At 31.9% G+C, this 142,138-nt stretch overlaps 1 protein-coding gene across 2 annotated transcripts; it reads left to right on the top strand.

Moving 5' to 3' along the window:
• Nucleotides 1-22,453: 22,453 nt before the first annotated feature.
• On the top strand, nt 22,454-73,877 carry LOC149905308 (cyclic GMP-AMP phosphodiesterase SMPDL3A-like). Of its 2 annotated transcripts, none has more exons than XM_090106356.1 (10): nt 22,454-22,590; nt 59,037-59,174; nt 59,565-59,630; nt 62,047-62,197; nt 63,208-63,413; nt 63,816-63,982; nt 64,300-64,498; nt 64,964-65,073; nt 72,854-73,026; nt 73,274-73,877. In XM_090106356.1, exons 2-10 carry the CDS (start codon nt 59,105-59,107, stop codon nt 73,491-73,493), a joined length of 1,362 nt encoding a protein of 453 aa, XP_089962482.1. In that variant the 5' UTR covers nt 22,454-22,590; nt 59,037-59,104; the 3' UTR covers nt 73,494-73,877. The 2 variants fall into 2 exon arrangements, with proteins under 2 accessions (XP_089962482.1, XP_089962483.1); XM_090106357.1 differs by having other exon boundaries at nt 22,460-22,611.
• Nucleotides 73,878-142,138: the final 68,261 nt, after the last annotated feature.

Here is a 142,138-nt window from a genome sequence, read left to right as displayed (position 1 = left end):
AAAACATGCCGTGTGGGGTATCACATGAAAGAGCTTATTGAGTAGATCACGAATATATAGCATACTATATACATTTCTTACACTTTCTCTAAGATTTTTTAGAAAATTTACGAAAAAGGTCCATTTTTGAGTTAACTTTAAACCACTATAGATTGAAAACTCATGAATATATTTTTTAAATTATTATTTTAAATAATTAACAATAGTCCATTGTTTATGATTCAATAGTTCGTAATATAATATAAGTGAGCTATGTGGTGGATTTGATGAAAATAACTATATACTATATGAACTTGAAAATATACTCGCCATCTTTGAATGCTCCCCCCACTCCCCCATGCAACTATTTCACTGTAAGAAATATTGAATCGTAAACAATGGACTATTGTTAATTATTTAAAATAATAATTTAAAAAATATATTCATGAGTTTTCAATCTATAGTGGTTTAAAGTTAACTCAAAAATGGACCATTTTCGTAAATTTTCTAAAAAATCTTAGAGAAAGTGTAAGAAATGTATATAGTATGCTATATATTCGTGATCTACTCAATAAGTTCTTTCATTTGATACCTCACACGGCATGTTTTGGAAATTTTTATTTTTTTCTTTGTATGCCATATTTAATTACCGGGGTGCGGGCAGGGGGACCACAAAACTGGTTGGCAACATCTGTCTATAGGATGTCTGGGATCTATACAATATATATCAGAAGTCAGATTTAGGTCCGCGATTTTTGCAAACGAAACTCCACTGAGAGTCCGGTCTATTACTGTTTCAGTTTATTTTGGCGATATAAATTTATTTATATAAAAAAAATACCAACTGGTTATTGATTACTAACTTATTTGATGTCTCCGGAATCAAATTTTGCATATTTTGTCTGGATTTAACGATTTTTGCTTTTTATCGGACAAAATATAATTATTATACCTACCTAATCGATAGAATAGTTTCTGAAAATATATTTTCTTAATATTAATATATACTATACATAATATGATTTTATAAAGAAGAAATTTTATTATTTATATAGTTTGGATTCCAAGATTTTATCCTTCATCTATACGATCAGTGAGATTATTAAAAGCAAAGGTTGTACAAATAAAAAGACGCGAGCAATGTGTTTGCTTTCATAATAATTACTTATTCTTGGAATAAAAAATATTTTATATCTAAGATAGATAAAAATAAACTTAATAAACATCGCTTCAACATGGTTTCAACACAACGCGATTATATAATAATTCGCATATTCATAATCCATAGCCGTGTTGTTTTGTTTTATTGTGTAAATAATAAGGCAATAATATTTATCTACACTGACAAAATAATTTAGAAAACAATTAATTTAAATTGAAAACACCTATATATTTTTCGCCAACAAAAGTAGAATATGATGTACTTCCATTTATTATTCATATGTGTGCAAAAAAACTGTGTAAAATTTTCAACATTTTCATTAAAAGTGACGCCCCAAAATTTCAGGCTTTGACCGTGCCTAATCCTATACATACTATCATCTATATTCTATATGATATTATTCACATAATATACCTACATGTATACGTCTCTTATTATTTTAACAACATAATATAAATATTTACACACATTCATACCTTATTACCTTAACAATTTGATAATACTTCCCTATGATGTATCGTCGCGGGCGACTCCTCGATTACCTTCAGGCTTCACATGTCTGTCACAAAAACTGATCCGTCACTGAAACGAAAATTCAAACAACAAAAGGCAATTGAGAACATTTCTGCGAGTGTACAGCTCCTACGCTCGATATAATATGTAAGGATATCAGCTGAAACAAGGATATTACGAGTTATACTGTGTTATTATATTTGATGTTTTTTTTATTCTGTTGAAGACCCAGAAGAAGTTATAAATTCTACGTAGGTACGTCCCTCAGCAATGCGTCAATTGCTTGCCCTATTAGAATCTATGCTTTTTCGTTGATGCTGCTCAGATCTATACCTACTTCCAATCTATTATAATTGTTTATGATAATATGAATATCCCACTGTCACCTCGTAGAATGTTCTTTGCGAATTTGCTAACATATACGAAGAATCAAGGAAAAGGTAATAAACCTTCCATGTCATTTCTAATTTACTCCCCAGTTCAATTCGGCTGAATGTTATTTGAATGTGCGTTCCATTCAGCCGTTTTGTGAGCGACAATGGAAAAAAATGGCTGAAATGGTGAAAATGCAACAGCGCTGGAGCGCGAGCTGCGTCCGATCGGTAGCTGGGTTACGCCGATTGCCTTTGTAAAATCGATTTTAATATTCGTACGGGAGAAAGCTCGTGTTTTTACAAGTCAAACTATATTCGATTATACTCACAATAGTAGTTTTTATTTGAGGCAACGCAGATAACGGATTATCGATTTTTCTGTGACGTTGATTTCGCACAATGGGATTTTACGTATGTGGATTTTCGTCTAAAGCTAAGTAAAAATGATGTGTAATGAAATTATAAATCTATCATGAATTAAACCTTATTTACGAGTTTGTTTAGTGATACAAACTCGTAAATAAGGTTTAATTCAAGAAATTGCTACGCAAAACATAAATGGAATATATATAAAAAATCCGATATTACTTTATAGGAAGTGAATTCACAGTTAGATTGTGTGTGCATTGTTGATTACATTTCCAATCCAATTTATATATGACCCGGTGTTTGATCCAGATTTCAATCGCGCAATATTTACCAATATAAAACCTTGTAAATTAGCTCTCACTTACAAATGTTCAGCGGAATATCGTTGGAAGCGAGAAATCCCTTCATAATCCGATTATATTAAATTGCACGAGGGACACTTTCAATTTTGTTTAAAGGTTGGCATCCTTGATGTAATACCTTCCTGTAATTGAATTTGTTAAATTGTAACGTAGTATTATATGAGAATTACATTTATTAGGCTGTGGAATATTTAATAATACCTCCATCATTACTAATCCGGGCATAGGTACCTTTTATGAGGTTGATATTTACAATTGTGGATTTTATTTTAAAGTTTTATTTTTCAGTGAAAATCTCCACTCGATTTTGGAATTCAAATCAAGATGAAGCTTTCCTGTCGATGAAGCCGAGTCGACTGTGACTCTCAATACAAATGTCAGCAATTAATCAGTGAGGTCACAGTGTAGTAGCGTCTGCAAAAAAGGGACGTTTTAAATGGACAAAAATAAGTAATCAAGGAATATGTAGTCATTAATTGCTAAATGAACAGGCTTTGTGGATATTTTTGCTTTAGTTAAGGCATCTACCAAATTTTCATGTAGTGAATAGGTGATTAAACCATAAAAGTGGATTGACAGTGAAAAACGCACAAATGTTTTATACACATCTATAATAATTAATCACGCCACTAAATTGGTTTAAAATTTTTACATAAAATTGTAAATAATAAAATCTAAAGTCTATATCCCGGTCAGTTCAGTAGCAAAATGGTAGAGTATCCTTTAGAATTCATGAAAAGGTCAAATTTAAAGTCAGGTAAGAAGCCTTTTTTGCTGACCCTACCAATAATCACACACTAGGAAACGCCATCCTGTGTAATCTTTATATTGGCTTTGTCAGTATGCACATACCAATCTTGGCCAATTAATTAGCAGATCCACCAGCATTATTTATTCTGTGAGGACTTCAATTTGGCACGTATCTGAAAAGAAAGGGTTACACAAGTTGATACGTTAAAGACAACTTTTTGTGATTGTAGGTTGTTGAAATAAACGTATATCACAAAAACATACTATAAAACATAGTCGCTTTTACTCTATCTATGTCCCTTTGTATTAAATCTTTAAAACTACGCAACGGATTTTGATGCGAATTTTTTAACAGATATCACAGTGATTCAAGAGGAATACCTATATTATTTAAAAAGCAAAATTTTAAATAAGTTTAAGATAACGTTAGTAACTTTTATTTTGTTTTTCAATATATTATATTAAATGTAAAATTAATAACATTTTAATAAATGAGAATTCGCTTTGCAACATTTCTGAAATACGTTTCATAGAACCTCGCAACTGCGAAGAGAACCAATTTCATTTTGAATTCTTTAAATATGTTTCTATTAAATTAATTGAATCTTTTTACTATATTAATCTTTGAAAATAAATGTCTCTAAACCTAAACCTATTAGACTAGTCGCTTGATTCGTCTTCGCTTGTCATAAACTTGTGTGATAGTAACCAATGTCCTTCAGGAGGATGTTTCTTTAAATCATTTATGTTTCGGTTATCACTAGCTCGCTTCTATAATAGATCTCAGTAGATAGACTGTATAGAGTGTTATTATTTACACTAAAATGTACCAACTTATTCAAACGATTAAAAAATGTCAAAAGTGTAGGCTCTTTGATTATTGTTGTTCAAACTTATCGTTTTGTCATAACAATGGCATAATTCCCAACTGTTTAAAATTTGCAGTAATCAAAAACATACCAATCTGGCATCAGATATTCCATCTTAGTTTGAGAAATGGAACCCGAATGAGAAAAGTTTTTTCTCGAACCGCTCTGCACTTTGACTACAGTTATCCGCTGTTGTTTACTTTGTTTTAAATTATTCCTTGGAATCTCTAGGTCTTATATTCTTATAGTTATGTGCAATAATTATAATCATTTGTGTTCGAGAAAAGAATTCAATTATGCCATTTAAAATGTTTGTATTTGGATTAAAAATCATTGCGACGCGTGCGTACATTAGCTTATAATCGATTGGATAGTTATTGAACACATTCTTTTTAATTTTCGTTTCACATACCGTTTCAATGTCTGATATTTTGAGTTCAGCTTATAGCTCAAAGGTTGAACAAAACGTAAACTTATATCTATTCTTACCACGGTATTCTGAAAATATGTTCCATCGTAACTTTTTACTATCAGAGAATCGGACAAATTCCTGTTAGGTTTGCCTAAATTCCAAGACATAGGTATGCAATATTGCATGAGTCAATATTGCAAAAGTCAATTATGGTAAGATTTAAATCTCGCATTACGAATATTATAGATGTTTATTACAAAATAAATAAGCTCAATCAGATTGACGTATTTGTCTGGATGCTGGCGTTCTAAAATAAATATCTCCGTTGCTAATCCTCCAAATTCCACATGAAAGACAGCACTGTTTTACTATTCTCAAGCCACATAAAGTTAAACGCTAATAAAGTTTTTAAACTATAATAGAAACGGGATCGCTCACGAGCAGGGCTTAGACGAGAAAAGTTGTTCGGGTCGGCCATCGTGTATGAGGAAACAACAACTTTTTAATTATTACTACTTAAACTGGCTTATATTTTGTACAATGTCTAGTTAACTAGTTATGGTGCATTTCTAGTTTAATTATATATGATAAGTTTGTTTACGTCTCTTATGTTGCAAAGGGCTATTGATTGATATTTTTTTTCGGATGAACTTAATAATATATAATCTATTAAGAGGAGGCTCCCTTTCTCATTTCTGGCACTGAGAGACCGGTTACGGTACTAGACGCTAATACAGCCGTAATAAAGTTGAATATCGCGTGCGCTCTTTGATCGCGTACGAGCTCGAAAAGTAAGTCTCAATTCTTATTTCGTTTATAACTAAAGTAATAATTGATCTAGAGAAAAAATATCTTGGGATTCGATAGTAAACTCTATTTTCTTACTGTTAACATTTATTTTAGACATAAAGTCCAAGTGAATCTTTAAAAAAATGTAATAATCCTTAAAAAAGGCATCATTTTGGAATAAAAATTGAATCGAGCGAAAATGTTACAATTACGTAAATCGAAAGAAAAAGACCCAATAAATCATATACTAAAGTTCCATTTTGATTGTATGTGTGCCTGTTTCAGAATATTAATGCAAAAACACATAAAATTTAGGGAGCTTCCCCTTAATGTCATTTGTAAACCAGACACCTGGGTGATGTCGGAGATAGCAGTTCAAAAAGTTATGTGATTAACATAATATAGTCTCGCATATAAAAGTTTGGAAAATAATTTGCACTTTATTAAAACAGAAAAACATCTAACGTTGAACGTGAATTTTAGTAAAATAAAGTGTTCATGCTCCCGGCTACTAATAAGGTGTATATAAATAATAATTAATTACCTTCGAGATATTACGGTACTCTTTTCACTAGCCTTGGACCTTATATTAAAATTTTCTTGAAAAATGCGCGAGTGATTTCTTTATTGTTTTTAATAAGGTTGTTAAAGGCAAAACATAATAATACGAAGGTCAGCATTAAGGTTGGGTACGTTCAGTTTCAAGGCGAGCACGATTATCGTCACGCACTAAAACGCGAACATTTAATAAAGTGTGCTATTGAGCTGTAAAAGAGTTTACGGTGGCAACAAGTCAGCAAAGCCAATTAGAAGCTGAAATTTATGACGGCTTCCTGCCCATAAATTGCTACATTTTAATTTAATCCCACAAAGTCCAGCTCGGTGCCGACTGTAACTTTAAAACTTCGTCTTGCCCTGATTTCGTTGAAGGGATCCGAAACGTTTCTTCTACAACAAATTATAAGTGTTCCCATAAATAAAACTGTTACAGCGGAATTGGAAAAAGTGACATAAGTATCTTTGGATTTCTTAACTTTAGAGTTTCCTCTGAAGGGACACAGTTCGTCGAATGTATTGTTATTTCTTGTCGGAACTTTTAAGTAACCGAAATGTTTTAATGCTGATTTAGTATTTCAATTAAAAAGTATAATTTTTTGAAATGAAATGAAATGAAAGAATAATTTTTGGTACGTTAAATATTTTCCTAATCTATTTGTATTTTTTATGTATATTTGCAAAAAAAGTTCGATATTTTTATAAAAATAATTATGTATAATGGTTATGTTTAAAAAGGACAAAAATTTATATTTAATCCAATTCTTCACAACTAGTTTTCTCTTATTTAACTTAAACTATTGAAAGAGACAAAACAGGAATAAAGTAATTTTCTGTATGGCCCATAGTCTAATCATTTATACACGGAGTCTGATGTTTACGTAGCAAGCGTAGCATTAACTCGTAGAGCTGCTACGCTGTTATTCCAAAAACATTATCTGCTGAAAATTTTGATGTTTTTGATGTTCTTGATGTTCTGTCTAAGAATAGAATACATAATTATAGAATACATTTAAAGATTTTGCTGCATTAGGGAGTTATTTTATTGAAGGCTAAGTGTTGATGTAATTTTATTAGGGACAGTTAAATTCCTATACAATCATAAAGAATAAAAATTACGGACAAGCGCATACTTTTAATTATTTCTGTCATACCCCAATCCAATTCTCAGGTACTATACAAGTACAAACGGAAGACGATTATTTTAACATTCAATTTACACTAAAATAAACATTAATCTTCTTATTTATCAATACATTTCGAACCCATCACTCGATCTTATTTACGGGAACGCGGTTTGTAAATATGTCAGTGTTCTCGAATGTATGGAATACGAACAATAAAACTTAAGCTCGGCTTATTACACAACAGAATGTTCGTTATTATTCTGATGAAAGCACATTAATTAAAATAACCCCTATTGAGGAATAATGCGGTTTAAAGTATGCATTTGTATTGTGCCTTTTGTTTACGTTCGGATTACGTTTGATTGTACGATAAAATACGATTCTGTTTTTGTAATTCGTAGCTTATTGGATACATTAATTGTTACAGTTGATATTTTAAATGGCCTATATTATAATGCATAGTAATTTCTTGTGTTCTGTAATTCTTGCTTTTAGATAATTATTTTCTTTAATTACTGTTTGGTTTTTAGGTTCATATACGAATACGGCATGAAATTGTGTCACAATAAATATTTCAATAAGAGTATGTACTAAAGCAAAACACAAATAGACTCAACAAAAGACAGTTTTTCAGTACAAAAAATCATTTTGCCTTCATAGAAGAAGAAGATAAGAAAACGCCGAAGATCTAATTAAAGACTGTTGAACTACGACGCTCTGTAAATTCATTCAAATTCGATTGCTTAAATTAACAAGCCTCAAGACTGAAATCCCGAACTGATCAAAACTTTGATCAAATTACCTTAGGGCCAACTATACGGAGTCCTGGCAGTTTCGCAATATTAAACCACGTTAAACTCAACGGCCATAAGAATTACAGATGTTGTAACAGCTTCGTTTCACAGATAATAGAAGACCTTTGGACGTTTGGTGTTTATGCCGGGTTATTAGGAGATACGGTCAACAAATTAAGAGGATACCTTAGACGAGGTCTTGCGAAAGATTCGGGTGGATACGCTTGAACAATGTTTCTCGTTTTGTATAGATTGTATAGTAATTATTTTATATATACTGAGTTTGAAATATCTGGCATAATTATTTGTCATGGTAATGTGCTATAAAATCTATAACTAAAAACACTATTTTGTACCCTTATTTTGTATATCAATCCAAATAGTGAGTATTTTCATTGAATATAATATGGTAATGTAATAATATTATGTTGTATTAAGCTAACAATATGAAATGTATAGAGTAAGTTGTATGTTGAATTTAAAACACAGAACGATTTCTTAGAATCCGATAGAAAGGCGTCTTAACATTATCCTCTCGTAAACGTCAAAAGTAAACGAGTTTTAGTCGTAAAAGTTCTGACAGACTCGATAAAGAATTTAAAGCGATTTTAAATTAGATTTCATAATTATCTTGAAAATAAAACGGATTAAAAATACGAAACCAACTCGATAATACATAATGCAGATTCGCCTCAAAATTATAATGTATTTTTAATAAAATACGACACCCTCATCAATTATAACTTACTAGCTTTCCACCCGCAGCTGCACCCGCTTCGTCTAAAACCTTATAAATTATAATATAGTAAAACTTTCTCTTGTATCAACAACAGACAAATTAATTAATTAATTATCTATTTAAGAAAAACCGAATCAAAATCCCTTAGGTTAGTTAGTTAGGTAGTTTTAAATATTAAAGCATATATAGGGACATACCTACAGCCAGAGAAAGCGACGTTGTTTTATACTATATATCTACTGATTATAAATATAAATAAAATAAATACAAAAATAATGAGTAAAGGTTCTATCCATACATTTTAATCGTAAATAACAAAACAGCCGGGTGTCGAGTTTACCACTCTATCCAGTTATTGTTCTAGTATTTCGCGCCGACGTTTTGGATTAATTTATACGGACACTAGGAGATTATATTAATATCCACTTGCCTTTCTATTACTTCACCTTTATTTATTTCTCTAGCTAATGGAAATGGTGACACTGGAATCGTTTTCTTGATAGCTTATTAGGGAGGGAGAGCTAGGGAAAGGAATGGAGTTGCTCTGTTTTAATTGCAAGTACATCTGGCCCTGGCTGGATATAATTTATTATTGCATGCACAAAGTGGATATATTTTTAGAATCTTGTGGGTGTCTTGTGGTTGAACTCACTGTCTCCATGTACCCTATCTAAACAATCCATTACATAAGTTAAATGACTAACTTACGTAAACCTTATATATAAAAATGAATCGCAAAATGTGTTCGTAAGCGCATACATCGAGAACGGCTGAACCGATTTCGATAATTCTTTTTTTATTATATTCCTTGAAGTACGAGGATGGTTCTTATGTAGAGAAACCGTAAACATGTACCACGGGCGAAGCCGGGGCGGACCGCTAGTAAATAATACAAGTAACAAGGAATTATGAGAATAGCAAGTTTAATATTTCTCTGATTTCTTTTGGTATATTATTCAATTCGATATCATCATTCATTGTTTATAAATACTACGCAAACAGAATTAAATTATTTGAATCGCATACAATATTATACATAAAATAACAAACAATAATTAGCAGAGGCTTAATACCTACTTACAAATTCTATGTTTATATAATATGTAAGTAGGTAAGTAGATATACAGCTGATTTAAATTCAACGCATCATGTACATGCATTGTCGTAAATTTTTCCAACAGTAAATAAATCAACTACTTAAAAACAGTTCGCATTCAAAAAGGTCAAAGCCGCTACTGACAACATACTGTCTTTTTCATAGGGAATCCATTTGCTTAAAACCTTCGTCCATTACCGTGATTTATTCAATTATTCAGTAACAAATGAATTACCACGCTTTTGTAAAAAGCTACATGGTAAAGGTAAAATGAAAATTTTGTGATGTGTCACTTCTTTTTAACTTGGAGCTTCGTATTATTTTCGTTAATGATAAATCTTTTCCACGAAATATGCGATTACGTCGGCTAATCCGAGGATTTTTAAAGAAAATCATGAATAACGCAAACGAAGAAAATTACCTAATATAAGATGAAGTCTAATACGGTATGATTGACTCGGAACATCAAGAGATCTTCAAATATTAAGATAAGTACCTAATTTTATGTATTTCTGCAAAACGGAAAAAGAAGCCGTATGTCTAATTAAGATAGAAGAACAATGGTATCGATACTAAAAACGTATATTTATACATTTATCTTCCTTATTCACTTCAATATGTACATTTTACAAACTCTATTTTCTGTGCTATTTACAGTATAAATTACGCATTCCCAGTTCATACCGCAACCTAGACTTCAATACAACTTTTATAAAACCAGAATAAAACAAAAAACCGATACGTCAATTATGAACGTATTTATTTTCGCGATGTCGCAACGCCAAGCAACAAATGTATTTCATTCTATTTCTATTAAATTGACTGTATGGATGAGTCGGAAAGATTGATGTTTTCGCGTTTTTCCCAGCGAACGCAACGGAAAATAGACGTTGTCTCGTAGGGAATAGAGTCGAAAAGAAGTTTTTAATTTTATGTAGTAATATGAAACTCTTCATTGCAGTGCTCGTGACGTAAACATGAATTTGGTGGGGTCGGCCATTGTGGCTCGTATGAATGTTACGCATTCATAGTTGAATGTGTAGTGAATAATGGGAACTTTTTTAGATTAAAAGGAAATGGTGGTTCATATAATTTATATTAATGCACGTTTATATTATTTCTAAGAAATTAATAAAAATAATTGTATTTGTAACCGTATTATGAATGTAATATTTTGTGTAACTTTCGAACTACATACTTAACTAACGAATATTAGGTATATGCATAAATAAAACCTTAATATAATTGCAGCAATTATTGAAGTGAAATACATAGAAGCAAGAAAACATGAAAGTATTAATTCGTGGGATGAGTGCGAGAGTCGGAGGCCCACATCTATTTCCTCACATTTTTAGTCCATTCTTTCATTCCCATAACCATACAGTATATTTATCCTTTAAAGACATAGGCTCTAAATCTCTGCAAATAATCATGACCGGCGGTGGTCACTTACCGTCTCGGGACCAACCAGCTACGACAAACAAAAAATTTAAACGTGCAATTTATTATGAAACAATGAATATTATTTACAAATAATAATTTAACATTCATCGAATTATCCGAATTATTGTAGATGTAATTAATTAAATTCGTCTTAATTTAATAAATTATGAAATGTATTAATAAATACTTTAGGACAATATATTCCAGGATTAAATTAAGCTGTAAAATTAAATGTTTCACAAATGAAAAGCTTATTGGTAACGCTTCGCAATTAATATTATATTATATGAAATGGCTATAGTATTTGCGGTTCATACAGAATTTATAATTTACAGTAATTTAGCGTACTCATTAATACGACTAATATTTTATTTATCTTTTACTTAATTCGTAAAACCACATATTCTTCAAAATAATTATATTCTATAATTCTCAAATTTCCATAAAAACAGTCATTTTAAAAATGGTCTAGATCTTATCAATACTGGCATGGCAACGCAAATTTGGTTACCCTAAAAAGAAATGGATAATATCTAAACATCGCGAAAGTAATAATAATATCGCTCTTCTTTATTGAAATAGGCTAAAAAGGATGAAAGGACAAAAGTATGGTAATGATATTTGTGTTTGCGACTACGGTACAATAAGAATTGGGAGATCTAAATTTTCATTCGACCGTAAGTTAAGTATTTATACACATAATATTACCTCACGGTTTGTGAATATGAAAAAAATGAAGATATTACAATATTAAGGGCGTAATAAAATATTGTCAATTTGTGTGTGGGTACTGGGTATATTCAAAGCTTTTCTGTTCATACATCACCGAGTGAGCGAATGGCATTTATTTTAATATTAAAATAATTAACTAGCATGAAACGCAGTATATTACATATTAACTAATTTTTATTTAACTTTCATATTCAATTTCGTTTAAATCTTATAGACAGGAATAAATAAAATAGCTAAAGAATAGTGATGTCAGTTTCACCTGTGTTATGCAGTAGTTAAGTAGATATTATTGAACATCTGGGAACCATCTTACAATTGAAATAATTTTTCAATCAGGATTAGTTCAACTGGGTATCCCATCTTTTTACAAGTCTTTCAAACGTGTTTTCATGTAGCTTTTTTTTGTATTCAAGCTAAATACTTATTTTAACATGAAAATCATTATTGAGTCTCAAGGAATGATTAAAAAAATATTGATATTTTTTAATGTTCAAAAGTTTGTTCTATTGCAAACCGTGTTTATATTGGAATAACTTTCGATAAACGCCTTCTAAATAAACAAACAAAAGACACACGTCTAAAAAATTAAAAGGCAAATAGAATGTAAAACGAAGAAAACCTATAATAATACGCCAATTAATGATGTATTGAATGTTACAAGTAATTTGATAAAGGCCTGGCAATTACTACTAGGAATAGTAAATTACAGTGTTCTAGAAACGCGGCTATGTAATTACCCGGAGCTTTGTTTTTGCTAAAGAAAACTCTTACCTAACACTAATTAAAAACTTCAGTGAACTTAATTTACCAATAGAAAGAAACAAAAATAATGGACTTCTTTTAAATGTTACTTTGAATAATTTCAGCATAATATGCCCTTTATTATGTACTCTTTAAACCTGTCAACGTTTCCAAACCTATATTTGATAGTTGTAATAATATTAACTGCTTTGAGTTTCAATTTATAACCATATTCTTATCTATTTTAATTTCTCTACAGAAATTGTAACATACTCATTAGAAATTATAACATTATTTCTCTCTTAGACTCAAAGCCGCAATCCCTCCAAGACTGCTTTTGAGGAGATTAATTCAAAAGTAGCTTAATTAAGGCATATTCTAGGAACAACTTGTGTGATATTTATAGAGTCAAAGAAAGCGCGAAATACAACATCTATTCTTGAATAATCCTATGAATAAACTACAAAGCTATGTTTAAAGTCGTTTGGTTAACCAGAGGTGATAGAGATGATATTTTATAATAGTCTTAGAATGACATAACATTTTCGTATTCTGTCTTCGTAAAGGTAAACTATGAAACCGTTAAAATGAAAAACAGGCAGGTTGCACTTATTGCTAAAATTTAATATTTTTACATCTTTATCGTAGAACAAGTGAAGGATAATTTGGGTCATCTAATGTTAAACAACCACGGACACCCGAAACAATAGTGGTGTTTCCAATGCATTGGCTTTTCACAAGAATGAACTGTACTCACTTCTGAGCGCTGTAAAACCTGCTATTGACGTAATGAAAAAATGTTGTATATAAAAGTTGTTCCTCGAAAAACAATCTAAAAAATAGTCTTATATCATTTCTTCGTAAAATGATAAAAAAAAGTTTTATTGAAAAATATAAATAGCTCTAATTTCTGAACATTTTCGCTTATAACTTTTTTATTTATAGTTCTACGACAAAAAGTTACTGAATCAAAGTTGTAGAGAATTTAATTTTCATTGTTTTATTATCAGATAAATAGTTTAAGAGATATATCGTTAAAACCATTTCAACCGCTATTTTCGAGATGGCGGCCATGGGACAAGGGTGGCGACCCCACAAACTTGGTTTTAGCTTCACACTGACCCCCCCTACACATCAAAAAAATAAAATTGCGTCCTCTAAAAAACTCAAGGTCAGGCCTAAAAAATGTAACATTTCAATGGATCAGTCATAATTATTCAGTAACTTACATATTCAAAGTTTTGGTAAGAGTCCCGTCCGTTCTCGAAAACGTTCACTTATCAAGGTGTGGTAATTTCCCCGAATTTGACCCTGTTTGACTCTGACCCTAATGCCCGATTCCTGTTATGGAACTAGCCAACTAATTTATAGAGTATTGATGACATGGTAGCCCTATAACTTTAAAAATCAATATTCATATGGCAGAATTTATATCAGATTATAAGGAGTTATAATATTAGTGTTGCAACGATTATTGTGAGCTGAAATTCCAAAGCTTTTTATCATTATGGAGATGTTTTGTGTAAGACTTCTCAACCTTTTTTGCACATCGATTAGTCACGTTGCGCCTGCATTTTAAATTAATCCTCCTTTCTCTTAATTAGTCCAACTGAACTCTTTGTCTTGTTGTTTGAAGGTTAAATGAATAGAGGACACAGATTGCTTAGTCTGACCTTATATTGAAGCATAAGCATGAAACGCGCAATATAATTGCGTAGGAAATTCATTTTCATTCATTTTGGTTTAAAAGTTCGTCCCATTTTTGTTTGCGTAAAGCCATTGCGATTTCTCAAAGTTTTCTTTTACTTGCATAATTATTAAACAACATGATTATTTTGAAATAACAGGCATCCCATATAACTTGCTTCTAATTTTTCATTTCATTTATCCAAAACTGAAACGCATGTCAAACTTGATGACTATTACAAAAAATATCTAAAAATGTCGCAACACTGAATACGCATGTTTAATCCCCGTGGCTATAAAACTTTATTTGTGCACAGTATTCGTCACAACTGGGCCACAATATAAAAGGCTCCAGATCTGATACTGCAGGTACATCAATGTATTGTAAATGAATAGATTGCGGTATTCATAATTAATAAGATAGGCCGTTCTATTCAAACCTGCGTGGGCTGATTGACATGTGAAGGCATATGAAAGTTTAATTCGAATGCTCGCGCGTGATTGGAGGATATGATGTTGAATTATTAAAAACACCACCACCCTTTATGTTTCATAGAACTCTACTTTTATCTTTTGTTAACACAATAATGGCGCGATGTTTTGGGTGTGGTAATGTTGTATTTTCAATCAATGATTTCACAGTATCGCATTTTAATAAATGTTGTTTGTAGCTTAAAAGAAGGATTCAGGGTTTACATTTGAGACAGATAACAAAATAAAATAAGGTCAAATAATTTTTGTTGTAAAAAATAACTTATTAATTAATTTCATTAACATGATCTCATTAGTGATGGGCTTCGAGGTTTCTTAGAAAAAATCTGAATATTAAAATATTCATGATAGGAGAGAAATAATGAGAATATTGTTCATATTATTGCCGAGTCCAATAAGCCATTTATGAAATTTCTTCCTGCAATATTTACTTCAGGGTAATTATGCCCGACGCAATAATTACAATATAATGTAGTACTTACTTTATACTGCGGTTCATTTTATACGACGATATCATAAAATGTTACGAGTATATTCTCTTCCTAACTTAATACTTATTAATTACATTGTTTGTGTTGTTGTTTATTAGAAGGGAATATTCTGGGTATCACTACATAGTAAAACAACAAAAAACAAAGTCACTTCCAGACGTCTAGCCCTATGTATACTTAGATAAAAGTGGCAAACTGATGTTGATGCAGCTTTTTTAATAGATAGTGGTAAAGGCGAAGGTTTTAGTATTTGTTAAGTTTTAAACATCGGGTGAAAAGCTAGTTCTTCTATAAGCACGAAATTATATATTTACCTTTTTGACAAACAAAAACGGGCTACATACTATGTACATATTATGTATGTCATACACCAACCACGTCGCACTAATACATCATTGTCGACAAAGCATATTTTTGTAACTATTTCGGGAAATTACTAATACGGTTGTATTTTGGGAAATGAGAACTGAAATAGGGCGTCATGGATGATTGTATTCTGACATCAAATCTGATTAAAACGTTATGCCTTAAAATATACATTCCGCAGGTAACGTTCTGGATAATTATTAAAATTTGTATATAAGTAAAATAATTAACATTAATCACTTCTTAAAACCATTTTTTACATTTACGTATCCTGTAATCAACAAACACAATACGATATCATATTTCAGCCTTAGACATCATACAGTGAACAGCTTGCCTTGTAAATAAAGTTCTTCTTCTTTTTTTCTAGTGGCAACTCCCGATCCCAGTGAGGACGGATTCTGTCAATGTCAAGTTTTGAGCAGATGATCAATTTAAGTTACCTAATGCTCATGTTAATCGAACTGTAAATAAAGTTGTAACCATTCATTATTCAGCGTGTAAATTACCACGTATCCTGTATTAAAAGTTTGATACAAAACACGCTAAAGATCGCAAACACAATCTAAGCCAAATTGACAGGATAATAGTTAAACAACGTTGGTGAGCCGAGTGACGTCGCGTGTCGGCTCTGATTAAATTCTACTCAGCTTGCTTTCTACTTAAGTTTGCTTACTTCATTACGGCGCCGTCATTTAGTGAACTGTTTAACATTCCTCTAATTACTGTGTAACTTTGATAGATTAAAGAATTTGCGCTTGCCTCTTTTAGTAATTAAGCGAATGCAAGCGTTTGATTATATCTTAGTTTTACATATTTTATTACAAAACTAGCGGTCCGCCCCGGCTTCGCCCGTGGTACATGTTTACGTTGTCTCTACATAAGAACCATCCTCGTACTTCAAGGAATATAATAAAAAAAGAATTATCGATCGGTTCAGCCGTTCTCGAGTTATGCGCTTACCAACACATTTTGCGATTCATTTCATTTGCATTTTTATATACAGGGTGTCCCACTGTTGGTATACTAAGCCCAAAGGAGGTTATAGATTTGCATAACGCTAAGTACGTAAAAAATACTTAAAAAATTCCAGACGCATTTTTTTTTCAAGTTTATGAATTCTTAAAACTCTATGTGTACACCCATAACAAGCAACCCGCCCAACTTTGTCACCAGCACATGAGCTATCGTTTAATATTATGTTTTCATAGACAAAATGCTCACATTAGAGAAGCGGTATATGCCGGCTGCGCGAAGCTAGAGAAGAAAAAATTTTTCCTAAAAAATCCATGATTTTCAGGAAAAATTTAGCAAAAATTTTTTGACGTAATTTTGTTGTTTAAGTATTTTTTACGTGATCAGTGTATGCAAAACTACAAGTCTTTTCGCGCTTAGTATACCAATAGTGGGACACCCTGTATAAGAAGATTAGCAAATGATTGACCTAAAATTTAACTACAGAGAAGCCACCATTTTCAATGCGCTACGCAGAAACTGCTACGGTTTACTAGAGCATGCGTTTTTGCTGAAAATTTTGATATTAATATTTATTACTCTAGCTGTGCCCTGCAGTTTTACCGGCAGTGCTCCACTCCTGTCGGTCTTAGCGTGATGATAGATAGCATTCCTTGATATATTCTATAGGACCAACAAACAAACAAAAAAACCCTTCAGCTTTATAAAATTAGTATAGATATTCCCCACACACTTTATAAAACTATGTAGGTTTAAATCGTTCTAACAGATAAACGCTTAATCAAAAGTGGCGTGCTATACCATGTTGTAAAATATTCTCAAACGGCTTGGAAAAATTCAATTACAATTTCGTTTGTCGCCTGCATTCTAATAGAGAATACTGAAAAAACAACCTCGTATGCACCAGAGTCGGTCTATTGCACGTCAATTTTTAAAACTGTGTCCAACGAAGGACTGTAATTGAATACTTAGTAACAAAACAAAATTCATTCGACAAAATATTATATGAATACTGCTGTGCCTCAGGATTTTACCCGCAGTGGTCCGCTCCTGTTGGTCTTAGCGTGATTATTTATAGCTTATAGCCTTCCTCGATAAATGGGCTTTCTACACCGAGAGAATTTTTCAAATCAGACGTCCAGTAGTTCCTGAGATTAGCGCGTTCAAACAAACAAACTATTCAGTTTTATAATATTAGTATAGATTGGTCCAAATAATGACGCGTTAATTTCTTAAGTCGGAACAGGTGTGTCGTAATGGATTTATAAATGCTTGTGTAGGGAGAGTCGTTAAAAATAGTATTTTAATTACTATTTTCACACAGAATATTCGGCTCCTAACGCAGTGAATAATATTGTGATTAATTATTATCTTATCATAATATGAATTGTAGTACAAGAACTAAATTATTTTGATTGCCATGTTTTACTAATATAATAATTAGTCTTATTGTTTGAATATGGTAAGAGCATAAGCGTTTAATATTTTTGTGGAATAAGTATTTATAAGTATTATGTATTTTGTGGAATAAGAGAGTCAATAAATATAAATTAATAAAGTTATTACTACAATTCGGATGCGTTTTAGAGTAGATAGCTTAGAAAATATTTTGTATTATTTAGGATAGTCATTACCTTAGGTTATTACCAAATAAGGCTACCTTGAATTATATCCCTACTCGAGAGCAGCCTATTTACCATTTAAGGTAGTAGTTAATTATACTTCGATGTTCATAAGTAAACCATAAATAAATACCACATTGTCATATACAAAAGATGTTCTTATTGAATTTTTATGAAGAGAAAATCACTGCTGAATTTACTCTTATTTTGTTCAGTGCTCATACATCAAATTACAGGTGAAACAAATTGCAGACGTCGGCAATAAACGGGGACGTGTCTTTATTTATATAGCGAGATGTTCGTGACACGCATCCACTATATTTATAAGGAAACAACTACTTTTTATGATAATACCTTCATACTTTTATTCTCCGGAAAAATAGTGCTTTTGAATCTATTCTTCCGACTACGTGTCGCATTCATTGAATTTATAATGTTTTACAAATATAGAACTGTGTCGACTGAGCTCGTGTGGTATTGAATATGGAGATGGAAAATAATATTTTTATCTTGAACATGGAATAAATCCGCTGAAAGGACATCTGTTTTATCTGTGTGTTTCAAAGGGATAGAGAAAATAATGCATAATCTCAAGGCGAACACAAAATCTGAAGCAATGACCTAGAAAATTCAATTCTGGCAGACGCGATTCACGCATTTTAATGTACCGTGGTGCGGCGTGTAACAAAATCTAATCAAAGTTTATGGTTAGCCCTTCGTGGTTTTTGCTGCTTTACCTGTGGGTAAGGATTGGCTTTGGTCATAAGATGGGCGGAATTTAAAGCCAGTTTCTAGTTATATACATATACTATAACTGTTCCAAAATTACAGAATTTAAGGCGAAAGACAAATATTGTTTAGTAAAGTTTATTTTGTAAAGACCTAAAATAAAGTTAATATTTTAATTATTTATATAAAAAGCCATCGAACTATGAGTTTATAACGTTAGGTTATTAAGACAACATAGCCTGTACATTAATACATGTAAATTGTGTTTATATGAACTTCATAATGCACATTTCCTACATCCTAAAGTTTATTACTATCAACTTCTCTATCTACTACAATGTTAAAAAACATAACTTCCAGTACAAACTTTTCTCTGACCTAAAAGTTCTATTAATATACAAGAACCACTAAGCCGCTTGTAAAATATTAAATGAAACGCGTTTCCCGTGCGCTAATACTCAACCTTTTACTTTATGCTATATCACCCAGCCCAATATACCACGGAATTACATTCTATTGTCCAACTTAAAATGTTCTACGTGTTTTATTCCGCGGTGTGGCTGATGTTTGATTAAATTAACACGAATATATCTTAGATAAAAACCCTTGTAAGTGTTGCTGGCGTTTATAGCGTTGGATGGATTAAACTGTAAACGTTTTTTGTTGTTTCAGGCCTAAATAATTATTCAGTACATACCAGTTTTATACATATATATATTTATTCATTCGTTTAATATTATAAATCTTATGAGAGATTCTTAATAAAGGAAAGTAGTTTCCAAATATTTTTTACATAAACTTATCACAGTAAAACTTATTACAGTAAAAGTTATTCGACTTCCACAATTAATTTTTACTTGAAAGTATATAAAATATATTTATCCGAATAAACAGGTATTTAAAATTAAAGTAAAAGTCGTTAATAAAAGCCTTCGCTATAAATATAATTATGAACCATTTTTGATTAAATCTAGGTTTATTTAATAAAGTATGGTTGACCGAGCTTTCGTGGAAACGAAATTTCTCCGCTTGACCTTTTTAGATCGAGTTATCACCACCAAAAATCTCTTAAGTATATTGAAAATTTGATCACCCAATAAATATAATATTTATTACGTACTATGTACTTTAATATATTTTATAGGTCGTCCATTTTAATTTTGAACAAGCGTTAATATGCACCACATTTTTATACGAAAACTACATCATTACCAAAATAAATGCTAGTTGTGAATATCTTTTGTGTACTAGCGTTCCGGTAAAAGGCCGTTTTTGTATTATAAAGCAGAGCTATTAACAAAGAGGAGTGAGATGGTGTTGTTTTAAAAGCACCTTTACTCATTAAAAATTTAAGCTATATACTTTGAAAAGAAATTCGCTAAATTCCAGTGGTACGCTGTAGGTGGACTGGCGTCAAGCCAAGATATATAAAACATGTAGGGAATCTTTTACATGCCATTCAATGGGATGTATACAGCAGAAATTTACCGACAACTGCCCCGAGGTGTTTATTTTGTGGGCTTTTGTCTGTATTTGAAAATGACACTTCAATATACGCCTTTTATTTACACATGTTTTTTCATTGTTCCAGTTTTATTTGCTCACGCTATTTAGAATATAATACGGAAACGTAATCTTGGATTTAATATTAAATCACGGATTGTCGTTGAACGTAAATGTGGAACGGATTTTTAAAAGGTTTTCAGAATCGAATTCTGAAAGGTATATGTAAAAAGAGCGGCGCCAAATTGACAAAGATAAAAATCTTTATTAAACTAGTGCTTTTGCTTATTATAAGATAAAACGATAAAAGAGAAAACGTGATTCTTGTTTAGATATCAAAGAAGGTAATTGTTGCTATGTAAACTCAATCCTCTGAACATTTGATAAGAAACTTTTTGTATTTTTAACGTCATTACATATAAATAAATAAATAATACAAATGATGTTATCATTCAATTTATTTTATTCGTATTTTTAAGGAAAATACTTTTAAAACTTCAATAATTTAAAGAAAAAGTACAAAAAAGATTTTAATCAAAATATAGACGTTATGAAGTTATATGTGACTGAAATGAGACATATTATACAGAAAATTGTTTTGTAATATAAACTGTTATTTGTAACTTTATGAGATAAAATGATATATATATACCTATTCTATTACAGAATACAGTTCATGACTATAAAAAGAATCTCATTCTCGTATGTAATAATCGAAAGTGTTTTAGTGTTTGTTCTTTTGTGACATAGCTAAAGAGTATTGGATTGAAGTGACTTTGTGCAAATATGTTATAATATAATATTAGTATAGCTATATCATTACTTAAACAAAATATACGTCTCTTACAGAGAGTATGACGTGCTTTTTAGAAGATTATCCGTGGACCCCGGCTTCGGCTGTAGGTACACTTTCAAAGTTTGGTCTTAACAACTCGGAAACCTTCGTGAGCTCATGCGCAATATTTTACTGAACATCATCGTAGTATGATAAAATGACGAGTATAGGATTCTATATGGGACTACAGACATACGGGTAAACAGTTCTATCTATACAGATTTTTTTTTTATAAAATCACGCAGTCTACTGCCTAGTCAAATCATCTAATGCTACAATATTAAGCTTAACTACAATTTTTTTCCAACAGAATTTCCGGTCACATTAATTAATATCTACTTATCGAAAGACACGAAAGAAAATATATCTTACGTTCTTAATGAAATGTCAAATAACGTTTAATCTTACATCAACATTTCAAATATGTATTCAAATAAATCCTATATTTAACGATTTACAACGGCGTTGTCATGGATTTGATTAAGACTTATTATAAAAAATGTTATAAAAATTATTAATAGTTTAGTATTATAAATTTAATACAGAAGTAAGAACATAGATGTAAATAAAATACTTTATTTATCTCTTTCTTATAGACTCTCTAATTAATAAAAGTAAACTTCAACTATTATTTTATCTGTGTTCTATTTTCATCCTTTCAGATGTATAATATGTATTAGATAAGCCATATTTTTGCGTTCCTACGTACAGTATTAATAGGGTAAACCTTTTCAGCCGGATTGTAATAGCCAATTTAGAAAACTACAGCTGCCAGTATTCATCATTACAATAAAGCTGAAGTTTTATAATGGCTTGACGGCGGGGACATTACGCGTGTTTTAACACAGGCCCTATCTAGTTGGCCATGCAGCCTTTTGCCTTTTCTCACCTGGCTTCAAGTAAAATAAAAGCAGGGCGACGCAGTCCGTGGCCTGCTCACTCCTCGCTCGTCTCTCGACTAGAGCGGTCGTGTGTGAACAGAAGAACTGTGAAATCGCGAGTGTGAACGTGTTGTTGTTAATTTCGTGATTTATGTACAGACTTTTGGAGAACATTCAAATCGGTACGCCGATGGAATACAAAGCGTGAGGACAATATCCCTTTATGTTAATATCTACTTTTTGTTTCGTTGTTTGACTTTGATTTGTGATTTTGAACTTTTTGCTTTTCTTACGACTTTTTTACTTATTTATTTGAAGCGAAGTTTAAATTTATCGCAATATATTAGTATTAATTATTGTTGAATATTATTATTTAATCGTATTGATAAAGATTTTACGGTTGTGTTTAAAATAAAATTTCAAATTTGGAATTAACTCATTTTTCTATTTATTAAAACATTTGGTATTAAAAATCTATTTTCTAAACATGGATTTGCAATTTAACTTATACGAATTATGTGTAAATCTCTACATAATAAAGATTTTTCGTAGAGACCGCTACGTTTTAGCAAGTGCTACGCTGCGCTGGTGGCCTATAGCATATTGTAGTACATTAATTTTAACACATTATTCAATAGAATATGTACCTAAATAATTTGTTCTTGTCATTGTACCTAAATAATTTGTTCTTGTCATTGTGAAGAATCGTATTATTTATTTACACATCTGTGTAAATAAATAATACGATTCATCGATATCGATCATATTGTATAATATTTTGAGATAAGAAATCTATTAAAAATAAACTTTTAAAATAAACCTCTACTCTTTATAATATCTTCTCTCAAAATAAGACATTTCACTATTGAATATTTGAATAAATATACAGTCTAAATAATTAAATTAGTAACTATACAATTAATAACAGTGAAAACACTAAAATAAATAACTTCTTTAAATGATAACAACTAAATTCAATAAACACCTCAACATCAAGTCTAATAATAAATCAACGAAATGATAAATATTAAATTAATATTTCTAAAACAATATGGACAAACGCAAGTTCGAAAATTCAATATTGAAGTTTGTTTTCAAGCAAAATTATGCCGACGATAGGGTGAAAGTTTTGACACTAACTTTTATATTAGCCACTTGATAATAAGGTTAAATCGGATTCCATAATTATTTTAGGAAAGGCCTTTGTAGATATTGCTTTCATATACATACCTACATATTATATAATTTTTGGGTTCACTTCAATTAATCTTTTCTAAATAACAGATTATGATTATAACGACATGTACCTACGTGATATTTAAGACGTAAATTATACATTTATTAGCTTTAATTTTATAACAATAATTGTCACGTTGATATTTACCTCTATAGCTGATTGTTAAACATATTCAAACATTTATGTATTTTTTAAGGATTTTGTATGCTAAGCTTTAATTAACGCTAGGAAACAGTCGTGTTATGAAATCATCAAAATCCTACAAGCAATTTCATATTCAATAAGTTAATTTTCGAGATTAGATCCAGAGATATTTTAGGAGAATAGCTTAAAAACAATTAACCTTTATTATTGAAATTTCGTACGATCCCTGAATAATTACGGGCTGAAAGAGAACTTTATAAATATACAGACAAGTTTAACAATATAATCTAGTACTTTGTTGGACCCTTAAACAAAACAATTTTACACGTGTAAACGTTTAAGGGTAAAGGACTTTATTTTGATTTCTGAGGAGTCTTTTTCATCGATATTTTATTGACGAATGCCTCATCATGTAATTGCGAAAAATCTACTCTCTGTTATTATATATATCATGTTAAAATAGACAACAAGATTTTAGAGAAAACGTGATGATGAAAATAAACATTTAATGCAAATTTGATTTAAGTATATACTAACTAATTTATTTCGTATAGTTATTATTCAGAAGAATTAACTTGTTTACTTTCATTAGAGACTTAATAAACACTTCATGCGCTTATATTGTTGCGCTAAATTCCGATGAGAGACTATTATGATATTAAGCATGTTTATTGCTAAGGAATTATAATTTTACCTTTTATAAACATCTTTATATCTTTATAATATGAATAATTAGATATTTATGGCTTTGAGTATACTCAACAATTGACCATGTGGCCACATACACTAAGGATTTTAATATTTGATTTGTCATAAGTCAGTTAATCATATAATTACTAGCTGTTGATATGACAAAGTTTTACTAAACAGAAGAAACATTGATAGTTTGAATATTAATCAATAATTAATCTTGAAGAAGGGCTTTAAATTTTGAATAGAAAATGAACTTCTAATAATAACACAGTACAATAAACACATCTAATAATAATAAATTAATTAGGTTATTATATTTAGAATAGCTACAATAATCCCGTAAATACTGAACACGTTTCTTTGTTCTTTACGGAAAATTTAAGATAGAGCATTCAGTCTGTCTATTAGCAGACCGTTACCGTCCACTATTGTGAACTTGATGCATGTAAACGAGTAAAAGCTTTTTAAAGTATGCAAATGGATATAAATATTTTTGACACCTGTTTGAAGAAAAAATATACGTTAAAAATGAATACACATTTTAAACATAAATCATCAGACTTGAAAAGATTCAAAATCGAACGCATATAACTTTTAAAATAGATGAAAGCCGATATTACAATATTATCAACAAAAAGTGGAAGCAATTTAACTAAATTGGCTTTATTCTAAATACTAAAATGCAAATAAGAATTTTCATATAAGGCTCCTAACAAACATGGTCGTTACAACAAAATTTATTGCGTCTTTTAAGATTGAAATCTAAAACACCAACGTGAAAGGAACATTATCGAAAATTGGGCTTAATTTATTTGCTTGATAAGTTGATATTTCTATGCGCGTTTTTGAGTGTGAAACACGCAATATTGCATTTTGCACTGAACACGTTATTGTGCATGTTGCTGGCAAGTAAGTACCCAATACTGAAGAATAAGTACTTATATTTTAAACACGTATGGCGCTCTGAATTACATTTATGGTAAATAGGTATGAATGAATTTTATTGCTTCGTAACTTTAATCTGTTTTTAAATAGCACTCTATTTATGAGTAGTAGATTCCTATTAAACTGTTGATTATCAAAAACTTTAATAATTCACGTAATTACGTTCAAGTAATTGATTGAAAGCTTTATAAAAGCTCTCAATTTGTTTATGAATTATTGTGGTAGGCATCTATACTGTGTTATGACTTTTGTCATAAATAATAAAAAGGGAATCAAGGGTACAAAGGAAAAGGAAAGTTCCCGAATCGAACAACGAACCGCAGAATATCCCAAAAGTTAAGAATACACGAAAAATCTCATGGGAAGGAAAATGATGTCGTTACAAAGATTCATAGAACGGAAGAGAAATGGGAATGTCACAACGATATCATTTATTATTATTTCGGTATAAATCCCCGTCATTCTAGCGTTATTGTGATTTTTCATTGAACGTAGCTTCGATTCGATCAAACTATTTTATAAACGTTAGTCGAAGCGTTTTATGGGGAATATAGAATTGCACGAAAGGATGTGGAGTTAGGGATTTGTACAAGTATCAACACACAATGGGTGAAATCTCTGATCCAATGCATTTATTGTGTTTGCACGAATCGACCTAGAAATGTACTTTCGGCTATAATGTGTTGCATTAATTTATTAAATTTCATGTTCTAAGCATTCTGTACTTTTTCGTTGTTAGGTATAACAATATTAGTCACTATTAGTCACATGGAATATTAATTAGGATAATATGAACCTGTAAGACGATCTTAATCAGAAAAAAAAATTTAATTTTAGCTTTAATTACATTATACTATTTAACTTTTTATGACAGTTCAAGATTTAAAAAAGTTGAATGTTCGAGTCGATGAGTTCGATTTTCTTTTGGAATTTAATAACTAGATCCATTTGTAACCTTTCATAAACGATATTATATCTATGTAAAATATTACGAAAACACTTTTCATTTATTTAAGATTTTATTCAACATTTTATTCTACCCGTAACGCTGAATAAAACGCACTCAGAAAATTCTCTATTCTGATTCCATGAAAACTAATACTATTACTGAATATATCGTAACACATATTTGATGAGTATTTACAGCTGGAATATCAATGGTAAAATACATTTATTTAACACCTTTCTCTCTACAAAATCGATTTGCAAATCCCTCCGTGATCCGTACTGGCTAGAAAAACTGTTAGCTCAATCAAATCGTACCTACTCTTAGTTTGTTAGATACGCCGTGGTTAAGCGGATTTCATTGCAATTTTACATGCATATAGCGAACTCGATCTAACAAATGTGAAACTGTTTCTCCCGGAGAGCTTGTGACACCCGTACAAGTTTGTTCTTTGACGCATTGTTGTTTGCTATTCGGAAAAACATTTGTCAGATGTCGTTTTGTTTAGAATGTACTGCACAATATGTCTGATAGAGGAGAATTAAATTTACAGATGCTGAAAGAAAAACATCTATATTCATATCTGTAATATCAATCTGTATCGGGTTAAAATGTTGTTAGTTAGTAATCACATCGCTCAAGTAACGGGAATATTTATGAAAATGTAATTTTGTTTTACCGATATTAAGAGGATACATTTATTTGATTACGAGTACGATCGTACAATTTTTCATTTCTTTTTTATCCGTCATTCCTATATCTTTGTCATATACAGCTAACTAGGTTGGGGGGCAATCAACGTTCTCAAAATTCGCACAAATAGAAATCAGAGCTGTGTCATTCACAACGTACTGGTTTCTATTTTCTGTTTTGTTAGCGACTTTCAAATTGCCTGCACTCGAAGGATATTACCGTGGAAACAATTTCGTGTCGCTTGCTCATTCACACGGCTTTTTATTACAAAGAGTTCTTTGGTTCTCAATCGAGAAAATGAAATACTATTTGGGAGTGTGGTGTACGTAACAAGCGACGGTATTGGAGTATCGCTGACTCGTAGTTATGTAGACTGTAACAATCTGATCTAAACTTCATCTCAAATTAGATTTAATACACGAAGAAATATGAATTCATTGAAGGTCTATGCTTATAGTTGGATACGAGAACTTCTATTAAGAAATCAAGATGATGACAATGATTTTTTTACTATCTAATAATGTTCTTTGAGTGAAATATTCGTGTTTCGAGTCGATCATACACTTGCAAGTTCACAAAATATACGTTACATAAAAAGTTAATCTGCATTGTAAACTTCCGATTTAAATTGTGAAATAGTTATCAAAAAACCAATTCCACCAGCTCATATAGGGATAAACATTTAAAAGCGTGTGTTTTTGTATTTGCACGTGAGGCTTATAACTTAGGATCTATCGTTAAGTCAACATTCCATCTGCATCGATCCCGCTGTTCCACTTTTATGCCGCTATTACATTAGATCAAACGGAAATTTTTATAGACATTATATGAATTACATTCTTATAATACGGCAACTCGTGTGTATATAATGTTATTATGAACTCATTCTTTAAATGGGCTCCGCTCTTCCATATATTATAATACGATTTAAAGCTTTTATGATTTATGGCCGTTAGTATAATAAAATGGACTTGCTATCTGTGACGTTTTTGTTATTACGTTTAACCTTTTCATTTAGTTTGTGTAGAACTCTCTCAGTTCGCTTTCTCTATAAATTAACAATTTATTGAATTTCAATGGTAAAACTTTTTCAACTTTAATATAATATTATTTCTATTAATAATATCATTATTCAAAAAACTGTAACAGAAATAGCAATACTTATCATGGAATAAAATATCAAACATTGGTACGGTAAACGAAACTCAGAATAGAACATCTAACTGACAAATTCATCTAGACAGATAGCTCAGTCTGGATCTGTTGCAACTTTACACAGTTCATCTAACTTGGTACTTGAACAAATAATAAGAGACTAACTCGTACTCAGAGGAAACTTATCTATGTTGGAAATGATATCGACCATATTTAGAGTTGATACTTGATACCTCTGCTGAAAACTAACTGGCATATATATTAATGTCGATTAATGATTGTTAAAGAGGTATAATTTTTCATTTTTGGGATAAATTAATAATGTATATAATAGAAAATATATTGACTTTTCTTTTGTTTTTTTTTTGTGGTGCTTCGTCCGTGGTACATGTTTACGTTTTCTCTACATAAGAACCATTCTCGTACTTCAAGGAATATAATAAAAAAAAGAATTATCGAAATCGGTCACAATTATCACCCGTTCATGCGTAATGCAGTGACCAAGGAAAACGGGTTTCATCTTATATATAAAATTCTCGTGTCACAATGTTAGTCTGCATACTCCTCCGAAACGAGTGGACCGATTCTCATGAAATTTTCTGTGCATATCGGGTAAGTCTGAGAATCGGCCAACATCTATTTTTCATATGTACCACGGGCAAGCCGGGGCGGACCGCTAGTTTTTATATATATTTCACTTCTTACGTGTGTAAACGTTTACACGCACACATTTTTTTAACTATGTATTTATTTATTATAATACAAACTACTTACATAAACTTTTGGATAAAATTACCCTAACAACTTATAGTATACATTCGACACTGCATATGAAAGTGAAATGATTTGGTATCAAATTGGCTGAATGATATAAATTATATAGATCAGAATCAGGCAGAATGTCTGAAATAAATTATAGCTCTTTATGTATTTATATCATTTTTTACTTAACGATCAACCATTACGTTTTATCAACTTCTACATATTATGACGTCACGTACCCCAAATGAAGGGTAACAGTGCACTTAACTATTAAATCAATACTTAATAATATACAGCTGAAGATTGTTTGTTTTTTTGGACGCGGTAATCTCAGGAACTACTGGTCTGATTTGAAAAAATATTTCGGTGTTATATAGCCAATTTTTCGAGAAAGGCTGTAAGCTATATAATATCATCACGCTAAGACCAACAGGAGCGAAGCACCAATGAAGAATGTTTCAAAATCGGGGGTTTTTCTATACGTGGTCTCCTTTTTTACGCGGGCGAAACCGCGGGCTGAAAGCTAGTCTAATATACATACATACACATTGAAATTGCTACATTACATTATTGTATACATAATGTATACATATATTGAGTAATTTAACCGGCGCAGTGTAACATTATGTCATAGTGATATAGGTTATGGTATAGCAACATAATTGGTTATGATTTACTGGGTCATGTATGAAACATAGCGCGTTATCACATAATATTATTACAATGTGGAGTTATGTAAGACGGTTGTATATAACGTACAAGTATACAGGGTGTACCAAAAAGTAGTGATGAACGGAAGCTGAGAGGTAGAGGACCTAGAGGGCTATCCGAATCACCCCCATGTATGTTATGCGATTTTTCGTATTTTCGGAGTTATGACGTTTTTTTCAATTTTTCACCTATCGCCGAGTACGATGATATTTTCACTCATGCTGACGTCAATGATTGCGAAAGATGCTTGATTTTTTTTTGTGTGCTAAGCTGAAAGATAGGCCAATTCAGTATGGTAACATTTACTATCGTTAGATCTTTGAATGGAATAAAAAAAAGAATTAAATGGCAAGAAAGATAAAATTACCCAGTATGTTCACCACTTCAAGGGCCCGTAAAAAAATAAAATCACATAAAAAAAGTTTTCCGTTTGACTTTTAAAAACTTGCTCTATCTATCAGATAGCTACCCTGAAAATTTCATTTTATTATTCAGAAGGCTTCAATCGAAAAATTTAAATCTAAATGTGGTAAGTGCAAAAATTGAATTAACATTATGATCATTAAAACCAATAAATAGGTGTTTAATTACCAGAAATTTTTAAAATAACCTCGCTGTTGCTCAATGCAAGTGCGACATCACCGTAAAAAGTTGTCTTTTAAATGTCTGAATGCCCTTTTATCATTTTTAATGGTTTCTTCTGCTACTATGAATTTCCGGGTTATTTCGTCCAAATTGTGGCAGTCTCTCGCCTTGTAGTATACCCACGGAAAAAAATCAATAGGGTTTATGTCCGGAGACCGTGCAGGCCAGGCTAAAGGGCAAAGATACCCTGAAAGATGGATTGATCGTTGCAGCCTGCGCATGCGCCGGTGACGCCTGCCTTAAAGCCTGGCCTCTACGGTCCCTCGACCTAAACCCCATTGATTTGTTTCAATGGGAATACTAAAAAGACCTCGGCTACTTGAGAGAATGCCACAATTTGGACGAAATAACCCGGAAATTCATAGTAGCAGAAGAAACCATTAAAAATGATAAAAGGGCATTCAGACATTTAAAAGACAACTTTTTACGGTGATGTCGCACTTGCATTGAGCAACAGCGGGGTTATTTTAAAAATTTCTGGTAATTAAACACCTATTTATTGGTTTTAATGATCATAATGTTAATTCAATTTTTGCACTTACCACATTTAGATTTAAATTTTTCGATTGAAGCCTTCTGAATAATAAAATGAAATTTTCAGGGTAGCTATCTGATAGATAGAGCAAGTTTTTAAAAATCAAACGGAAAACTTTTTTTATGTGATTTTATTTTTTTACGGGCCCTTGAAGTGGTGAACATACTGGGTAATTTTATCTTTCTTGCCATTTAATTCTTTTTTTTATTCCATTCAAAGATCTAACGATAGTAAATGTTACCATACTGAATTGGCCTATCTTTCAGCTTAGCACACAAAAAAAATCAAGCATCTTGCGCAATCATTGACGTCAGCATGAGTGAAAATATCATCGTACTCGGCGATAGGTGAAAAATTGAAAAAAACGTCATAACTCCGAAAATACGAAAAATCGCATAACATACATGGGGGTGATTCGGATAGCCCTCTAGGTCCTCTACCTCTCAGCTTCCGTTCATCACTACTTTTTGGTACACCCTGTATTTGTTTGATTTATATACCTATTACCTATGATTCAATGTAATTTATTTTAGTGCTATAGTAGTAAATTGTTTAAAAAAATTTCAGTTTAAATCCTTGTATTTTGCATGTATAATATCTGTATATTTTATTTGCCGTTATTCAATCAAATATCGTACAAAAGGAAATATTAAATGTTCTTCTATAATGAAACTGTTAACGTTTTACCGTTTCTTTAGTAAAATTCCTTTACTTAACTTTAAATGATAAGAAAAGTGGAATTTCTCGAACTATTCAAATGCGCAATTTTATCGACATTTCAGTATTAAAATTCCTGCCCGTTCATTGAGCAAAGTGAAAATATTAAACTCAATTCCTTTTACATTTACATGATAACATTTTTAAAAGTGGTATAAATGTTTCTGTATTTTAAATATCGATAATTTAGTAAATTTTTAAACGATCTGAATAAATGAACATAGGACAAGGTTTTTAAAGGAAATAAAAGACCTTCAATGGAAGTACGCGAAATCCTTTAAGCTTAAAGCGAATTTGTTTTCTTGTTACAGAGAAACTACTTTACTCTTTATTAGTATAAAATCCAATATATTTCTTTATTTTATTATGCTATTGCATAGCTTCTATCGCGGGCCTTGAGCGCGGGGACCGAATTCAGAAATTCCGTAACGAAAAAACCTCACGCTCCCCACTCCGACAGGCATGGAGGTGTGGCTTGAAGGCATAGCATGCAATAGCTTTACCGCGGCAGTCCCCGAGTGAATGAGTCTTTTTTATTTTTAAATGTAGGGACGATCCGTATTTCTGTCAAATTCAAATTTGAGGTTAGGATTTTTCTTCCTTCCCCAAACAAAGAATTGGTAGCAATAAAATGCTACTGCTACACGAATTGTCTTGTCCCAGCAGTGCAATCGTAGTACAGAGTAGCTCGACTGTCAGTATCTACAGCTGAAACCTAAATGACTCACATTATACAACATTTTTATGCTGACTGTACCGTGTACATGCACAAAATATACACTACAACAATCGCATAAAATTTTATAGCTTTATTATCCTTTATGCGACTAGAATACAAAATGCCAAGCCCGGAAACGAACATGCCGGATTGCTTCTATTTCATATTTACTTATATCGGAGATTTATCTTTTTCTGTTGACGGTACAATATCGCTGCTATTTATTTTAATTCGTTTACGTGATATGATTACCTTTTTAGTAATATTCCGTTGAGTACGCCCTTGGGATGTTGTGTTACATTTATAATATACCTACTATGAATATAAATTGTAATTTTTACGTTCAAATCTGCAATATAATATATTTATGTATTTAACATTAATGGTTTTCTTTATGAAGGTATATTTCCATTTATTTAACACATTTATATGTATCACTGACTTATTTTATTCATTAAGTTAATGAAAAACGATTTAAAACTTTGCATATAATTTACGATTGGATTATACTTCCACGGTCCACTTTAATAGGCACACTCGGCAACAAACAACAAAATTCATTAAAAATTTACTGATAGCAACAGTTTTTAACCGTCTTGTGTATTTGCATACCAAGGGTATTACAGAGTTGCCAAGTACACTCAAACAGTGCGGACTCGAGAACTATTTTCGTTTTAATCTCAATTCCAAAGTTTATACAAAATAATTAACTATTTTCTCGTATTTTCTAATTAATACGTAAATACGCTGTTGGTCTCTCCTTGTACAAATTTGTTGTTTTTTTTTAATCTGTGTACATCAAATGAAACCTACGTTATCTAGTGAGTAAGAGAGTGAAGAATGTAATTACTTTTGTGACTGTATGAATTGTATTGATTGATGTATCGGTTCATTCGTTCTTGCTCATTAAAGTGACTTGCCTCTTGTTCGCAATCTGATATACACGTTGTTTTATTTTATTAATAGGTTATGGGCCCAGATCCATATAATTAGTTATCAAAAGTTGTAAAGTTATAGTTTTTTAGTTAGCATCAGTGATTAGAGAGTGATTGCGTCATATATCACGGTAAAAAAAAAATTTTTCATCCCTGTTGCACGTGGCGCGGCCGCGGCGTTGTGGTGTGATCAACAGATATGGCTTCAAGTACAAATTCCTTTATTGCAAATGTGCCGAAACTAAAAGGCCGAGAAAATTATAGCGAGTGGGCGTTTGCCGCTGAAAACCTATTAGTACTTGAAGGAAAATCAAAATTTGTCAAGCTTGAGGGAACCGGCGACGCCATTACGGAAGACGCTATGACGAAAGCCAAGTTGATTCTAACCATAGATCCTTCGTTATATGTACACATTAAAGATGCTAAGACTACTAAACAACTATGGCAGAAATTACAGCAGATGTTTGATGACGCGGGCTTTTCGAGAAGAATCATGTTATTGAGAAATTTAATTTCAATACGTCTCGAAACATCGGATTCAATGACAAGTTATATTACTCAAATAATAGAAACCGGGCAGAAATTATCTAGAACGGGTTTTGTGGTGAATGATGAATGGATTGGTTGTTTAATGTTGGCAGGATTGCCTGAAAAATATTTTCCAATGCTCATGGCCATTGAACATTCAGGGATCGCCATTACGGCGGATGTTGTAAAATCCAAGTTATTAGATTTGTCCGGGAATGATGATTCGGCGGAAACTACAGCGTTGTACACTAGAGGGCGTCGACACATCGATCAAAGATCAAAATCATTCAGTAAGATTGGAAACACGTTCAACAAAGATGGCGATACGTCAAATGTTAACAATAGCAAAAAGAAAGTCATCAAGTGTTATCGTTGTAAACAGATTGGGCACTATAAAAATCAGTGTACACAAGTGAAAGGTGCGATGACAAACAACTTAAATTGTTTTTCTGCATTATTTTTACGGGAAAACTTCAAGAAAGATGATTGGTACTTAGATTCAGGAGCAAGTGTGCATATAACCTCGAACGTGAACAATATTCGGAATCCATCAGAAAACACGAGTATAAAGGAAATTACAGCGGCTAACAATGGAGTGATGGCTGTATTATGCTCGGGTGATGTTGATATTGTTACGATTACGTCGAAAAGCAGATATAATATCACAGTGAAAGACGTGTTATGCGTGCCAAGTATTGCAACGAATTTATTATCTGTTAGTAAATTAATTCAAAATGGAAACAGAGTGGACTTCAATAAAAATCATTGCTATATCTACAACAGTAAAAATCAGATGATAGGAGAGGCAAGGTTAGTCGATGGTGTCTATAAACTTATTGTAGAAAATAAACACAGCTGTTGGCTCTCAACGACTGTCAGTGGAAAAAGTGAGTTGTGGCATCGAAGGATGGGCCACTTGAACAGTAAAGACCTCACCAAAATGAAAGATGGTGCAGTTGTGGGCATTGACTTTACTGACAAAGCTGTTGTTGATAAAAGTTCGTGTGTTGTGTGTTGCCAAGGGAAGCAGTCACGATTACCGTTTAACCATGTTGGTACCAGAAGTAGTGAAGTACTTAACATCATTCATGCAGATGTGTGTGGACCTATGGAGGTGAATTCAATTGGAGGCTGCAGGTATTTTTTAATTTTTGTTGATGATTACACACGCATGACTTTTGTCTATTTCTTGAAAGCTAAGAACGAAGCATTTAAATATTTTAAAGATTTTAAAGCTTTAGTTGAAAATCAACAGAATAAGCGGATTAAAATATTTAGAACTGATAACGGTCTGGAATTTTGTAATACATTGTTTGATAGTTACTTGGCAGAAGCTGGTATACTTCATCAGAAAACTAATATCTATACTCCAGAACAGAATGCTATCAGTGAACGTATGAACAGAACTCTAGTAGAAAGGGCTCGTTGCATGTTGTTTGATGCCAAACTAGACAAAAAGTTCTGGGCTGAAGCGGTAAACACAGCCGTGTACCTTAGAAATAGGTCACCAGCTTCGGGCTTACAAGACTTGACACCAATTGAACTTTGGACTAATAAGAAACCTAATCTTAGTCACATTCGTATTTTCGGGAGCCAGGCCATGGTGCACATTCCAAAGGAAAAACGATTAAAGTGGGATATTAAATCTAAACCACATATACTGGTTGGTTACTCTGAAAATGTGAAAGGGTATAGGATTTATGACCCAGTTAAGAAATGTGTGATAGTAAGCAGGGATGTCATAATTCAAGAAAACTTAAAAAGTAACATGAATGAAACCATATCAGTTTCAGTGGGGGAAATCTCAGAAATAAAGGAAGAAAAGAAAGACATGGATGAATTTACTGATGAAGAAGCTAAACAGGATATTAACCAGATTAATAATAATAATCCTGTATTGCAGGATGTGTCTGAGATTCCACCACCAGATGAACCAAAGAGGATGAGGAGACCACCACAGCGTTATGGTTATTCAAACCTGTGCATGCAGTCGAATGCTGAGAATCAAAGTGATCCAGTCAGTATCCACCACGCTCTACAAAGTCCCGATAAAGATAAGTGGATTTCTGCAATGGAAGAGGAACTTCAAGCATTCAAAGAGAATGATGCATGGACAATAGTGAGTGAAGTGCCTCAAGGTAAAACATTAGTGCAGTGTAAATGGGTCTTTAAAAGAAAGTTTGATAGTGATAACAGTGTTAGATATCGTGCTCGTCTGGTAGCGAAGGGCTTCACCCAAAAACCAGGTATTGACTATGATGAGACATTTTCACCTGTTGTGCGTCACTGTACTTTACGATTGTTATTTGCACTTTCTGTACAATTAGATTTAAAAGTTACTCATTTGGATGTTAAAACTGCTTTTTTGAATGGTATTTTAAAAGAAGATATTTATATGGCTCATCCACAAGTTAATTTAGATAGTAATAATGAGAAAATAATTGTAAAATTAAATAAAGCTATCTATGGCTTAAAGCAGTCGTCAAGGTCATGGTATGATAAAGTTGATCAATGTTTGACAGAATTAGGCTTTAAGAGAAGTCATATAGAACCATGTGTATTTACTAAATTTCATGACAATGTAAAAGTTATTGTTGCTCTTTATGTGGATGATTTTTTTGTATACTCAAACAGTAAAGTAGAGACAAATAGTTTAATTTCAGTTTTGAATACTAAATTTAAAATTAAAGATCTTGGAAATGTAAAACAATGCTTGGGAATGAGAGTAAATATTGATTATAAAAATAATGTATGTACTTTAGACCAAGAACAATATATTGAAGAATTATTAGTTAAATTTAACATGTTAAATTGTAAAGAGGCTAGTACACCTATGGAATTAAAACTAAATATAGATAAAAATAACAATGTTAATGATACTAATATTCCATATCAGCAATTGATTGGTAGTCTCATGTATTTGTCTGTATTAACGAGGCCTGACATAACTTTTAGTGTTAGTTTCTTAAGTCAATTTAATTCTTGTCATAATAGCACTCATTGGAATTATGCTAAACGCATTCTTAGGTATTTAAAAAGGACTAAAAATTATTGTATAAGGTATGTAAAAGGTAGCTCTGAATTGTTAGGTTTTGCTGATGCTGATTGGGCCAATAATTGTGTTGACCGAAAGTCATATACAGGGTACTGTTTTATGATGTCAGGGGGTGTCATATCATGGGAAAGTAAAAAACAAAAAACGGTAGCTTTATCTAGTATGGAAGCTGAGTATATGTCTATGTCAGAAGCTTGTAAAGAGTCTATGTATTTAAGAGTATTGTTGTCGGAAGTCACTAATCAACCAGCATATACTATTACCTTATATAATGATAGCCAGAGCGCCCAAAAACTTGTTATTAATCATGTCTTACACAGAAAAAGCAAACACATTGATATAAAATATCATTTTTTGAGGGAGTCTGTTGAAAACAAGATTATAAGTATTAAATACATGTGTACTAGCGATATGCCAGCTGATATTTTTACAAAATCACTTTGTGCAAGCAAGCATTACAAATGTATTAAAGCTCTGGGAATTATTGATTGTTTATAATATTGTATTTTGGTTTCATGTGATGTAGTGGGGGTGTTGTTTTTTTTTAATCTGTGTACATCAAATGAAACCTACGTTATCTAGTGAGTAAGAGAGTGAAGAATGTAATTACTTTTGTGACTGTATGAATTGTATTGATTGATGTATCGGTTCATTCGTTCTTGCTCATTAAAGTGACTTGCCTCTTGTTCGCAATCTGATATACACGTTGTTTTATTTTATTAATAAAATTGCGGACAAACGACTCCCTCAGCTAACTTCGGAATTGAAATTACATTACGATATAAAAAGTCGTTTCCGTCTTTCAACAAGCTTTTCACTCATTACGCATTTTAATATGGGCTTAAATGGAAAAATTCTATTCAAATGTACAATTTATAGACATAATATTATAATTATATAGAAATATGTTAAGGGCTTGGTCTAGTAGTGCAAACAAATGCATCCTGTCATCCTATATGTAAATAATACAAATGTACTAAGGGAAAGTTGCTCCACTTAATTTTTAAAAATTAAATCATTCGTATAATTTAATATTCGTAATAAGTACCAAAAATGACAATTTGAAACAATTTTCGTGAAAATTACACCGGGTGATTTTTTTTTATCAGTACACAAAATTTGCGAATACTTTCTATTGATATCTTCAACTTCATGTTTATATAACTGATCAACTTTTACAAAGAAATTTGGACGAAATATAAAAAAAAATAAGCTTTCCATACAAAATGCATAACTCTATACATTTTTTTCGACCTAAGTTTCTTAGTGAAAGTTGTTCAGTTTAACTAGGTAATAAAACGGATAAACAAATTTTGTATATAATAAAAAAATGTAATGTTTGTGTTAAAAAATTATAAAATAGAAAAATACGCAAATGAAAACAAAAGATATTTATTTCTGACTAGCTTCCGCCCGCGACTCCGTCCGCGCGGATGTCAGTCTTCGCGTCTTCTACAGATTTATTATATTATGTATATTATATAGATTTATATTGATAAACCTAATAAATCTTTTGCTAGCATTCTGATGCTTTATCGGTTGCACTGGATTTATCTCTTTTTTTTCAATCGCTTGAATGATGATAGGATGGGTCCTTGATGGGCATCGAATGCTGAAGTCTCGAATCAATCAATTCTGACAGTAGGCAATTTATGTAAAATCTTGATAATGGCCCATCATTTTATTTTGCCTAAACGTTACATACTTTTTTATATATTCTATTTTTAACGAATGATTCACTCCAGTCCAAACAGCAAATAAGCAGACTTCTGCTTCTGCAACGTTTAGTTGTCCCTGAATTTGGAAAAAATAGTCATGATTCTTATCTATGACAAAAGTGTTATTTTTTGCATTGTATTTCAAATATTAAATTTTTTTTAACCGCATCTTCCGCATTCATGTCTTTTGCCGGAATTAGACATTTAACTTCTACTAGTCCCATTTTCCCTTTTTGATATGGGAGTGTATAAAGTAAATTTTTTAGATATTTCTCGTAATACTTTTAAAAAGTTATTATTGTCATTTTGCTCATTAGGTAAAGTAATTTCGATATCAGTTTTAAGTTTTTTGATACCTGCAATAATAACGTCATAATCGCCTGCACATACTTATCGATTACACCCTGTATACAATCCACCATCCACATTCATAATGTTTTCCTGTCCTCCTCTCCTTTACGCTGTTCACCGATACATTTTAAATGAGTAAATCTGCTACCACTGAAGGATGTTTCATTGTGATCAGCAAATTTTCACCACTGTTGTCGATTATTTGTTTTTCATTTTTAATCAGCAATTGGGAATCATCAGTTTTGTTTTTTGCAGATTGGTGATGTACCCTAACAATACGTCGAAAATGGAAAGCATCAACGAATTATCGTTTTCGTCCTCTTTTTTTATTCTTCGCGTCTCTGTTACTTCTGTTTATTTAGTTCTCAACACCCACTGAATTTTCTATGTTATTGTGATCTTCCATTACATCTGAGTTTTGATGATGTGATGATAATCCATTCGTTTTAATATTGGTACTTAGAGTTGGTAGACTAAACTAGAAATGGCGGACTAAATTTGTCAGCGCGTCTGTAAGATCAGAATATAAAACCAACATCCTGTATTTAAGTTACAAAATTAATAATCAAACAAAATGCCGCTACGTTGAAAATGACTAGAAGAAAAAATTAAAACACCTCGGATCAATTTTGGAGTAAACAAATCATTTTCCCCGTATGGGGATTTCCCCGGATGAACTTGGGAAATTCAAGTTCTCAATACAAGTTTATATTATATTTCGTATTTCTCAAACGAAAAATAAACATTTTTGGAACTTCAAAAAAATTATATTATAAGAAAATTTATGAGCTTACTTTAGTTTTAAAGAAATACCGTATACATCCCTTTACTGACACCCTGTAAAATAAAGAAATTGTTGCCAATCACCTTTGCAATCTATTTGGTTTCATTAACTTTATGTTCGAAGATAATTTTTTTTCTAGTAAGTACATAGTTACACGCGTATTTTTTTCGTTTATTTTCCATATCGAAATCAAATGTTTAAAAATACGAATATTTGCACAAAACTAAGATAAAAATAATCAATTAACAAAAATATTAAATTTAATGAAGTAGAGCAACTTTCACTTCGGTATGAAGGAAAATCGAGCGTAGAGCACACGTCAGAACGCTCCGGCCCAAGGAGCGCGACTAAAGAAATTCGCTAGGATTTTTCCTAATTATTTTAAATATTTTTTTAATATTCAAAGAATTATCAAAATTCAAAAAAAATTTTTTTCAAGGATTAATACTCATTGGTCTTCAACCAACTCGAATAAATTAATGGAAAAAATAACTTTTAGCAGTATTTATCAATAGATTTTGTAAGGCAAAAAATGGGAAATTTAATGAATTTATAACGTTCTAATTAAGAAAATCATAAGTTTTTCGGCAATTGTATTCAGCAGTTTTTAATAACGACTATATAAGGATAATAATGCGCTGATCAGATTGTGTAAATTGTAATCGGTTGCAACGTAGTGAGTGCACAAACTTAGCTCGAAATGTCTTTGGGGGAAAGAGACTTATCTTGAAGGCCTGATTAAGGTAACATAAAGTAACTTTACAAATGTGAAAAGATTCACGCGCATTGCGTATATAACACTAATTGATAAACCAGAAAAAAAAATTCAGTTTATCATTTCATTAGCCGGGAAAAAATTGTCAAATAACTTGTTGAAAACGCAATTTTGCTAGACTGCAGCCTTAAAGACAAATCAATAAGATATATTCTATGGGACTAACTAATAGTTTATGAAGGCAATTGAAGTAGTGTATCAATTTATAATCGCGTAATTAAATCGATATAATTTTCAGTAAATATGTGTAGAATGTCGCGATCATGTTAGAAATTCCTTCCAACGACACAGTTGTGTGTGTACGATACAGATGTACAGATAAATTCATTTATTATTAATGTATTCAACTGCACAAAATCTTATATAACAACTAACAATTTTAAAATCAACATTGTAACAGAATCCATAAAAAATGTTTTATCTTAACTTCTAACTATTTGCTACGACAGCCATGAGCCATTAAAGCATAACAATACGCCGACAATGCTAAGAAATGTAGTGAGAACTCTCATCTTTTTACCTCGCATAATATTCGAAACAAAAAGTCCACTTTTCTTGTGGAAAAGATGTCGGGAAGGGTTAAAATGGTCAATGACTATCATAAACATCACTCTGGCCTCCCTCGGGAGCGTAAAACAGCTTCTCGTTAGAGAGGTAACTTTGAAGGATAACATTAATTCTTGTCCCTTATCACAATTCCATGTCGTGAATTTTGACAGTATGAATATTTTAATAAGGGTAAAGGAAACTTAATAATCGCGTTGCCAACTATGCTTAGTCTTCAATTACGCGCGCTAATTATACCTATGGGATGTTTCAGGTTTTGTAAGTAAGTACGCGAATATCCCATTAAAGTTGTATTGTAATGTTTCGCACATTCGAGCGAGCAGACGTTATTTTTAATGATGGCTTAATATATCTTCATGACGTGCATATTTATTTCACGATGTTGAGAATTTAATGTTAAATATGGGTCAGCGTGGATTTTTAGCTTCTAAATATCATGGAATATAATTACTTGCTTTTGGTAAAAATTTAATGGTAGATATTAATATAAATAATGTCCTGTGCAAAAATTTTGGATCATTTGAATATGAATATACCTCTATATAGACTGTAATGTTGTCAAAGATTCATGGGATATAATTAATATAAAATATTTTAATAAAAATATATTAATAAACATGTTATAAGTATAGGATTGGTCTATAGAATATTGTTTAATTAAGCAATATATTATCATGTCAGCTGCCAGGAGAATGCAACCAGAATATAAGAACCGTTAACCCTCAAAGGATCGGTTGTTAAGTTTAATTAAGTAACTGTGAAAGCCATAATTACCTTATGCTCAAGGCGAGTAATGTTAAGGGGCTGAAGTTTTATAATACTATAAAATTATATATGATTAAGAGTAGGTGTAGAACTGTGGTAAAGGGCAATTTAAATAAATAGGTTTTGGAGGAAAAATAATTATTTTTTAATTATCTGCATATTCATCACATCTCTTTCTGATAGGAGATTGTATTATTTATTTTTTGAATAATATGTGTTTGGTATTGATACCATTGACCTTTTATCCATTTCATACACTATATTAATTATAATATACATTTTCACATATACAATCACACTTGTTCAGTGTTCCTTTCCTTAGTATTTATCATTATCAATATTTTTCTTTAAACCAAGAATCACGGTTTTGTTTTCGAATTGGTATTTCCCGTTTCGCAATATTGATTTTTCTTGAGTAAATTAATTATGATTCCGTTGCAAATCTAATTAAATAGACGAATTTACCCACATTACCTCACGGGTCTTATTCAATTATGTTAGTTACCCACGGTATGTAACCTGCCTTTCAAAGTGGGTACCTACCACAAGGTACATTATATAATCCATACTAATATTATAAATGCGAAAGTAACTCTGTCTGTCTGTCTGTTACTCAATCACGCCTGAACTACTGAACCAATTTGCATGAAATTTGGTATAGATATATTTTGATACCCGAGAAAGGACATAAGATAGGTTTTATCCCGGAAATCCTACGGGAACGGGTTTTTTTCTGAAAACGTGGGCGAAGACGCGGGCGGAAAGCTAGTTATAGATAAACTAGCTGTTGCCCGTAGCTTCGCCCAAATGGACGTAATACTAATTTTACAAAATGGGAGTATACCCATTTCGTGAAATTTCTCAAAATCCTTTCTTAGCGAATGCCTATAATATAATAGTGGCTACGTGCATGCCAAATTTCAGCCCGGCGGTTATGGCTGTGTCTGGATAGATCGGACATTTGCTATTTATATAAGATGGTGTAGCCTTTCTCGATAAATATAAAACAAAAATGAAAATAATTCTTGTCGAATATTTAATCAAATTCTCGAATATTTAAAACTCCGAGCTACAATTATTCCAAATAGTTTGTACATAATATTCGTCCAGAGCCACTAAAATTTGCGAAACAAGAGGCGTCAAAGCATAATGACAAAGTTTTCCGGCGAACACCAAAGAATCTTTATTTTTCACAGTGAAAAAGGTTTATTGTCCTAGTTTTTATATAGGGAAATAACGTTGAGGAACTTTGTTTTGTTAAAGGACAAAGCGGGATGTTAATTTTGATGTTCTGCGAGAATATTATAGATATTTTCAAAATAACCTTTACTGTCTCTACAAACACCATAAACCGATTTACTTTTGATTTGTCAGTAGGTATAATATTATGTTATTTTAAAAGTAACTATTGTGCACATACATGTACATGTTATTCTGTTAGGTAAATTTTTGCATTATATTGCCTACGCCTATGTTACTCGGTGAAGATGTTCCCTTCTATTGTTAAAAGAGTTTAAAAATCGGTAGAGCAAGTGGAGTTCATTCGTAAAATAATCTTTCCTATTTATATTAATTATTGACTAGATCAGGGGTTCGAAACCAGGCTACTGTGCAGGAAATAAATAGATTTTTCAATCTGCGCATATTATAACATCACCACTGCTCGAACGGTGAAGGAAAACATCGTGGGAACGTATATGGGCTGATGATGCGGATTAACTAGATGAAGCCCAATTTTGTATGAAAGCTTTCCTCGCTGATACAATATCATGTCTATTACGTCAAATAAAAACATTCTTGGCAGGCATGGTTTATTGATTAACACTTAAAAGAATTGAAGAAGGGTACAGTTGTATGATCATTATAATCTATGGCGGAATGCTTGCAAAATATAATATTTGATACGGAATTATGCTTTGTGGAACTCCAGTCTTCCATGAATCGTAAAAAGAAAGGCGGTTTTATTATTCAGAATTTTAAGACGAATGTTTGAGGAAATAATAAACATTTTATATCTTATAACTAAATTGTTATGGTACATCGTTAATTTGTATAACAAATATTAATTTAAAGTCCACATTATGGAGTTCACTTTGGTGTGTAGTTTATCACAACCTAAGTACAAATTAAGCTAGCAAAACGCTAAAATTTTATGAACATGTTTTGGCCGGGTCGGATTAAGTAGATGATGTAAACGAACATTATGCTGTAGCACCGGTACCTATAGTAGATTATAACGACAGTTTTCAATCTCGACGAAGTAAGAAAATTATTATATACATAGTATGTTGTTGATAATTTTAATATACATAGTAATAATGTTTTGAAATTGATGCAACACTTTTTTTAATTCTCTTTTTTTCCTATTTGTGCGTTTATACCTGAAATACAGCTATATTAATAAATGTGTACATAATATAATTATTACATATTCCTCGATCAAAAATCGAAATTGTCAAGATAGCATAGTACATAGTAGCATAGTTTGAAAAATATTTTAATGTGTATTTTAGTTTTAATTTAAATAATAAAGGAAGTTTAAATATCCTTATTTTGTGTCTTATTCAAACGTTAAAATTCGTTAATAAGTCTTTAATATCTAAATACAGCATAGTTTTATAATTTATTTTTCGATATCGGCTGATCTAATTTGAAACTCGACTGTCACTGTAACAAAAATATTCGTTAATTACAGGCTGTTGCCTGCCTCGTTATCTAATTTTAATCTTCTCTGCGCCATTTTTCCTACAAAAAATACTCAATGGTATATAATATTTTTAATTAGAAAGCTATTTTTCCTTTATAAATAGTACTTATAGTGCTTTTTATTACCTTTTATCTTTTTATAAAAACATTTCACTTTTCTATTGATCATGATTAACCGCACTGCATTATATTAGGTAAGTACGGGATTAAATAGTAATGCAGGAATTGTTTCTAATGAATATGTTTCAGTTATTTAAATGTAATTGTTTTAATGGCTGCATTTTCTATAATTAAAACCATATTTTTAAGTTCCGTAGTGCATAATATATACCTACCTAATGATAATGTGATATTTAAATAACATATCAGTGCATAGTTTAAGATTTTTATCATGGTATTTAAATATATCTTGTGTGACAATCATATCAAATTCACAACCATTTCATTCTGTATATTATACTATATTATTTTTATCACGACATCGCATTTAATCTATCGATATCGTGGAATATCATAATTTAATTCAGATGCTATTAACCCAATATTTTCAAAAGCAGATTAAACGTCAACACCTTTTAAAATCAAAATTTATATTCGTTTATAATATTAACGTAGGCTTTATTTTTTATATCAAAAAGTTAAAACGTATTGTATACGAAAGTAATAAATTTATAGTCAATATCGATTAATGTTTCTGCAATATACCTAAAGTGAAAATAATAATAAATAAATAATATTTATTTATTTTCCTCAAAAAAAAAAAATTAATAATATTATCTGTTATCATTATATTTGTGTTACAATTCCTACAAAGTTACCTTATGTGAATAAGTATATTGACACTTATTTAAAACGCTGCATACATTAATGAGTAGGTGGCACGTATATAAAGCAAATGTACAATCTTTTTCCGGGTTAAATAAATATTACACCTTAGAGTTTTTTCCCTCCCCCACCGTGTCATTAAGGCGAGAGGACAGAGGCTCCAGTAATTACTCTCAGAACCTCGTAAAGCTCAATTTTACGTAAATACTGAAATACGAGCATCCTCGAGAAAGGTTAATTTATAGAGAACTCTTTGATTACACCAGTTAACGAACACTTTTATTTTGATATTTGATGAAATGGTTCGTTGATTCAGAACATAATTAATTTTAGAAGCCATTTATGGATGAATTCACTCTTCTGAAACATAATTAAAAATATATTAAACTTGATTGTATTTGAATATTTTCAAAAGAGAATTTCAGCAAACAGCATAAAGGAAATCTTCAACGCTTTCCGGGTGACAAAAATGAATGTGATGATTCCATTTTATTCCATTCCCGAAATATATGGGCTTATAATGAGATTTTGGAAACGCCGGGCGGGCTTTCTCTTTCTGATTAAATCATAATGTCCCTTGTCCACCCTTCTTAGGGCGCGGTCACGTAGACAGAACTGACGTGCGACCTTTCCGCGACACATTTTAGGCTAAATCACGATTTGTGCAAATGATTTCATTCGAAAATTATTTTCCTCGTTAAGGCTTTATATGCGGGCCTTTGATTATTGAGTCGAGTTTAAAATAATTGAATGAAAATATTATCTCAGTGTACGTGATAATGCGTTTTAATATTATGATATCGAGATGATAATATTGACTTCTCTTTATTAATTAGTGTTTAAATATTAAGTTATAAAATATGGATAACAATTTTATACACACCATGTGAGAATAATTTTCTAGGCACGGCTCTAACTGACTCTTTAAACAAACACAGATTTTATCCGAATAAAAATTAGTTTCAGTTAAAATAGATTTCAAAATAAATAAAAATTCCAATTTTCTTTTTCCCGTAAATATTAGTATACTATCAAAATGAAAATATATACTATCAAAATGAAATTATCTATGAATGCAAACACACCAGATTATAAAATATATTTCAACGAAGATAAACTGAATATTCTAAATTGGATATGCAATAAATAGATTTTGCAATAGCGCAAACATTTAAAGAGTATCAATATTATGATTTAATATTATTGGAAAAACAATTAATTTGTGTTGGAATTCTATAATACGATATGAAATAAACTGAAATTTTATAGGAATATTATTATTGAAAATTAATTTAATAAACAGTTCATTTTATATTGTTTTTTCTTTGACTGGACTTTGGTACGGATTGGCCCTTAGTAGCATATACAAAGTGATTAAGAAGTTGGCTATACCCTTAAATTATGTCTCTTTCATTATAATCTCTGGTACTTGACGGGCCGTTGGATGGACCCGCACATTCAGCGTGATAAGGACATCATAAGACCCTTCCTGTTGTCTGTGTGACTGATTGTATGATTTTTGAGAGTGATTTTCATTGATGGGCATGTATTTCAATATTATTTCATAATTTATACTTGTGACTTTGTATTTTACCTATTGTTTTATACGTACCTTACCGACGCACACATTTTCTAATAAGTTTATTTTGTAGTTCATTCACGAAAATATAGAAAATAAAACTCTATGATAAGACAAGTAATTGAATGATCTAATAAGCTAAGGTAATATATTGAGTCAAGGCTTTCCCATATTATATTATAATGCGGGAAAGCCTTGAGTTAAAAAATCCGATATTGTCTCTTGTCATTCCCATACGGTAAGGAATATTATAGACCTTTTAGCGCAAATAAAAACGTCGTTTGTTGTCTATCATAAGTGGGCCCCGCACTTTACTGCTTGAACCCATTACGGGGACATTATGTAAATACTTTCAACTTTATATAGCCACACAATACATAGTGCCTGTGCATAACTCAACCTTTTTCAGCGGGCTTTTATGAGCCTTAACGCTGAGGTATTTTATAATGCATGACAAAAGTTTAGAAATGAAAAGATAACACGTTTATTCTTTTGACGAAAAGCCAATGAATATTATAGTGTATGGAAAATTTTTGACGGATTTATGTAGGCTTTTATGCAGCGTTTCCTTTTGTTTAATTAAATTTGTTAGAATGTTTTTATAAAATAATTTGGAAAATCCAAAAGTGCACGCCTCATAATTTTTTTTTAATAAATATTTATTAATTATTATTTTCTGTTTATTTAATAACAATTAAACCACATCGAATCAGACCCTGAAAAATGAAAGGGTTCTATTCCTGAGCATACTCAAGCGTAAGAGAGAAAAAAAAGACTCGATTAGTAAAGTATTTCGGTCGCTATCGTGTTAACAAGAAAAAGGATCCGCACATACAGACACACGGACGTCCAAGACAGAACTTTTTTAAACTGTTTTTTAACTAGTTTAAATAACAAAAATGACATCAAAAATATCATGAACGTTAAAAATAGTGTTTTTTCTTAATATGTGTGTGTATGTATTATCTTACAAGTGCAATGTATGATACATAAAGACATTTTAAGTTTGAAAAATCAGATGTTTTGCGCGAAGTGACAGTAGTACCCACCTCAACGCTTCGCTTATGAGGCGTGCAATAAAAAGAAATGTAAGTAATTGATATAATTAATAAAACATAGGGAATTTAATATTTATTTATCCAACTTACAAACGTTATGCATCCTTTTTAAATACGAGACAAAGGCCAGTTTTGACTATTGCGTAAACTAAATTCCACTTTGCATGAAAATTTCATTTAAAATATCTTTTTAATGTATGATTTATAGGAAAAATATAGAATTCATTTTAAGTATTTTTTATTAATGTCATCTGTGCGCTGCAATATAACACAGAATGTCTGCGACCGTCAGTTAAAATTGTACCACAAAAGCGTATAAATGTAAAATATTAAGGACCTTAAATTTAAATGCAGTCTGGTTTTGAGGCGGACAGCCACTGAGCATAATATTGTTGGAGCAGTTGATTTATATCGATATTAATCTCAGAATGAGCATTTACTCGATTTGAAGAAGAGTTTAATGAGTATGAGGGTATTATTTATTAGCTAATAATAGACTTAAAAAGTGTAAGGTGGACGATGAGGATTTATAGATAAACGAAATGGAAGGGTGGAAATTAATGCTTTCCAGAAAAAGTTTGCCAAAATTTCAGCTTGTTATTACATACTCTATGTAATGCTTTTTTGGTTAATATAAATTGAGATATACTAACAAGCAAATCTCCTTCAGTGAAAGCATAATTGTTCCAAATATGTAACTAATTTATATAATAAAAAAGAATCGCTTAATGTGTTGGTAAACGCAAATCTCGAGAACGGCTGAACCGATTTCGTAAATTCTTTTTTTATAATATTCCTTATAGCAAGCAAGGTTCTTAGGGATAGAAAACGTAAACATGTACCAAGGGCGAAGCCGGGGCGGACCGCTGGAGTTAAGAGTTTATTATTTACTCCTTTACTCCAGAATATTAAATCCGTGTCTAATTATTGTACCCTAGTCCGTATGTTCTTTTCAAATTTTATCAAAATAACGGTATCCATTCTTTCAAAATATTACCAAAAAAACAGAAAAAAACATGAATAAAATAGAAAATTCTAACATTCCTTTCAGTCGCTCGCCATTCACCCGCGTATAGAATTAACGTACTCGTTCACGGTTGCGTATGAGAAATGGAATATACCTATTGTATGTTAAAAATACGGGTCCAGTATTGGTTTTACTGAATTAAGGGACACGAATGTACGGCTAAAACGGGACGTATAAAAATAGAATACAGAGTCCAGTGGGAAACATAATCGTGCTATTGAAAAGCAAATAAGACTCGATCCGAATCTTAGCAAAGGATTCGTTGGAGATAAAAGCTAATGAGAAGATTTGTTTTTGTAAACCTCTTGAGGTTATGTTATTAGTATGTATATATTTCTTGACTATGTTTTGTAACGTAAACTTCTTGATGGTTTTTACTTTAGCTTGGAAGATTTCCTTACATTCGTCTCAATTATAAGAGTAATTTCAAAAGGACTAAAAAAAGGCTCTTTCGATATTTTTTTTTTGCGTGAATGAATTCAGAATAACAGGTATTAATTGGCTATCTACGTTAAATTATTATGGTTATAAATGTTGCAATGAATTATTTGTGGCATAGAGGAAATAACATTTTAAATACAAAATTTATTATTAATGAATTATGTTTGAAATAAATTCTGTTTTATAATATTATGAATTGATACTTATTTTAAAAATAAGAATTACATTTTACTTAATAGGTATGTGTGCTCGATGATTTAATAATTAATATAATTTGTGTCATAAACTATAAAGATACTCGAATATAAACAAAAGTTTACTAAACACGCAATCGATATACCCCAATATACATTATCGTAATACTTGTATAATTGTATCATTTACTTGCCAATTCGCTTGTTAATAGCAATTTGATTGCCAGTTTTAGTTATTCGAAACAATATCGATAATGGTCTTAACTACCTTTTTCGATAAGAGCTGCATTGTTAACAAGTGGCTTTATTTGGTATGCGCAAACAAACGCGACTGTTGGTCTAAAGCTGATTTGAGTAATTATTGTTCAATTTACTAGGATTGTTCAGGTCTAATAAACCTTATTATAAAATGGAATCAATTCAAGCGATAGTATATTAATGGTATGATGAATTGACACATATTACCTATTAAGTATATTAAGACGTTGAAAAAACTTTAATGATCTAAGTTTTTTTTAATATTACTTGATCCATGTAGTTATTGGTTTACTGTGCAAATTACAATGTATAATTTTAATTCAATAAAAAACAAGCTCCACTTACGTCGAACATATCAAAATTAAAATGGAAAATTAAAAAATTTAGTTTTCTATAGGTAACTACTTCATCAAACTTCAAAACTTCATCATAAAGCTAGTCCAACTTTCAGCAAAAAATGTATATCATAACGCATTAGTTAGAAGTTTAGGTATCTCACCTATCAAAACTATATTTCCAAAGCAGATACCGCCCATTGTAACTGAGCAGATAAAGTTCCACGCTTGATATCGAGCTCACAGGACAAACGAAGCGTATTATGTGAACTGAACGAGAAAAACTTGTATTATTAAAGTCTCACCAAGTGGAGTCGAGTGGTTTTCGTAATGGTTAACTCATACCGTTTTAGGACATAGCTGAACTCTTGAAACGATCTAACAATATCAAGCTGTAAGAATAGCCTTTATTTCTATTTTCAAAAGTCATTCAACAACCGTATTCACTTTTGTTACGTTTTTATTCAAACATAGCTACGGAATGTTTCCAATTTAATGTATATTTTTAGTCACGTTCATTTTAGCTATTTGGATTTTATGCGAATATTGTAATCGTTAGTCGGAATTCGTATCTTTTCAAATATGCAGTTTTATTGATACTGGCCATTTTGAAATTTTTCATTCATTTTAGTTTGCTATATATATTCATTAGCTGTATTAAATTGTACAATTTAACGTAAGCTTTTAAAAAATGCAAAACATATAATGCATAGCAAACCTCGTAAGAAAATATGTCAACTCTAATATTTTCAACTCGACAACAACAAATTAAAGAGACGGCTGCAATTTCAGCTTAATGGAGATAATTTTAACGATTTCATCGATGTCCATCAGTATAATCCCAAACATTCAACAACAAAAAATAAACATAATTTTATCTTTACATTATGATATGGAACTTGTTCACATCCATTCATCAGGACGGGAACAATATACATCTATTGATGTCTGAAATAGCATATACTAAGTCCTTCATGATTAAGTATTACATGATTGAATTTACGAGTATTTATAAGATTCTAGGGTATTGGATAAATGATATACTATACATACTTAAAAGGAACTAGGTATATTTACTCAATAATTAAACGTAGAACACTAAAGAATCGTTTATTTTTATAAATAATCGAGGCGAGTTAAAAAGCGAATTAAAAAGAAAAGTTTCTCAAGTTCTCTGATCACAGCTGAGACTGGATAGGCAACCTGATATCTTATTTAATTAGTGCTGTTTGTAAGCACTAGGAACTTTTATGGTATAGTCGACATGACCTAGTTGTTATTTAAAATGAAATATTAAATCGACGGTTATCTAGATCTTTTTGTTCTGATAAATGAGCCGTTCTAGAAAAAAATAAAGATAAACATTTTACCCAGTGGTCTTCAACTAAATCCTAGTTTGAATGTGAAGCATTACCTATAATATCTACGCATTCATGATATATAGAGCATCATTATTTCTACAAACGATATTATTGAGAAACAAATAAATCATGGATCAAATTAGTTAAATATTGAACGAACGCGATGATAAATTGGTTTTGTATATTTTTAACCCGCATAAACTTTGTAACAATCGGAGATAAGTATAAAGTTTTTGTGATACAATGGAATATTGATTATATACAATCAATGAATTGGCAGATTTTAGTACATTTCCTGATCGGATTTAGTAGGTATACGAATGTATAACAATAGGGCTTGTTGTCGACAGATTTGTTCATATGAAAAATGGCATGTAAGGTTCTTCTGTACAGTACCTAAATCACATAATTTTTGTTTGATTTTTCAAACAAAAATTATGTGATTTAGGTACTGTTTAATAATAGTGATGGTTGTTTATATTTTACTAAAGAAACCACATAGGTACTTACTAAAATAATTTTTTGTCATTCTCTGCAGCAGTTGTTCTAAGAACCAGTGTAGCTAATTGTTCTCGATTTAAAAACGCTTATAAAAGAAGTCCAGTAAAATGGCAAATTATTAAATTCAAATTAAAAGAGCTACAATTATAAATCATATTTCACTGTGATAAAAAGAAAGGGTTAAAGAAACGAGCATTTTCGCTGTGGATATTTATAAAGTCTTTAACGTAAATTAAAATTTAATTACGATGTTCCAACTTCAAAGTTATCACGTTCTTTTTATTTTTACCAAGAGACCCGTAAAAAGTACAGACAGGAAATAAATGTCTTAATTATTAATTTCTTCCTGTTAAAATAAATAACCATCACTTTTTGTACGGTTTAAAATTAAACTGATAAATAAATTTTGGAGTAATAAACATAGATCACTGAAACGTTCATATTATAATTTATGCTGTTTAAAAAAGTTTTTAAAACGTTGCAATCTGCAGAGAAATCAAACTTTATGCAACAAATTAAAACATAACCATGCAGTCTAATTGCAAACTGCGCGCATAAAGCTAATTTGCCGTCGCAATTACAAAAATAAAGATAGAAAAATACTTAATACCCTTGGACAATTTCCAACTTTTCCTAAAGGAGAAGGGAACGTTGTCGGTGCGTCACTTTAACTTAACCACTTAACCAGATGGGCGGACTTAAATTATAAATCAGGAAACCGAGCCACCTGCGCACTGGACTTACCGTTTTTGCTCCTATAGTTTATATACGATGTGTAGCTTGTGTGGGCGAAACATTACATGTAAACAAGGGTAATAAAACATCTTTAAGCGTTTATAAAGTGAGGAAGGATTCTTTAAAGAATGCTCGAGTTTGAAGCTCGAGGTGGATGGTGAACTTTATGTTAGTTAACTTTTTTATCCTTATTATTAATCATCGTCAGTACGTTGCTACTGGTGTCGTAAAATGATGTTTTATTACATAGAATGTTATATGTTACATGTTATATGTTATGTTACAGTTATATGTTACAGAATTATTAAACGTTAATATGCTAACCAATTTTAATAAGATAACATAATTAGGTATTCCAATTTGGATATAAAGAGCATCTGAACAATTTATCAAACTCGTCAGTTTTACTTTCGGTAAGCGTAAGTTGGAATTTTCCTGAATATTCTAGATCGCCATCAACATCGCCTCGTGGCTTGATGAAACCGTAAAACTCGGAACTTTACTAAAATACTGTAAATCGTTCCGTTAAAGCGCTGAATTATTTATATAAAAGGGGAGGAGATTTAAATAAATAATACCCGCATAGATACATAGTGTCTTACTTTTGGCAAGCAAGTATCGGTTTTTGGTTAACGAAATAGCAGCATTTGCATGCAAACTACTGGAATCTATGCAAATCCGCTTTTCCAGGTCAACTTCAGTCTTCTGGGAGCTTACGAAGTCTAACATAGGACGCGCATTAAGAAGTCTTTACCTTATTAACGGACCTGATACGTCTTCCTGTTTTTTGTTATAAATTAAGGTATACGCACTAGTAGCTCTGATTAATATTGACATCCAGAGGTGCGGGGATATCTGATGCTGTTGTTCATTTAGATGTATTTTTAATCCATTATAAATTTACGTATTAGAACTATAAATCGATTAAACACAAATGAAAATAAAACTAAGCAATGAATGCTTACCTAATTTTTTTTATGTTTTAATTTCTAATAAAACTCAAATGAAACACAACTCTACAATTCAGTAACTTTTAGACATTTATTTTATCTATGAGTTAGTTCTTTTAAGCTAATTGTAATCTGATAATAGTTAATAGCTTTCACATTAAATTCCATTTAATTTCAATTGATCCCAAGCAATGAAACTCCATAAAATTTTCATTTTCCTAACTCACTTATTGGTCTGTTATTAAGTACTCGGCAATTCAAGTAAATCCGATCACGGACAAAACAATTACGATTTTTAAGATTAAAATACAATTTGAAGAATCTTCCCTTTGTTAGGACATCAAAGAAGCGATGCTTACTAACTTCACTCCCATATTTCGTGAAATAACTTGACAATAAAGAGAGGAAGTAACAAAGACCATTGAAAATTGTTATACGACCTATTGTCCCAATACAAGGGCCTTGATCGAGCCAAGTTAAGGTTTTAATAAGCTGTATATAGTATGGGGACGATGGAGACTTTAGCACATTTATTTTAGAGTATAGATACATATATTTTTTGTAAAGTTATATTATGTTCATTTATTTTGTTTCATAATATACTTAATTAGTTATGGTGTTAATATGCTACAAAATGGACGCATAATTAATTTTAAGGAATGGTTTTAAATAATCCGTTTTTTCCGTTTTTAAGATAACATTTCGCAATAAAGATGTAGGCATTATAGCCGTATTTACCCTAAATGAACCCGCAAAATTATGTTGATATTCTTAATTCCATTTAACAACTTACCCCGAAGTTTTGATACATTGTTTTGGCATTTACATTGTTAGTCGCTGAATTAATGAAGTGTTAAATACAATAAGATTAACGCAATGTGATTTGCAGGAAAATAACAGGAATTACGAACACAATTTCCTGTCTCCACATTATTTATATCGATCCATTTAATCATTAGTCTATTATTGAGAACGATGTTTGCGTGATAGGTCGTGTGATGTCTGACTTGTTTTGTACAGAATTGTTAAGGACTTTTCGCTTTTCGTTTATTAACAAGGCTCGAGTATAATGGGAATTGGGTAGTTCAGCAATTATAGCATACCTAACTAAGATAGATGGATGAGTCACAAATATAAATAGACTTGCTGTGTGCTTTAAAAAGTTAAAAGGTTTATCTGTTCAATTGTCATTAGTCACAGAGACAGCTTCCAAATATTAGGTTTATTCTAAACCTTTTTGTTTATTTATGTGAAATGTGTTTTTTAAAAAGCAACCCTTATTATATTATTTTTCTTACCTTAGTTTCTACAATATAAATTTGAACCAATTTATAATAAAGAATATTATGTTTATCAAATCTATTATACTGAAGCATCCATCTTGTATAATTTCTCGGCAAGCAGATGCAGTAGGTAGATAGCTATTATTCGAAATTATTATAATGCCCTTAGGCATCTGTAGAACATAGAGCATGCTTCCGTGGCTATAGTTGAATACATTTGTAAGCGATCTATGCTATCTATTAATGGTTTGTATATATTTAAGATCTTTTAAATCATGTCATAATTTATAAATAAATATAATTAATATTTCAGGACAATTTTCACACACGGCACGATCTGATCCCATACTTAGCTTTCGCTTGTGTTATGGAAACCAGATTGCTGATAAACATACATACATAACTTTAAATAAGCACTTATATAGATAACTAGCTGTTGCCCGCAGCTTCGCTCGTGTGGAAAATATAAATTTTCATGGTAAAAGTTTTCATCCCCTATTTTAGGTACGCTACTTTCTTAGGGGACGCTTACGTTATGACATCTACCTGCATGCCAAATTTCAGCCCGATACGTCCAGTGGTTTGGGCTGTGCGTTGATAGATCACTATATCAGTCACCTTTGAGTTTTATATATATAGATTAACATCCAGACACAGAGTGAACATCTATGTTCATCAATTTGAGGATACAATTTTTATTACACAGATGTGTAAACATATCAAAAGCCTTCGTGCGTTGTAATTAACATTTTGCACGTGTAAAAAGAAAGAATACTTATATGTAATAGAATTAAAGCTGGTATCATGTGTGTTCGATCTCATAAAATATTTTATGTTATAATATTAAGGAGCAAGAAACTCAATAAAAACATAAGCACGTGTTTCCGAAAACTGAAGCGTATCGCACGCTTGTTTATAATAATAACAAAGTATCTACTTGAGATAAAATAAAAGTTCGCGCTAGGATGCTCTAAGAAATTTGTGTAATAACATAATAAATGCCAAAAATTATGTTATTGATACGTTATTATGCCTATTTCTTGAGATAAACGGGAATAACATAATAAATGAAGTTCGAAAATTATGTTTCGATACATTTAAGACGATTATCATTCGAAAAATAATTTCTCTCTTTACAAAGAAAGTAATATTCTCAATTAAATACCTACAAATTAAAAAAATGTTTTGACGAATTAAAAACTATTGAAGTTATTCGTTTTTAAGACGAAATAGTTCATATAGTACATAAAACTTTTGTAAAGTGTACAAGAATAATTAGTATAAATATCGGGTTACTAACTAAAATTCTATACTGTGAATAAAATGCACTAAAAAAGCTTTCCCTAGTTACGTCATGTAAAAAACGGGTATAAATAATTTGGAGCGGTTTTATGGATGACAGATTGATGTAGTCAGGTTTTATATGGGAAAATTCGTTTATACATAAAATAGTGGAACACAGCTCGATCACTAGCTATTGAACCTTCTAACCCGAATGTGATAGTGGCTTATATAATTGACAAAACAACAACTATCCTTAGACGTTATTTATTGGAATAAAGGTTTTATAAGGGTGTATGGATGAAAACATAAGTGTTATTGTTGTTAGTTGTTACAGTGCAACAAAAAAATCAATCCTATTAACATTTCGATTTCTAAATGTAACATCTTTTTCATGTGTATAGTGTGAAAAAAGTCACTATGCTATTTAGCAATAAGCCCTACCTAACAATAATCATTTATAGGTCAATTAAATCTCAATCAATCCATATTACATTGAAACCACAAGTTTGTTTTAATTGCGAAGCCTCATTACAAATCTACCATTAATAACATTAAACAGGCTTTAGTCATAAATTATATTTTGATTTCAATTACCAAATACGTAATGCCAAGTTATTTCAATAATTCAAACGTAAGTGTAAAATATAAGAAATACTTAGTAGGAATGTAAAAAATATCATTATTAGCAAAGTCATTGCATTTAATAAACGGACGGGATTCAATAGATTGATATTTTTTTGAAAGAGAGTGTGGATATAATATAAATATTAAATAACTATAATTATAATTGATACCTCACGAAGAGATTTATAAATAATTAAAACCAAATAATGTCTCCAATAAAAGTATTTCCGATATTATCAGACCACATACGCAAGCTCTATTATTATAAACTATAAATATTACAAATTAAAATATCTTCTATAGCGAATACCAGTAAGAAAGTACAATTTATTATAAACATACAAAATATATAAAATCTCTTCCTTAACTAACCGTAGCAAGAACAATACACGCTTTTAATTAACAGTACCTAAAGTAGGATCAATATTTGTCCACCCCTAAATTAAACATAAACAACTCGACTAGACCGCTTAATATCTTGTAGTTGCACTTGGACCGCAAACTTTGTAGTGGGTCTAACTCATGTCAAGTACCCATTTGTCCGTCACCCTGAGAGCTTGCCCGAAGCTTGACCAATGATAGCGAAATTCATGTCTTGATTTCGCTGTTTGGTCTTCTATATTATGTGTTTATTGCTTGTCTTGTTGTATTTAGAGACTGGTTTAATAGTTTTAATAGCAGATGATTTCATATGCTATCTTTATGCTACTGCTACGATCGGATAATACAAGAAAACTATTATTTTTTTTAAATCATTTTTTATTGCTAACTAAGTACCTATTTGCAAATTGATCAGAAGCATTTGCGCGAATAAAATAAAATCAATTCATAAAATTACTGACACAATACAGCTAAATTTTTGTTAATAGTTATTTATGATATCTGAATACAATTTTCTCCAGCATATTATAGCAATACGTTTATTCAACGCCTACATAATTTATCAGAAAATAACTTTATAGTGTTATTTCGTTATGAATTATGATATAAAATATTAATTCCTTTGTTAGTATTGTATAGTGTACCTACACACATACACTATGCTATTCAGAAATCAGTGTTAACCGGAACCATAATAGATGAATAATTAAATGGATTGCTTCGTACATTGAGAATGAATACCGGTAGTATTAAGGCTAGTAGAACTATATCGAATAATATTTTGTGTTGTAATATTGATCGTATTATCTTTCTTGCCACGACTTTATTTGGATCTGGTGATAACTCTTGTAAAAGTATTCCGTATATTGAAAAACATTGAGATAAAAGTTTAAATATAATCAGATCAAAGAAAAATGCCGTATAATAGATTTTCTTAAAAGACCAACCCAAATGTCAAAAGGCGAGTCTACATAGGCCATAGACCGAGCTTTGCGTAGTATTTGCCTCGCGAGGCTGCACGCTCTGTTAGGATCCGCCTTTTAAATAAAACCATTAGTATTATTAACACAGATAACGATATAAAGTTAAACATTATTTATATCCAAGCAAACAGCATAGCGCAACATCGTAAAGGAAAACTATTTTCAATTGCATCGTTATTGCATCATAATTTCTACGTTCCAGGCAAAAATGTTCCGTTTGTACAAAGACCGATTATATAATATTATATAAAAGAAAGCGGATATAACGTCTTCTTCGGGAAGGCTCTGACTTTACTTTTGAAATATGCCGATCTTCGACCAGGAAGATCCGGCTTATTCATGCCGTCAAATTAAAGCACAGTTTATTTCTTTTATCTATCCAAACGTTGCCGTACCTATACGAGCTGGATTTTTATAAGGGAATCGGTTTCTTTTTCCTTTTATAAATCCATGTAAGACAGAAATTGCGTTCTGCTAGAATTTAAATTGTAGATTTTAGCCTTATATGTGTGCAAAATAAAATAAAGGTGTTCTTTCAAATAAAGGTGTGTTTTACACCTTTAAATGGCACAAATAGACGAAATAATTAAAATATTATAAAAGAATTTTATTTCTACGTAAAATAAAAAAAACAATATGTTTGAAATTTTCTGCAGGACGCCAAAAACCCAAATAAACAAATGTTTTAAATGTAGGTAACCTAGATTCGTATTTATATTTAATTTTTTTTTTCTTTTTGTTCACAGGTGATCACTACAACTATGGTTGAACAATCGTTGATCGACTTCGCCCATCCAAAATGTAATATATTAACATGAACCCTATCACCTTCGCCATATACATTACTAGCCTTTTTTGGCTAAACCTGAGCGACGCTAAAATAGGTAAGAATATTGCAATATAGCTTATTCCAATTCTGTTTTAAAAGGGTACGCCCGAAAAAGTAATACCACTTTGTCCGATACAAATATGCTAATAAATTCAGCAAATGTAACGTCCACATATACACGTATTTTTGTTCGCATTCCAGCATCAAGGCTTTGTGAATAACCGTTATTTGGGTAATCCTTTATCAATACATTCGTAATTTGAATATTCAAATGCAGTTGGCTGATCTCAAGTGGTGCTATCTCAAGTAGTATAAGTATCTACTACAGTATTGTATACATTTACAAGATGTTCAGGAATATACTTGCAAATTGTAAAGGAAATTATACCTTGAATTTTGCTTACAAATAGACCTTATCTATACTATATTAAAATTTTCCTTGCAGGATACTTTTGGCACATCACAGATCTTCATTATGACCCGTTCCACAATTCCCCGGAGTTCCATAGAGGTACGCTCGTTATGAAGGAAAATTTTTGTTTTAATTTTTAAAGTGTATCGCGGAAAGCGGCGTAATTGTCCTTTGTTTGCAACAAAGTTCGTATACGTGGATTATAAATCTTTTCAATGCGACTACTAATATGAAAGATATGAATTGTTTTTGTTTTCAAATTGAATTAATGGTTGTTAGTTTTTGTTACTGTTTGTGAATCGTTATTCTCTATCCTTGGAATACTATGTTTTGTTTTCGAATACGCAATTTTATAAAACGTAAAATAGTTATCAGAGAAAACTAATATTCTTTTAAAAAAATGCGAGTTAGATGCTGTCAAATGGAATATTATGAGAAAGTGTAAAATTATCGATTATAAATAATTATGAATAAACTTATATTTGTACCTACAAGTAAAACTAATTGCAATACTTAATCAAAACTTGTTTATTTATTCTATACTATTAATAAGTAACAGAAGAAAAAATACTTCATTTTGCTTTAATTTTTTTATACTCTCTTAATTAGCACAACTATGTTCTAATAGTTAGTATTCTTTGGTATAAAGACAAGAAGTGCGGAATAAATAATGTCATAATTGCTTCTTGTTCAAGTTTAATTGTGAAGCTCATTAGACTAACAGCAGTGTAATCTTTTTTAAATAAGCGCTTTTACAGTACTAAGTTAATTATTATTTGAGGAAAATTATACAATACATTTTCCTACAATAGATTTTAGAGACAGGACTGGACAACAATGTTATAGGGTACAGACCTTTACTTTATCTTAGGGTGCATAGAGATTGTGATGTTTTTCATTATAATTAGTCTCGTCATTATTTGAAAGAAGCAACTGATGCACCAAAATTTAATAAATCCATTTTCTTTCGAAATTCTCCATAGAAAGTCCAAAAGCTGCAATTTGTTTACTGTTGAATTTGCGTCGGCATCCTCTTATAGTATTCGTGATACCTCAGGAGTTTGGTTCTTTCTAGCAAAAGCAGTTATTTAACGAGAAATACCGTTTAGTTGAATTTTGCACGAGGAGGCATTAATGATCACTTCAAAAGACGTATCTTTTTACTATTCCGGGAAAATTTTACGTTTCTTTCTTTTATAACATGGAATAGAATAAAGGTTTTCTGAATGCTCCGCTAAAGAGGATATTTGTATTATTAAACTAAAAATAGTAAAATCTTTGAGCTGAGTACATTTTTTTATAATTTTAGTATGATAATAATCAGTTTAAGTGTAGAGCAATGTTGAACAATTAAATAATATGTAATTGATTCCTAGACATTTTCTTTGTATGATTAATTTCCTAACAATGAGGCTCATACACTTATTGTGAAATTCTGATATGATATCACACCTCCATACCTATATAATAATATCTATGTTTTAGCTTGGAAAAAATAATCGATACAAATAAATTTAAAAGAAGATAAACAATATTTCTGTATTTCTTGGCTTTGTAAACGTCGTGAGAGCTGTGATTGGCTTACTTAAAGAAAACTCGCTCGTAGCAGATTTAACGAATCACGTACCCCCTCCGTACCTAGTGTTGCTACTTAAAAATACTTACACAACAGCTTTTAGTTGTTGCTGTACGTTTTATTTTTATTAATATTTTCTTTAAAACTGTTTCGAACATTTGTTGCTAACAACCTTCTTTAACAATGTACGAAGTAATCTGTAATACTCATGTCTTTGCTTTATACGTTTTTGAAACTTTTAATGTTTTTAATTAAATGTGTTTTGTTTGATTTAAGAACCTACAAAGTATACGTACAATAATTTATTCGCTGAGCTTGATTTAATTTTAGCAATATGTAGTATGATAACGAAAAGATAATAGTTGAGGAAAGAATAAATTGGTCGCAAATAAAACAGAGACAAAAAGATAACATAAGTTGTAATTTGTTGGTGTTTCCCTGTCCTCGTCGCGGCATTTAAACGGAGATTTGTAGGGTCACTGCATCTCCAGGGATGTTTTGTAGCAACAAACCAATCCAACTAAAATATATATTGTGGTATTATGGTACTCTACGGACTGTAACTTATTTTACGGTAAAAATAAGATTTTTAAAATTTAATAACATAGGTAACTTATGAATTAGTTTTGTGACGGTTTATCATTAGAATTAATAACTTAATGATTGAACGATGAAATTTATGTATCTAAGGTTATATTTATTAATGAATTACTGTTAAACGTATAAAAACAGGAAAGCTTCTAAAGTATTTAGAGAGACATTGCGTAAAATCCATCAAAGAATCCACATTCCAATATACAGCAAGTCAACAACAGCAGTCTTATTTTGCTGCCCTATTACTCCCAATTTAGTCAAGTCTACCACGTGCACATTAATTTTGACATTCTACTATCCCCAGTTTATTGTATCTCACATATATATATTGAATAATTCGTAAAGGTTGCAAGCACAATCGCAACAACGACCACAACCATAGGAACGGGCGGCACCGCGACCACACCTGCGACAGCTCGTGGTTGCTTATACAAAGCGCAGTGGCGTTTATGGCAGAACGCCACCCGGAAACATTGGAATTCGTGCTGTGGACTGGGTACGTGTTGAGTGTTTCTCGTATTTGGTTCAAGATTAGAAGTAGGCTATTTATGTATTTATTTAACCATTTATTGTACCACACCATTTAACATTACAATGTAAAGTTTATATTATATTTGTATGTACAAAATTTCAGAACTGTTGGCTTATATATTGTGTAAAAGAATTTAATTGTATATCCTTCTTAATACTATTATAAAGGCGAAAGTTTGTATGTATGGATGTTTGTTACGCTTTCACGCAAATACTACTGAACCGATTACAATGAAATTAAGCACACATATAGAGGGTAACTTGGATTAGCACATAGGATAGGTTTTATCCCGGAAATCCCACGGGAACGGGTTTTTCTTTGAAAACGCGGGCGAAGCCGCGGGCGGAAAGCTAGTATTACATGAAGATAAGTAGCTGGATTAAATGCACTTACTTAACACAGGACTCACTTATTTTATCAAAGTTTATAATAATCATCACTTTCAAGTATTTTTGTCAAGTAAAAATGTATTATTTTAAGTAGTGGGAAGGGCGTTAGTGATTCCATCCCAGCTCCTAAAACAATATTATGTGACGAAAATTGGATTTGAATGGTTCATGTAAATATGGTATAGGTAATATTATGTATTTTAAAGGGAAAATAAGTTTAATATTTTTATCATTTTTATATTGTCTATCAAGCAGTGTACTTAGTTTAGCTAGAGCTTTAATAGAGTTGTATTAAATGTCCAGAAAATACTTATCAGATGTATTTTGAATTTCACGTGAGCTCGCGAACATATAACAGCGTTATTCACAAGCTACTTCACATAAATATAATTCGCATTATTCCTTAGTCCTTTGAGTTAAATTATTTAATAAACCTTCACGTTACGTGTTCTTAGAATTTTTTCCACTCCGCTGACTTCATATATTAATAACATGATCGTAATTGCCAGTCATTTTCTCGCAAGTAAAGTTAATTACACGTTCAGGTATTTAATGTGTTTATTTTTAGTTGAATTTTGTTATTAGGGATATTCTCTCATCATCTATGGAACACTTGAGCGACGAGATCAAATTGGAAGCGGTTAGAAATGTAACAGACTTGCTGGGTCGGACGTTCAGCAGTCAATTCGTTTTCCCGGCGCTGGGACATAACGACCCTCCGCCTTCAAAGAAGTTGATTGAGATGTGGATGCAGTGGCTGCCATCGGATGCTTTGCAGACATTTGAAATAGGTAACTATCAATGTACTATATCGCTGCTGTATTTTTTTATGTAAACAGATGTAACTCTTTCTTTACACAATATTAAAACTTTCAAAATATTGTATTGATAATATTTTGAGATATGAGCGCGTAGATGGATTATCGGAAAATTTTGAATGAATTTAATTGTTAAAAAGGCTAAAAAGGCGGGTTATAGCTAGTAATAATATATTGATTAATGCTTCTTTAAAATGTATTTATTGTACCTTTTCCATTGGTTCTTTTCTTCGAAAACTCTACATAACATTTCTCAGGAGGACAACATTTCACAGAATTCATTTTATTACATTTTACGAAGCACGTAATTAAATAAAAAAAAATATTCTTCTAATATATTTTAATAAGTTTAATGCATTATTATTACATTCTCAGGTGGTTATTACACAATAGAACATTCCTATAGTAAACTACGAATTGTAGTATTGAATAGTGTGCTATGGGCGGGCGGCGCGGTCAAGACGGAGGGCCCTCATAAGGGAAGGGCTCAGTGGGAATGGCTGGAACAGGTCCTAAGCAAGGCTAGGCGAAAAAATGAAATGGTAAATCATTAAGCTTTTAATGTTATAATAATATTATTATCACCTTCTCTCTGAAAGTTAAGAGTACATTTTTTTGATCAAATTGTGAACTTTAACAATTTTTGAATCCACAAGAATCCTCAATGATGAATTAAATTATTATACAAAAACCTGTGATTGAATTTTTTACACAATAAATTTATCTCTAGGTAAATGTTGATCAAAACGTGCTCATTGCCCATTGCGAATGTTCGTTCGTGCGAAATTATGGTATGGTTTAAAAAACATTTTTTTTTAAATTTCTTAAATATGAGACATAATAACCATTTTTCATCTAGGTATACCTAGTGGCCCATGCTGGCCCTGGCGTGGAGGAACGGCACAACGCCGGTAGCTCCTCCGCGGCGGGTGGGGGAGAGCTCACCCCCACCGCCAACTCAAATCTAGTGAGAATCATTAAGGCTTTCAGTGACGTCATCGTTGGACAGTTCTATGGTCATCGGCATACGGATACCTTCCGGCTGATGTATAGCGATGGTGAGATTCATTCTTGATTTATGAATATTTTTATTAGTACATTATACCACTCGTCTTTACATTTAACGTTTACAAATTTATTATAATATTACTTATTACCTATACAAAATATATGGAACCTATATTTACTAAAACGAATAATAGTATGGTCTGGATAATAATTAAAGTATTTGGAGCAATCTGTTATAATTGTTTGAAATTTAAGCACTACTTAAATAGTAGTAAAAACTTAAAGCCAAACCGACTTATATAATATCATTAAATACAATTCGTGGTTAACGACAAACATGTAAAAAGTCAATAAAACTTAATTGCGTAATAAAGTCTTGGCATAATAATGAAGTTATAAACTTGGAAACAAAGTAAACCCAAAGCTTTACGCGATTAAAAGCTACAACTTCGTGATTAATTTAATTTTAGATTTTTAAAATTGTTTCAACGTTTCTTTTTAATAATTTTTCAAAGGTCAACCTGTGTCTTGGGCGTTGCTAGCGCCGTCTATAACTCCAAGAGGAGCTGGTAGCATATCTAATCCAGGATTGAGGCTGTATAAATTCGATACAAATAATGGAAAAGTGAGTATGGCTTGTCTTAATAATGACGATGATAATGTCTTAATATATATGTATTCAGTTCTCATGTTAAGGACAGCGTAGGTATAAATATTATGCATGTACTTTGATGATAGTTGTAATTGAAGCTGTTTAGAAGGTAAAACTAATAACCACGTTTTTTGAGAATCTGTTCATAACGTCTAACTATTAAATACTTATGAAATATTCATTAACACTAACAAAAAGTACTTTTTTATATTGAAGATTAGTTTGAAGCTCTTCTAATAACTATTACTAATTGATTCGTAATTTCTTGGTCTGCAATTTCTTCGAAGCCTCGAAGGCATTGATAGATTTCTTTGAAATATGAATTATTATATTTTAAACTAATTTATCTATTCTATTTAGTTAAATTAATCGTATCAATGAAACCAAAGGGCTCAACATGTCACATATTGTGACATTCATTGTCAATGATAAATACCCCGATCCTGGCATTATGAGGCCTAAGCCGCATTTGGCGTGATTTCTGTCACACGTGTTTGGGTTATTAATTTAGTGTTTTGGCTATTTTAACAATAATATATTCACTTTGAGCTGTTTTGTGTTCGTCTTTAAGTGTTTAGTCTGTGGTTATAGTGGTAAGTGTACTAACAATTCACTAATATGGGCCCTGATCCACCCGATCCTAAACCCCCGGACGTCCAGGAAAGAAGCATGGAATTGGACATCTCTCAGAATAAGAGGCAAAGGTGTCCGTCGGTTACCTATCTTAATCTCGAATTTTAATATTCCGAATATCATAATCCAGAAAACGTTTGGATATTTTTTCATAACCCCGAATTTTAAAATTTCGAAGTTTTGTTTCCCATATAATCGCAACTCCGAATTTCATTTGCCCATTTCTTTATTTGTACGACGTTTTACAATCCAGACGAATGAGTTCCAGACATACGAAATCTAAATGCACAAAATCCAGATGACCGTAATCCATATGCACGAAAGCCAGATTTTTAAAACACAAATTTTTGAAATACAGTTAATTGATATCCAGACAAACAATGTCCAGATTTTTGGAATTCAAATAAACGATATCCAGCAAAACGTAATCCTTCCAGGGGGACGCAGCACGAACCTAACCTAACCTTCTGAATAGATTTTAACACTTTAACCTTTCTGTAATGGGCAAGTAAAACAATAGCGAGTCGGTTCTGGCACTCGCCGGCCGCTGCCGCGGCACGCTCGCTTCGCTCGCTCGGCTCGTGCGTAGGGGGTCACAGTTCAAACCTAACCTAACCTACTGAGTCGAATTTGACACTTAAACCTTTCTGTAATGGGCAAGTAAAACAATAGCGAGTCGGTTCTGGCACTCGCCGGCCGCTGCCGCGGCACGCTCACTTCGCTCGCTCGGCTCGTGCATGGGGGGTCACAGTTCAAACCTAACCTAACCTACTGAGTCGAATTTGATACTTAAACCTTTCTGTAATAGGCAAGTAAAACAATAGCGAGTCAGTTCTAGCGTGGGGGTCGTAGTTCAAACCTAACCTACTGAGTCGACTTTGACACTAAAACCGGTCTGTAATAATGGACAAGTAAAACAATAAATTTACTTACTGACAATGTTTATTTTCAGTCGATAGTAAAGGTATAATCACGATTGTATGGAAATAAATAAAAAGATTATGAAAATCTGGCAATAGTTTATCTGTTATACGATTATATGGGAACCAAATAAAAAGATTATGAAAATTTGGCAATAGTTTATTTGGAAAATGGTACGATGGGAAACAAAAAAAAGTATTCTGAGAATCTGGTATAATAAGATCTGTATTATGAGAATACGGGAAACAAAAAAATACTTTTTAAAAATCTGGTTTTGGTGCATCTGGAAATTGATTCATCTGGGAAATTAAAAAAGGAATTTTAAAAATTTGTCATTCATTACATCTGTCTTTTAAAAGTTCTAACAACCGTTTTCGGGGTTTTAAGATTCGGGTAATAGAAATTCGAGTTTTTAATAGGTTACCGTGTCCGTCACCTGAGTCTACAGATGAATCTCCAACCAAACGCTTTGTTCCATCTGATCCCATTTCACTTGTTAATCCGTCTATATTTGTTGATCCTATTTTAAATAATCCTATAAGATATAGTGGTGATGAAGTTGGACCATACATTGTCCACGTATCTCGCATAGAAAACGATCCTTCTGCCGGCCTGTCCATCCGTCCGATCAAATTTGGATCTTTCTTATATAGCCAAAAAGTACCTAATATTTTAAGAGACGGAGTAAAATCTGTTGGCCGCAACAGGATATCGGTTGAGTTTGCATCAGCTGAGGATGCTAATAATTTTTTATCTTTACCTGCTTTGGCTGAAGCTAAATTTAAGGCATTCATTCCTACCTATCATATCACCCGCATGGGTATTGTAAAAGGAATACCGATAGAATGGACCATGGATGATTTGGTGGAGTGTGCAGAATTCCCTAACAGGCACGGTCGCATACTTAAAGCACGTAGACTTAACAAAAAAGCTAGCCTTGATGGAATTACAACTTGGGTTCCATCCCAAACGGTGGTTCTAACTTTCTTAGGTCAAGCAATGCCATCAAAAATCTATTGTAGATACACTTCACTTCCTGTAGAAATTTACCATTACCCTACCATCCAGTGCCACAAGTGCTGTCGCTTTGGGCATATCCGCGACCAGTGCCGCTCAAAAGAGAGGTGCTACAAATGTACACAAAACCACTCGGGTGACTCCTGTCCCATTCTTGAATCTCAAGCACTATGTGTCCATTGCAATGGCACTCACTTTGCCATTGACAAAAATTGCCCGGAACACAGCCGGCAAAAGTCAATTAAACTTTTGATGGCCACAGAAGGTATCTCATTCGAGGAAGCCTCTAAGCTTACCCCTTCAGTGTACAGACCCTTTTCGGAAACAGCCAGTTTCGTTTTTGCGCCTAGATCACAACAATCACCTGTTTTCCCCACCCCTTCTATGAAACAATCCAATAGTGTTCGTCAAACTCGTCCTCTTAATAAAACTTCATACAAAAAGACCTATTCGATACCCCCTCGCACTCATGCACCACTAGGTAAAACATATGATGTAGCTGCACACCGCCAAATAACTCAGGAATTACCCTCTACTCAACCGAATGGTTGCGCTTTATCCCAAAACCCAGACCCCCCGGTGGTACTTAGCTCTAATGTTGAGCTTTATGTTTCAGCCTTAGAAACTTTTCTTAAAAAAACAGATTCAATACCGACCAACGTTGCCCATAGACTTATAAATCTCATCTCCCTATTTAACAGTAATGGCCCTCACAATCCTCCAGTGGAACGCTCAAAGCATTCGTCCGAAATGTCATGAAGTACTTGACCTTATTTCAACCCACAACCCTATAGCTTTTGCCATCTCGGAGACATGGCTAGTTCCCGGAAGTCACTTTCGGATTCCTGGCTTTTTCTGTCTGCGAGATGACAGAGCCGATGGGTATGCTGGAACAGCACTTTTACTTAAACATTGTTTAAATTTCTCTCGTATTCTATTGCCTATGCATGATCAGCGTATTAACGCTGTGGCTGCAAGATGCAATAATGTCTCTATTATTTCTGTCTACATTTCTCATCCTCATCCTTCTATTATACCTGATCTTTCACTTATATTTTCCTCCGTACCGTCTCCTCTTTTAGTATTGGGCGATTTTAATGCTCAGCACACTTCTTGGGGATCTTCTGTTTGCAATACATTTGGGCACCTGCTAATGGATCTGCTTGATGACCTTGACCTCTGTGTAATTAACGATGGATCTCCCACTAGGAGAGTCCTTCCTAATCAGAGTCTCTCCTCTGTAGTTGATCTATGTATTTGTTCTTCCTCCTTGGCTCCATCCCTCACCAATTTAACTCTTTCTAGTACTCATGGTAGCGACCACTTTCCTCTTCTCTCTTCCCTTTCCCAGTCTGTTATCCCATTGACTTCCCCTTTCCCACCCCTACTCATGTATAGACTGTGTAAAGCAAACTGGCAGGATTATGCTACTGGTCTTGACAATCTGGTTGAGTCCCTTCCTTCCGTTTCTCTTCATAACAATTTATGTACTTATTCTGACTTTGTGGATTGTATTAAAAACGCAGCAGCGAATAACATCCCTCTTAAATCCGTTTCCAACTCTGGTTCTCGCAAAGTCTCTCCGCCATGGTGGGACGATGAATGCTCAACTTCTGTCAACTCAAGGAGAGAGGCCGAAATTCAGTACAATGCTTCCATGTCCGTTGAAAATTTTATACATTATAAAAGAATAGCCGCGCGTACCAAGCTTTTTCTTAAAAATAAAAAGAAAGCAGGCTGGCTATCATTTTGCGAGAGTCTGTCGCCTAGAACACCTGCATCAGTTATTTGGAAGAACATACGTAAATTTCGTGGCTCTCTTTCTTGTAACGACATAGATTCCAATGACTCCTCAGTGTGGCTTGAAGAGTTTGCTGATAAGTTCTCCCCTCCCTTTGTTCCTTCTTTAGATTCTTTTCCTATGGCCACTGGTCCGCTCGTCTCATCTCATGACAACAATATGGAAGCCATATTCTCCCTGGAAGAGCTAAATGTATCCCTTAGCGGCCTTTTAGACTCTTCTCCCGGATTAGATGGCATTCCTTATTCTTTCATACGCCAATCCGGTCCCATAGCCAAGCAGTACTTTTTAAACTTAGTAAACTCCTTTTATGAATTCGGTTACATCCCTGACTCTTGGAAATCACATCTCATAATTCCTTTACTAAAACCAGGTAAACAAGCCTGTTGTGCCGACTCATATCGACCAATCGCTCTTTCTTCGTGTCTGTCTAAGATAGCTGAACATATGGTTAAAAATAGACTCGAGTGGCTTGTAGAAAATAGGAGACTGTTATCCGGGTCTCAATTTGGATTTAGAAAGGGTATGAGCGTACTGGATTGTTTAGGCATTTTATCCACTGACATTCGATCGGCCTTTGAAAGAAAGCAGTATTTGGTAGGCGTTTTTTTAGATATAGCGTCAGCCTACGACAGTGTACTTCTTCCGGTACTCAGAAACAAACTGTTACAGCTGAGTATCCCAGTGAGGATGATACGATTTATCTGCAATCTTTTAATGTCAAGATCCATTCAAGTGCGTCATAACTCTCATATTTCTTCCACTAGGCTTACCTGGAAGGGGCTCCCTCAAGGATCGGTATTAAGTCCTCTCCTATATGCTATCTACACTTTCAACTTGGACACGACGGTCACATCATTCTGTGACATACTTCAATATGCAGACGACATAACCTTATTTGCTCAGTCCCATGACATGGATGAAATCACCTCGCGCCTTAATTCAGCTTTGTCGTATCTTCGTGATTGGCTGTCGGATCATGGTATGACTGTATCTGTACCAAAATGTTGTGTTGTAGTTTTCACTAAAAAGCGCCACATTCCCGCACCAACCTTAATACTGGGCGATGAACCAATTCCAGTCACTAATAAAGTTAAGTATCTAGGCGTTATATTGGATTCAAGGTTATCTGGTTCCCCACATGTTAACTACATTAGTCAGAAATGCGAAAAAGGGATTAATATATTACGATCTCTGGCAGGAGTATGGTGGGGGGCCCACCCATACTGTCAGAAACTTATTTATAATGCTGTGGTGCGTAGTCACTTAGACTATGCTTCTTTCATACTCGATCCATGCAATAAGACGGCACTGAATAAACTAGACAAAGTGCAATCTCGTTGTCTACGCTTGATTACCGGTGCAATGAAATCTACCCCGGTTAACGCCCTGCAGGTTGAGTGTGTTGACCCTCCCCTAGCTCTCCGCAGACAGTATCTGTGTGATAAATATTTTTTTAAATCCATCTATAACTCTTCCCATATCCTTTGGCCCAAACTCCATAATCTCCTTCAAATCTCCACTAATCAAAATCTCCGACCCTCTGCTAATTTTTCTTGTTTACTAAAAAGCTTCATAAGATTCACCCGTCTGCCTGATCCTACTGTTCAGTTTGAACTTTATCCTCTCTTCTCCGTTAACTTCCAGTCACTTACGTACAATCCACCCATACTTTTAAATTGTGGCATAACTAAAGATACAATTAACGCTAATGCTACATTTAATGAAATTGTAGCCAATAAATGGCCCAATTGGCACCTCTTTTTTACCGATGCCTCAAAAATGTCCGATATGTCATGTGTGGGAGTCGCTGTTTGGTACCCTCAATCCAGCATTATTCTCCAGTTTAAGTGCCCCCCTTTATCCACTGTTTACACTGGTGAAGCTACAGGCATTCTCGAAGCCCTCAATTTCATTAACTCTCACAACCTTGATAAAGCGGTTATATTTTCCGACTCATTAAGCTGCCTCCAAGCCCTTCTATCTAACTCTTTTCGATCTAAATCCTGTCACCCCTTGATTTTAAGAATACGTGTGGTGCTTCTAAATTGCCTCAATAAGGGTCTCCACATTCAAATCACTTACATACCAGGTCATACTGGTATAGGCGGTAATGAGATGGCTGACTCTTTGGCTAAGTCTGCTACGCAAGTGGGTTGCAATACTCACTTCAGTAATTATAGTCAAGACCTTGTTCCACTATCAAAATTGCGTTTGGATGGGAAGTGGTTGAATCTTTGGCAAGAGTCCAGCCGCACTAAAGGTAAATTCTATTGGGATATTCAGCCTACTATTCCACACAAACCGTGGTTTTTCCGTTTTCGCAAATTTGACAAACTAGTAACATCCACTATCTGTCGACTCCGCTTCGGCCATGCGTGTACTCCTGTCCACCTGGCGAAAATTAGAGTACGTGATCACTCTATTTGTGAGTGTGGTTTGGATGAAGGTACTACTGACCACCTATTCTTTGAATGTACCAAGCTTCGTTCTTCATTACTGGATGTCCTCCCTCCTGAAATCCCTCGTCCCACAAATTTTAAATGTTTGTTGACATTAGTGCCTTCCAAATTTGTTGAAATTCTATCTAAATTTATTTCCTTTAACAAACTAAAGTATTAACCCCTTATTATATTTATAAACTATATTAGTGTATCCTGTAGTCTGTAATATATATAACCTGTATTGTCTTATGTGTTTGTTCTAGCCGCTCCAAGTTGATCAAAATTTCTGCATTTTCCCACTCAGTTCCAAATGTTAAATGTCACAACCGAACAAGTCTAACTGGCTGAAATTTGAGTCCTGTCTCTCCCATATATACTGGACATTGGCGAAGTCCCTTTTTATTGGGTGGAGCCATTAATTAAGAGAAGAAGAAGAAGAGGCCTAAGCCCCACTATGAACAAAGCTTCTAGTTATGATTTAATTCCCACGTATTAGAGATGTTTGTGATAAATTCAAACTAATATATTTCTCGTGGTTTTCTAATGCCTGTAATGAATTTCCATTTCGTGCTCACAGTACATGACACCACTTAATTTAAGCCCGTTCCTCCCCCACCGTGTTAGGAATTTGTTTGATCGTATTGCTTTCTCTTACTAAACACGATCCTTCTAAATACGCAATGAAAGCCTTAATAGCTAATTGCTACGAAACAAGATACAGTAGTGTATTTTATGTTACATCTCTTGATGAAATATTTATTTAGTTCCAAGTAAAGCATGATGAAATAATAATATGTACCTATTGTTAACTTAAATAAAGTATCGAAAGATCAATCAAATGAGTGCTCTATATTTAAGCTCTTTATAAGAAATTGATGATATTTGCATGCAAAATTATTATTGTAGTATCTATGGTTAAAATAATTGATTTTTACAGGTATTGGATTATACACAATTTTATCTTGATGTTACAAATAAGAGAGGTGAATTGAATTGGGCAGTGGAATATAATCTGACACAATACTATAATCTTAGAGAAATAAATGCCGTATCATTAGACGCTTTATCTAAAAAAATAAGGAACTACAATGATCGAACCTATTTGAACAAGTGAGTATTTTTGAAAAAGGAAACAGGACTTTAGTCATTTTTCGTCATTAAATTATTGTGAAGTAATTTGTTTAAAATTCGAAAAACCGTTATGAATGCTGCAGTACAACAACTTTGCATATATTTTGCGGATAAGATTTTTAATTCATGTAGATTTTAGACTCTATCTTATCTTTTTGGTAGAGTTCTTCATGTCAAATGTCGATTCTTTATTTTCTGCCATTTGCATTTAATTTTTTATTCACAGGTATCTGACAGCTCTTCATGTTCGCCATTCAACGGACGTGCTAGACTGCGACGCTACCTGCGTGCACGTTCATTACTGCGCGATAGTCCACGCTGAATTTCACGAGTTTCGCGCGTGCGTCCGCAACCCCGCGTCGGCGCTAGCGTCACGCGCACCAAACCTATCCGCCGCCATTTTGCTTTACGCCATCTTGTTTTTAATTTCTTCTAAACGATATTGAACCAATGTTTTAATATTGCCAGTGAATAAATAGACGAATCTAGTCATTTTTTTTACTAGTCCCCTTTGCGACTAAGCCCCATCATGTACTTTAACCGACATAATGTGTATTGTAATTAAAATTCTAGATTATAATAATTAGAATCTGACTAGTATTTGTCATATCAAAATAAAGATAAAGTAAAAATTATTAAAAAAAATCAGATAGGCATTTGTAAATAATAGAATTAAGTAAATTTAAATACAAACAGATGAACTAGATTCCAATTTACTCTCAAGAATAGATACCAAGTTAAGAGAATTTTTATATTTTTATTATAATTTTATTAAGACTACAAAATCTCCCTCAACATTTCTATTAAGAAGAAATTAAGTAAACGGAAAACAAAAAATTTAATTAAAACTGTTGTTATCTGATAATTTATATTATCATATAAACGCTATTAAGAAAATACTACATACTGCATGTTTTATTTTATAAAAGCTTCTTAAATTGTTATTACCGCCAAGGTTAATCACATTTTACAGATTCGTCCAACGATGTTTGTACAAGGTGTTTTATGAAATTTGAATATTTATAATTTATGAAACTATTTCTAGAAATGCATAGGATGTTTATAGTACTAACAAGTACTGTGTTTAGTTCGAATCTGAAAAATTACTTGGCGAAGTTTTGTTTTAGCAAAGTTTTGTTTTACTTCAGCAACCAATATATTGTCTTTAGATGTATATTTTTATTTTTTGAAAAGCTGATAATCAATGTATATTCTATTGTAAATCTAGTTATTTATAATTTCAATGTGATAGTATCTATATTATATCTGTATAAAATTAGGGAGCGTAAGAAAATGTAACTAATTGTAATAACTGAAACATTAAAGGCATCGAAAAGTGGCATTGTTTATTATTTTTGATCCCTGATATATACTAAATATTATCAAATATTGGGCCACCAAATATGCATTTGATAAAAATATCCAAGATCATTTGACTGTATATTTTGCCTATGGAGCTCACATTTTAACTGTTTTTCATAGATTAAACTACTGATTTCCATTGCCAAAATATGAATATAATTTCAGCTGAAGAATAAATTAAACCCAGTCTCCTGATAACGTTGATGTGGAAACAAAACACTAAAGGTTTTCATTTTACAAAAATAGAGTCTTAAAAATAACACAAATTATGCTACTGTCTTTGGCATTTCATACTGATTCGATTACCCCTTTCCCTCATATAAACATATCAAGCATCAATCTATCATAATTCATAACTAATAACTTACAAGTTCGAATACCGTGACTATGATATAGGTCACGATGACCTTTTACAGTACCTACCGTCTTAGCCTCGAATTAACAAACCTTGATAATCAAAAATATGACGTTATATAAAAGGATTTTTATCAACGATGTAAAACACGTTACCAATATAATAACGACTCATAAAGTATTTTATTCAATGTTTCGTTGCTATTTCTATCCTTCATCATTGCTATTCTATGTACATTGTACAACCAATATGTTTCCGAAATTCAATTTGATCATAACTGTTTCCTCCAGATATATTATGATTATATAAAATGCTACTTGTTCATGTACATGAGCAAGCAGTCGACGAAATGCAATAAGCATATTTCCTATATGAATTTATTTCAATTTATGTAAAATATAGTTCAAACTTGGAGATTCTTTGTGAGCGCTTAGTATTCAAAAGAAGGCTCGTGTATAAGCAATATTGCTGACACTAGACGACATTATTATGGAAAACTTTTTAAGCGGCTTATATCAAAAAGGGTCCACAAAGAAAATTTGTTTCTAATCTTCAGAAAGATATGGAAATGTAAAGAGTTTTACTAAAACACATATTATAAACCTATATGTCTCAAACATTCGTCTGGGTTGTAGGTAAAATGATTGTACGCTTTATTAATTTTACTTTATGTACTTTGGTACTGACTAAAATACATAAAGGTTACGAGTGCTTTTTAGTAAAACCCAAGTAATAAAATGAAAATTTTTCATAAGTAGTTCTTACAAGTTTGGAAAATTTTTCTCACGTAGACTATTGGTAGTTTAATAATAAAGAAGTAGCTAGGTAGGCACATGTATATTGTATACCATATTTTGATCTATTCTTACTAACGTATTAAACAGTATTAGACAAAAGCTTTTATGCAAATAGGATGTCCAAAAATAGTACTGCGTGTTGTTTGCACATAATTCGCATAAATTATTAAATATTTGGACATAAGATAAAAAGCGAACATACCCGGGAAGGGCCTAAATAAAGGAATTATTTTGCCTTTGTTGACACTAATAGGCTTGCGAGTCACATCAACAGGAATAAAACCTTTGTGTTTGTCCTTTGGTATGTACATCTAATTAGAGTACAATGTATCTGTGTGGCTCTTCGTTGATTATATTACGCGTTTAGCTCTCTGACCCTTGTTGCTAATTAAATTTTCTGCAAAATTAATGGCGTACGACCCACCAGCTACTTACTCCATGTCGGCCATGACCAAATTATGTTAACGTGCCATGATTTTATGTTCCCACTTGGGGGTAGTTAATAAATATATTTTTTTCTAAAAAAGGGGCAACGTTATTAAAAATCTTAATTAAAATTGAGCTATGAATTAGTCATTCGGTTTTAGAGGTTTTAGAATAGTCTTAAACCACACATTATAAAATCACTTAGTTATACATTCATCGCTCTATCTCAATTACGATTTCTCACGATTATATTATATCTTACAAACGTTCATCTCTATTTAATGATACATTAAACACATCTAGCGCTAAAACAACATTATATTCAAACCGCATACTTCAAATGAAATCTAAATATTAAACGCCACAGAATCTACGTCGGAGCTTAAGCTATTATTTTAAAACGGAATTGTATATTTTTTCATTTCGAACGCAAACACGCCTCAGGTATTTTTGTTTACATAGCATCAGACATATCTTTTAAAAATCGGAATACGGAGTGGAATCCGCGGCTAAATCGCTGCAAAGCACGCATATTTTATTTACTTTTCCAGTCACGGGAGGACCGCAGTGGCCGGACATAAAATCAAATTAGTGGACTAATAAAGCAAAGGCAATCCGCTTTTACAGAGCAATTTAATATGCCCACTGAATACTGCTAGACGTGCCGTACGCGACCGCTAATTGTTAATGAAAGTACGTAATGTAGTTTGTGGCTTGGGATTTTTTCAATGGCACGAATGGCAAATGCAGACAAGAGCATGGTTGGTCGTAATTAGTGAGTTATTGAAAATGTCTAATAGATGGTTTGTAGTTTGTACATTAGGTCATACCTATTTTTATAAGTTAGGTTATGTTGGCATATATTATGAATCTTTCAATTATTTTAACTTATTAAACTAAGTTGTTAATTGAAAAAGAGGAACCATGTGCCGTTTAGTGCAAAAAATATAGGCAACGCAGACTTAGATTTTGTGACGTATTCGTTCTTTGTTAGAAAGTTTTAATTAAGTCACTCAAACTCAAACATTGATGAATCTAGATTTATTTGAGTAACACTATAGAATCGTTATACAACATAGAAATAATTTGGCACCGCTTCGGCAAGTAGTGCCAAGTAGTGCCTACAGAAGAGAAGAACTCTTTAGGTGTTGTTTTCGCACCTCGTATGATCGAAATATCCTGAAATAAATAAGAGGACAGATATATTAATTTGTATGAATCTATTGTAAATTTTCCAATATAGCTAGATGAAAATACCTGGGTACAATATTAACCGGAAACAAAGCGAGCAAATTCATGTTATTCCGGAACCCGGTCCCGTGGCGCGTTTGTCACTTACTTTTAGTTTATTTTTAGATATTTTTTCCTTTTACACTGTATATTCGGCGGTCGAAATTTAACAACGCGTCGACTTTGAAATATGTGCGTTGTTAGTGTTTCAAGTGTAACTTTATAAGCTCCATGGAATTTTCCTTTTTCAACGAAACATTTCGACCGTTTTTTAACCGAATAATGTCGTGTTTCTGAAAGGTTTTAATTAAAATCTATTTAATTTAGATACACAAATGTTTAGAGTTGTTTAAAAACTTCACTACAGGTATTGTGTATTTCAGTATTATTGTACACATGGTCAGCTTAAAGCTTAGAAGGTCTGGCCCAGTAGACAAAGTAACAATTACAAAACGATAACGAAGTTAGAAATCGCAAAAATGTATGGGATTGACATACGCCGCGTTAGATCACGTGGTCTATCTAATGTCAATCCCATACATTTTTGCGATTTCTAACTTCGTTATCGTTTTGTAATTGTTACTTTGTCTAAGGCCCCAGGACTAAGGCGACTTGCGCAAATCGTATTTGAGACCCGACTATTTATGTTTTCGTATTTCTTACTAGCTGCTCCGCGCGGTTTCACCCCTGTAGCTCCACTGCTGTTGACCGTAGCGTGATGTTATATAGCCTATAACCTTCCTCGATAAATGGGCTATCTAACACCGAAAGAATTTTTCAAATCGGACCAGTACTTCCCGAGATTAGCGCGTTCAAACAAACAAACTCTTCAGCTTTATAATAGTAGTATAGATAAAGATAGTTAAAAAAAATTAAATAGGTATGAATAAGAAACTAGTGTTTTTATTTGTGATACATAATTAGCTTTATTAACATATAATTACCACTCTCTTTGTTGTTGTTGCTGTTGTTTCAGGCGTGGGACGTCCACTGCTGGAAGAAGGCCTATCCTTGTAATTATCAAAAATTATATGAAAAAAATTTAACTTATTTAAATCACAGACAAAAATTTTTTATAGCTCCTAAAAATAAGAAATGTTTGCAATCCAATAACAGAACAATTAACAAAAACTATCTATAATTAATGTACAAAACATTGACCGAGGAAATAAATTTCAAGTCTGAGGAGTAATCAAATTATAGTCTTTCCCGGAACTGACTCGATGGGCACTAAGCTGCTATAATATTATCGATTATCTGGAAAGCGAATTCTTTTTATCTACAATATAAAATTAACGAGATTTTTTATCGCGTTGAACGCTGTTTGTTTTTGCACAAAGCGTTTATATTAGTAGGTATTTAACTATGAGAAAAGGAAAAGAAAATTAACGTAAGATATTCCGTGGGCCAATTTTTTATCCGTTTATAATAGACTTGTCGTTTACCGTGACTATTAATAAAAGGTTAATGACCCTGTCTATTGAATGTAGTATTTTCCGTGATTACTTGTTAATTTAGGTTAGTTTATCGACTTTTTTAATATAAGTATAGTAATGTCATTAGTTAAAAACAACACCAATAATTTTAAATAAACAATAAATAAGCAACAATCTCCTACATAGAAGGTTAAACGTTTCTCCTCTTATATATCAATACAATCATTACAATAGCATGTGTGATTGCTGATATAAATTTTAAATAGACACATTTAATTAATGAAAATATTAAACACCCATCATTACGTAAATTCAGACAGTCATAAAGCGTTATAAATTTGCGGTCTATGGTATTACAGTATGTAGCAAACAACGCGAATCGCTCTAATTACCATATTAACTCGTTTCATTATTCACGTATTTAATTTCCACTCTGTTGCGGGTTATTTTTTAAGCTTATTGACGCTTTTATATTTTTTAATACGCGCTCTACTTACTCTGCGTAAGTAGGGTGTATAAAAATCGTACGTTATTATTCCGTTCGTTCTATTTTTGGTACTCAACTTCTCCGAAAGGCAATTGATTAATCAGTAATAAATACCATGAAAATTATTATCTCAGATATTATGCGAAACGCCCGCGTAGTTCTTGTATTGGATACCCTCGGGTGTATTTGCTGAGAACCAATTGGGATGTTCGACTTTTCACCCAATAATATAGGCTACTAACTCAAGTCTTCTCACCTCCAATAATGTTTAAATTAATATGATCAATGTAGATATAATTGACAATCATCATAAAATATTTTTAAGATTCTATAACATAAAATGGCATATAAAAAGAACATAATACGTACGATGATGGGTTGTCAACCGTTCGTAAGGACAGAATTACGCTTGTAAACGCGGGTAAATCGTATGAGTCTCCAGTTTCCTCGCTGATTATAATATACAACGCGATGACAATCATAAATGTTTGTATTATAACATCATATTACCTTACATAATTTAACAAAATTAAGTACTTGAAGCGTTTGAAGCAAAAAGGGTTTTTTTACTTGCAAATTATGATGTTTAAATTATTACATTTAGTCACAATTCAATGTTACCTACAAGCAAAATAGCGTGATGAATATTGGAATTAAAATAAAAATCATTCACAAAGTGCATATAGCATGAAGCAAAACTAGACGAAATCAAATGGGATCAAACGAGAAGCTTTAAAAAAATAATCGATAGTCGATTCACACAGTAAAAGTTCTCAGGTAGGAAACTCAAAAACAAGAAATGCAATCAAATTGAGAATATCCCATTTATTTGAAATGGGCTGAAAAAGAGCTACATTACTCTATAATTGAGCGTAAAAGTAAACATTAATTTGAATTATATTTGTAGCAAGTCCAGCTTGAAAGCCCACGTGTTTACACGAAACATTTCCATGCCTCGTGCATCAAAATACTTAAAAGTTAAAAAAGCAATAAAAATAAACACTGCTTGCATCGCTTATGCAGTTTTAGGATTCTTTTTCCTTGTTTCCGTGGAAAAGAATAAAGAAATCCTGACATGATGTAACATAAAACTGAATCTTTTGTTATTATTAAAACTTTTAGTAAAATATGAAATGTCAAGTAAGTAAGAATTAGTTGTATTTTTAGGTTTATATTTAGGTATGTGGTATCGGATTAAAATATGATTATTTTATTTCAGTATAACTCATACCTAATTTCAGCTAAATCGGTTAAGTACTTAATTGATTTTGTGTCAAAGAGTTTCAAATGTTTATGGGAATGAGTTAATACTGATAAATAATTTCCCTATTTACCTATTAAAAAAATGTATAACACATTTTTCGTAAAGATAGTGTTCTACCAACTGAAAGCACTGTTACATTTTCAGGTTTATCCGTACGTCCTATGATTAATATTTTACACGATAAAAGTGCTCTTAGCTCTTCAATGTCTTTCAGCATATTTCGTTAAAACCGCATGCACTAAAAGTTTTGATATTAAAGGTAAATTACTCGAAATTACCAATCCCCATCCAGATATTAGGTATACATATTTTACGATATAAATGATATTTTTTTTGTCTTTTGTAAACTTCTAATAAGTCGATAGATATTGTGTTATATTAAGAAACAAATAATTATAAATTCAATTCCTCCTAATTGTAGAGCATGTTTTATCTCGCCTGACGAATCGCCTCAGGGAGCCGGCCATATTACAGAATCAACATAATCACCACAAAACAATCTTTCCCCGAGGTTAAATAGGATAACCATCACTCAACATTCTTCATAATAAATATTTCCATTAAAGAGCTGAAGCATGATTACGATAATGGCAAATATCATTTTTCAATACGCCCACCGACGTTCAGTCCTTTTCATCGAGTTTTACAAGCCATGAATCCGATACGCTATCTCATTGGCAAATTTAGCGTAAACCATCAACACGGTTCGTTTTATCGGTGTGCGGACAATTCATTCGGTGTAGATATGAATTTTGTATGGAAAAAGTAAACTAAATTTCCGCGTTTGACAAAGGGGGAATATAAAATGCGACGCCAAAACCACGCGGCAAGCTTAATAGTGTGCATTTGTGTGGTGCTTTTTGTAACGGGAATTTAAATAAGAAAACACTAGCCGTCGCTGTTTGTTTGGTTAGGCAAAGCATGTAAATTATCGTGCAGATCTCCTAACGTTATTCGACCACATTGACCACACATTCCTGTAATTTGCTAAATGACAGCATAACTATGTATGACACAGTTATCCTGTCAGTTGGGAATTATGAGATCAAGCTGATTAATTGGTATGGTTTTATACTTACGATGTGATTTATCATTTCATTAAAATTATTATAATATTTAAACATCACTACGTGTCTATAACTATATGTTTTAGTTTCAGGGGTAAAAGTAAGGAAAGAATTTAAGGCTTGGATAATTTCAGGAATTATTGGTTATCGTCGTAACGGGATAACAAAATCGGGCTTTTCCTTTCTAAATAAAAAGATTATGCTATTTTGGATGACGATTTACGATGATTGTAAGTAAATAACAAAGACTTAGTTATGGCAATGGCTTAGTCATCAAAACTAGATAATATGCGTTACGATCACATTGTTAATTACAATCTTAGTAGTCTGTATGTGTCATTTTATTAATATAATTTATGTATATACAATTTAAAATCCAATTTAAATAATTAAAAAAAATAAGTAAGTTAAAAGTTGAATATATTTAACACGGAGGAATTAAGACAAATAGCAAACACAGTTTTAATTAATTGTAATATTAATATTTTGCAGCGTCAAATACCATACACTTAAAGAAAGTACTTATTTCGCAAGCTAATGACCCTCGTATTAGAGCTGTATAAGAAATAATCCACAAGCAGAAAATGAGCTTTTCTGTACAATATATCGATGTTTTTTGTACCTTGATAATATTTTTCCTTCTTGTGAATATTAAAGTGTTGTCAATTGAAAACAAGACGTCCCACAAGTCCTGTGAGAGTTGCAAATCATTTTGCAAATATAAGAACGTTACTACGAGTGTCTTTATGTCACAAAGTTTTTGTTACCTATGTCAACAATATGTATGTACATATGTAGAAAGAAATGTAAACAATATCCTTAAATCAAATAAGTTAGTTACACTATTGATTGTGAACATGGAATTTTTATTTAAACTTAAAAGCAGGGATATATTTTTAATGACTCTACTTCCACTATATGTATACTTCAATTACAAGCGTAGGTATATAGCAAACAATTAACTTTCTAGAATGAGATAAATATTTTTTATACAAATAAAAATTTAGTACTATGTATTTATTATTCCGCATTAACTAATAAACAGAAAGAGAAATCAATAGTATGGATATCATAATAATATATTAATGGATAGTTTCATTAAAAAAATAACTATTTAACCATATTTTATGTATAAAACGATTCTTTCAAAATATATTTAACAGGATCAAATTAATTTCAAACTGAACGCTTGATTAGATTTCCAAAGCCTTACTTAATCGTATTGAAGTTCTTTGAATAAATTATTTTTCTAAATTAAAAAAAGGAAAGAAGTTCTATAAGGTATTAAATTACTGTTAATGGGAAGAGAGTTCACTTCTAATTTTGTTAAATTTGAAACATTTTTGGATTTGATAATTTGAAAATGATTTTAATTTGTTAAGGGTTTAATCGTTTTTGCATTTTTACATTCTTTTGAAAAAACTTCGGTTTTAACTGTTTGTAATGAGATAATAATATGAGATACTCGTAACCGGTAATCATTGATTAACTTTGTATTACAGGCATGTAGTTAATCAGTCTTAATTTGGTCTACTGGGCATTGGAAATAATTATGTATCATTATTCGGAAGATAAACAGAACGGACAACAGTAAATATAGTATGAATTTAACTCAATTAATATTATTTAGACATAAAACAACTATTCATAAATGAAAAAGTGTCATCCCTAAACTTTGAGAAACATTCAAACAGTCAAATTTGAGAGTTTATTTCGTTGAGCCTCAATTTATTTCTAGAACAATACTCATTAAATAAAACCAAGAAATAATTAATATAGTAATTCATATTAAAAATAATAAAGCCTTCCAAAAGTTCGAGGGAACATTCTCTAAGCAAGAAATTGAACGAATGCACATAGTTGTTGAAATCGTAATGAGCAAAACGTATTCAAGCTGGGCTAGCCCTGGTTAATGTTTGGCCTTATTAAGCTCCAAAAGGCACGAGCCCGTAGTTGACAATGCGTCTTGTTTGTACAATACAGCTACATACATACAAACACACATCCACTATGCTAGGTCAATATGCTCTACGCTTGAGAGCGACGTAAATCTCAAAGTCGGGCCAGTGAAATGTCTCCTAGCGTTTAATCTTACGTAGCTATATTACGTAGGTTCTAAATGAAATTTTATGTATTTGCTCTTTGTAAGCTTTTGGAATAGGATATTGATTATTGTTAAAGCCATTACGGAAATAGGCTGAGAGGGTAAAAATAAAATAGATTTTATAGCTACGTTTCCACGTCGTTAAAAATTACAATTTATAAATGGTATTAATAACTTTACTCATATACAAATATTGAACGAGCTAAAAATAAAGTATCCCATTGAAATCACGTGTGTGTGTTCTTTGTGGCGTTTGGGGAGATGTATTTCACATTTAATTATAACCTAATTGGATTTTGAATCCATTCACGACAAAATACTTTGTTTATTACTTAATATTTTTGTGTTGAAAGGATAGTAGTAACTTCGACTGTCTCCACCTCCAATTAAGGTATGAATCTATATATAATTTACGTGCTCGGGACTCATAAGAGATCTCTGAATACTGGTATCCTTACTGTACCATCACAGTATATATTATTATTTAATAATATTTTGCATGTGCACAAAAACGCTGACTTACACATAAGAGTAGGAGATAGACACTGTTATGGCACTAGGAACAGAAATAAAATTAAAATGCCATTTTTCCGTTTAGCTAAAGTTAAAAACTCATTTATGTGTCAAGTATACGCTTTTACAACAGAATACCTCATAATATTACAGAGTTTAATAGTTCTAAATTTAAAACTCAAAACTCAAACATTTATTTATTCAATTAGGCTTCTTCTAGAAGCACTTTTGAATCGTCTCAACATAGTTATACGATTTACCACCGCTTCAGAGCAGTATCTATGGTGAAGAACCAGCATTGAATTCCATAGTTGCTCTCTCATTATAATATAGGTACTAGCTTTTCGCCCGCGGCTTCGTCCGCGTTTTCAAAGAAAAACCCGCATAGTTCTTGCTCCCGTGGGATTTCCCGAAATAAAACCTATCCTATGTATTTATGTAAGTTACCCTCTATATGTGTGCTTAATTTCATTGTAATCGGTTCAGTAGTATATCCGTTAAATAAAAAAAACAAAACAACAACAACACACACATATCCATCCTCACAAACTTTCGTGATAGTGATGATGATGATTATGTCCTCAGGACATTGTCCTGCTAATATTATAAATTAGTAAATAGGACATCACTTGACCCTTTCATGGCCCGATTCTTGAGCTCGACAATAAATATCCAACCAATCGTAGCACATTGCCACGTGCCGCGGCAACATAATGGTCTATTAACAAGATGCGAGAGACCTAAATGCTATGGTGTAACTCCATATTGACAGCTGCCAAATATTGGGATGAATAATTTGTGTACTACGTTATAATGCGCAGATGTCGATAGTGTGGATGTTTTGATTTCAGGAATGACTATACTTCTTGGAATAGGTAATTGGTATAAGAATTTTGCGTAAGTAGCTACGGGGAGCTAGCCAAGGGAAAAAATGTAAGATTCTTCTTATAAAATACCAGCTGCGCTCCACGGTTTCACCCGCGTGGCTCCGCTCCTGTTAGTCTTAGCATGATGATATATAGCCTTCCTCGATGAATGAGCTATCTAACACCGAAATAATTTTTCAAATCAGACCAGTAGTTCCTGAGATTAGCGCGTTCAAACAAACAAACAAACTCTTTAGCTTTTTAATATTATTTTAATATTAGTATAGCTATGTGAATTTAACATTTTCATTGTTAGATAGGTACACCTCTTGAAATACATCCGTACTTGTATTATTAAAAAATATTGTATTCATCCATATTATATAAATGAAAACAATTTTAATATTATTATAGGTATAAGTATTACCAACTTCCTACAATAAGACGAATAATAACAAGATCTATAAAAACAGACTCAAGCGCAAACCTACACAGCAATAAGTAGTATTAAGTAGTAAATACAAAGCTTTGTTTCATTGAAAAGCACGTAACGAAAATCTTAGTTCTATCAAAATCCAGTCATAAATCATTTTAGTTTCAGAAAAATAACGCCAAATCTCGGTCTTGTAATCGATCTATCAATATTTCCACTACAGTGGCTCGAGCCTTAGAAAGTTTCACTTCTCTTTGTCTGATACCCAACTGGGATACTTACTCTTAAAGTTAAGTGTGCTTTAATGGTCTCACTCATTTGAATAAATGTGTAGCATAATATAGTTTACATTATATTGTTTTATTTAGATTGTTACAATGTGGACAAAATGTTCGTTTGTTACTTTTTGTATAGGATACATTCTTCAATACCGAACAGGATGTATAATACTATCTTTTGAATAAATAGGTACAAAGAGAGTTGCCGAAATGCCGAGCTGACAAAGCTTATTATATAGGTTGGCTACCTATATAAGTGTGAAAGTATATCTTAATGCTACTAATAAATAGGTCGTCGTCGTCGTAGTCGTCGTCGTTTCAGCCGTGGGACTACTGGACAAAGGCCTTCCTCAAGGATTTCCAGTATGACCAGTCACCGGCGGCCTGCATCCAGCGGCTCCCTGCCACTTAAACCAGGTCAGGTTAATAATTACTAATTAATTTGAAACACCTTGGATTTAACTTAGAAACTATATGTACTCAGCAATGAGCATCTTATATTCTTTAAAAACACGAAAAAAGTCGCGAGCCATAACTAGTAACAATACCACAAACGCAAAAATAATGAAACAGGAAAATAATTTGGAAAATCCAAAAGTGCACGCCTCATAATTTTTTTTTAATAAATATTTATTAATTATTATTTTTGTTTATTTAATAACAATTAAACCACATCGAATCAGACCCTGAAAAATGAAAGGGTTCTATTCCTGAGCATACTCAAGAGTAAGAGAAAAAAAAAGACTCGATTAGTAAAGTATTTCGGTCGCTATCGTGTTAACAAGAAAAAGGATCCGCACATACAGACACACGGACGTCCAAGACAGAACTTTTTTAAACTGTTTTTTAAATAGTTTAAATAACAAAAATGACATCAAAAATATCATGAACGTTAAAAATAGTGTTTTTTCTTAATGTGTGTGTGTATGTATTATCTTACAAGTGCAATGTATGATACATAAAGACATTTTAAGTTTGAAAAATCAGATGTTTTGCGCGAAGTGACAGTAGTACCCACCTCAACGCTTCGCTTATGAGGCGTGCAATATATTTTAACAAATATTTAACCGCGTATCCCATTAAACATATAAAATAGGTTTGTTTTTACATAAATTAAATGTACATTCTGTGTTTACATTTCAAAAAGTACACTTAAATTGCAAGTGTAGGTTTATCCTGTTCAGATGTCATGGTGGAGTGTTTATAAAAATAGAAGTATATTCGTTAGCTCTTTGATAGAGGTTTTATACACAAAATCTTGTTTTAAAATAGAATTTTATATATATTATTACGCCGTAAATTCCAAACCTCAGAATAATTTTAGGATATGGTAAAGTTTGAAATAGTTTTAGTTTATCCATGGTACAAATAATGTAAATTTTAATGTTAAGATTTTATTAATTATGAATTTTTAAGTGAAATAAAATATGAATAATCATAATATTATAATGTTAATAATTAATATGTATACAAGTTGGCATTTTCACCAAACGCTTTACCTATACTCTCATTCTAAGGGGAAACTTTAGAACGATTTACCACCTGCGGTGTTCCTTAACAACTACGATATTGAGGCTATATAGAAGAGCCTGTATGATGAGACAAAGCACCTGTAACACTTCCATTGTTATCAGTATTCATAAGCCATAGGTGGTAGTTATGTTTTAATATAAAATTATTAGCTTGTTCTTAAAAAACTAAGAAGTAAAGTTTATACTTAGAATATAAGGCTTTTAATATTACATCGCCTTGATTTGATAGTTAATTAAAGAAAATATAAGGCTCCAATCGTGTCTTTTGACTCATGATGTCTTGTAATAAGAGAAATTTTCATTAAAGTTAGGCATAATTTGAATTTAAATTGATACCTGAAAATATTTGTAGTTATTAAATACTAGCTTTCCGCCTGCGGCTTCGCCCGCGTTTTCAAAGAAAAACCCGCATAGTTCCCGTTCCCGTGGGATTTCCGGGATAAAACCTAGCCTATGTTACTCGTGGATAATGTAGCTTTCGAATGGTGAAAGAATTTTTAAAATCGGTCCAGTAGTTTATGAGCCTATTCATTACAATCAAACAAACAAACAAACAAAGTTTTCCTCTTTATAATATTAGTGTAGAAGTGTAGACTACACTACACCATTTTGTAATACCAAATTGAGTAGTGTTTTCAACCAAATTCGTGTTCTAAATTAACAATATATTATCTAAATCTATTGTAGTTTTCAATTTTACAAAGATAAATACAATCTATAATATTAATTTGTTCAATGTTCATGTATAAAGCAATATTTATTTTAGCCCACGCTTTGTCACTCTAATTTATTAATTATTATCATGGCACAGGAGCCTGGCTTAGCTTATTTAGTTTCAAGTTTGCTAACAAAACATGCTTATGCAAATGTCGGAATGTACAATGTTATTTTAGGTCTGTGCTTTAGTTGAGCCGTTTTCATTTATCATGACTGCATTTTCCAGTTGTCCTTTCTCGAAGATATAATCCTTTTTTTAGCTTCGGTCAAGCGCGTGTCGTGTCATGTATTTCTTACCCGGGACGAAGGTAAAAATATTTCACGCGTGTATGCATATTCCTGGAATGGAAAATATATTAGTTTTGTTTTGTGGGTTACGCCAATGTAAAAACTAAAAATGCAGTATTCTGATATTGATAATATAAATTGTTGGTTCTTGATTAAATATTTGCACTGATTAAATTGAAACTATAATTTTAAGTATGCCAGACAAAATAAAATGTTATTTCAACATTTAAATAAAATGTTTTTATGTAATGTTAAATAAATTAATTTAATATTAAATATTAGTATAGTTAATTAAGTGTCAATATCGAATTAATTATATTTTTAATTATTTCATGCAATGAATTTCATTCCGCTCACATGAACAATTCAATACAATAAAAATACTACTAAGATAGTTTACGTGTTCACTATTCTATATTTTTATTTGTATTATGTTCAGGTTTGATTGTTTATGTCCGTAATCTAAAAACTCTATAACCACTTAGCCAATTTTTCACATTACTCCAAAATTTTCATCTTGGTTTAACCCGATTAGAGTCAGAACGGATTAAATAAAAACCAAAAATGAGCAAATGAAATGAAAACAAATTGTAAATTATTTATAACACCTACCTGCTAGTAGGTAGGTACCTAACTGCTAGAAATAAATGAGTTTATTCAACAAATATGCATAATCATAGTGCATAGTATTCTCGGTAACACAAATCCCTCAAGCAACTACAGGCGACGACCTAAATCTCTAGTTATTAATGAGATAAGTTTTAATTGTGTACGGGTGTAGTGTTGTTACTTCGTACTTACATAAGGTAAGTACTAATAATATTGGAAATTTTGCAAATTCTCAAAATTAGTTCGTTATGAATTAATTAGACGTTCAGTGATAAAATGGTTTTTGTGGCATATGCAACCTCTTTGGTAAGAATATTGAAACTCGAATGCTGGCTGAAAATTGTACTATGTTTTTTTTTCTTATTAATTAAGTGCCATTTCTGATGTTTGATTTAACGCGAGTGTTCGAAACGTCGGGAAAATAATAGAATGAATAAATCGCGTTTAAAATCCGTTAAAAAGTCTTTAATTTCTAAGTTTAATTACAGTACTTAATTTATAGTTTACTATATTGCTATCAATGAACAATAAAATTATAAGCCAAAATATTGTATTTAAATTCCTCGATCAAACTCCCAATATAAGATCAGATGTAAATTGAACAAAAGCATAAGTTCAAAAGCATTCGAAATGTATAACGAATTCAACACAAATTAGTTTGTAAGGAAAAAGTAAAAGACGACAAGGGATACATTGAAGATATTCCACGAAAAAAGTAAGTTACGATGTCAAACAAACACATAATTTTATATAAAGACGCAATCATTTCAACGGGATCACGACGAATAACGCAGAATTACGCACATTATGTTCCACTGTGACACACTGGACTTTCATGTAGCCAACAATAATAATAACTAACAGTTTAACAAAAACTAACGCTTTACTCATGAAACTATTGTATTGTGAACGATTCTTGATAATTGTACAAAGTTAAAAAATAAAATCGAGTCTAACGGAGTTGGTTGTCTTGTAAGACACAAATATACAGGGGAACCTAATAAAAGCATGTTAACCCTACAGTAGTCGCGTATATAAAAATGACATGTGAGGTCACGCGGACTACAAAGGTATACCATTTTTACAACAAGAAAAAGTACACAAATAAATTAAAAAGTCTGTTTATTTATTTATAATATTCTATTGAAAATATTCAACAAAACATACAACCATATCTTTTATGATTAAAAAACAACTACTACAAAAATACCTCTTTTTCAGTCGTAATATCACATTATTTGAGATAAAGAAAAATATGTACATATATACAAAAAAAACCTAGACAGTCTAATCAGTATTTTGCATAACACTTACATGGCACTTGCATGGCACTTGCAGGGCATTTGCATGGCATTTGCATGAAATTTACATGGGATTTGCATGGCATTTGCATGGTATTTGCATGGCATTTGCATGGCATTTGCATGGCAAATAAATACATTATAAAATTAATAATTTATAAGTCTGCAACATTATTTTTAAAATCACAATATAATATTTGTAAAAAATAAATTAAACAGTCACAACAAAAAACTTAAGTACGTAGTTGGTCGCGCGGCGTACGTACGCACACCGCGAATTTTGCGTACTCCGCGCTGCACTGAGTGCATGCGGTCATTATTCAACTTAGAGTAAACGAAGGATAAAATAACTGGAGCTATTATATTTTTTAGAAATTTGCAATTTTGTATCACTGGATTACACTTGTAGACCACGCGACTACTGTAGGGTTAAAAAGAAGTTAAACGTATCAACTATGACGAGGAAAAAAAACATATACTTAGACGAAGTTTTGGAGGTCGGTAAAAACATCAGCAGCATACCTAAAGAATTAAAACTTGGAAAAACTTATGCTTAGAATTATAAAGCTTTAAGCGATTGGCTTTTAGTATTTTTGGTTCATCTATTTTGGGATGCTAAATCGATCTGAAATAATTTGAATGGAAGTTTGACCTTTGAAAAAACATACATCCAAATTACAAAACTTTGTATGTTTGAATTGGTAAACAATTAATTAATTTGCTCAATATAGCTCGTTAAATATAAAAATAGATACATATGTAGGTATTGTTTTTCATCCATACTAATATTATAAATGCGAAAGTAACTCTGTCTGTCGGTCTGTTACTCAATCACGCCTGAACTACTGAACCAATTTACATGAAATTTGATATGGGGATATTTTGATACCCGAGAAAGGACATAGGCTACTTTTTAATCCGGGAAAATGACGGGAACGGGATCTATGCGGGTTTGTCTTTGACAGCGCGGGTGGAAACCTAGTTTAAAATAAAGAAAATTAAATACCATTACGTAATAATCAAATGTCATCAGTTACTAATTATGCCATTTTTTCTAATCGACATTCAAAAAACATAGTTCAACAATTTTAAAAATCTATTTTGGTGTAATCGCTTGGAGAAAACATAATATCTAGAAGTAATATTGCTTCGTGCCTGCTTTAGGTATTATCATGCAATAAATTTTATGATTTACTCAAAATCTATATTATACGGATAGATTATTATATTATAAGAAATTACACGCGAGGGTTAAATATTAGATTGAATGTAATAATAAGAATGTACTGCGATTCTACACAGCTACCTAATTGATGTAGGTAGTTGATAACAAATCGCAGTAAGTCAACGACTATTAGCAAAGTGAGGGTAGTTGGGTCGAACGTCGTATAAACCACATCCGAGCCCCTAGGCATGATGAGAACGAATTGCAATTTATAGTTTTCGACAGCTAAGCATGTTTGACTGCAAATAGTGACAATTATTCATCCACAAAAATATTAAATAAAAAGTTACGTGTAACAATATCTATTAAAAAAAAAGAAGTTCAACAATTTACAAATCCGTATGTTAGTACAATCGTCACAAAATTCCTTTGTCAGTGGATCTTAATGCTCGCTATTTGACACCAGACGTTGACAAATACTTTTCTTTCTCATCCGCGCTAGACCAGTTAACTCCAAGAGGTCTCGACTCTCATATCAGATTCAGATGATACGTATCTAATGTGATAAATTAGATACATGCAGTTGATATACGTTTACTGGGGTATGAGTAAACAGAAGGGCAACATATTATTATTGAAATTGATTAAATCAATCTAAAATGGTTATTTGTTTTTGTGTTATTTCGTCTATAGCATATAGCAGCATCGTACAACTTTTTATATACATACCTCCGCATTAATGCTAAACTATAGGTACATAAAGCTTACGAGTATCAAAACTCAGCAGTGAATTTATAATTATAATTTTTGGTTTATATTCAAATATCGCTAATTTAAAACAAACGTTTATTATAGAATTAATAAAGGTAAGGGAAAGTTTTGACAGAAAATAAAGTTTTGTAATTATTTCAAAAGGTTGAATTTGACGCTCGCCCGCGTAGACATTCCACTTATATTTTTGTCATGGAAAATTATTTATAAAGCCATTCATTATGGCGAATAAAAGATATATCTATTCTCAAATCATTTATTTTGGAATGATAATTCATTTTATATTTTTATAGAAAATATTTAAAACATCTACATTGTGCATCGTAAAGTAAATGCATCGTAAAATTAATATCTATACTAACACAATTAAAAATAATTTTGTCTGTGATTTGTCGAAAGACATTTGTTAAGGGTACATAATATGGGTTGCTATATTAAAATTGTATTAACAAATCAAACAGTAGGCACATGCTTAGTCGAACAGATTTTCCGTTTGAGTGCTCGTCTTTAATCTATGTAGAGAGGATCAGAGGCTCCGAAGGATTCATCTTAACGTCCACATTTATTCTGCTTCGTTATTTCCTTATGTCTGGTCCAAATGTGGGAACTTTCGGGATAGTGTCATGTGTGTTTCATTACGGTTTGTGGTCGGTCACTTAATGTGACCCAGGAAACTTTTTGGCTATTCTTTATTTTTATTTCAGGGTTCAGCTATCAACGTTACGGGTGTTTGACTTTATCATGGACAGACATGGAGCCTATGTTGAGAATGGGTCCAATTAGTTTGAAGTGCTTTATTGAGTTTAGTATACGAATGAATAATTCTAAATAGCGCTGGATACAAAGCGGACCTCAAAGTTAATATCGAAATATTGAAAGTAGGTAGGCCGTATAGGTGAGGTATTAGTTTGTTAGTTTGTTACAACTAAAGTCTAAACAACATAATAATAGATAATATATATTATATTGAGCGTATTCTGAGATATAAATAGAGCTTTCGTCCATGTGGTTGGACTGTCTTTTATATATTTAACTTTTTATTAAATATCAGTCAAAAGCACATGTGTCTAGATGGTATGAATTATCTGTGAAAGCGCAGTTAGCATGAGTGGAACGAAATAAAACATTGACATCAAATGGTGTGGTTACATACCGCAATAACCGCATATTTGTAGCTTTCGCTAGTAATAGTCGTTTATTCTGACAAATGCACGACTCATTATTGTTTTATCGAAATATATGTTTCATATTTTAAAACATTGTAATTATTTATGCGTAATTCATTTCCATTAGATCAACTAAGCATAGTTGTTAAGTGTGCAATGAAATGTGTGTATTGACGGAAATTATATAATATTACTATAGTAGAGCCATTTTAATAGGCAACATTTGACAGTTCAACAAAATTCAACAACGTAACCTAGTAACGACGACATAGAATAACATGATATTTCGTTTTGTTGTAACTGCACATTTGCTTAACTTTTTTCAATTTACGATTACATATTTATAATAATAATGACCGATGCAACTAATTTTAGGATTTGATTTTACTGATAAACCATTCTAAACATAATAAACATTTTCTTATTTAAAGAACTGACGTCGCTACAATTTTGTGTCATTAAACCTTTTTTCTTTTTAAATACCAGAGACGTTACTCTAAAAATCGAAATCTGACATCTAGAATCGAATGCATTGATTACTTGGGAATAAAAATCATCATAAATTATTGACATGTGTTTCAAGTTCGATTGACAAATGTTTCAAGTCCGTATCGATTAATTCGCTTTAATCGATGTTTTTAAGCAGGTTACCACCCTATGAAGATAAAATTGATAGACGTCAAATGTTGCCTATTAAATTGGCTCAACTATATTTACATTTTATTGTAAAATTTTTGATTTTTAAATAAGATATTATTTGCATTTCTATTTGTCATAATATGTGTCAGCATTATTAACACCACTGATAGTTTTCGTTTAAAATTGTGTATTGTCCATAAAAAGGGTGGTATGGTTTTTTTTAATATGGTCCGTTTTTTATTAAAAAAGGTATTTTCTTTATAACTTATCTATAATGAATAATACCTTATACCTAGGTAATACGCATTTTAATGGAATACAATTTTAAACAAAAGATGTGAACTCAATTTATAAATTTTAAACACTACAATAATTAAAATTAACATTGATATAGAATTATTTTTAAATGTAGTTGACATTATTCAAATTTAATAATTAGGTACGGATTATTCCAGTTATTTAAAAACCTGTAGCTCGACTTCAAAATTAATTGGCTTTAGTCGAGTTGAATTAATATAGAATAAATTAAAATAAGTGTTGATTAATGTATCGAATAAAATGTGTTAATAGTTGACACATTTTCAGAATGTATTATACTATCAATTAGTTTCTACTTAACGTTAATAGGTACTCGAATTGTATTCAGTGTTATTTATTTGTTAAAATACACATACAAGTATGATACATCAATAATAACAATGATTCAAATAATCATTTAATATTGATAATATTTATGCAGTATTGTGAAGCAATTACTTAATAACACTCAAATAAATGAACCATTTTATTTTACCGAACAGAGTACGCGCCCTAGAATAAATACTGACATGTATGTTGATAGCCATGAAAGTATGAACAGTTTTGAAAGAGTTGGCCAGAAGAAAAGCGCATGTAGATAATAAAACGAGAATAAGCTTATTGCTTAGCTTTTTATAAATACAATACTTAGATATATTATTTACGTGTTTTATATTTGTAAATACGAATTTAGTTTAATTTGAACCACTTTTTACGAAAACATTATGTCTTCACAATATCCTGGTGTACACACGTATGTAGCACAGTGGGATTTAGAACATTTAAAGTGTTTCAAGGGATAAGATTTGTCGAGTGTAAGTTTCGCCGCGATACGTGCATCGGAATGTTGTGAGCTTTCTTAGAATACAAAAGTCAAACTAAAACCATTGAGCGATTGTGCTTTATGTAAAGAAAATAACGGGAGAATAAAATAACAAGATCGGTTAAATAATTTGTATTTTTAACACATATTTGTAGCAGCTTGAGCGTGATACTTCATTCGTTCTTATAAACTTAATAGAACAATTTGAAACTAAAGGATGCCCTCCATGAGCTTGTAAGCGTCTGAGCTTAATTTATCAAAACCATTTTTCTTCAAAAGCATTGTTCCCTTTAAGCAAGCAACATGTAAAGCTGTCGAGAGCAGTATAATTGAAACGAGTAACAAATGCTTTGCTAAATTAAATAAGGAAGCTCGGTACTGCCAATATGCCTTGCCTCACGTACTGGATGATAAATTTCAGAAATTGTCGCCTTAATTTAAATAAGTCTTCCCACGTGGCCTTCGGGTGGCGTTCACAATATCATAATGAAATTCAGCCATTAACAAAATAAATAGTTGTTTGCGATTCGTTTGCCAAATATTTGGTCCTTTATTTGGTCGATGCGTCTCGTAAATAGCCGAATAGTCCAGTCTGTGGGGAAATGTAAAAGCCTCTGCTCTACAAAAGGTGGCGTAGAAAATTTTTTGAAACAATATTGTTTAGGTATGAAAGGTTAATAAAAATCCAAGTTTTCGACCTTGACGGACCCAGGCGCTAGCCGCCATCTTGAATTAAAGGTGCTAAAATTAGGTATATTTTAAATAACTTCTCAATTGTTTACTAAATCACAAAAGTGTCTATGAGGGGTTCAAAGAAGACAAAATTACCTACATTTTTTTCATATATGATTATTCTGTAAGTCTTAAAGGTAAAAAGTTACAAGCGACGGAAATAATAATATTTACAGAAATCATATAATTTTAATTTTGTTTAAAAATTGTGCAGCAATCTTTTTTTATACTTTTTGATGGCCCGTGCTGGTTAATGGTGGCTTCTTCATTATCGTCGCTGAAATTTTCTGTTCCATTGTCTGTATTTTTAGTTTCCAACCATGAAATTTCGTCGATAAAATTTACTTTTTATTGATAACTTTATGAATCGTTCATATCGGATATCTTCTAAGGATTCCTTATCCATGTCCCCTCCGTAAAAAGTTACTAGAAAGCGTGCTCCAGCGTCTTCGATTTCTTCTGGTCATGATGACGAAATTTCATGGTTGGAAACTAAAAATACAGACAATGAAACAGAAAATTTCAGCGACGATAATGAAGAAGCCACCATTAACCAGCCCGGGCCATCAAAAAGTATAAAAAAAGATTGCTGCACAATTTTTAAACAAAATTAAAATTATATGATTTCTGTAAATATTATTATTTCCGTCGCTTGTAACTTTTTACCTTTAAGACTTACAGAATAATCATATATGAAAAAAATGTAGGTAATTTTGTCTTCTTTGAACCCCTCATAGACACTTTTGTGATTTAGTAAACAATTGAGAAGTTATTTAAAATATACCTAATTTTAGCACCTTTAATTCAAGATGGCGGCTAGCGCCTGGGTCTGTCAAGGTCGAAAACTTGGATTTTTATTAACCTTTCATACCTAAAAAATATCGTTTCAAAACATTTTCTACGCCACCTTTTGTAGAGCATAAATACCTACAGACTGGATTAGAAGTCACGTTGGGGCTTTGATGTCAAATCCTTCAATTAATATCGGATAGTTGTTGCGTGTTTGTTTCTAATAATGTTCTACTATTTATGATTAAATGTTTTCATGCCGATACGCATTTAATATTTCGATCGATCTAGCTATAAAAACATAATATGAAGTACTCCTTATATAATTTATTGAAAAATATCTTTATAAGAAAGATTTCACATCAAGCATATTGTCGAAGTATATTTTAGAAGATTTTCTTTAAAATGAAACAGTTTTGTTTTTATAAATGCATATAGGTCAATATATAGTACCTATACGTTATTAAATCGGGAATTTTAATCCACAAATGATTTTCAATCAACGAACATACACACGTGTCATAAGTGAAACTTCTTTGGTAATATTCATATGATTCAAAGTTACCAAAATCGTCGCCTTACTCCATGACGGGATGGTATTGCCATAACGCGACCTTAAAATTTTACTCTCAACGCGCTTTAAGAATTTTCACTTTAAAAAGTATGTAGGTAGTAAATGTATGATCTAACGTTAATTAAAATACAGGTAACAGTCAATGCAAAAATCCTAAATAAGCTGCTAAAATAAATCCGAAATCAAAATGTCTATTCAGCATAGTTCGACACAAAACAAATAGCGCAAGTGGTACTAAAACCCTTAATTCACGACAGCATTTGCAATTACAGAACCACTGCGTACTTTACAAATTAGCTTCCATCATAAATTTCGAGTCCCCATTCCGCTGACCGATATTGGGCCCGTTTCGATGAATTGCCAGCTTAAACGAACCGTATCCACAAGCTCAAAGGTTGGTGAATAAGTGTCCCATATGCACGTCGCCTAAACAAACAATAATAAACCGGCGCTGTTAATCTTGCTTCGACTGTGACCACTTTATTAGACACCGAGACGCCCGTGTATAGAGAAATATACGCCTTCGGGGAAAAGTTTCGTTTCAGATATAGAATTGCAGGAAATGAAAACGATATTGCGATTGCAAGTCAAAATTGCTGGTTGCTTGTACGGTGTATCGATCGGGTGGAATTTGAAAATGTATAACGTAATAGGGGAAAATAAATTTGGCTTGTTGAATTTCAATGTGCTGGTTGTTATTTCATTTTCTGTGTAGTTTGAAACAATTGTAGGATATGGAATAAGTTAACTACATTGTATTTTGATTATTGAAGACATATTGTATTGGGTTTAAATTGAAATAATATATTATATTATTCTAAATGCAATGATTTTTGCTAAGCTAAAAAAAAGTAACCATTTTAAATTGTTTAGTGATATAATTAAACTCTATCAAAGCGGTAGCGTGATTAATAATTCTCCTGATACTTTTACCTCATACATTTGCTCTTTATTATTTTCTACAACAGGAATTATCTCTATATTATGTACCTTCAAGTAAGTAATACCAACTTTACCATCCAAAATAACGTCGATAAATATGAATTTCAAACAGCTCATCAATTAATTACCTCGCACCGTTCCTGTATATTTAAATCCACGATCCCGCTTAAACTTACAAGGGAGAAATTTATGGAAGGCACTTTAGTTCGTGCATAGGTGGAGTCAGTTCGGAATGCTAGAACAGAACTTGACTTTTGTGCACATGGCCTCTTGCAATGCTTTAACGAGTCTTAAATTATTTGGCTTATGTGTATGCAGAGAAAACTTTATATTTATAATGCTAAAAATGAAAGTAAAATTTTCTAAAACCTATTGGAGGTAAACTGACAATAATACAAGATTTTTGGCAGTATCCGTGCTCACTGGGATCGGGAGTTGCCATTTAAGGGCGCGTATAAAGTCAAATCACCAATCAACTTTTAGTTGATACGTGTAATATTCAAGACCAAATATAAAAAATAAAATATATGTAAAACTTGATGATATTTTCGATTATATTGTCAGATCAAAAACATAAAATATTGAAATTGACTCGATAGAAAAAATTCACGAAGTTACCTCTAAATTTCACACTTTTACGTTTTTTACTGGACATGGTAATACTTATTATGATTTTTTTTTCATAAACAATTATATTAAAACATTTGCAAGATATTTGTCAGAACATTTTGTGTAATTACTTTTAGTTTTGGTTTAATCACGATAAAACACTTTTGGCGCTTACTATATTTTTAATTACGCAAGAAATCATCTTCCATCGCACGTTCCGGGAGCTAAAAACATAATTCTATTTCATACATCAGACGCTATCGCTCCGTTGAGACGATGGTCCGGGAGCCAGCAGCAGATTTTATGACCAAGTTCCTCTCAAGCGGTAATTAGTAAAATGCATCAAAGTATAGTATTATGAAGCCTCGTGAACGTCAGCTGGAGCTCGGTTGGGGGGAAGAGCGGTTGTAGCCTCCCGTATCAGCTGACGGTTTTTCCACCAAGATACAGCCAGCTGACATATATATTTATCCACAGTTACATATAAGCTATCATCAGGTAAATTTTTGTTTGAGAGGAAATAACGGAAAATAAATTTTTCTTTAAATTTAACTTTCATGTTCGAGACACCAGCTGACGTATAATACACCATGTTGTAACCAGCTGACTATTTTTTTTCGTTGAGATATTGGGTTAGCTACAATTTGACAAATTTTTAGCTGAGAGGAAATGAATGAATGAATGTATTTTTTTTCCTATGTGCGTGGGAGGCTACAACCGCTCACCCCCCCAACCGAGCGCCAGCTGACGTTCACGAGGCTTTATAATACTATACTCTCATGCGTCTGACGAATTATCTCTTGAGAGGAAATAGTTAACCAAATTTGCACCTGGCTCCCTAACCACGAGTAGACCACGCTAAAATTGCTGCGCCGTGTTTTATAATTACGCCGAATATTGATTTGTTAAAAATGGTAAACAACAAAATGAAAAGACATAAGAAACGAGAACTAAAGAAGATTCAAATTGAAAAGATAACTAAATGTCGAAGGTAATAATGTATATAATGTATAATATAATAGTATTGTTATAATATTAATAAATAATAATTATAATATAAAAAGATAAGTCTTGATTTACCTATTTGAGAAAGTTTAGTTTCTGTAAAATAATTTCCGCGGGCTGAGTATTGACGCGATAGCAGCAGCAACTATAGATAGGTAAATAAAATTCATAGTGGTACCTAATTCTTACAGTCGCGGTGCAATCAATCAAGTCAAGAAAGATTTATATTATTATTATTACTATAGGCCGATCCTATGTTCGCTCCAGTAAATAATAATATCAATAATATGTAAACCGGTTGTGAATAGTACATATATATTATATTTACAATCTGTATTAGATAATCATACATAACATCTATACATAGGTAAGTATAACAAATTCGTACGAAAGTCAAAATTGTACTTACATTGAATAGGTATTTTTTTATAATATACATATATGTATATGTATATATATAATATATTCATAATCTGTATTACATAGTAATATGTAGTACATATCTATACATAAATATAGTTTTTAGAATTTTTGTATGTGTGTCTGTATGTAGGTATGTCTGGGCTCTAATTTTGGTGCAGATATAGCTTGAGACCTGAGAAAGGTCATAGGATGAGTTTTATCCCGTAAATAAAAAAAACTGTCTGTGTTTGTCTGTTTGTTTGTACACGCTAATCTCCGGAACTACTGGACGGATTTGAATGAAAGTTATTTTGTTGTGTAGGTACTATTATATTATCCGGGAAATATAAAATAATAATTTATTTTGAAAACTGAAACACCTGATGCAGAACCGCAACAGACCACCTAAACTATAGATTCATTTGAGAAAGTTTATCCAGGCGAGTTTGGATATTATTATTTGTGTAAATTCTGTAAATTCGTTTCCGCGAGTTGAGTATTCATGCGACGATATTTATAGATACCTACATTCATAGTGGGTACCTACAATTTACAAAGACACTTTTTATACTTAGTTATGTAGGTACCTAATTCCTACGGTCGCCTTGCAAATGCAATCAATCAAATTGACCCTGTTTGAAAGTAATTTACTAATTTCACAGAACAATTTTAAATTTGGAAAATGTGGACCCTCACTCTCAACCTGTGTCTACTGACTATTGCCACGCAGAAAAAAATACTCCAGAAAGGTACCTGCTAAAGTTACCAGCTCTCGATAAAATAATACGTAAATTTCGAAGAACTTTGTAATATTTTATAAAGGATAATTTTTATTTTTATTTTTAGAATAATTGCTGAGTCGAAAAATGTCGTACAATCTAATAGTCCATTGAATAAAAAGTTCTAGAGTGCGTGAGTTAGTAACGTAAGGCGCGGGACATATACAAGCGGCGCGGCGCGCATCGGGCGCACCGCGGGCGCACTGCCGGCGCGCCGCGGGCGCGCTGCCGGCGCGCCTCGGGCGCGCTGTTGGCGTCCGAAAATGATATTTATATAGAGTGGTTACTTAAATGCATTTTCTTCATGCATAATTTAGTAAAATTATGTTTTTTGTGCTAAAAGAGATTAACATTAATTTGAAAGTAACGATTTTGTTTTGATAATTCCTTGTAAGTAAATAGCGAGGATAACCCCACGATTGCAAATATATCTTTGTTGGAAATGTTGGAATTTACTTGGAAAATTTTATAGTACTTTTAAAGTAATTGATGTAATGATGGAAGAAAAGAAGGTTAAAATAACACAAAATTTATATTGTATTAGCGGTCCGCCCCGGCTTCGCCCGTGGTACATATTTCGCAATAAAAGGTAGCCTATGTTCTTTCTCAGGGTCTAAAGATTATCTGTGCCAAATTTAATCAAAATCGGTCCAGTACCTAGTTTATGCGTGAAAACCATACATACATACATACATACATACAAACCTTTCCTCTTTATAATATTAGTATAGATAAAATATGGTTTTCAAACACAGGTTTACATTTAAACCATATAAATCTTATCATTAAAATCTCAGTTCAAAAGTATTTACAGTTAGTCCATTGGGCATTGAATGAGTCCCTCCAAGGGGGGTCTAGAGTGCGTGAGTTAGTAACGTAAGATGTTTCTTCGGAAACATGTCAAGAGTCCCTAGGTAATAAACATACTAAAACCCCGGGCCACTAGGAGGAGCCCGGAGTGGGGGGAGGGGGGAAATGGGTCCATTTTTTCATTTTTCGCTTAAATCTCAAAAACGGTACATGTTAGAGAAAAACTTTCAAGGAAAAGTTGAAAGGCCATAAAATTATCTACAAGTTGTACCTGAATCATTTTTTCTATATCCTACCGTTTCTGAGTTATACCATATTATGGTAGTTTGAGTTACTGAACTTGATCTATTTATTTTTTTCTTCCAAAAAACTCATAAGTGCAACTTGTGACCGGTACAGATAGATTGCTCATAATTGGGTCTATCATTGATAAAAATACCAGATTCCACCATGGAGGCCTTTAGGAGGTATTGAATTTTATTAGGATAGTTACGATACATGAACTTTTTAACTAACTACCCTAATAAAATTCAATTCCCCATAAACGCCTCCATGGTGGAATCTGGTATTTTTATCAATGATAGACCTAATTATGAGCAATCTATCTGTACCGGTCACAAGTTGCACTTTTGAGCTTTTTGGAAGAAAAAAAATAAAAAGTTCATGTATCGTAACTACCCTGATAAAATTCAATTCCCCGTAAACGCCTCCGTGGTGGAATCTGGTATTTTTAGCAATGATAGACCTAATTATGAGCAATCTATCTGTACCGGTCACAAGTTGCACTTTTAAGTTTTTTGGAAGAAAAAAATAAAAAGATCAAGTTCAGTAACTCAAACTGCCCTAATATAATATTTTGACAATCGATTCCTCCTAAAGGCTTCCATGGAGGAATGTGTTTATTTTACCAATTATAGACCTAATTAAGAACAATCTATCAGTACTGGTCACAAGTTGCACATTTGAGTTTTTTGGAAGAAAGAAATATTTTTTGATCGATTGATGTTGAAATTGTTTGAGCCAAAATCATGTTTTACTGCGTATAACTCAGAAACGGTAGGATATAGGAAAAAATGATTCAGGTACAACTTGTAGATAATTTTATGGCCTTTCAACTTTTCCTTGAAAATTTTTCTCTAACATGTACCGTTTTTGAGATTTAAGCGAAAAATGAAAAAAATGGACCCATTTCCCCCCTCCCCCCACTCCGGGGCTCCTCCTAGTGGCCCGGGGTTTTAGTATGTTTATTACCTAGGGACTCTTGACATGTTTCCGAAGAAACATCTTACGTTACTAACTCACGCACTCTAGACCCCCCTTGGAGGGACTCATTCAATGGACTATAACCAAATTAATCAAAATAAAGTTCTGGAGGAATGTGTGTCGTCGACTGCGTATGTTTATTTAAAAATAGTATCTATACTCGCTATTTCGACAGACTTTTTTTACGGATTCGTGCTCTATACTGTTTCCCTAATATTGTTTTTTTTTATATATTACATACAGACAGTTTTTACTTTTTTTATTGTTTTATAATATGTATAGATTATCATTAATGTCATTATCATTAATTATCATTAATAAACAAATAATAATAAAAAGACATATTACATAATTTGTGATGATTTCAACTTCACTGTTTTATACAATTATTTTAGACAACATACCTACTAACTACCGAAAATACGCGTTGAACGAGCGAAGAATATTGTGTATAATTTAGCGTGCGATGAACTTTACGTACGTTGGATGAGCCGGGTGTATGAGGGTATTGTGAGGGCGCGCGGCATGGCGCGTAATGTGCGGGGCTTAATCGTAGAATTATCTGGCTTTATACGCCCTCTTAAGAAAAAAGAGAGTAAGAATAATATCTATTTTCTTACTTTAAACATATTTAGAGCATAATGTATTGCTATACAAAAAGGTGGAAAACATTAATTTAATTTCGTGGGTGATATATCTCTGAATGTGATGTATGGTGAGTGGATGTGTGACATCGGATGAATGATACCTCGAGTTTGTCACTTTCCAAAATGACTTATTTCATGCTAAAAGACAATGTTTTATTTTCGATATCAGAATAAGGCAATGTAACCTAAAATCGTATACACGTATACAGTAGAGTTGCGTAACTAAGGAATCTGCTGAAACGTGGTTGTCAGCAAATTCCGCAGTAATGCAACTTGCAGAAACTTGAATTCAATATTCCACCATCAATAAAGTTTTTTAAACTAGATAAAATATGTATGTATAAAAATAGGCTTTATAGAAAAAGTAGGTAATGTTTGAAATTTCCTTCAAACAAAATTATTAATATTATCTTTCAATGTTTTATATGAAAGCAACATAATATTATGTCCTCATGTATTTTAATTTGTATACTGATTCCGGTGACCTCATTCTTTGCAATAAAATCACGGTTAACATCTTTATATTTATTGCCTGTATTCGTGAATCTATCATGAATACTGACACTTATTTCAGAGTTAAGTACGTGAATATTTCATATGAAATAAAGCTTCCCAAGACCACTGTGGTTTTATTCGTAATATTGAAATAATATTATGTAGAAGCTGAAAGAATAACCTTGTACCAAATTGTTCTAGCAAGTGTGAATTAAATTTCTCGGAGTTATGGCAACTATTTTAAATTATGAGCATCTTCATTACTTTAAGGGAATAAAAAGAAATTCTTCAGCGTAAAGTGTAATTTTATGTTATAAATATAACTTGGCAAATAGATTAAATTTTTTGCGTTTTCTTGTGAATTTTATAATAAGATATAAAATCTGAACAATTATGTTATGAGCACACAAGTTCTTTATTATTTGTATATTATGACTAATAAAATAGAAAATGGAATTATTCTGTGAAATCTATGTGTTTTGAAAGTTATAGATTGTATAAGTAGCATCGATTGTTAAATGCATTAAAGAGGAAATATTTATAGATAGGAAATAATATAAGAGTATTACGTCTGAAATCTATTTCTACACGACTTCACAGGTCTTTTGTTGCTATAAATAAAATAACACGTTTTATTATCTGTAACTTTCTAGGAATTTATAAAATACTCCTAAGTTGTCTACGTGGAATCAGGAAACAATCTTATTGTAAATATCTTCCAAGATCTATTATTAAATTATATTCTATTATATTCGATGAGTTTGATTTTACCAAGAGTAAAATTTCAATCATCCCATTATTCATTTCGTTTAAGTTATTATCCTTTTTATATTACAGGTATATTATGCAAAAAAAACATACGAAAAGCGGCTTCAACAGTTAGCTGTTAGACTCAAAACTGCCAGGAAACAGATTTATCCTAAAATAAAGTCAAAGCATAACATTTGACTTACCTACTCCAATCTAAAATGGGAGACTGGAGCGAGGATAGATAGCAATATGAGCTTGTAGTTCCCTTGTTAAATATTATTATTAATACGAGTTAATATCAATAAATTAATAATATGTGTACATAGGCGACATAAGACTTTTTTTTCGGCTCGCGAAATGACATAGGTATCAAAACCCAGACGATACATAATTGATAATTGCTACTAAGAATGTGCAAAAAAAGTATTGGTATTAAGAAAAACACATCACCCATTTTATATTCCTATATATTTTAATTAAGTTTGAGCAAGCGCTTGTATGTCACGGGCCACGGCACGTTTTAATTACCAGACAGTCTCTAAGTTATGACTTATACCCTAACAACATTAGTAAAGCACTTATATTTCACGTGACAAGACGGTACTTTAGGGGACTAGGTATGTAGGCCGAGTGTTGTGAACCCGTATTCTGCAAAAATATTCTTTTGTTAAAAGGTTCACAGAGTTATAATTTTGGGTTTTCGTATATTGTTTTAATAATTTTTGGCACATATTCAAGTATGGTTACATAGATTTACAACGCTATGGTCCAGTTACCAATTAGTTAAAGCCATTCTGTTATTAACCAAAGAAGTTTTCTGGGAATTTATTTAAAAAATTGCAGCCCTAATTTAGAAAGTTGTTTTACAAAGTGAATCAGAAAATATAAAAAAAATCACATCAAAACCTGTGCTTTTAAAGAAGAAATTTTACCTGGTTTGCGCATACATTTGTGTATTTAATAATATTATCTCCATTGTAGGTTTCCATTCTTCGTTGAGATTGACAGGATATACTTCGGTGGAAATTCGCCAATATAAACTGAAATGTATTAAGGTTTTGCAGTATATTTACTGTTACACAATACTTAATCAGCATTACCGAAATAATTTAGAAAGTATTCAAGCACAGACATTCATGAGTAAAATATTTAAGAGCACAATACGATTTTGTAAATCAAATTACCATTTAAGAACTTTTACCAAATATTGAAAATTTAGCGAAGTTTGTTGCAAAACTCGAGTGTTCTGATTATTCAATTCGTTGTAATCTCATTCAAAACATTCCAACTTAGTTAATACGTAGATATTGAAGGAAAATTATTTTTCTATTCAGGTCTGAATAACATTATCGTTGCTGTAAAGTCATTTCGCAATCATATTCGTATTGAAATGTATGAAACATATTAAGGTCACAAGATATTCAAAATAAAAGTAAACGAATAAGCGTCTGGCAGGTAAGTCTTTTAAATACGGGGAAATTTTATTCGAAATGATACAAGTACGCGGTTTAAATAAATGTGTATGTTTATTTCGCGTTATACGAAAAACGTATTGATCGACATCGTCTTTCATGTATCTTATAATGGAATTTTGGAATACTTATTTTATTTTTACTAAGCGATAATTATTATATTGTAGGCTTCACACTCAGCTTTTGAAAAAAGGAAATTATATTTCAAGATTTCAATGTGATTTCGAAGCTGTACAACAAATTTGAAAAGAAAATAACCATTAATGATGAACACTGATTAAATTTCCAGAGTTTAACGTGAAAAGGAGAATCAATTAAAACTTTGTTTGGCACAATCATACAAGTGTTTTTCTCTGTAAAATTAATAATTAAAAAGCTTTGAATGCGGGGCTTATTACATTTAAATTTTATATCTTCCATATAACTTTCTGAACTGAATAGAAAGTTCCCTACCGAAGTCCTCATAATACCCGTGGCTTCAGTATCACTCTGTGGCTGTATTATATTTTTTACTAGAATTAACATTACGGAATAATTATCTATATTTACATAATTACGGGTTTTTTATTCCAATATCTACAAACATATATTTTTACTAGTGGTCCGCCCCGGCTTCGCCCGTGGTACATATGAAAAATAGATGTTGGCCGATTCTCAGACTTACCCGATATGCACAGAAAATTTCATGAGAATCGGTCCACCCGTTTCGGAGGAGTATGCAGACTAACATTGTGACACGAGAATTTTATATATAAGATTAAGATTTATCGATGACTATTGAAATAAAAGTCGAAAATTTGGTTAAATATTATTAATTTAAGGCTTAGATTAATTACAATTGATCATAGTCTTTTATTTGACCCAAAACATATACCTACAAATGAAAACGAAAACTTTATTTATATTTGAATATTTAATATAACTTTATTAATTAAACCGATCAATATTTAATATGTTGATAATTAATTTAGATCTATAATTGTATCCAAGATTCTGAAACAATATATTATACATTTATAATGATTGACAGATTAAAGGGATCTTAGGCAATCTAAATTCTTAACTGTCTACATATAGGTATAATGAACTTAATATGTACTCGGATATCTATAATAATTTCATATAATATCTACAAATAATTTCAGATTGAAATAAACGTCAACACGTACGCTAAGCTGTCTGGTGTGTTTATTTATTTATTTATTTATACTTTATTGTACATATATACCAGACAGAGAATAACAAAATAGGTACAATAATTAAAAAAAGAAGAAACAATCACGAAGGCACATATGTACGAAAAGGCGGCCTTATTGCTTTAAAGCAATCTCTTCCAGGCAACCCTGTTGGCACGGAATGTTGAACGTGAACGCGAAGGCACAAAATAAATAACGAGAATAGAAATAAGTAATACATAGGTACTTAATTATATACTAGTGCTATAAAAAGGGTATTATAGATAATACATATTTTAAAAATACACATATTACATATAATATATATATTACATATTATACACAATAATATACATAAACTACATACACTACATACAAAAGTATAAGTATACATAAACTACATACACTACATACAAATATGTTTTTCATTGTAGGAAAAATCTTTTTTATTAATCAAAGACACGGATAATATTCTTTGTGATAGGCGTTCATCACCAAAAAGTTGTGTAAATGATAGGTTTTTGAAATAAATAAAGATCGCAAAACCAAATGTATCTGAATTCAGCCAATTTGTATCTGAATTCAGTGACACTTTTTGTAGTAGACAAACGAGTTAGCTTGTCAAACCATGGTAGCACATAAAGCTTCTCATAAGCATTCAGTTATGGCAGATGTGTCCAACTAAATTGGATTCAATATCGAGAAAGCCAGATAGGAATAGATGGGTCGACCCACGCGTTTTTAAGACGAGTTTCCTCAAAGGACTACTTAACATCGTGATGAATTTTTAATGAAGCTTTTGTATTCAATATTACGCAAGTTACTCGTGTATATACATCTGTAAATGTGTATGGAGTGTAAATATTACATTACATCAAATAATGTGTTGCGGTATATTGTGTCCACACAATTTGTGCATATTCCATGACGGCATAGCTTTTAGTTCGGATACCCATTTAAATTGACCGTGACGTGTTCGTGAGATAGTTGATGGCTCTAACGGAGTTAATATATTGTCAGGGTTGGGATCGCAATGATAGTATTGTACCCTATTACGGTAGGATGGAATGAGATGTTTGCATTATGTTCTTTTCTATTTGAATTTCCATTTCTGTCAGTATGAAATGTGAAAAAGGCTACCTTTGTTTTCTTGGGGGACCGAGCGAATTTATCAAATGAATTCCTAAAAATATGCACTGAAAATTTATGTTTTTATGTATGCTACATATTCGAAGGAAATATAAAAAATTTACGTTTTTTAGACATCAAACTCTGTTTTAAAGTCATTAAAGTCACAATTCTGCAGCATTATACAATGGGTTATTTATATTCTCATCGATGGGCAACCTTCTCCAGAAAATATTTCGCTCCCCAAGCGTATAATAACTAGCAATAAACAATATAGTTAAAGAAAATAATGATTTACGAGCGCTAATCTCCCTTGTGCATAAAAAGCAGAATTTAGACGAAGGTTTGGGAAGGCGGGGGACAAAGTAATGGAGTTCCCTTGTACGGGTTGCCCTAAAGTGTGGAGTTTTGGGAAAATTCAACCCCTTGACGCGCCACATAAAACATTTAGACCGAGAGACGACTCGAGTATGGATTAAGATTGTGGTTGATGTGTTTCAACCATGTTTCAACGTACTATTTGACACTTTGACGTTTTTCCCGCAACTTTGAAGCTTCAAAATTGCATCAAATACTCATAAGAGGTAAAAATAATCCATTCAACGTTATTTTATTCTGAGTGTGTTATGTATCCTTTTAAATGGAAAAGAAAACTGTTTTATATTTAATCTGTGGCTTGAGGACGAATTTTTGATTTTTTTTATAAATAATAACTATAAGTATAGAACATGTAGTTCATAGTATAGTCTATTAAGTAGTGGAATATTCCGAAATATTCCGAAAAGCCTGCTTGGGGTGTCTCTAAAAATGGAGTTACAAGAAATTGTCAGAAAAATGTCCATCAACTGCTGACCTATATTCCACTAAAACTCCGCAACTAAACCACCACTTCAGGTAAAAAGAGGCAAAAAGTTCCCAAGTGGCATACCTCTATAGCCTTTCATCGTGACTAAACACTCGAACATGCGTTTTTAGGATACGTCACGCGTTTACGCCTTTTTTACTGTGTTACTTTATGTGATTAGGTTTATAGTTTAGATTTTCGTATACTGTGTAATATGAGACATTGTGTAATAGATAATGAAAACTCAGTTAAAGGAGAACGAACATTAATGTGTTTTTCCCGACTATGATATTGTTTTAATTAGATATAACATGAGTATGAATGTGTTATAAATATTGTTTCTTTAATATATTTGGATTCATTTTCTATAAAGGATTCAAGGATTCAGTTCCTATAAATCCAGACTTTTACTGCTAATTAATAAAATGCACAACGATGTTATTGACGCTGTATACAAAAATATGCAAGCACATAAACTTGCAATGTCCAAACTATGCAGGTACATTAAAGCGAGACGACACTTAACAAAGCTGAACCAACAATAGGTGCAGTGGAAGACCGTCTCGACGCTAACAATGGTTGAGAATGTTAATTGCTGTCGTTTGCCGAGACATTGATAAATGTTGACGCTTGTCAGAAGGATTTGAGTCGTACCCACTGAACGGATCGACGCGACGTCTGTGTTCAATAGGCCATGCATCACTCAGAGTTCTTGCGGATTTGTGCTTGATAAGTAGCTTCGGTGTTCAATGGGTTGTGTTGGATTATAATTGTGATGGGTTTTTAAAGAAATAAAATTATGTTGGAGTTTGGCGTAGCAACTGCTACGGACTTCTACGACGTAGCACTTGCTACGCCATGTTAAAAATAGTCCAAACTTATTTTATTCATATTTTAATTGAAATTTAATTATAAGTGTTTAATTTCTTTGCATTAGATAGATAATCTTATCGTTATAACATGATAGAGATGTAATTTTTTATACAAGAGGTCGTATAAAATATTATATTTTGTATTTAAAATATATGCCAATATGCTATAAACATATAGTTGCTCTCACCAGCTTATTTCAATCATGAATTTTAAAGAGATGTTTCCGGGCTTAACTTTAAAAAATATTAACAACAAAATAATTCATCAATCAACGTTTGCAATACAAAGGAAATTGTTAAACGGTCGAAGCCTATATTAACACGCAGGCAATGGAGGTATTATACTGTCGAATATGTTAATTTATGCATATAAGGTTAAATATGATGTGTTATTGTTTTTAAATGAAAAAACGTAAATTATAGTTAAAGATTTTATTGCTTTAAACTTTAAAGTTTTATGCAGTCGTTTAATTACGAGCTTTTTGAGTACTAAAACTATGAGCTTTAATTCAACTATTTTGTTAATAAAACGTACTTGAGTAAATATAGTCGTTTCTCTTTTTCATTAAAAATATCGTAGTAATAGAAAGAGATAGATATAAACACAAATTAATAACACTATGGAAAGAGATTAGATCACAAAGCGCCACGTTTATCTGCACAGTGAGCAATAAGATTCCTGGTATCCTGTCTTGAATTTAATCTCTGGAATATGGTGAGATTCGCCGCAAATATTTCACTTGCACCGACCTCAATAATTTGACATCAAAATTAAAATGTCCTTCGACCATATTTTAATCAAGATTGATTAAATTAATTCGGTTTCAGTAAACCGTATATATCTAATAAATACATGCCATTCTTTGTCTCAGTTTACTTTTTTCGCAATTTTTATTTAAGGGATTATTGTTATATACCTAATCTAAAAAGAAATAAAAAACTAAGTAAATCATCATCACATATTAAACTACTAAAACTTGAATAAATTGGTACTTTACGTATATGTTAAATGATGTTGTAGAATAAATGTTTAAATATAAATAGGTATATAGATTATAGGTGTCGTTTTAAATACACCGATGAGAGAATATGGATAAAATTTCTTACGTATACATGAAATCTCCTTACAGAAAGCTTCTCATTAAAAACGTATTCATTATAAGATCGATTCGTTACTCAGATAAACTTCTCGGTCTTTAGATATATATTTGTTCACAAACTTGGGGCAAACTACCAGTACTTTAGCATAAGTACTATGCTAGGTAGCTGTTAGGTTTTGCAGGCATCAATATGAAGGGATCCATATCTGAGATAGAATTTGAATATCTCCATTGTAATTCCAATAACAGAAGCAGTTGCAATTACGAAAATATATATGAAACTATTGGTATACTGAAATTGATTCAATTTGAATTTGCTTTTTTGGTTCTTCTCCTTAATAATTATGTTTGAATTAAAATTTTAATTTAGAACTAGATTTTAACCTGTACTAGGTACTAATATTATTATAGTCCTAACCAATGATATCCTCCCTTAGTTTGAAAGGCAACACCACACAATTTACTTTTAAACCTTCCCAAATACATTGTAACATGTAGGTGCAGTACACTACAAATTAAAACCCTCTCTATTAAAAAGTCAGTACACATTTTGTTTACGCGACTTTTGTTTAAGCTGGTAATTGCTAACATCAAATTCCTATGAATGAAGCGGTAAACATTTCTTTTTCTTACAACACAGTAAGTTCTGTTGCCCAAACAATTCAATTAAAACTTCATAATTGCTATGGCCCGGCCTGTAAAAACCTTGTTTGTGTGGAATGAAACAAAGTGCATACGAGTTAGCAAATTGCTTCGGGCTACCCTTACATAGACTGAAACTGCCAGCTATTGTCCAGCAAAAAGAGTTATAGTGTAATTAGTATAGAATAACATTTTTTGCTTTGCGGCTGACTTACCGACCCCATTTCCATAAAACTTTGTAGATTTATAACAACATTGTAAGAATATACCGGGAAAAGCAACTCAATTTAAGAATAGTTATTTTAACGAACTTTTTATATTTTGCGCTGTAAATATACAGAACTTTATTTATCTAAATTACTCAGTTTTATAACATCAAATAATCACGTATACAGTGCTATTTAATTGTATCTATAAGTAAGTATGTTTTTATTAAGTGGAATATATATAATAAGCTTTCGTTTTAAGACGAATAAAATATTAATTTACATACTTCAATGTGGATTTAAATAGTGTGGGAATTTTACAAGAGCACCCTTACAAATGTCTTACTTAAAAAAATACTATTATAATGGTATACGCAATTTTATATCAAACACAAATTGTGTTTAGTAGTACAAATAAACTTAACACTACCGTTCCACATTGTTATCTAAACCCGTAAACGCTTATACGAAAAGCCTCTAGAATACGACACATTAATTGAAATATGTTCTTCAAACAATAAGCTTTTAATGTAACACTGGAGGTAGCTCAGCTAAATACTTCCCGCTTTTATAAAGGGGTTTTTACACGGGTAACTGAAGCCGCACGATTTCCATCGCACGGCTAAAATCGACTGTCTATGACAATTCGACTAGGTCGCGAGTAAAAAGCCACAAGCCCCAAAGTTGGATAGCACCCGACTTTGGCCGCATGCGGCTGGTGACTAAAGTTGTAGGTGATCGATCGCTGCATGCTTGAAACCATGAATAATACTTATACAATATCATTTTTACAACACCTATTCTTCTCAACATTTTCGTAGGAAATCATAAATAGGATAGCGATGCGGCTTTTGTGAAGCGACTATCCGCACGATGAAAATCGACCCGTGTAAAACCCGCTTATATAAACGCCGCTGAAAGGCGATTTACTGGCGATTAAGTGTAATCCTTCCTTATTGATTTTAGTTTCAACGATGTATTCTTGATAAACCTGTAGTGTACCAGCAAATTGCCTTTGTAAAGATTTTACAATCGCTCTTCTGAAATCAGATACTGCTTTTGTTCTCTTTGATTATAAGAAAATGATGCAACGTTTTTTGTTCTTTTAATAAAGTTTTTTATATTGTGTATTGAGCTTGAGCTACAGCTATTTTCTTAAAATTGATTTCATGCTATGAAATGCTTTAAATTTCGGTCACCTTGGAAAATAAAAATAAAAAATGTATCTTGGTAACTTAACAAAGCAAATTCCGGTTTGTGAAATAAATCTAAATATTAATATGATGAGATTAATTTATATTTGAATAACTATACTTCCAATTTCAGATGTCATTTTCATCAAGCCACTTTTTTCCTCTGTATAACGGATGGGATCAATGACCCCTCAGTAACAATGTGACGGATCTTCCAAATAGAAATTCCTTATTCCACATATACGTTTTTAAAATTACCACTGTCCATAGGGAGTCACGTCCCCCCATTTAATCATCACACATGTAGCATTGGCGCCATCTAAAGTGAACTAGAAGAGTGGAATTGCCGCTCTTACTCTCGAGTTTATTCTCTACCCCTACTATTTGTTTACGATATTGATGCATAATATGTAAATTTCTATGTTTAAATCGAGAAAATCACAGAATCTTAGTCAGGTAAACACGTATAAGGCACTTGGTGCAATCCACGTTGGAGACAGTAAAAGTAGAGATAGGTACTCGTTGGAGTAATCGTGGAAATCATTAGAAAGTGTATAACTAGGAAAGGATACTACAAAGGTTGTATGGAAGACTCAAATCTAAAGTTAAAAGATGAGTATGTGTGAAGTTTTCTGTGACTCCAGATTATATCCTCCTTTAGAATTAATATTAAAATTCCAGTCAACAATAAATCTATATTCAAATCACAAGACAAAAGACTCACTCGTGTGTCAAAGGACAATGGTAGTCGCCAAGTACAGCTAGAATTGCGAGAATTTTAAACTCACCGTAAATGCTCTGGGTGGCAATGATCGTAAAGCATTCCACGGTATTGCTCCCGGGATCCGATCCAAATCGAACTAAATCGTTCGACTCTATGAGCTACACTCATAGACTCACACTACACTGGATTAAACATCGCTTTTATTGTGGTTCACTCGAACGTTATGAACGTTTAAAATTAAAAAGCATTGTTAAAGGTGAGCGTCTTTTGTCCGTATTGTATTTGGCAATGGGATATTGAATTTGCCGGGTGCTAATTTTAATTTTCGACGCCGGAATTCGTACAATTGTTTGATTCGTGTTCTTATTCTATAAATACTTGTTATAATATTATATCGACGATTTCAATTTGGTTTTTAAATCGAGAGTTTTATGAGGCATTATTTCGGATTAACTTATTCTGTTTGTATGAAACAACATTTTATAGAATAAATTTAACATCAAAAGACGTGAATTTAAATACGTTATGTTTCGTCAAGATGGGAAAATGGAAATCACAGAAAGCTTTCAATATCTCCTATTATTTTGTGATAATAGCTTAATACTACATAATTCAAGAATCCTGCTTATTGGTGACTTTATAAGTTTGTTAAGCATTTTGAAATTGAGAACAAAAAAACCTTTTATGGTTTATATATTTTATAGACACAAAATAATAGCATTAAAAAAAGCATTTCATCCAATTCTCCAGTTATTGCATGTTTATGTAGAAATCATAAAACATATTTAACGTGCACATATTTTTATGTCCATTCGTATGAAAAATAATAAATGCGAGCATTTTTGATAATATTGCTAACAATTAAGAATTTTGAATAGCAATAGACCAAAACTGCATTGCATCCGCTCAGCCCCTTAAATGGACGAATGCGTTTCGTTTAAAAATATGCTTTCATTAAAAAACCATACAATTCAGAACAAAAATACTACTATTATGAAAACGTTTAAATGGAAAATATCTCACAAATATCCAACGTTTTATGTTATACTACAAGGGGCGTTTTCTATTGAAAATTCTAGTCTAGATATTTAAATTTAAAGAAATTGTTTTCAACGTTTAATGTTACGTAGTCAATCAATAGAGTCACAAAGGTAAAACAATACTTATTTTTTTATTAGAAATCTAAAGTCTTGAAAAAGTTGTAAAATAATAACAGTTCTTTATTATACTAGCTAGGCCATAGAATTGTAGGCACAATATCTCTTAAGACGACGTCATGAATAGAGTGAAGTGGAAGAAAAATATAAGCAAAGCTCATGGCAACATTACGGTCAAAAGGTCGAGGGAAAATATAGTTGAAAACTGTACGACCACAACTATTTACGTTATGAGTCGACTGATCTCAGTTACATGTTGGCTTTTTGCTTCTAGAATTCCATTTATTTTCCTTACATTACTTTCATATCTCTGTCACATTTTGAATGTGATAAATATAACATGACTCACGAAAGGTGCCTTACAAAAGCATTTTAAAGATAAATCTTATCGCCGAGAGTAATCATAATTCCAGTCATATTTCTTCAGTAAATACATATTTCCCTAATACAATTGACGAGGAGACAGCTTAAAACAACAATGAAAAAATTCATTTTCACCTATATTTTATCTTCTTTATTCAAATATTAAATTTTTGCAATTTACATTAATTTCTATGGGAATCGGTATTTTTTATAAAAACAATCAACACTCAGAAGGTACTTTTTGATCGAAGGAAGGTAATGGATTCATTCGGTAGGATGAATAATATAATAATTATTACCTAAAGAAGTACGTTTGAAGCTTACATTTGATATAAATACCTGAAATCAATAATTCTTTAATGTCATCTACCTATAATTAAATACAACTATTCTCTGTAAAAATATACCGATTTCATATAAAACTTATTAATTGTAGTTGATTTTATTGACGTAAGCCTACGTAGCGGTTGACACAAAACAAATCGTCGGGAACACTGAAAATTAACCTGAATTACTCGTGGCAATTAAACAACGTGATACCGATGTAAGCGGGGACAATCTAAATTATTCTCATTTGCTTCACGCTAATATTCCCATCTATTTGTGATTATTTGAATGTCCGAATTAACTAACTTCTACACTGTAACCGCGAAAGCCCCGGATATATGTAATATGTCGCGGCTAAACCTAACTACTGAAATTTTAGATTAGTTTGTTTTGAGTGCATTAGCCATTATTTGATCAGGCTTATATTCAGGTAATTGCTGTTAAGGGCGGTTAGTTCAGACAATTTAGGCATTTTAGGCCCTGAGACGGCTCGCGCCCGCTTTGCGCAGGAGCCGGCGCGACATGAACTCCGGTGACCTATGAAGGCGGGCGATTACGCCACAGTATAAATAAATCAGTAGGTAGTTCGATTTTATTTGCTATCGTAGGAATGTTTTTGATAAATAATTAATTTACTACTAATCCTATACCATTAAACGAGCAATATTTGCATATTTGTATATTTGTTTGTATACAGTGTGGAAATTTTCGATGTGCCCTGAAAGGAAAGTACCTACTTGAAATACTAGGGATAGCAAATTTTTCTGAAAGGAAACATTCCTTTTTCAAATTTTATTTTATTATTCAAATCGATAGAAACAATATAAAAGATAATTTATTGTTAATTTCTCGTAAAAATATTTGCTCTTAGAAATAAAAATATCATGGAATCGAACATTTTTATTGTAGCATCAACATCATCTAAACATAAAAAACGCTTCTGGTTTATTGGTCTATTTTATAAATACATTTAAAGTTTAAAATGAAACTATCGTTCTGGATACATCAATAATTTATTTTCTTCTGAAAATATTGGTAATAATAATTAAAAGTAAAACAAATAAAAAAGGCAAAATAATAATTGAATTTTGTAAATTGAAGTCTTGCACCGCAAACATGTTTAAGGACGCTGTCACATACATATCTGCGTTACTCAAATTTAGGTATCTAATAACGTCGCAACGTGGTGCGCGGGAACATCACGCTTACGTAAACATAGCACATTCCGTTTTATAGACCAACTTCATACTTGATATTATTTTATTTTTATTGAAATTGATTCTAGAAGATTACTGGGAACTTTAAAAATTCATTTTGTCTTTTTAATTAGTAGGTACGATCCTGATAAGTATGTTAGTGTATTCAACCAACTTAAAAAAGTATTTTACAACAATTTGAATAATAATCAATTAATGAATTGTATTATTGTATAATGTATACAATATCGAAGCTTATTAAGAAATGTATAAAATACTTTTTTATGAATTATTAATTATTATCATACATCACAATATTATATTACCGGCAATATATTAAACCCTTCATAATAAATGTATGTTATTCCGAGAAACGGTCGGAATGAAATTATAATCGTCACATTACCTATGATATCTTTAAATCTGAACTTTTCCTAAGTAGCAAATGTGGGTGGTTTTTGGGGTAGCGATTAACCAATATGAGGTCAAAACTAAAATCTAAGATGGCGCCGACGAAAATTTGAAATGTTTTCGTCATGGGTGTCATTTTCAAAGAGTTGGAGTAGCTATTAATCAATATGAGGTCTAATCTAAAATCCAAAATGGCGCCGACGAAAAATTACATCTTTTCGTCATGGATGTCATTTCCATGGTTTTTGGGGTAGCTAATAACCAATATGAGGTCAAAACTAAAATCCAAGATGGCGCCGACGAAAAATTTGACTTATTTTCGTGATGGGTGTCATTTTCATGGTTTTTGGGGTAGCTATTAATCAATATGAGGTCAAATCTAAAATCCAAAATGGCGCCGACGAAAATTTTACATCTTTTCGTCATGGATGTCATTTTCATGGTTTTTGGGGTAGCTAATAACCAATATGAGGTCAAAACTAAAATCCAAGATGGCGCCGACAAAAAATTTGACTTATTTTCGTGATGAGTGTCATTTTCATGGTTTTTGGGGTAGCTATTAACGAATATGAGGTCAAAACTAAAATCCAAGATGGTGTCGACGAAAATTTTACATCTTTACGGCATGAGTGTCATTTTCAAGGTTTTTGTGACAGCTATTTACAAATCCCCAATGTTATCGTCGATAATTTGGTATATAGCCGATATAAAATATTCGTCGGCGCCATCTTGGATTATAGTTTTGACCTCATATTCGCTAATAGCTACCCCAAAAACCATGAAAATGACACCCATGACGAAAAGATAAAATTTTCGTCGGCGCCATCTTGGATTATAGTTTTGACCTGATATTCATTAATAGCTACCCCAAAAACCATGAAAATGACATCCGTGACGAAAAGATGTAAAATTTTCGTCCGCGCCATCTTGGATTTTAGTTTTGACCTCATATTGGTTAATAGGTACCCCAATAACCATGAAAATGACACCCATGACGAAAATATGTAAAATTTTCGTCGGCGCCATCTTAGATTTTAGTTTTGACCTCATATTCGTTAATAGCTACCCCAAAAACCATGAAAATGACACCCATCACGAAAATAAGTCAAATTTTTCGTCGGCGCCATCTTGGATTTTAGTTTTGACCTCATGTTGGTTATTAGCTACCCCAAAAACCATGAAAATGACATCCATGACGAAAAGATGTAATTTTTCGTCGGCGCCATTTTGTATTTTAGATTTGACCTCATATTAGCTAATAGCTACCCCAAAAACCATGAAAATGACACCCATGACGAAAAGATGTAAAATTTTCGTCGGCGCTATCTTGGATTATAGTTTTGACCTCATATTCGTTAATAGCTACCCCAAAAACCATGAAAATGACACCCATCATGAAAAAAAGTCAAATTTTCGTCGGCGCCATCTTGGATTGTTGTTTCATAAAAATAATATTTGTCATACTCATACAGATCAACCAACATCATAATAGTCTTCCTACTAGTACTTCAAAACTTTGCCGCTATTCCTATTCAACAACCCATAAAAAAAAGGATCTCAGGCAAGGTAATTTTTAAAACATAATTTTAAATTACAAATAATTGTAATAATATGAAACTTGTGTTGATTTGAAGAATAAAATAGAAAATTATATTTTTTTACATTTTTAGTTCTTTCGATTCCCGGTCGAAGAAAATGAATTTTTGAAAATCTTTGAATGCAGTTCTATTTCTTTATAAAAATAAAGGAATGTTTCCTTTCAGCAAAATTTGCTATCTCCAGTATTTCTAGTAAGTACTTTCACCCAGGGCCCATCGAAAATTTCCACACTGTATTTACAAACAAATATATAATAAAAATATAGAATAAGAAGTTAATTTATTTACACCAACAATCCTAGGATAGGTAATAAAATCAAACTACTGATTTATTTATATTGTGGCGTGCTCGCCGTTGTACTTGCCGCTCGGTTCTAATTATACGAGCGGCGACTACAACGTGGTCGGGAGCAAAACTAGCACAGGTCCTCCCTCGATGGCGTCCGGTTGGACTTTGGCGGCACTGGCGTGGTGCGCGCGAGTCGCATATTACGTATTATATTTTATATAAAAAAAAATAAGGGCTAAATTATAAATCTATCCAAAAATTCCACTGTAAAACCTGATTAGTAAATGAAATGTAAAATTTTCATAAAAATAGCGTTTCCCTAATTCGCATAAAACTGAATCTGCTTTCAAAATCGATGCAACTTCTGATTTTTTTTTTATCGAGTTAAATGTTTAATATTGTGTTTCTATCCAAAAATTCTACTAGATCAAACGTTTATCTGTACTATATATTTTTTTAGGATTTTAAATATGATGATTTCTCTGAAAAAAACATGATTTAGAAACATGAATGTCGGACCAAGGCGCCTTAAGCTTCGCACATTTTGCGGTCACAATTCCATATGCAATGAGTATCCTAGTAGGATGTATTGCATGTTTATAGCACCTATGTCACGTTGTGTAAATGTTGATCATTAACACAATTTTTGTTAGCTAATAATATGGTTTTGTGCCGTCAATAAGCTGACTGCTGAAGTACCATAATCGCCTTAAGATTAGGGGCATGTCAGCATTGTGCGTTATTTAGGTATTTTTACTTAATATAAATGTATCCAAGACTGCACTTATTTGTATACTTATGACTGTAATTATTGTTTTCTTAGCACGTTTAAAGGGTGATAAAATAGATATAAAAAGCGATAAATGGCAAGTTTAAACGTGACAAACTTTTAAACGCATCAACCATATAAGCGACGTAAGATGTAAGGGTCTGGGCGAAGTAAGCTGGTACTGAAATTTTCATTACTTTCAGCTTTACAGTGTCGTTAAGTCATAAAGTTGGATACTCATACATTGTTGATTGAGTGTGTTTGTTTGCGTTTGTTCAGAGAATTGAACAAATTTTGGCCTAATTTCATGAAACTGTTAAGTTATTAAATGTGATTAATAAACACTTGTTATTTTTAATATAAACTCAATGTTTTCATGTTAACAATGAACGGTAATTTGCGGCCTACACTGAATGGCAGCACATGTCCATTAATTGATTGTATTATCGCGGTTTTCCTTGAATAGAAAGTAACATAATATGTTATGAAATGTGTAGGTAATATCAAACTATACAGAAAATTTCCTGAATAATATAACATCAATAATTAATTTAGGTACTAGAAAAAAAAAACAAAATACATTGCAATATTATACCTAACTGAATGTAAAGTATACAATTTTACCTTATTGCAAAAGTTGCACCGTTCGTACATCCAAATCCTGAAAAAAAGAATTGTAATACATTTTTCAAGGACTTTCGAAACTCGATTGAATTGAATTTTTGCGCAACTTTGGTGAAAATGCAATAATATACTAGTAAGAGGCTGTTGTCTACGAGTAAAATATTTTTTATACATATTTATGTTTTTAAAGTGAAACTTTTATTACATCGTCTCAAACTTTTTGGTGTGTGTAGCACATGTCGCGTGTATCACGGCTGCCGAGTAGGTATACCTACTGTGTGTTCGTTCGAACAGTTTCACTTTTACCGTGGTTTCATAAAACCACACAACATTTTTTTGAACGTCTATACAGTTCTAGATAAAATGATAGAAAAAGATGATTGAATATTTTATCTTACGAATAAATTTAAATGTTGTCACTATTAGATATTTTGTACAAAGTTTATATTTGTTACAATAAACTCATTATCATAATTATATGGGTTATTAAACTATACAATTCAGCCGTTTTGTAATAAAAGTTAAACGACTGTACCTTATGCTTTGTTTAACGGGGTAATAAAAGTTAATCGGGTCTTTGATTAAAGAGACACCTTTCCCTATTGTTCTGTACTTTAGTACTAATTTATTCAAAAGTAACATAAAAGGTGTTACATAGATAAACAGTTCTAAAGATGTTGTAAGAGCATTAAGAATTTAATAGGGTTTAGCATTAAGAATATAATAGGGTTTATAGTGTAGAAATAGACGAGGTGCTAGAGAAAGCTCTGATTAAAATAATAAATAAATATTTTCAGGACAATTTTCACACACGGCACGATCTGATCCCATACTAAGCTTTAGTTTGTGCTATGGAAACCAGATGGCTGATAAACATACATATACATATACAATTTTAAATAAATACTTATATAGATAATTAACACCTAGACACAGAGCAAACAATGTTCATCACACAAATATTTGACCCGGGTGGGAATCGAACCCACGACCTCTGGCTTGGAAGGCAGGGCCACTACCAACCTAGCCAACCGGTTAGTCAATAATAACAAAATAATTTTATGGTAGTTAAGCTGGTAAGATATTTCTTTGAGCACTATGTTTACTCTACAATTAATAATAATCAACACATTACAAGCTAAGAAGCAAATAAGATTAAGACCTCCACTTTTTTATAGTATTACTACATTCTGTATCCTCATCTCTCTATGCCACTCAGTTAGATAGGTTTATTTAAAAATTTAATTCACGCATACTCTATTTTTTCATAAGTGAATCATTAAGTCTCATTAAGACCCAAAAATTAATAAATTTTAATTTTCAATTCCACTGAATTTAAGCAAATAAATACTTCAGAAATTAGTTACCAATTACCATTCATCGTATTTGAATATAAAACGTCAATATTTCAGTATCAAGTTAGAATTAATTTTCTTCGTATTCGTTAAAGGCTGATTGTCATCTTGATCGTAAATATAAATGAATAATTTAATTTCTCAATTTATTGCGCGTTGAAATAACGACAGCTGCGAATGACTCGTGTTATGAATAGCTCGTTTGAATACATTGCTCTCAAGGCCCATTATGATTAATTCAGATATTCATCTAAAGACGTAATATAAAGCGTCGCGTATTGAATCTATTTCGGCTGAAATACAAAACCTATTAGTGTTTATCTTTGAAATTGACAAAAGTCGCCGTTTTTCTTTGAGATACGTTTTCATTATAATTTTGTAAATGTCGCAAATCGTATTATGTTATAATATTATGGTCTTGTGTGTTTGTAAAATTTTACTTTCAACTGTGATAAAAATATAGATCCGATTTTTACGGCAATTTACAAGATTATGTGAGTATCATTTTGTAATAAGAAAACAGAAAAGCATATTAAGTATTTAATATTTAGTTAGGTGTTTATACTATTAACTAGGTGTAATTGTGGTTCTTCCAGATACGTTAACTGTGGTTTTAACCATAACAACCGTGGCTTATATTCGCTCGCTACATTAAAAGAAAATAAACAACCACCAGGCAAAGATAAAGTCACCGATTCGCAAAACTTACATAAGCTGTAAACAAGCCCGATCAAATAGTATTATTCTAATTAGCGAAAGTTTTACGTAAGCCGCCCGTTGTATTGAAGAGCACGTGACTCCTCAGAACGTGTCATCAAACTGTAGGCCTACCATGAGTTCACAGGGATCCTACTCGCTAGCGAGTACGTAAAGATTGTATGGAAAATTACAACTATTATAATATATTGGTATCGGTACTAATACTATTGTACGGTTAAATACAACTTATTTGATAGTATGAGTCTAAAGTAAAAAAATCTATCGAAATACTACCACTAGCGTGTCACGTCTTGTACCGTTTTCGAAAGATGATAATAATCAATACCTTGAACAACAAATAAATTTTCATTTCATTTCATTTCAACTTATTTGAAAGACGCTTTGAAAAATTCTATTATGATTGTAGATTATTCACTATCGAATGTAGTAAGTGAACTCAAGATTCGAATGAACTCATGGTAGGGGTACTGGTGTGAAAATGACACGAGTGTTTTATACTTCATTATTCATTAGGTTGGAGAGGTTATTGAGAATATTTCATTGTAATATGATAACTGTTAGACTGTTTAAATTAATAATATCATAATATATGGACAGACGACAATCCAAGTGGCAGGGAGCCTCTGGATGCAGGCCGCCGGTGACCGGTCGTGGTGGAAAACTCTGAGGGAGGCCTTTGTCCAGCAGTGGACGTCCCACGGCTGAAACAACAACAACAACAAACAGTCTAATAGTTTAAATTAATGTATTATCTTTCTATTTCTATGTTTCTATTTTAATGGAAATTTTGGTTTTAAAATGAAACGATGTCAAGTATTGTCACAGTCAGAATAACGTGTTAATTCTGTGTTAAATTTATCTACGTATGGGAATTGAAAAAAATAAATTATCATTTATCCGATCATATTAAAAAAATAGCAGATTTTTTTTATTAAATAATAATCTCATAAGGATGTGCTTCACAGAAAATAAAACACTTTTTATAACAACGAAATTTATTCGTCATATTTAATAGCCCGATATTTCCAACATTTTCTTGCGAGCGTGGCCGCAGGCGGATCGTGGTGTCTGAACGGTGATTCAAAAAATGAGAAGTGAAACCACACTCACCTTTTTTAGTGTGAAGCATTATTCTACTAAAAAGTATTTTAAAAGGCAATCCTAATATTACTTATTCTTAATTCTTATATCGAAAGTCAGTATGGCGGTTCTACAGGGGTCTTAGTACGCAATGACAAAAAGTAAAATAATGGTCAAAACGCTGGTATCGGGGGACGTGGGCACGTGGGCGTTAGTCGAACTCGTCGGATAAATTTCGAGTGTCAACCGATTTGTTCCACAAACATTTTAAAATTTACCGATAGCCCATAAAATAGAAATAGGCGGTAGTGTCATGCCATACTTCTCCGGTGTGACTGTGTGACAGACCGCCATGCCATACCGACGTGAATGCCTACTAAGACCCCTGTAGAACCGCCATACTGTTACAACTGACCCAAAATTTTGTGTCAGTATCTCCCGGCCTATTTAGCATTATGTAATTATTACTGACTAATAAAGAAAATAAACGTCTTAAAGATTGAAAAGGCTATCAATGTTACCAGTGGTGTTTAAGAGAGCTTCAAACATTATCTCATATTAAATTTTACGTTAATTGTGTATTATTAATTTATTCCCTTACATTAGAGTGCAATGTGCATTATAAAGTATGTGTAGGTACACATACATGTCTTATAGGGAAAAATTATAATATGATATGAAAAATATCTCCATAGTATCCTAACTATTCGTATATGTAGCAGCTTATGTTAATTAATTGAACTCATTCTTCTCAAGGCTGTGCTCATTTGGAGAAATTCCAGTTTTCGCCACAACTCAAATGTTCTGTTTTGTAATTAATTAATTAAGTGATACTAATTCTCTACAATTGACGCCAAACATAATTGAACTGTTATGGATAAATTATGTAAAAAAGAAACTGAAGTTTTAAAAGATAGTAAAAACGATTGCGTGAAACTGCGATATAATTTGCGACATAATCTGTCATCTGAGTAACGATAAACATTTGCTGCTGAGTTTTTAATGTATTAAAAATAGATGAGTGTGTGTTTCATAGTGCGGTTTTTAAAAACGTGTTAAAGTGAACTGTGAAAACTAAGTTAAGTAAAAGAATAAACTTAATGAACTATAATTTTGGCGTAAAAAGGCACATTTTGTTTTCTGTTTACAACATTTTTTTGCAAACTGAAGGTAAACAGAGATAAAATAAATAATTGAAGTTTCTGTCAGATGAAGTTATTGACATTTCCGCCTTCCAAAGACAACAGATCGCTGTCGTACTGACGTGCTTCAGTGTTGCCATCACCAAGAAATTACCCAACTATAGGCCAAATTTTTACTTTATTTTTATATTAAAAATAATAAACTAAATATGGGTCTATTATGTGAGGCATGTAAAAATAGCATAAGTGTCACCCAGAGACGCATAAAATGTACTACATGCGCGCTTGTTTTTCACTCCGAATGCGTTGATTTTGGGAATAATTCTACTTCCATGCGTACCCAATGGAAATGCCCCAGTTGCACGGCTGCCTTACGCAAAGGAGGCGACAACAGTAATACACCAGTTCGCGGCGGTATGAAGAATACAGTTCATCAACAGCAGAGCCAACCATCTTCGGATGTCGGCGGACAAAGTTCGAGAGCTACACCGGAGTTCAATCCCCCATCTACCACCAATGCAGCCCTAACGACACCCGAATTATTAAGCTACTTTGAACAATTGCTGGATGAAAAACTGAAAAAGATAAAAGAAGATTTTCTGGATGAAATAAAAAATTGTTTATTAAAAAAAATCAAGAATGAACTTACGGAAATGTCTACGGAAGTTAAAACAATTAAGGAATCCTACGATATGCTTCAATCTGAACATTTAGATCTCCAACAAAATTTTGAAAAGTTAGAAGCTGTAGTTCTAGACAAAAATAATCAAATGGATGAGTTACGTAATCTCATGAACAAACAGCAACAGTGGTCGCGGCAATGGAATTTGGAAATAATTGGTCTACCCGAAAAAACAAACGAAGATCCTAAACAAATAATTACTGAAATTGCGAAATATGCGGGTATAATATTATGCAGCGATCAAATTGAATTTGCTCACAGAGTCCAACCATTTAAAAATATACCTGGGCGTCCCAAGCCGTTAGTCGTAAAACTGAAGGACCGCCTATACAAAGATAAAATTCTTTCTGGTATACGTAAGAAAAAGGGTATAAATACTAACAATGTTGGTGTGGAAGGTCCTACTACTAAGTTTTTCGTCTTTGAACACCTGACTCCTGAGAACAAGGCCCTCTTAAAACAAACTAAGGATCTGGCTGTTCAGAACTCTTATAAATTTGTATGGGTTAGAAATTGTAACATTTTTTTAAGAAAATCAGAAGAATCTCCAGCTTTATGTATAAATTCAAAGCGGGATCTACAAAAAATTGTATAATTAAGCCGAATATATTAATTAATTTATCAACTATTATTCTTGCTGCTGATAAAATGTTCACTTTTAAGTTTATAATTATACCCGTAGAATATGTTAATATCTCCCATACATCTTCATACACACACACTTTTTTCAATACAAATAACACACATAAATTAACAAAACCACTAATAGCCGAATTAAATAACATGTTTTTAGTGTCGGATATTAATTATTTTAGTTCCTATTTAAATTATAGTAATGGCTAATAACATTAATTTCTTCTATCAGAACGTAAGAGGACTTAAAACTAAAACACATGAATTTTATAATAATATTCTTTTGAACAATTTTGATGTCATTTTAATCACGGAAACATGGTTAGCGGAAGGTATTTTTGATAAGGAGTTGTGTGATGACCGCTACGATATCATTAGAAATGACCGAGACTGTACTACCTCAACAAAAAAACGAGGTGGAGGTGTAATGATTTGCTGTAACAAGATCCTTCAAGCTCAAGTTATGACTGATTGGAGACCTAAGGCCGTCGAATGTCTGTGGGTGAGTATACCTTCAACAACTGTCCTATCACACAATAATCGAGGTCTCCATATCTGTGTAGCTTATATACCTCCAGATAAAAATCAGGCCCGAACTCTTCAAATGTTTACTGCATCAGTATCTAAATTACTCATTGATTTTCCTAGCGATAATTTCTTAATCTTTGGTGACTTTAATTTGCCAAATGTCAAGTGGTCCCCAATTAATGTTATGCAGTTAAAAAAAGGCTCTATTGAAATGCAGACTGCTGCTTCTGACTTCTTGGACATGTGTAGTATTTCCGGTCTAGATCAGTACAACTTTATAACAAACGACAAGAATAACATACTTGATTTAATTTTTTCTAATTTCCGAATAGATGTCAGTAAAGCGTCGGGACCTTTGGTACCTGAAGATATATATCACCCTGCTTTGGAAATAGATATTTCTGAACTAAGTATCAAATACATAAAGAAATCAAAGATAGTCCGTTACAATTTTTACCGTGCTAACTATTCAGACGTTAATGATTTTCTCTCAAAAATTAATTGGCCATCCATTTTGATAGGTGATCATATCGATGATATAGTTGATGTGTTTTACAGGATACTAAATGAGTGTTTTGTCACACACGTTCCAAAAACATATAAATCTGTGAAAAACTTTCCCCGGTGGTACAACAAAGCATTAATACATATAATAAAAGATAAATTAAAACTTCACAAAAGATGGAAAAAATACAAAAATCCCCTTGACTACGATGAATTTAGTCTACTTCGTTCGAGGCAAAAGATTCTACAGGAAAAATGTTTTTCACTCTACCTTGATCGAATGCAATCGTATATTCAGAAAGATCCGACTTGTTTTTGGTCGTACATAAAATCTATAAAGACGGGCTCAAAAGGATATCCTAAAAGTATGATTTATAAAAATAAAATTTTTTGTACCGAAACAGACATATGCACTGAATTCAACAAACACTTTCATAGCATTTTTGATGAACCTGCTAAGTCATATGAAGAATTCAACCTTCCAGTTTCGTGTCCGAATAATGAACTTATCTCTAATATTTCTTTCAAAATTTCTGAGGTTAAACGTGTTTTAAAGTCACTTAAAGGGAAAAAGGGCGCAGGTAGCGATGAAATACCACCATTTTTTTTAAAACAGTGCTCTGAAACTTTAGCGTTACCCTTGTCCATTATATTTTCGTTGTCAGTAAACCATTTTGGTGAGTTTCCTTCGAAATGGAAGGAAGCTCTTATTGTCCCTATATACAAATCGGGTCCTAAAAACCATATTATCAATTATAGGCCGATTTCTATATTAAACTCACTCAGTAAAGTTTTTGAAAAACTTATACATCTTCGAATAAGTCCTTTAATATATAAATTCATTCCACCAGAACAGCACGGCTTTATAAAGGGACGCTCTACCGTAACAAACTTATCTATACTTACAAACTATACATTGCAACAACTGGATGGGGGTAATCAAGTGGATGTGATCTACACGGATTTCGAAAAAGCATTCGATCGTGTAGATCACATCATACTTCTTAAAAAACTATATGCTATCGGTATACGAGGTGATCTATATCGATGGATCTGTTCTTATATCAGTAAAAGAATGCAGGCTGTAGTGATTGGAGGAGCTAAAAGTAACTTCGTAAATATCATATCTGGAGTTCCGCAGGGCTCAATACTTGGACCTCTTTTGTACAACGCTTATCTGTTTGATATTTTCACCTGTTTTATCCACTCTAAATATCTAATGTATGCGGATGATAAAAAAATCTATCTTGCTGTTGAATCTATTAATGATTGTAAAAATATTCAAAGCGACCTTACTAATTTAGAAGCCTATTATAGAAAAAATAGAATTACTGTCAATATTAAAAAATGTCAAAAAATATCAATTACTAGAAAAAAGGCACCCATTTCATTCACATATACATTAAATGACGATCCAATAAAAGAAGTCAACTGGGTGAAAGATCTTGGTGTAATTATCGATCAAAAATTAAGTATGACACAGCATATGGACGTAGTCGTGAATAAGGCGCTTAAACAACTTGGGTTTATCAAACGCACTTGTAAAAGTTTCAAAAATATTAGTTGTATCAAAGTTTTGTATTCTACATTTGTCAGGAGTATACTCGATTATGCCTCAAATATTTGGTCTCCATATTACGCTAAACACGTAAATAGAATAGAATCTATCCAAAAAAGGTTTTTAAGGTTTTTGTGTTTTAAAGCTAAACACTGCTTCAACACATATACGGATGTTTGCTTATATTTTAAATTAGAACCATTACAACTTAGACGTATTAAAAATGACTTATTATTTCTTCATGCTTTATGCAATGGAAGAATTGATTCTTCGGAACTCCTAGAACTGGTGTATTTCAACACCCCTCAGTTTAGAACTCGTCACACATCATTATTTTACACTCCTAATTCTAGTAGTAATTACGCAAAGAATCGAATTATGTGTAGAATTTCTCATATATATAATAAAGACTATAGAGAACTAGATGTTTTCCTTTTATCAAAGCAAAGATTTATAAAAGAAATTAACAAAATTCACATACAATTCGGCTTTAGTACTAACATGCAAGTCCAGACAACCACACATTCACATCACACTAACACTCACACACACATACACACACGCACACAAAGGGAGATTTCAGATTTAACTGTTTAATTATTCATTAACCTTTCTTAAGATATTATATAATTCACCAAAACATGTAATACACTCTTTTCTGATAATATGTCATTTAAAAAATTAACTTATCTAAGTAGTAATCTTAATTGGCTCTTAGTTCTGTACTAATATATTAGAAATTGTTACTTATTGTAATGCTGTATGATTACAAAGAAATAAATAAATAAATAAAATAATTTCATAAGAATACTAATTGCATTAATGAAAATTGGACTTTGCTAGCGAAACGTAATTTGATTTTATTTTCATTTAAACTTGTGAATTTCTCATCGGCTTTATGACGACTGTTTATAAAGAAATTATTCCTATAATATTCTATTGATTGAAGTTATTTGAAAGCAAAATCATTAGCATAATTAAAATATATATTATTAATTGCTAAATGAGATTAAAATATTTTATAATTAATAAAAGAAAAAAGAAACGATGTAAAAAATATATTTTTCAAACTATCATCAAAAAAAGGTCAAGGCTCTCAGTGTATATTATTAATTCCATATTATAATATTCATTATGTTTGTAAAGTATCCATAATCCAAATAGATAAAAATGAGCTAAACCAAATAGTATATTTTATTCATTGCACCCGCTACATATTTCTCAATACATATTTTTTCAAAAAATATTGATCAAGCGCCGAATACGTACCTATAAAAATATAACGCAATCAAATCACAATTTGTTTCAACACCAAATAAAATGAATTGAACTATTGTACTTATTTTTTCTAGTTCTCTACATTGTACGAACGAATATTTCATTTTCAAGTCACAGATAAAATTGAAATCGTTCCAAAATAGTTATTTGAAACGGAGCAAATATCAAAGTTCTTCCATCATTTGTAACTAACGTCATAAATCGTGAGAAAATTGCTTGAATACACTAATAATAGTGAGTGAAAGTTATATGGTAGCAGATCGCACGTGACGTCATTTGACAAACGTTCCGTTCTAGGGCTGATAGGTTGCGTAATCACTTCGCCCGCCGTCTTTATGGCACTCATTTGTAATAATAGTATCGCACTTGATCTTGAACACTGGAAGGCCGAAGTTCAAAAGATACTTTTTAGTGTAACTTGTAAGGACATCTTGTCGTTTTAAATGATATTGGCACATCATTGATGTTACTAAGAAGTTGTTAAGCTAGGTACTTTACGTTCTTAAAAACTGTATTCCAGATCTTAAATGTATCTATATTTATTTAAGGAAAGAGCAGAAATTATTAAACATGCAACGAAATTCTGAATTATTAATAACATGAACATAAGAATAATTTTGTTCATGATTAACTGATAGATATTGATTTGCAGATCCATTACAAAATTCATATTTTGTTTCGTGACCCATACGAGATAAAACACACAAAAATATAATTTGCAAAGTCGATCAATCGTGAAGTCTACGCAACATTCTGATGTAGAACCCATTTATTGGTTTATAAAAAGTAATCTATCATTTATTTCAACGTCAGAAATCCATTACCGTCTCGTCGAGTCGCCAGCAAGTAGCTTGTTTAGCAAATATAGTAATGGGAATGGCGCCTGTTACCTGACTCATGGAACATATATAGAAATCGCTTCCATGTTTAAGGAAGGGGTACGGCTGTGTACTAAACTATGTATATTTGTATGTAATTTTAGCTTACGCTTTTCCTTCGAATACACGGATACTCTTTATAGCTAGGTATGCTAATTTTATCAAATAGCATATGATTTTATTCTGATTTCATTTGATTTGCTTCTTTCTATAGTTTTTAGATAACAAGAGTAATAACTTTTTGGTATAAAGTTACATCTATTAAAGCTTATTACGTTTTAATTTGAGAATGAAACGAACTGATAATACTTTTAATAATTAATTTATATTGTAAAAATATATTTTACTATTGTAAAAAAATAAACATAACTCAATTAAATACCATAACTAAAGGCGGTCTCACTATTACTCAATAAGAATCCCTTCCAGGCAGCCCACTCGGTAAGGTAAAACTAAAATACGAAGGCAAGTGTAGGCTAATCTCTAAAACATACTAGTCTTATTGAGATGAGCGTAAGGTTACAAGATACAGGGTTTTCATTTAATTATTAATAAATATTTAATGTATTTCACTTTGAAATGAATATAAGGATTGATGTTATTCATCTCTAATAATAAAACATAATATAATACAAAAAGCCTCGTCGGCTTAAACAATTTGTTATCATTCAATTTCGATATGGGCCGTGAAATACAAAATGTAACTCACGTAAGTGTAAAAACTATGCCGAGATATATGGAACGATGTTGTGGTAGTAAATCGGCGGGGATACAATGGGTAAATCCTTTTTTACGAGATTTACTGACGGGCTTCGCCTGCTCGTTTTGACCTCGAACCTGCTCCTGCAAATAATATAAGTCATAAGACATGTTTAAGAGATAGGCTTTTATGCGGAATGCTCACCTTGGTTAATGCAACGCCGTAGCTGATAGTCTATATACCATAATATGGCACTGTGTTTTTTTCTTGGAAGAGACCCCTGAAGGAGACTATAATTTTTTTAATTTATGGCAATGTACACAGTGTTACCATCAAATAACCTGTTTTCAAATTGTAAGGATTTAGAACAAGTCTATTTAAAATACTAAGTATATAGTTTGTCTTCCTTTGAGCTTAATTATATTCAAGGAAGAAAGTTCTACGAACCAAACGGGTGAGCAACATTCATAGTCCACATTGGACACTCAAACATTTAAATTTTTTTGATGAAATAAAATTTTCACTTTCTTACATGGGTCGTAAATGTAGGTTAGTTTTTAACCTCTTATTTCTTGCACCACTCGTAAATCCTAAGGTCTCAAAGACTGAAGTCGAAAGCGGAACAAAGGTACATTATTGCCGTATTTTACCTCTTTTTAGATTAAAACGATTTCTGTTACATTCTCTCCCTTTTTTGTGTTACCGCTGCAAATGTAATGAACAGGAAATTAATGTTTTGACTAGCACGTAAGTTTTGTGTGTAAGTACTAAGTACATTCCTTCCGGGTTTTAAATGCAACATACATTGTAGTTAGTTTTTTTTTTTTAATAGCTTTAATAACAATTTAAGCCCGGCTCAAGACATGACTTGTAAAATATTGATGGTATCCATAAAATTACACATAATTTTTAGAGTAAATACATTGTACACATAACATACACCCAACCTTTTTTCCTCTTACCATAGAAAGCCATCACGATTGATCACTGTCATCAGTAACAAGCAGCCAATTGGGCAACACTTAATTTGTTGGCTAAAATGAAACGCTTCATCGAAAGATCGTAAATAAATACACCTGAAAATAATTATCGCCTCTTTTCCATTGGAATAGTTTAGCAAAAGGTAGAGTTATTCCGATACGTGGGGTGTTGATTAAGGCCAGCTTTGAGTCCCCGTAGGCGCTCATTATTTTTCTCATTAGAGGAGACCTGTCTGCTACGATTAAAGATGATGAAATCCTAAAGACGTACTCATAATGATGGCCAACACGATCTCAGTTTCGCAAACGCTAAATTAGTGTACTGACGCGCTGACAAGAATAAAACTTTGTAAACAAGCCTGCTTTCTGAATTATTTAACGCTGTGAGGACATTTTTTGTGCTGGAATTCGTATTTTTTGATGTTCTTCTTCTTCTTATTTTGTATTTGTGATAGATAATAAGTTGTTTTCATAATGTATTCACTAATTAAAGACGTTGGTTTTAAAATTGTAATACATAATTAATTAGATACCTATGTTTTTATTTTTTTTTATTCTGTTTATTTATCTATTTCAAAAAACGTAGTTATGAATAAATCAGATCATAAATCACTTAAATTATTGGAAACGGAACTTATAACTATGTACACAAACCTAATGTTGGGGCTGTGACATAGGGCGGGACAGTTTGAAGACATGTATCCGTCCGCGGACGCGACCCATTTCAGCCGAAACTCTTCATCCATACATGCAATTGGGTTATAAAGTAAGGATTAGAAGTGCTGATTGTTAATCAGCACTTCTAATCCTTACTTTATTATAAATGCGAAAGTGTATTTGTCCTTCTGTCGCGTCACAACAGATATTATAGATTTATTTTTGTATAGGAACTAGTTAGGCTAGAGAGTCATAGGCTGCTTTTTACCGAGGTGAAACGTCTCAGTCGTAACACAAAGTAATTTTATAGCATGATTTTTATGTCAGGAGATAGTTAGAACGATATAAGATACTTTTTATCCCTGGGATATTAGACACATTTTCCCATGAGAATTTTCTTCGACTACGCGAGTAATGCCGCGGTTAGAAAGCTAGTAGAAAATAGCTTAATCTACATAAGATACAGCAATAAGACCCGCGGATAAAACATAAAATAGTAAATTATACCGAGTTTGCTTCGTATTAAATCGATCTCTATGAGTGCCATCAAAAATTTAGATATAAGTGCTATAAAATACAGTTTTACGACTAACGTCGTAATCTGGATTATTTTGTATCTACTTCTTGAGATAAATAGCTCTTTATAAGTAAATTGACTCTTGTATTTTTCTCCATCATATATCATTCATGAGACGTATATAATGTAGTCGATACAATACAAAAATTATTTTAATTTGGATAAATATATTCTATTAATTCGGTTTTCATAATATTATTAACACCCCTTCGTGTCTTCAGACCTATTGACAGGCGTAATACTGGATGGCTAATGAACCACTGCCTAATAACCGCGAGGAACCGGAACTTGCTTCCTGAATCTGTGTTCCCCGACGAGTACAATATGGGGTCTTCAAGCGTAGAGTGAACAGGTACCTTCTAGAGAAGCGCGTTCCATCTTAGACCACATCTCAGCTTAACATCAGGCTAGATTGTGGTCAAGCGCTTCCCTATCGACAATAAAAAAAAATATTATCTATGAATATGTATATAAGAAACATAAGAATTATTGTTCTTAGTTCTATTGAAATTGAGCTGAGAACTGTTTTTGTTTGGAAATATCAGAAAATTTCATATAAACGCGGCTTTACTCTTCGTTAGGAGCTGGGTGGTGAACTGATGGACGGATTACGCTTTATTTGCGCATTTATCTAAGGATCATGTTAATAAGTGTCGATAAACGATACTGACGAACCGGCCGCTTCTCTTCTTAGACATATTTTCTTATAAATTACTCTCTGGACTTTATTTATGTGACTCTAGATTTATTTTGGGTATCTTTTAACTGTGACATGTTAATTAATATAAGTGTTAAAAATAATCACCTATATTTACTTAATATAGGTGATTATTTTTAACGTTGTATTAGGTCGAGTTTCTTTCCGTAAAATAAATTTGGAGAACTAGGATAAACGCTCATATGAACAGTGAGATAGATAGTGCCTATATTCGCGCATAAGCTGTAAAAACCCAATATTACCCTTAGCCTATCCTACAATCATGTTATGACCCTGAAATTCCTTTTATGGTCGATAGCATATTGACAACTTATTACTGCGCTAGTTTGTCGTGAATAAAAGAGTGTTAAGCGGGATGTTGTAAAATAGATAAATAAATAAAAAACTCTTTATTGTACACACAGATAAAATTGACAGAAAGAGAAGTTGTATATGTATTTTTATCTGTTACTAGCTGTGCCCGCGGTTTTACCCGCATTGCTCCGCTCCTATTAATCTTAAGCATGATGATATTATATAGCCTATAGCTTTCCTCGATAAATGGGCTATCTAAAACTGAAACTTAGATTCAAATCGGACCCCTACTTTCTGAGATTAGCGCGTTTAATCAACCAACCAAACACACTCTTTAGCTTTAAAATATCAGTATGATTAATGATATTATGTATATTGTATGGACCACGGACCAACTTATTTATTATACTAATCTGTCTTTACAAATAATTCTTAACTAAATGCAGTAATTGATTGCAAATTGTTATCACATTGTTACGTAAAATATAAACGTAATTCTGAATAATTCCTTCCGTATTTTATTACTTTAACCGTAGCGTATATAATATATATATACATTTTCGTATTCGAGGATCAGAAAAATGGAGCGACAGGCGCGTGATGTGAATAATATTTGGCGGTTTTATCACCGCCGTTACTAATGTTTCCCTTCAAGATAATGTCCTCGGGCTCATCTGCAAAACTATTGTAGGCTGAACTAAAGTGATAATATTACTAAGTTTTATGAAAGTTATGTAATAAAATTTGTAAGTGTGATAAAACACTGCTAGGCTAAATTTAATGAAAATTTGTTAAGATGTCATTATTACATAGATATTTATGTAATTTCTTAGAAGCTCTGGTTTTTATTTCGATAGTGTTCGAAATTCGTCGTTTCAGCCGTTAGACGTCCACTGCTGGACAAAGGCCTCCCTCAGGGTTTTCCACCACGCCCGGTCACCGGCGGCCTGCATCCAGCGGCTCCCTGCCACTCGGATCAGGTCGTCTGTTCATCTTGTGGGTGGACGTCCCACGCTTCGTCACCCAGTACGTGGTCTCCATTCGAGAACCTTTCTGCCCCAACGGCGATCGGTTCTGCAGGCTATGTGCCCAGCCCTTTGCCACTTCAGCGTGCTAATTCGACGAGCTATGTCGGTGACACCGGTTCTCCCACGGATTAGTGTTCTTATTATTGATTATTATAGTGTTCAAAATTAATTCATTTAAATTGTAATTTCATGCAATTTCGTAAAATTTTGTGTAATCTGGAAATCAAGGAATTTAAAATATTAATCAGGTTCGTTATGTAAATAATTATGTGGCAATTTTGATTGTATTATGTAAATGTGGCAAAAATATAAAATTATAGACTTCAACAGTCGTAAGTTTAACTGATTTATTACTTAGTAATTAAAATAGATTTATTACCTTTTACTGAAAGCATGCTTCTAATCTTTTTGTTATTTTCTTTTGTATTTTTAATGGAAAACGTATGCAACATGTTCTTTACGGTTTTAAGAATTAATAAATCGTCTTAGAAACATTTCATAGATGGAAAAAGATAAACAACATTGCATAGGTAATCTTTTTCCGAGATAGCATTTCGCTGTATGATATTCATTATCCTGTACCATATCTACATTATACATAGCTGATAAAAGAAACAATTGTTTGCATATTTCTTTAAATTTAAATCAAGTAAAACAACATAATTATGATACAATTCATACTATCGATATCTCTCATATTCATACTATCGGTATCGATATCTCGAAACGTTATATTTTCAAATTATTATTGTGCAAACAGTCTAGTATTTTTGGGTTCTCGAATGTAGATTCCGCTTTGAAACCAAGTCAATTGTGACAGGTAGAGAATTTCTCTATACCTTTTGTTTCTGGCATATTCGTTATTCTCCTGTTTGTTTTGTACAAACAATGTTACAACAGCTACGGAAATATCAACAATGTTTCGAGTAATATACATCCTATTTGATTTGTGGAACAACTTAACGATTTTAATAGGATGAGAATTAGAGTTTGACACTATGGGTATATTAAAGGGGCAGATTTTTCAATGCCTGGATAAAACTTATCCGTCCAATAAAGTATTACACGATAATATTAAAATGTCACGTAAACTGTCAAATACGGGCAATTAGAATACGTTTTTAAAATGAGTTTTATACATTATTTGACGAATAAGTTTTAACCAAGGATTGGAAAATATCCCTAAATGTAATAAAATTTAATTTACAAATGTACAAAAATTGTCAAAATTGTCAACTGTAGTGTGCACTGCCAGATTTTGTGTTATGGTAATAAAACAACTAGATATTATTTTGTATTCAACATGGCTCATATACTATGCACTACGTGCTTGTTACAATCTTGAGATATAAGTAAAACGTATGCTTAATTTACCAACGTGACAATATACAGCTGATACAATATGCTAAAATATGTAGCGATTCCCATTTTAAATAAAATAAAAAATGTTTCACCCTTAAAACTTATTTCGTTTTGTGTTAAAAAGTAATGACATTAATAAGTGTTTTAATTTTAATTTGTAAATGAAAGGTGAAATGAATTTGGATCCAATTGAAACAAACCAAATTGATTACGATCATCAAAACGACTCATGTATAAATTGAAGTCATTAATATCAATTTATCGTCGTTTTGTTCAAAAGAAACTTAATGAAAGTACTTTGATTATGCTATTTTTCTTTATTTGTCTTAGTTTAGAATAATTGCTGTTAAAGTTGAAAAGAAGTAATAAGCGACTAATAATTACAAGTTCTTAATAGCTATAGACATAATTATTAAATGATATAATTATTAATTAATTTTAATTTAGTTAATTTCAATCAATTCTCCCATAACTAGTCGTAATTATATTCGGATGCTTAAAAATTTCCTTCGAAGAATACTGTCTTGCATCCTAACTAGTATCTCTCATGCACCATAAATATATTAAAACAAATCGCACACAATCAAAACATGCATAGACAGTAGAGCACACTATGTAATTCTTTCTATTTTTGAATTCATAGACAATCAAAACAACCCTATTGCATAAAACATAGACAGTAGTACACACTAGATAATAATTCTTTCTATTTTTGTTTCCCTTAATGAACTGGGAATTACTCATTATCGCACCTCCGGGCTGCGGTCGCAGATAACGTGAAGCCCTTGAGCACTCAATACCAGAGATAAAGGCCATTATTTTTCTCATTAGTTCCCCGGAAACAACGCCAGCACACTGCTGAGTGACTGACGAACGTTTATATATTGTTCTGTGAAACTGTCAACGCAGGAGGAATTTATTAAATAGCATATAAACGATGTTAACTTATGCAAATAAATAGGACAATAGCGCAGATATCCTTGCGTTGTATGGAGTGTTTTTTTTTTCTTTCTTTCGTTAGTGCTTTTGGATTCTCAATCATTAGCTAGCCTAGCCTTAGCTATTTTGTTAGCAAAATAAAAATAGTTTGAAAAATCCAAAAGTGCACGCCTCATAATTTTTTTTTAATAATTATCTATTAATTATTATTTTTGTTTATTTAATAACAATTAAACCACATCGAATCAGACCCTGAAAAATGAAAGGGTTGTATTCCTGAGCATACTCAAGCGTAAGAGAAAAAAAAAGACTCGATTAGTAAAGTATTTCGGTCGCTATAGTGTTAACAAGAAAATCCTCCGCACATACAGACACACGGACGTCCAAGACAGAACTTTTTTAAACTGTTTTTTAACTAGTTTAAATAACAAAAATGACATCAAAAATATTATCATGAATGTTAAAAATAGTGTTTTTTCTTAATATGTGTGTGTATGTATTATCTTACAAGTGCAATGTATGATACATAAAGACATTTTAAGTTTGAAAAATCAGATGTTTTGCGCGAAGTGACAGTAGTACCCACCTCAACGCTTCGCTTATGAGGCGTGCAATAATATAATCCAAACTTAAAATTATTATAACTACTTATTATTTTTTAAGTGTAAGGGCTGATTTTTCAACCCTTGGTTAAAACTTATTTGTCGAAAAATGTATAAAACTACCATTACCAACTACCAAACGTATTCTAATTGTCCGTATTTGACAGTTTACGTGACATTTTAATATTATCGTGTAATACTTTATTGGATGGATAAGTTTTAACCAAGCATTGAAAAATCGGCCCTAAATGTTATTTCTTCGTTTTTATATTTTCACATAGAAATTAGAAATAATATCTACGTCTGAAATAACACGGCCATAAAGGCCGTGTTATTTCGTTGATTTTCGTATTATTATTTTCTATAGCAAGAATTTCTGCTCTATACAAATCAAATAATAAATAATTGGCTGTTATTGTAACATGCAATCGAAAATTGCTTGTTATCATGAAAAATTATATCTTTCCAGTATATAAATACGGAATTATAATGATATTTCTGACGTATTAAAATAAAGTAACAACGAATCACTAACCTCTACTTATGTTTTTCAAGCATATTATTAGATATACAAGTTTGCGCCTGCGGCTCAGCCTGCGTATGTAGAGAAAATTCTCACCGAGGTAAAAAGTACCTATGTCCCTTTCTAGGCTCCTAACTAGGTATCTCAGATTAACAAAATAATATAAAAAATCGCTCTTTTGGGACGTGAAAGAAGGTCACACTTTTGCAATTATGATATTAGTAAGGATTTAGGTATTTTATAATAATTAATATCTACTAACGTACAATAGACACAGAATACAAAGTGCTCTAAGCAATAAGCATGATAGGCGAGCCCGTCATGCATTCCGTTGATTGACAGAATTAATACTGCAAAGCAAAATTGAGTTATTCTGCTGGTATAACAACGGATGTTTAAACGAAAATGCCTGTTTATCGATACATTGTATGCTAATATTGAAATGACACGAAAACAATTGAAGTATTTGTTTGATAACTTTTGATGGATATGTTTCCAAGTAACGAATGAGGACCCTATAATAAAATACGTAATTTAGATTGAACACGAAAATTAGATTACCACAATTCTCTTAGTTTAAGTTTCAATTTACCTCTATTTAATCGTATAGTACACCTGTTGTGAGACCTAATTGCAATTCAAAGCGTTTGTAAAAGAAAAATGAATGACTGAAAAGGGTAGAGTTTGTTCAAATTTTATACTGCACTGCAGTTTTTGCTAAGGACCTTTTTGTTAACTATATTCAAAGTCTTGTTGACTATTAAACATAATATAAGTAACTAGCTGTTGTTCACAGATTTGCCTGCGTGGAAACATAAATTTTCCCCATTTTGTCGATTTGATAAATAAATAAATAAATGTAAATACTCAGGTTAATAAAGAAAGTAAGTACTAATTATAAATGTTTGCAAGTGTTATTTAAAAATTTTCACTTCCATGGTCAATTGATATTCATTAAAACAGTTTAAAATTAACAGCTAACCGTAATGGACGATTGAATTGTAAAACATTCGTGAGAGAGGGGTCGTTGATTATAGTTAACGATGCGTTTCACTATTTTCCTTCCTTTTAACCACATTCCCTTTGGTAATGTTTTTTAATATAAAGTATTATGGCTGTGAAATGGTTGGCTGATGATAGCTTGCAGTTATATTGATTGGTATTTGTACTAATATCTCAGAGGATTGTTTGCAGATGAAACAAATATGAGCTGTTAAAAAATAGAATATATTATTATTATGAAGATGAAGGTTGGTTTTTGTAATTGTAGAGTTGATATTTTTTCCTACATGAATTATGTTACGATAGTGGATAGTTACAATGGTGAGTGATCGTTTGGAAGTTTCATAATAATATGTGCAATTCAAAGAAACCTACTAATTAATAAGTTTACTTATTAATAAGTAGGTTTCATTTCCTCACTTAGTGAGCGATTTTTTTTTGTTGCTTATACGAAAACTCTTCTAAGCACTTGAATTATAATAATTAGTAAAATATCATTCTGAGCCAAAAACGGTAATCTCTTGAACGTAATCTTTAATGAAATTAAAAAATTTATACATAAATTAATAAGTTTAAACATTCATAAAATTTTACAAAACAGGTAACTAATTATTATTGAAATTCTTGTCTAGATTTTAAATACAGACGTATATTTAAAATTGAATACATTAATGAACAATTACCAAAATTGAATCAATTCGTATTAAGACGTACCTGAGTATGAATTCATGAATTTTATTAGATCTCAACTGTTAGAACAAATTCCTTATTATCTTATCTGCCTTTTGCCAATTCAATTCTGCTTATTTATACAATTTAAATTGCGACTTCAGCTCAATATTATTTGATTTGATAATTGAAGTCTAGAATCTAATTGATTTTATTGCAAAGACTAGGAGATGACTAGGAGACTTGATGAATTATGTATAAGGTCTAAAAGACTTTTGTGATTAAAAGGCTCTGTTAAATGATTTTTTTTTTGTCATTGTTGTAGTGACTAGTTTAAGATTTATATAAAAATCGGCATTGTTTTAGTAAATAAAAGATAATAATATACGACAGAGCCTATATGGACATAATATGTCCATGGCACATATACCTACCTACTTATTGTTTAAATATTAAAAAATATATAAATTAAAAGCTTCTTTGTATACCTACATTATGTTACCTGTCGTATCTCATTAGAGCTTAAACGTTGCTATTAATGGATTTTTATCCCTTATCGATGGAAAATAAATATTCCCGAAGATTCAAAAGCGCTTTCATATGAGCCAACGTGCAGAAGTAAACATTTGACTTTGTGTTCGAGCACATTTCAACTTTCGGGTACATTAAAGTCCGGATATTAAAATGAAATCTATATGTAACATTTACGTGTTTCTTAGAAAAGGAACAATCCAGATTTGTATGTAACAAAAGCCAGCACGCTGCTCGTAAGACAGAATTATGTTCTCAAGCGAAGTTTCTCCGGCAAAAATGTTTGAAAGTGCCAAAAGCTTGGAAAATTGTCGGTGCAGTTTCTCAACAGTTTTACC

This window comes from Colias eurytheme, chromosome 10, assembly GCF_061535395.1.
Source record: "Colias eurytheme isolate Ceu_HAF_F1 chromosome 10, ilColEury1 Martin Lab GWU primary, whole genome shotgun sequence".
NCBI classification, from domain to species: Eukaryota; Metazoa; Arthropoda; class Insecta; order Lepidoptera; family Pieridae; genus Colias; species Colias eurytheme.
This window is presented reverse-complemented; position numbering and strand designations above follow the sequence as displayed.

Coding starts and splice junctions, on each gene's coding strand:
- LOC149905308 (XM_090106356.1), top strand. CDS start 59,105: ATGAACCCTATCACCTTCGCCATATACATTACTAGCCTTTTTTGGCTA. Junction 59,175..59,564: donor CCTGAGCGACGCTAAAATAG/GTAAGAATATTG, acceptor TTTTCCTTGCAG/GATACTTTTGGCACATCACA. Junction 63,983..64,299: donor CTAGGCGAAAAAATGAAATG/GTAAATCATTAA, acceptor TTTTTCATCTAG/GTATACCTAGTGGCCCATGC.